The 144179-nt window shown below is 40.3% G+C and overlaps 5 protein-coding genes across 6 annotated transcripts in view; 1 reads left to right on the top strand and 4 right to left on the bottom strand.

Moving 5' to 3' along the window:
* Positions 1-14597, bottom strand: part of sntb1 (syntrophin, basic 1) — a 37369-nt gene extending 22772 nt beyond the window's left edge. Inside the window, exons 1-2 of the mRNA XM_075465125.1 lie at positions 13897-14597; positions 322-565 (exon numbers count right to left, since the gene is read on the bottom strand). Coding sequence (XP_075321240.1) covers positions 322-565; positions 13897-14431 — 779 coding nt within the window. The 5' untranslated portion in view covers positions 14432-14597. The remainder of the gene's footprint in view (positions 1-321; positions 566-13896) is intronic.
* Positions 14598-19167: 4570 nt separating this feature from the next.
* LOC142379824 (uncharacterized) lies at positions 19168-22122 on the top strand. The gene is made up of 3 exons (XM_075465123.1): positions 19168-19362; positions 19710-19850; positions 20641-22122. Exon 3 carries the CDS (start codon positions 20643-20645, stop codon positions 21819-21821), a length of 1179 nt encoding a protein of 392 aa, XP_075321238.1. The 5' UTR covers positions 19168-19362; positions 19710-19850; positions 20641-20642; the 3' UTR covers positions 21822-22122.
* Positions 22123-23725: 1603 nt separating this feature from the next.
* Positions 23726-27114, bottom strand: LOC142379825 (CCN family member 3-like). The gene is made up of 5 exons (XM_075465124.1): positions 26919-27114; positions 26283-26511; positions 25914-26168; positions 25251-25474; positions 23726-25110 (listed from the first exon to the last, which is right to left on the bottom strand). The coding sequence occupies exons 1-5, from the start codon at positions 26955-26957 to the stop codon at positions 24817-24819; spliced, it is 1041 nt and encodes a 346-aa protein (XP_075321239.1). The 5' UTR covers positions 26958-27114; the 3' UTR covers positions 23726-24816.
* A 12259-nt stretch (positions 27115-39373) lies between these two features.
* LOC142379823 (secretagogin-like) lies at positions 39374-52906 on the bottom strand. 2 transcript variants are annotated; one of them, XM_075465121.1, is made up of 11 exons: positions 52713-52906; positions 52284-52354; positions 50217-50309; positions 45600-45689; positions 44878-44934; positions 44418-44495; positions 43787-43842; positions 43605-43650; positions 43450-43509; positions 40875-40943; positions 39374-39927 (listed from the first exon to the last, which is right to left on the bottom strand). In XM_075465121.1, exons 1-11 carry the CDS (start codon positions 52780-52782, stop codon positions 39799-39801), a joined length of 819 nt encoding a protein of 272 aa, XP_075321236.1. In that variant the 5' UTR covers positions 52783-52906; the 3' UTR covers positions 39374-39798. The 2 variants fall into 2 exon arrangements, with proteins under 2 accessions (XP_075321236.1, XP_075321237.1); XM_075465122.1 differs by lacking the exon at positions 52713-52906 and adding an exon at positions 52581-52625.
* A 259-nt stretch (positions 52907-53165) lies between these two features.
* Positions 53166-119935, bottom strand: LOC142379822 (F-actin-uncapping protein LRRC16A-like). Its single transcript, XM_075465120.1, has 38 exons — positions 119542-119935; positions 112937-113034; positions 94036-94086; positions 89196-89255; positions 87226-87347; positions 86463-86560; positions 86129-86199; positions 85921-85994; positions 85601-85676; positions 82233-82321; positions 81475-81569; positions 80479-80565; positions 79077-79180; positions 75790-75867; positions 75227-75303; positions 73545-73649; positions 73144-73213; positions 71608-71689; positions 71425-71524; positions 71027-71081; positions 68973-69145; positions 68568-68636; positions 65843-65936; positions 65582-65680; positions 65023-65151; positions 64784-64915; positions 64414-64589; positions 64109-64196; positions 63610-63750; positions 61215-61281; positions 60790-61016; positions 60532-60641; positions 60115-60369; positions 59808-60018; positions 58898-58934; positions 58346-58606; positions 57595-57726; positions 53166-56664 (listed from the first exon to the last, which is right to left on the bottom strand). Exons 1-38 carry the CDS (start codon positions 119579-119581, stop codon positions 56492-56494), a joined length of 4206 nt encoding a protein of 1401 aa, XP_075321235.1. The 5' UTR covers positions 119582-119935; the 3' UTR covers positions 53166-56491.
* Between the last annotated feature and the right edge of the window lie 24244 nt (positions 119936-144179).

Genomic DNA, 144179 nt, shown 5'->3' with positions numbered 1-144179 from the left:
CTTTATATTCTGTTATTATCATCGGGTCGATTAGAGCTGCCAAGAGTGTTACAAGGCACTGAAAAATTGCAAAAACACAAGGTTTGTGTGACGGATGAAACTGCATCTTTCTCTCTCTCTCTCTCTCTCTTATTTTTCATTTCTTTTGAACGAACATAGATTGATGAAAATCTTGTCTAGGAATGGTCAGAATTCCCGAGTCCTTTTATTCTCAGTGCTGCTCATTTGTGTTTGCATTTCATTGCATTTAATTTTTGTCTACCGTTGCCATATCTGGGGATGTAGAAAAGTTCCTTAAAAGTAAAAGTAAAGAGCACCTACCGATTCTCAGGATCTGGTGTGGTCATGGCTCGTGTTACATAACACATCTTCAATGGTATGCATCTCCTGTCGCCGTTCAGAGAGAGGGAGGGCTGGGTAGGATGGCTCGGAGGGTCAGATGAGGAGGAGAAGGTGAAGGGAGGACTGCTGGGGCGGGGAGACTCAGGAGGCAGGGCCTCCCAGCTGATCTCTGATACAGGGGAGCCCTTTTTGACATATGGCGTGGCCTCACGCATGTACTTGACTGAGGGGAAATAAAGATATTGATTTTTACTACGAAGTCCGTCAGTAAAGAGGGATAAACAGCAACACAAAAGGAGGCATATTTTTAAATTTCACAAGGCAACATCTAATATGTAGATTCCTACAAATACAGAGATGGCTGGCAGCAACTTCTGTTAATAAAAGAGTAAATTATCTTCTTGTTTCTACACTTTTCACAGTATAAATTTGTCTTTTCAAGTGTTTGATAAACAAACATCATCTAGATTAATAATATCGAAGAACACCATTGAAATGATATCAAGGCCAACTGCATAACTTTGTTTCCTTTTTCTGGCGCAGGCATGGTTTTAATCTCATCTGACAAACAGAAACTGTGAGGTAGTCACAAGTCAGAGGAAGGATGTGGTAATACCGCAGATGTATGTACTCAGTCATAAATTAAACTGTTTAATCACAGTACAGCTTAAAGGACAAGACCGTTTTTTTTACATTGGGCCCTTGATTTCACATTATAACATGATGTTCTACTCACCCCTGCTTGTTGTTGGTAATTTGGAGCTGTTCCGAAGATATTCGAGAGGCGTCTGGCTGCTCTCTTGAGATATTCGGCCATGAAACGGTTTCCTATGGGCAACGTTATACAGGCACAAACTATGCTGTTTATAATTTATTAATTACTGTACACTAGTACTGATAATGTGGAGGTGCGTCGCTTACTTAAAAAAAATCCGGGTTACTGTAATTTTGAATTTTAGCCGAATGAATAAATAGGCAGCAGGTCTGTGGGCTGTCTGTGGTAGTAGCACGACGATGACGTCAGTAACACCCACGTTTATAATTTAATAAATTATAAACAGCATAGTTTGTGCCTGTATAACGTTGCCCATAGGAAACCGTTTCATGGCCGAATATCTCAAGAGAGCAGCCAGACGCCTCTCGAATATCTTCGGAACAGCTCCAAATAACCAACAACAAGCAGGGGTGAGTAGAACATCATGTTATAATGTGAAATCAAGGGCCCAATGTCAAAAAAACGGTCTTGTCCTTTAAGCACTTGGTAGGTAAACAGTAAAAGTCACTCGGCATCAGCAGAAAGATAAACCAACAACTAGGAGGGTGGGAATTTATGAAAACTTGTTAGTATGTAATTTCCCTCTGTGGTCGCAAAAGTTACAACATGAGTCTGTTTGATATTTCAATCATCCAAAGATAGTTAGTAATGGACTGATTCAATCTGTGGCATCACTATTACCCCATACTGCCTGTCTGCCTCTTCATTTTCATCTGTCCAGTAAAGCAAAAGATGATATTAAAAAACATGTTCAACTATAACTATTATTATAAGGTATGCAAATTAAGGAGATCTTGTTTGCTGCACAGACAGCAGGAGGCTCAGTGAAAAGATTACCATTTGTCTTTCTATTACAATGAGCTGGCACAATTGGCACTCAATGCTGCCAGTTTGAAACAAAAGCAGCAAAATACAAACATGCCAAAAGCCCAAACACCCCCGGGCATCTTTTCATCTTTGATTTCAATTATGATGATTTATTCATCTATTTATTTAAACAGGAAATTCCTCAGCGATCAACCTGTCTTTTACAAGATAGACCTGGTTGAAGTAGCAGCTTTAGGGTTAAATCAATAAAACATAAAAAGCAGAAAATACAATATGATATGGAAGAATCCCCAATGCGTTGATGAGTCACACTTTCTATCTGCTGCAACAGGCAGGCAGGTTCACGGACAACCAGAACACCTAAACACAGAAGCTCTGCAGCGGATGCTACAAACCTGGGAAACTTTCCAAGCAGGAAAAAAAGAAAGCTTTACATGTAAATTCAAACCGTGAATCACTGGAGGTTTGATAACTATTTTAAATTCCTCATGTACTCATCTCTTGAGGGAAGTAAAAAAAGAGAAGACAGGGCACGGGAATGGAGAGGCCGAGATAAAGTGGGTGCTCAGTACGCTCTCTCTGTTCTGAATGTTCTGGATGCTTGGTATGGCCTGGATGACTAATTGGCATGTCCAGTGCCTCGAATAATTGGCATGTGGCTGGCGCCATTTCCAATCCCGCATGTGAACTATTCCGGGTAAAAATTACTGTGAGATGGTGTAACAAGCCTAACCGCCAACCTGTGAAGGAGGGATGACAGGCTGATGCATAACACGGAGGAGGAGACGGGGCTGATGTGAGAGTGTCCTCAATTGATCCACAGTAGCGACGTGATCCAGTTACACAGAAGAATAACCCACAGAGTCAGATCAGATTAAAAGGCTAAAAACAGCTGATATATTTGTTCAAATGTATCGCTGCAGTGGAAGTCAATGGACTGACGAGATGGAATCTGCAGCAGACACATGATGACAAGCATGTCTAGTTTTGCTTGTAAAGAGCCATCCATTTATAAGATAAGAATTTAAGAATTTAATTAAAAAACAAGTTAAGATTTTCTGATTAGAAACAGACCTTTGAGAGCTTGAACACACACTGTCTGCAACCACGATTTATTTATTTTTTTGCTAAACACGATGAAGCAAAAGAAGAACATGACACAGGTGAAGTCTTCGTGAGGAAGGAATTTATACTGATAACTTGGAATCATGCATTTAGGCTCTGGCTTGATTTTAAAAGGATTCTCTATCATGCACATCAAGGGCACAGACTCATTTTTAAAACAGTGGAAAGCACTGCGCTCCTTACAGGAAAAGAAAATCTAAATACTTTTATTTATGTTTTATTAGGGCATAACACTGCAGCTACAGCCTGTAGTGACAAGGCACCTCCCCCTAAATGAAAGTGCACAGCTGAGCTATAGCATGTGAGAAGCTACCTCATGGAAACCAAACTGTGGTTTTCTCTTTATGTCTCATGCTGTTAAAAAAACAAACAGAGAAGACAACATGAAGCAAGCTGAAAAAAAGGCTTGATTATCCTTTTCAGTTACACTCATACAGCAAAGCCATCTCCATTGCAAACCAGCCACTCACTATTTTTCACATTTATTTAATTTGACAGAAACTGCAGTCATGCAGCCAAATAGCTGCTTTGTGAGTCATGAATTTCCAGTCAGCTTGCTAAAGAGATTAGTGTTTTTCTTTTTTAATTGTAACTTATTCTGTGCCCTGATACAGAGCCATATGTGTGGGGGGTGAATAAATGGGGAGTAGTCCTTGCTATCATTACAGCGGAAGTGTGTACATGTGTGCATTCCCTTGGGCCATGTTTCTGTTTCGCACCAACGCAAGCCAACTCTGCACAATAACCTCAATAGCAGGAGAACAGCTTGGAGACGACAGGGCTCTGGCGGCTTGAGCCTTTATTTTAAACAAGACTGCTTCGCGCGTACATAAGTCACACCAAAAGATCCCAATAAGGGCCTGCCCCCACACCCCTCCCCATCAGTCTCAATTCAGTTTTCCATTTTTTTTCTGGCTCATTTTCAAGACAGAGCATGCATGCACAATTAAAGCTTTTCTACAATGATTGCCATTCCGAATGAGCTCCTGCGGCTGTTCAGCTCCCCACAGAAGCTCTCGTGCCCTTCTGTTTATGACTGTCAAATGCCATTTTTGAACTGTATTCAGTCCATCACTTACACATTTGCTGATGAAATTTATTTATTTTGGGGGTGTTAGTGCTTGCTGTATTGATTCAACAGTGGATGGATTTCAGTTGTGAATGAATGAATACACACACAAGCAAGTGTGTTTGCACTGTCACAACCCACTTAACAAACACATACTCTCCAGTTCATGACAACAGGTGTAATTAGAGTATCTCTTTGTGTCTCTTATTTAATTGTGTTTGACTGCACTTAATGAGGTCTGAAGTGATAGGACTTTCTACCATATGCTCCGAGCGCGATTCTCTCTGAGTGAGAAAATGCACCACAGGAGAAAAAAAAAGAAAAAAGGGAGACCTCCTCTTATAAGGCCTGTGGGAGAGAAAGTATAAGAGAACTAACCAGAGCAAGGAGGTGGAAAAGAACAAATAGGCTGCAGTGACTGCAGAATGAAGCCTTTTATGCCTGGATTGATATCTGGATACTAGCAGCACAAAAGAGCTTTACAAATCCCCCCTCAAAGTATCTTTTTTAAGATTCTGACCAATGGCTCAAAGTGCCTTCCCCGAACAATGTAACTAAAATGAAGACCGTTTTATCAGTGGGAAAGTGGCATTTAAATTTGACCTCCATAACGGAGAGTGACCATTTCGACATTTGAGGATTAAGATGGATCGAATGTCATCTCCCAATATACTGCCATTAATCACATAAAAGATGGAAAGCTAGAATAAGCTGAAACGACGTCCAGGTTTCTAGACTAATTTTTTTTATGGTAGCACTGGCGTTCCCTGTTAAATATTTTAGGCACAGCAGCACCAACACAGTAATCTTATTGCCATCTTTACTATTTCACTGATGCTTTGGTAATTAAATAGACAGTCACAGAAATATAAAACTGTCATCTTATTTTTAAAAGAAATGGTCTAGTGGTGTTGTGTTTCACGAGAAAAGATGCACAGCTCATCCTCTAATTTTAATCTCTTTCTTTCAAATATAACAAAACATTAGTATTTCTGTAAAATGTTGTGTTAATCTTCATACGGAAGCATCGGTTCTATCAGTAGAAAAAAAAAATCAATTGGGTGCACACAACTGTACAAGTGAACGGTACGCATGCGCTGCGGTTTCTGACAAAGTCAAATTCACTTTAATGAATGTTCTTAACAATTCATGGAGACTCTGTGAATGACACCCCTCTGTTCACAAAGTGTAAGGCTGTATTGGATTTTATTGCCATTTCAGCCTCACCCAGACCTCAGCCAGGCCAAATAATAGATCTACGCCTTTATAATGTTCGTAGTAAATGCACTGCTATGTCATCAAGATATCTGATCCCTCATAGCTCATGCTTCATGCTGTTACTGGTAAACCAGTCAGTGAATTAGTTTTCTCCTTATTGGGCCACACTGAAAGCAGCAATATTTGGGACTTGTTTCTTTGAATTTCCCAGCTTTATTTGCAAAAGGTGGGCATATTTGCAAAAGTCCCATTGGTGGCTTCCGAGGTCAGGACAGTAGAGGCTGTGGGTATTGTTGAAGCACAAGAGCTAGAGGGCATAGTGTCTGCCCTGCGGAAAGCCAAGCACGACTGCATAAAATTGCAAGGTGTCTGCGACATTCTACCAAGACCATCAAACTTCTGCACATCCGTCTCTCTTCCAGGCCGCCTAGCGCATCACAGGAGCCAGCAGGCCCCTCAAAACTGCCGAGGCCGCCAGATTTGCTTCAAGTTGGCTGTTGATAAGAAGAGGAGACTGTGGGTGGCATAGTGTTACCTCTAGATGAATTCATGCTTGATCAACCCCAGATAGTTCAGCTGGGTGAGGGTATTGTTGCAACACCAGGCAACCACCGGAAATGTGCTTGACGATGATGTCTGTTAAAAGTGAAAACTAAAAAACTAAAGATTGAATGTGGGAAATTAAGTTTAAAAAAAATCTAGCAGGTAATTTCTGTGGATGTTTGCAACACAATGCGTGCTCAAGACATGATATCTGACACCTTAGTTACACAAAAAATGAAAAATAAAAAATGAAACCTGAAATAACTTAAATAATAACAATTACCCTCGTTTGTCCAAATTGAGCTTCCCATAAGAGTCCAAGTGAAAATGAAAACAGACAATGACATGTAAGAATAGAGCAAATACTACGGCTGAAGTGTTATTTCTTTATTTTTCCCTTTTTGTGGATTTTATGGATGTGAACATACCAAGGTACAATGACAAATCCATGCTGCCGTGTTTGTAGGTTGTCCCCACACCCCCCAAAATGAGAGCCGTATTTTTTCTTTATGTCTTTACAAAGAAAACATTGCTCACTTTCATAAAAAAAAAGAGAGATAATTCAAAATCTCATAGTAACTGCTGCAATCGAACTATTGATGTTTCACAAAAAAAAATAGATGAAAGACATGCTGATTGAGAGATTGCACCGAGTTACAGAAGCTAGTGAAACTCAGGCCGGCTCAAACACGGTGCCATAAAGTGTCATTATGGAATCTATTCTTTGTTAGTGCCATAATCAACCTTTTCAGCTCTTCCAATTGAAAAAAAAAAAGACTGTTCACTTCCAGTAACTTACTCTCTGCTCAAAGCGTGATGCAACATTTTCATTATCGACAGTTTTAAAACCAGAGAGCATCCCTTATTTCTGCATGTGGCAACATAAACCACCTTACTTCCTAAAAGCCACAACCCCATGACAATGACAACAGATGGTAGATTTTACAGTACGCTGTTGTCTGATCGACTGTGACAGGTTCAACGAACATGGTAATAAGTGTCTAATGGACTTTGTGTCATTGTTAGCCATCCTGGTAATATTGCATTGAAATTATTATGCCTGCTCTTAACCGACACGTAGCTCCTCTACAGAAAAGTTCAGTTTGTCACAATCACAACTTAGCCCGTCGAAAACAAACAAAATGTACAAAAAGACAATGATTACACCGGGAGGGGGAGTTTTTTTGTTCTCTACACACAAAGCCAACAGGATAAACAGATGAGTCTTAGCTGCAGGTCCTTGGTCTTGTTTTGACGATATAAACATTCACAAAGGAGAGGAATGAGTGATTCAATCTATTATCTTCGTCACAACAATAACCAGAGCAGCTCCGCAGTTGCTGCTATTATCATTACCATCACCCTCTCTGAGTCAGACTGCACAAGCTGTAACAAAGAGAGGAGATGCTATTTTCTCTAATGACATAAACAGTCAACTAGTAGACACACCGACTCTTTTACACACACACGCACGCACAAACAGTGGCATCAGTCTAGACTGCACTGCTGATGGCTGTATTAGCACACATGAATACACACAGTGAGACAGACACACACTCATGCATTCAGACTGCTGACAGCAGCACACACATGCACACACTCTTCCAGATGTCAGGTGATGACAGGTTCAGCTTGGAGGACTGAACAGGAGAACTTACAGGACACTGACTCACATCCTGCCTGCTGGAGAACTGCAGGTGTTCTGTATTGTACTCTGACTTTTTAATTCTTCATTTCTACTGCTTCTATGTTTATGCTTACCAATGCTGTTGCATGCATGCAGTGAATAATGCCTGGTCAAATATCTGCTTTATCTGAGGCCATTTCCACTGTGATAAGAGTTGTGTGTGTGTGTGTGAGAGAGTCCTTTCATGTAATCTGTAGAGAGATATTCAAAATTAAACATGATGGGCGTTTCCACACAACTTCTGGAGTTAAAATTAGTGTATTTAGCTTCCCACAACTGATAAAATCTGCGGGTAAGATTTGTGCTTCAAGTGAACTGAAAATGGTAAAGTAGCCCCAAATCAAAATAACTTAGGAAGGTAAACCTGATAAAGTTTTTGTAAACTACAAGTAAAAAAAATGCAGAGGATGAAAAACGTTTGATAAAACTCCCTTTCTAACACAAAGAGGGGCAGTGTTTTGATTCAAATAAAGGCGTAATCCTAATTAATCAGAATGCCAAAAAAGAAGGATTTGTTTGGTTGGATTTTCAATGTCGACTTGAGTAAATATTCTAGAAAAAGGATAAAAGAGAGTTGCAATGGGAACTGAAAATATTTAGACAAGCAGAGAAGAGGCCCATCTGTCTGCAATACGCTTTCCATGTATTTGATTCAACAATACGGAATAGAGCTGAATCACTTTTGACATTTTTACCCAGTCAGTAACGAGCAGGGTTGTGAAGAGTTCCAATTCAAGCCAAAACATCATATTTTCTTAGCAAAAGCATTTTTTGTGCTTATACCTAATCAGACAGTAAGATAACATAGAGAAAATACAGAAATCAGGGAAACCCAAACTGCAGTGCCCAAGGAGAATGTAAATGAAAAACCAACAGCATGCAGTAAGGCAGGTCTGTGAGGGTTGTGGGATGAATGTATAAAGAACATAAACAGGAACGGGGACATTATGACAGGGACATTGTATGTTTGACAGCTTTTTCCACCAAAGCAGGCTCTCACCATTTACAGGGATGCTGTTCCTGTAATATGGTTTGATTTACAGAAGTGAGTTTGCTTTCTCCTGTCCCATAATGGCAATGCAGTGCATGGTGACACAATGCTGTGGAGACTGAGACTATTTTACCACTTCCCGCTCAACTTTGTTACTGGACCTGCATGCATGTAGCCGGTAGTCGCAAAACACACAACCGTATTGGTGCGGGTGGACATGAATTCTGCATTTCTTCGTGCCTTTCAGCGCATCTTTCAAAGTAATGTATGTCAGTGGGATGTTTAGTGAGTGTCTTCAAGAAGTTTTTCTTTTTGTACAAGGTGCGAGAGTTGTCACGCCGTAATCCAGGAAAAGCATATTTTGATGAAGTTAGTTATCAAAATGTACATTCTAAGCCATGATGTTTTTTCTAACCTTAAACAAGTTGTCTTTAATGTGTAAACCCACCTAACAGTGACGGTAAGCGAGTGGAAACATCAACAAAAAACAAAAATGGCATTTGAATTTACAAATGATATACAATTACAAGTTCATCTAAATACTACTGGTTGGGAAAGGAGTCAAACTGAGGTCTTCAGCTCGATAGTCATGTGTGCTGCTCACCACCAAACCCCTCGGACCCCCAAAATGCCTGTTAAATGTGACAAACATTCATTTCTGGGGCAATTTCACAAAAAAGCCCTTATATTGTATTACTGTTTGATTTTATTTTTTTCTCCGGTAGCACCAAAAAAACAAAGAAATAAATTAATAAATAGATAAGGGACTTTTCCACAGAAACACCAGATAGTTTTACAAACAGATTTTTCTATCCACTTTGGCCTCTCTACAAAAACAATGTGTTCTATTCCCATGAAATTGATCTTCTTTTGAAAACCTTGGACAGGGGGATAGCATTTAAATTCAAAGTATCCAGTATCCAAAGTTTTTGGATTGCCATGCTGGATTCTGACAACTTTATCTCCTTGGTTTGACATAAGAATTTGCACCCGTTTCCCCTTTCTTGAAATGGCAGCTAAAGTTAATCTTATTATCAAGACTTTTTTATAAATATATATATATATATATATATATATATATATATATATATATATATATATATATATATATATATATATATGTTTGCACATAAACTTACAGTTGTCCACTGTTTATATTGAAAAACGGAGGTGTAAGAATGTACTACAGAGGTCACTGCCTTCTTGGGCACCACCTGTGTTGCTGGTTTCAGACAAGAGCCAATTGAGCATCAGGTTACTGGGAACAACTTTAAGGACGAAGTAGCTGTTGCTGCAGGATAGGAAGAGAATTTTCTTTGTTGTCTTTGAGGGACCTGCTTTGCACCTTAAAGGGATATTTCAGTTTCTTTGAAGTGGGGCTTTCTAAAGTATTCATGAGAAGTCCATTCCTTGCCTGTAGTAGACAAAACTAAAAGTTTTCTTAGTTTGTAGAATCAGATGAGATCCCAACACTAGAGCTAAGCTAAAAGTTACTTCATTTGGGGCCATCAGAAGGGCTCATTTTTCACCAGCTTCTAAAAGAACTCAAACCTTCAAAGTTCTGGATCAACGAGAGTGAATGCTTTACTGTGTATTTGAACACAAAATCAATTCAGCAGCACACAGTTACATGAAGATGGTTCACCTAATGTAGCAGCATGGTCCAGGTTGCTACATTATGCGGTTCAGACATTGTAGTGACAATGCAAACAACTATCGGCTGCAGAAGTCATATACTGTAAAAATGCACAAAGTAGCTCTAGCTCAAGCAGGTTTGAGTTGTTTTAGATGACGAAAATATTCGCTCTTCTTTACAGCCCTGTTCTGAGCAGCTTCTAGCTTCAGCTGGTCCATCACGAAACCATCCGATTCTCCAAACTAAGAGCCCTCTGACTGCAGTCTACTGCAGGTAAGATGCTGACTACTCAAAATTACATCACACACCCCAAAGAAACCGGAATATTCCTTTAAGGAGAAGACAGCTGTAATGAGATCACCTGTCAGTGATGTCAGAAAAGCTGTGCCCCCATTGCACTAATTAGAAGGTAAGGGTTGATAACAGTTACCAGTCACTGTGAAACTTGTGTACTGGTTGTTTTTTGTATTTTGGTGTGGATTTTTTTTTTCTGAACAGATCCACATTTTCATGACCAACTGTGTTGCACAGACACAAAAGTACAGATTGCACATGTCTCAAAGATAAAGAAATTTTGAGATTATACATTACTTTGCTTTGAATATCCTAAAAAAAAAATATGTGTACATTGGCAACTGGACTTGACTGATTACTATGAAAGCAATGCCAATTTGCCCGCTGAACACATTTCTGCTGTGTCACAAAGTCGTCAGTTTTGTTTGACATATAACAGCAAAGGTCATCTCAGGGCCTTGAGAAGAGCCAGCACTTAGTGACAATTTCAAGTCTTAAAAGAAAACAAAGTACAGTAAGTGTTCAAAGGTTTTATACTGGTGTGTTTAGGAGACAATCTGTGGTGAGGAAAAAAAAACATTTAGCCTCTGAGCTCCTCCTCAATCTTTGGAAGTCTTTCTTCTGCCAACACTTCACTTAAAGAATTAACACATACAGAACCGAAAGAAATCATCTGACCTCTCCTTGCATGGGGTAGCCATCATTTCTAAAAGAAATACGTCACTTAAATGTGGAAACATGTGTCTTTGTTTGACTATCCCACAACATTTATTGACACAAGTGAGCTGAACTTCATGATTCCTCAAAGGAATTAATCTTTTGATCTCAACAAAAGGACTCTTTAAGCTGAGGGTAAAAAAAGTAAACTTAACACCCACATGGTTGTAATGAAGTTTCAATCAATACAGCAGAAAACCACAGCAAAAACAAGTAAGGCTGAATACAAAACTAAGCTTCTTCACTGCAGACTGCTGGAACTTATTGAGGGTCAACTTTCCCTTCCAATGGCTTGATATCAGGAGAGGAGGTGTTTGCATATGGAAAGCAGCACAGAATTCCTCAGGAACATGTAGAGGCCTCAGTACACTGAGAACAAAATGCTTAATAAGAAATTTCTTCCATCCTAGTGAAAAAGCCAAAGTGTTTGGAGGAGAGAAAAACTGGCAGTCACAGCCCCTTCCTGGCTTCATCACGCTGCCTCCTGATCCTTCCATCTTTTATAGTTTCTGTAAACAAATCATGCAAAAGGCGCAAACCATATGTCTTCGGATGCATCCGTGTTGTTGGTCTAAAGTGTGAGTTTCAGAGTGAATTTCAAAACCTGCCTCTTTTCTCACCTACCCGGCCATTAAGCCTTTGCCACAAAAAAGACATTTTGACATGTCACATTCAAAGAAATAACAGGAGCAAATAATAAAAAAAATGGATGAGTCCTACTTCACATCCAAGCCCTGGTATTCCTTAAGCTCGCAGTGACATGTCAAAATGTCACTAAGGAAGCTCAAGCCACAGCCTTTTCAACTGTGGCTTACTGTATGCTTTCACTTTAAGACAACCTGATGAGGCTGTGCTACAAGTGGACCTCATTAGCAAACAATCTTCAAGGCAAGTTTAAGTACGCTGTACAAGCCGGACAGTATTAGGCCTAAACTGGTAATGTTCTGCCCTCCTTCATTAGGACATAATTGCATGTGCCTTATCTTTTGCATTGCCAGGAACACCATAACACCACTGGCTGTAGTTGCTGGGACTTTAGAGACACTACTGCAAAACACTGATTGCTCTCCAGAAGTACTTTCCCTTTGGCTTATTTGAGCACGCTGACCACAGAGTAGAGCCAGCAGAGAGCAAGAGTCTCACTAAGGGGAAACCTGAACAATGACATGACATTGGGGTTTGAACCCTGGTTCACTAGCCCAATTGGAAATCTAAACCACAGGGTCAAACCGCTGCCCTCTTAAAGCCTGTATCAGTGCAATCACTGTCTATTTTACCCCAAAGATGCACAACATTTCCTGAACGAGTTTGAAGAAGACGTGTCTGTAAACATGCCCATGCATATTGTCTTTCGAGCAGTTACGACATAATGCACAAAGACGCAGCGCACACACCACTCCCCTGAGACAGGTACTTTCTCCTAAGAAATGTATCAGATGTTTCCTCGTGATCTCTTTACTCATGTGATACAATCTGCTTCTCTCAAATCTTACATGGTAGCTAACGCTCAGGAAGTAGAAAGTAAATATCATTTTTGGGGTTGGCACATCAGGGCAGACGTCATACTCACGTCAACTAATGTGAGCATGCTGGCATCAGGCACATTATACATGTCTTTTACATTTTGGAGCGTTCCTAAATGCAAATGATCTGTGTTAAATTGCATTTATGTAGAAGCATCATTTCTTGGTTATCTTCACTTTAACCCTTGCAGTTCTATCTTACATCAGCTTCCTTACCTCCCCTGTTAGCTCTTCGTTTCAGTCCATCCATCTTACACTCTCTGCACTTACCCCATTAAATTCACATTTCAGCCCCTCATCCTCTCATTTCTCCCTCCCCCCTGCACCTTCACTTCTTCCTCTCTTTTACATCTCCATAAGTTCCCAGCTGGGACCAGCTTTTCCCTCTGCAGTGCAGCCAGTGTGTCCCCACGGGAAGGATCATCACTGTGCTTGCTTATGCATATTAGAGAAGATGTCGTGCGTGCTGGTGTGTTTGAGAGATTTGCTTTGTTCTTACTGTCTTGGTTGCTCAAAAACTCAGAACTAGACACTGTTGTGCAATGATTTTCAGCGTACTTTTGCGTTTTCTGCACTTTCTGTTGCATTATAACTGCGTCCGGAAATCTCAACTGTTCTATGCTATATAAGTAAATCACTCTGCGACCAGTTTCCAAACTAGTTAATAATTTTCACTCTGGAACAGACCACGTAACGACAGTGAAGACATTAACTGCTCTACGACAATATAAAGGTAAAGGTAGGTATCTAAATGACCATCATTAACCAGTGTCTCTCTCTCCGGAGGGGATTTTAGGGGGGTAGGTGAGTCCCCGCTGTCTAATTATCTGGGACAGTAAATGCAGTCATCATCAGATTTTTTTTTTTTTTTCTTAAATGTACAGACAATAACTGACCTACTCTAGAAGACGCACAAAACAATCGGAAGCTTTCAACCCCACATTGCATGTTTTCCTAAGTGAAGGCTGGGGTCTTTGAGTGAGGTCAACGACGTCCAACACAAGAATATGCTCACACACACAAAGATCTTTAATCTCCTCGGACTGTGGGTGGAAAAACTCTGGGCTTACATTGACCCTACACTCTTCTTCAAAATCCCCACTGTTTCTGTGATCTTCTCTCACAACATCTGTCTACACTGTGCCTACCTTCCAGAGTCACCTCCTTCCCGGCTCGTTTCAGCGCCTGCACAGCCTCGTCGTGGGTCGCGTCCCGCAGGTTCATACCGTTCACAGATAGGATGGCGTCCCCGACATAGAGAGCCTGGGTCTGGTCAGCTGCGAGCCCCTTGAATATCTTACTTATGAGGATAGGCATTTTGTTCTCCTTCCCTCCTTTAATGCTTATACCGAGTCCCCCGACTTCCTGCTTGGCCACCTTGACGCACCGCTTTCTGTTGGCGATTGCCTCTGGCACTCGCTCCGGGAGGTCAGTGAACGCAGTGCGCGCAGCTTGAGGACCATTGTTGGAGTTAGTGTTACTGTTGTCTAGGTAAGATCCATTGGTAACACCGTTGGAATTGATGTTGTCGTTAACGCTGCCTTCTTCGCAGCTCAACGTAAGCGATTCCTCGCTCAAGTTGACCACAACTTTGTGCCACCGCTCCCGTACCAAAACCTCCACAAATCCACTTTTATGCACCCCAGAGCCACTCGAGGCTCCTGCCGCTGCTACCATCGCCATCTTTGGAGCATTTCTGTAAAAATCACATGTGATTAAGTTCCCAGCGCTCTCACACACCCACTTGCACCCTGCCTCCTTTGAGGTCTGGGTGGACTTTGCCCCCGTGAAGTTTTTCAGTGGGACTTGTAAAGCGTCCCGTGCGGCCAGCCGGAGCCCTCTCAGCACAGGCTGCTCCGTTACGCCCGCCCAAAGATCCTATCAGTTGGGTGGAGTCCCCCCCTCCCCACCCACACAGTGTAAACCGATCCCATCCTCACATTCTACATTCACTAAATCTGTTATTCGTTTAACTGATGCATCTGATGCCATTAATTCAGAGTAAACGCTGCAAACGCGGACCAAATATATTTTTACATAAATCCAACAGCCTGCATTTACAGGTCAGACATATAACATGCGATGATATAAGTGGCTACGCGGCAATGCCAAAATAAGCTTAACTGATTTACTTTCTGTTCTAAAGAGGAAACTAAAGTGTTTCTGATTTAAACTACATGTTTGTTTTGTGATTCAATCAATTTGGCCATATGAAACTGAAGTGAAAGGAAACAATGCAGGCTACGTCTTCACGATAGTAGCTTTCTGAAAATAAGGATTTGTAGCATAAGTACAACTGATTTCCACTCTTCACGTGTCTAGTGAGTCCAGCTGTACTGTACAAGCCGCGTTCACGTCATTTACAAGTGGGTTCGGTTACGCGCGTACAGGAATGCGCCTCTGCCGGTTTTCATGTATCCAAGAGAAAAAGTAGGCTACGTTTTGTTAGGAAGCTCTGGCAAGTAAAGCCCCCCTCATAAGATTTGCTCTCTATCTCTGTTATTATTTTTACGCTTTGTGAGTCACGCGCAAAGAGTGACAGAGAGGCATGAGAAAAGATGGAAACAAACACAACAAGGGAGCTTCATCTCTAATGGTTGTTGCTACTGTAAGAGCTAGAAACATCGCAAAATCTCTTTGGATGAAGGAACGTTTTGCTCTGTCGACTATGTTCTCCCACTGTCAAACTGTCACTCTGCAGCTCTGCATCCCTCTCTTAGTAACCAACGGATGATGGAAACTTGGCTCGAGCTCACGGATTTCTCAGCAGTGTCGCAGCGACACCTACTGGGGACTTTTCAAGACTTTATCTAAGTCTTGAGTGAGAGTAAGTGAGAGTAAATCCACACAGGCCGGCAAAGCAAATACAAGTATTCTAAATAAAAATGTATTTAATTTAATGTTGATGCCATAAAACGCAATATATTCTATTAGTAAAGACAGAGCACTAATAGGCTACATGTTTCATTTTGAAACATATTTACTTTACGCCTGTAAATTATTGGAATTTAACTCAGTTCACAATAAATACTTCTATACAATTTTTCCTCCATTTTTCACATGTTGGACTAATTGTCATTCCGTTTCATGTTTGACAGTGTACAGTCAATGTTTTATCAAGGAAGCTCTCATTTACATAGTTTTTATATGCTTGGATAATGACATTATTTGCTGAAAAAATGTATTTGAACTGCAACATGGGCCGGGCGACCTAAATATACGCATAGAATTATGTCTTAATGCCTTGTGGATGTGGAAGAATGGCTTGAATATTAGATAATGCTATTAAAAAAGGTTGAGTTTCTCCTTTTTGATTGTTTTTTTGTTTCTTTGCTTGCTTTGTTTTAATTTGTCTACTACTGTATGATGAAACTGACTAATGATATAATCTCAACATTGGTCAAAGGTTCATTTGTAGGTGCAGGTTTGTTTGATTAATTCAGCCAATGTTCCTGATCAATGTTACTGTATAATCTGTCGCAGTGTGGTTAAAATGACTTTAAAAGAATAGATAATATAGAATTACATTGTTTTTCTTTTTAAAAAAGCTCTAAATAAAAGCAGATTTTAACTGATTTCTAAGGATATTAGCAAATACTATGGAAAAATAAACCTGATCCTGAGTGAGTCATAATTAACCAAATTGTGAAATCATCATGGAAATCTGGAACAGGAATGCTGCATGCGTGTTGGAGCCAAGCTTCATTACAGGCCCGCCCCATGAACTACATCAGATCATTATGACCGAGCTGCGCCAAAGATTAGCTAACTCATTCTGAGAAGAGAGCGCACAAGAGAAATGTTTTGGTTTAATGAGGTGTCGGAGCCACAGCTGATTTTTACTTTTATGTGGAAATGAGCAATCAAGTGAAGCGCACATTCCCCGCTGTAATGACCTTCAACACAAACAAACATGAAGGTATTTGGTATTTAAAGGTTGCTAATGAATCTTTATTTTTAATACTAAGTCAGCTCAGCATGTTGATCACACATTTTGTTTTCATTGCAACGAGGAGCAGCTGCGGAGAGGTTTGTTCGTGTAAAACCAATGGCTGTTGTGTTGGAAGGTCTGTGCAGTGGATTTCTGGGATGATCAGAAGAGTGAGGTGCTCAGCTGATGAGCGTTGTGACATGCGTTCTTTGAGAGAAGCGTCAAGCATGATGTCTTGTTTTTAACTGGATGATTAGATTGGTTGATTAATAAATGTTTTGACTCAGCTTTTCTCAGCTTTTTCACAAATGCACTCTCCAAACTTTGTTTCCTCTCTCCTTTTTTCCCATAATTCTTTTCCATCCACTTCTTTAATCTTTACTGCATTGACTCCTCTCCAATGTCCTCCTCATTACCTCTCTGCGTTTCACCTGTCTTCGTTACTCCTCGCTTCCTTCTCTCAACCTTCATTGTATATGTCTATTGATCATCTCACTTTTCATTTATTACTTTTACCTGGGATGAGCAACAAAAGCACCAAGGAAAAACTTTTGCAAGTTTGCTACTGATTAGACAGACTGCTTGTCAGAGATAAGGCTAGAGAAAGATTCATTTCCATATGCTGCATCAATATAGTATGTGTTCTTTCAGGATTTAATTGTTCCCTGTGGAGCTTTCTCAAAAAGAGAGAAAGAAATTTGAGATCTTCCATCATTGACATCTGTTACTCGTGTACAATCTTTACTTTCTTCTGTACAAACGTCTATCAGACGAAGAGCATCAAACTGGCTGCATCAATGTGTCCTGCATTAGCACGTGCTTGCGTGCAAGTCTTTTCAAGTAGCACAAATGAAATGGGAAGCCACATATAAAAAATTTTAAAAAATCCTCTATACAGAGTTATGGCCATGGGAGGGCTTCAGAGGTTTCTTTTACAAGCAAAGAAAACAAAAGCTTTTGAAGCAAATGGTTAATGTGTGAATAAAAAGTCACATGAGTTAATATAAACAAACCATACATTTAATCAAACACTGGTTTCTTCTAAATCCTACATATGTGCAAAAATAGTCTTTATAAATCACTTTGAAACATGATTTCAGGCAGAATATAACCAAATGAGTCAAAAGATGGATGCAGGTTTCACAATAGACTTTACTTTGGAGCTGATTTGGAGATTGGTGAATTGGTCGATTTTAGTGTTGTTTGTCTGTGTAAGTCATAAGTGTGTCTTTTGTTGCTGTTCACATGAGCTTTCATTAAATTTTTGTTTACTTGAATTTTTGATTCAAAGACAGAAGACAGAGAAGGCTACGGGTTCTTTTATTGTTCACTGTCTCGTTTAATAAGTTACTGTAGTCTGCTACCACAGCCGTCTTGTGTTGCAGTTTCATGTTGTGTAAAAAATCACCATAGACTGATAGTATAAAGTTGTTTTGCCAGAGAAAATATTGAGGAATAAATGATTTAACAAAGGAGAAGGGATTCGCTTTTTTGGAGAAAATCGTGATAAATACATTTACTCATTTATTGTGCTCTTATTATAATGTTGAAGTATGATCCGAGTGGATCAGAATATTCCGTGAGAGAAAAGTGTTCTCTCCACAACCTAGATAATAATTATACTGTCAAATGTCACCAGATGTCCTTGGCCAATGAAGTGCATGCAAATTTTCTGGCTTCATAACTCTGGATGACGATGTCTACTTTCATGTAACCATTCTTTGTTTTTATGTGGCTGTATAAAAGCTGTTTGACTTGAGCGTGCTGCAGAGCTCTCAGAATAAAATACACAAATTCTTTATTTTAACCGTACTTTAATTTCATTCTTCCATTCTTTCTTTTTACAGACAGATGTCGGGATACAGCGTAGAAACTGAAGCGGAGACAATTCTCCTAGAGCTAGTAGTTTGCGCCCTTGTCATGGACCCAGATATTTAGATTCTGATCTTTTCATTGGGGTGATTGGTAACTCAATGCACTTAACAGCAAGTCAGCTGAACTGAGAGTTTGTGGTCAAATGACATACCTGCAATCGATATAATCTGGAGCAGTGAAACGTGAACAAAGCCTTCAGTTATAACAATGTTCCAGCTTTCTGAGCGGAATCGACCGCTTACCATGGATCTTTAGCGTCAGCAGCATGTTCTCATACCAGGTTACCTTCGAGTACATCTGTGTCCTCATAGTGCAAACAGATGCAAGGTGGTTTGATTTAACACATTTTCAATGTTTAGACAATAGATTGTTATTTGTGTTGCCTTAAGAAAATTTTTACAGGAAAAATGAACAAATCAATTTCTTAATTTCTTAAAGTAAAATTCGCCAGCTGAAATGTGTCCAGTGCTTCTTGTTTCCCAAGAAGTGTGTTGACTGAGCTAAATGGCTAAATAAATAAATGGAGTTGAGCTCTTGAATGCAGCCCTGGTCTGACTCTTCCTCTCATGAAAGCTAGTTAGCATAAAGCCCTGCATGAGCTGCTCACCGCCCTCTAACTCACTTCCTATCCGTCCCCTGCTGTGACTTCCTTATTGTGGCCTCCTGCTAGGTAGCTGAATTATCTTGCATGCAAAGCCTTTTACTATTATTATTTTTTAAACAGTTGTTTGCTAAGCATCCTCTGTTCCATTCTGAAAGTTTTGGCATTGAGGCTCCTGGAACCTGCACTCAAGACTCCCAGGTGGTGGTGAGTGGTTATCAGCCCTTATTGATCTGTCCAGTAGTGGTGAGCCTGGCTAACCTTAATTTTTGCCGAGTTCTGTTTAGCCTTTGCCCTGTTTTTGTCTAGCTGTTTTTATCCTGTTTTGTCTTGTTTTGTTTAACCCATTTGCTTTTGGTTTCGTTTTGCTTTACTATCTGTTTAGGTCTGCTTCTTTATTGAATTGTTCTATTTACTGATAACTTCATTGTTTCAGTGTCATTTTTGCTTTAGTAATTTGAATATTTGGTTAATCCAAGTGGATTACTTGTATTTCGGTTTATTGTTTCTGTTGTGTTGATTCATTTTGGTTGCTTATGATTCTTTCGTGTTAGCTCTCTTTCTTTCAGGACCAGAGTGCTGGATTGTGGGGAGGATAAGCAATTGCGTTGAGGTCCCTTGATGTTGTTGCATGAGAGTAGAAGCTCAATATAAATTGTACCGTGTGATGTGAGGACCGCTGTGTAACACTAGTGGTGAGTAGTGGTGCTGGGCACGCCTTATTGTAGTCTGCCTCTTTACAAGCAGCCTCTGCTTCCTTTTTCTATAGGTTCAAGGGCTATTTTTAATTTTGTTTACAATCTTTAAAATATTTTCAATACATTATAATCATACACATACCTTAATCATAATTATGGTGTTAATAATCTTAAAGGGATAGTTCGCCTCTTTTGACATGAAGCTGTATGACATCCCATATTAGCAATATCATTTATGACCATTTTCTTACCCCCTGCTGCGTACTGTGAGCCGAGTTCCAGCCTCGTTTTGGCGTTGATGAAGGTAGTCCGGCTAGTTGGCTGGGGTTTAAAAAATAAAGCGTTTTGCTTCTCAAAACAATATGCGTTCAAAAGAGTAATACATTTGCATCACTAAATCGTTTTGCAGGAAAAAGTCAGACCTCACAATCGCTTGGCGCTATTTTCTCTCCCTTCGTATCACTGCGTATATTATGTCTATGTTCTTAGCGCCCAATATTCTCTTATGAAGGTGAGAGACGTAGAGCTTCCACATCCATAGTTGAAGTTAAACTGTTCTAATCATATTGAAGTACTGTAAGTTGTCTTTATTTGACGGTTAATTCAAACTTATGTATTAGATATCTTTATTAAACCTCAGTTTACAGAGTCAAATCAAGCAGAGTTTAGGTCTGATTTTGTCATTTGTAATTGTTACTTTCAGTTTTTGTTGTTTTTCTTTTACCAGTAGCCCTTATGAACTACTTGATATCAATATTAGGTCATCATTTTAAAACCTGTCCTTTAGATATGGCCACATCCAGCAGTTTCCTGTCTGAAGATCAGTTCCTGTGTTCAATCTGTCTGGATGTTTTCACCGAGCCTGTCTCCATCCCATGTGGGCATAACTTCTGCAAAGCCTGTCTCACCAGGCACTGGGCAGGCAAGGAGCAATGTCAGTGTCCATTATGCAATGAAAAGTTCAACAAAGGGCTCAAACTTTGTATCAACACAGGATTCAGGGAAGTTGTCGAGAATTTTAAGAAACATCACCTGCCAGGCGATAGCTCCACATCAATAAAACCTGGACAGGTGCCCTGTGACTGTTGCCTTGACAAAAAGTTCCGCGCATGTAAGACCTGCTTGATGTGTTTGGCTTCTTTTTGCGAAACGCACTTAGAGCCTCATCGGAGAGTTGATGCCTTAAAAAGACACAAACTGACTAATCCTGTGCACAACTTGGAGGACAAAATCTGCAAGAAACACAACCGGATTTTTGAGTTCTTCTGCAGGAATGACAACACTCGTGTTTGTGTCCTGTGCACGGATCATGGCGATCATGATACAGTCTATTTACAGGAAGAGTATGTAGACAAAAGGGCTCAGATGGGGAAGAAAAAAGCTGCTGTTCAGGAAATTCCACAGATGCGAGGAAAAAAGAACAGAAAGAATGCCAGAGGTGCAACAAAAGCGAACCCTATGACGTCTAATCAATTGCCAGATCCTGTTCCTCAGTTGTACTCCACAGAAGACCCACACATTATCTGTGGATGTTCCTGCATTCCTCAAAATAGGGGCTGTTCACAAGGGAGATTCTGTTACGGGGTTCGAACCAAGGGAAGGGCTGGGTCGATGCGAGGAGGGAGGACATTCACGCCAAACTACAGGGCGGAAAACTGGATCATCAAGTTGGGGAATAGCAGGAACCCTGACAGAGTCTTGGTTTTTGTAGATAATGAGAATGGACTGGTGTCCTTCTTTGATGTTGGAAATGCAATCCTGATGTACTCTTGTACTGGCTGCCAATTCAATGAGAGAACTTTCCTATTCTTTTGCCCTGGCTCATCTGAGGATGTTAGCGGGGTGCAGAGGCTAAGAAGGGGTCTTCAGAAGATATCCGAATCCTCAAATGCATTATTCTGCTTTGTTGCTTTTATTTTTATGACACTTGCATTAATTTGGATGTTTCATTACCTTTTACTACAATAGAGAGCAGATTCTGATGCATGTGAATCTAATCATATCTGAACACAAAAAGCTTGGCTGCTGGATGTTTTATTAACATTTTTTTTATGTGCAATGGCAGATGTATTTGACTTTATACACATCGAGGTACAATGTTTTTTATAATAATCAGTTGAGATTAAATGCACGTAACACTTTTCCACTGTGATGACCGTATAAGCGGAGGAGGGGTGAATGGGAAGAAAGATATCTGTCGCATAAACTTGAGCTTTGTGTAACAAAATGATAAGTTTTCATAAACAATAAATTACACATTTTCGGAGAATCCGTTCTGTCTGTGTGTTTTTGATTGGAATTTGTGAATGAATGCATGGTGACAAAGAGACCACTAGATGGAGCAATGTATTCAACAGCCCTCAGTGGATTTCATGTAGACAATGGAACACCCAATCCATATTCAGCTTCACCCTTTAGAGGTCTTTATGTAGAGATAAAGATATGCAATGACCTACATCTATCTATCTATCTATCTATATATCTATCTATCTATCTATATGTGTGTGTATATAAAGCTATAGCTCAAAGCACCATATTTATCTGTATTTGTGTCATAGCCTACCTTTGAATACATTTTGTTGAAATCATCCACATATTATACTAACTATTTGTACTAACTAAATTAACAGGTTAGTGATGCTTTTTTTAGTATCACTAACCACAGTTTACTTTGACAACTGTAAACTATGGAAGTGAGCTCTTTCATCTTTGCATGAAGGTTGAGGCACATTCTTCTGGGAGAATGGAGACAACACTGGTGTACATTTGTGTGTATGCACATGTATGTGATTTCTCCTTTTTTATTCTAATCATCAATTTATTTCAATTCTATCATTTAAAAAGAAGAATTTCAATCTGTATAATATTTCCTGAGTAAGTGATGGTGACATATGTATGAGAGTGTGTTGAATCCAAGATCCAAATAGAACACACTTCTCTGCAGAAACACAACTGTCAAAACTGTAATCATGTGTTGAGCACAGTGCCAGTTCCCACTGACTTAAGTTTCCACAGAGAGGCTATTTCAAGAAAAACAACCAGTCCCACAGGGAATATTTGGGGTTTCCATTGTGACCTTCCTGGCTGGGGTCAGGACAAAATGTCTAGGGGTCACCACCCTCTGTCAGCAGGGTTTGTTAAAATTGGTAACTCCTGAATCCCATGAGAAGGAAATCCTTTAAATCCTCTCAAAGGGAATCCCCAGGAAGAGGTCTATCCCGAAACCAGATGTGTGAGACATTCAATGCATGCATTTAGATTTCAAATTGCAGAGCAAAGTAAAAGACAATTATATATTAAATTCTTATGTATATAGGTATATCGTGGTCTCTATGTTATTTCAAATAATCAATTTTCAGATAAAGCAATCTTTCAATAAAACTTACCCAACGGATTAAATACACTTAAGATGCCATTAAATGACCCACATAACATGTCCACAAAGGTCACATTTGTTAGTAGGGCATAGATCAGCTACACATCAAACAACACAAGACTAGTGCTTCATGGAAGCTTTATGCCGAGTTTATCTAAAGTTTAAGTCTTGGAAACTACTTATTTTTCTATCTGAGATGTGCATCATTCTTTCCTCTCAGTTGCACTTCTTAAGATCCTGTAAATTCATAGTTTCCCCCTTGAGTCACCTAATGCAAGCTGCTGCTTCTTTCCAGCCACCAACTGCCATTTAAAATTCACACAATTAATTTATTATCAAGTGACAGTAAAGAGAGTATTGCATCATTTTAAAAAGCCACCTTTATTTCAAATATTCATGTTTTGAGATGTTTTTCAGACAGATACAAAAAAAGCGGAATGAAGAATAACACAAGTAAGAAATAAATCGCATATCAAAATATACAATTCATGTTTACATGATTAACATTGTGTATTTGATACACACTCAGTCAAACAAGCTACCATAAAAACAGCTGTTATGTACATTTCTTTTAATCAACTAGGAAATCATTTCTGTTTTAAACTTAAAATAAAATAAAAACACAAGTAAGATTTGCATTAATTGATGGGATTGTGTATTTTGCTAAGAGGGTAAGATTTCAGGCAGATGTTAGAAATAACACTAAGACACCACGGTGACCTCTCTTTCATAGGCTGAGCCCCTGTTTGGGACCATGTCAAAGTACACAGTTCACTTATTTCAGAAATGTGTCCTGCAGTGGGAGAATTGTCATGGCGGTGTGAGTAATAAAGTTACTGATCACCTCTGTTTATTAACCTTGCTGTGTGGCTGCTCTTTTTTTTCTATCAGTGCGATTACAGCACGAGGAGCCAAAGCTTCAAAGTGAAGTAAGACATTCTTGGCAACATTACACTGCAGAAACATGCATTTTCATAACTCAGGCTGAACAAAACGTTCTGGTTTTCTGTTTACTATCATTCTGCCGTGACACTTATTCTCCATGAACCAGCGACAGTTAAACTTCCTACTATTAAACCTCTTGAACAGAGGCTGTCGTACAACCCACCTTCACAACATAATAACATTCCAGGACAATGACGCGTCAAAACCTACGGAACAACTTTCCAGCACAGTCTGTTGTGAATTAATTGCAGTACTCTCTCCCTGATGTCCAGAATAGGGTTGGCTGCATATATCACATGGTTTAAGTGCTTTAATTGTACTTCATAGTAGTTAAGAAACAACGTATTTGTTCACAGGATCTTACACAGTAAAATCCCTCTCCAGGAGAGATACAGAGATATTTAAATCTCCATTACTTTAAACTAAAAAGAGGTTTCATTTCATGAATACCAGTACCAATCTGTATATATGTCTTTTTGCTGTGTGGATATGTATATATACATTGACGGTACAGTAGAGGACTGCTTTGATCTAAAATCTTGGGTAAAGACAACCCATATTTTAGAGAACTCCAACAATTTGCAGTCATCAGCCACAATCTGGACCTCACTGTTTGTATTTAGAAATATCATACTCTACATACTATACTCTCATGCCATCGTATACAAGTTCTGATGGCTGCCACACAGCATTGTCTCGGGGACAGTGGCTGTGACAGGCACAGGTCAGAATCACCATGACCGGCCTCCTGGTGATTTTACTGCTGGCACACTGGAACTCAACCAGGGTGGTTTTGGTTCTGTGGGGGGTACAGCAGCGGCCGTCTGAGCAGGAGCCACAGTAGCGAGGCTTGTAGGCTTGAACACTGGTGCAGTTCTTATAGGAGAGATGAACGGCTCTGTCGCTCCTCACCATCCTCTGGCACTTGCTGCCTCTCTGCTGGAAGAGGAAGATATATTTATACAATAATCTTCACTGTAAGTGCTGTTTGCTGCTGACTAAAAATGCACAGCAGTCTATTTACTCTCATGCAACTAACATGTAAAGAAGCTGAAGCAATAAATCATGAAAAGTACCTTTGGTGTAAGCCATGTCAGTTGTTCCTGCTGGTCGTCACAGGGTCTGATCATACACAGCCGACTCTGCTTCACCATCTCACACCGGTCGTTCTTGTTTGTGACCCTGGTGGACACCCCCATGCCGCATGTCTGAGAGCACGCCCCCCACTCTGTAGTCTGTTCAATGCAGTTTAAGCTAGGGTCCCAACCATTAAAGCTCACCGTTTCCTCCTGACGGAAGGCTGAAGGACAAAGAGAAGGACAGAGGGATAGATGAAAAAGTATCTTCCCACAAGCTTAGCTTTAAAGAAATATATTGATTGTTTGCCTTTTTATACTAGTTTGAAAACATATTCTAAAAAATAGCATCAGTGTTTTTCTTAACATAGCTCTGACCATGTTTTGATTGGATATAATTATCTACCACATTGCTCTTTACAGATTTTAGACTTTGACATTTGATGTAGACTTGGTTTTCTTTCCTCTGAATTTTCTCCTTCTTTCTCTCTCTGTTTTCCACTTTTCTTTACTTCCGTGATTCCTGCTACCTTGACCCTACTAGGCCAGAGAAATTTACGTAACCTCTCAGAATTGCGTCTCACACTTGAGTGACACTAACGTCAAAAGAGGAATAGGTATGTGTCTGTGCATCTCGTATCATCCTGCTTGCAGTCTACTCACCCGCCATGGCAAAGCCCCCCAGAGCACTGGCCTCAGACTGTGGCTCACACACCCATTTCTCACAGCATTCGCCGGGCACCTGGACCTTGCGTGGCATGGGACAATCTGGCCCAGGCAGCATGACATCCAAGTTGCAGCGTGGCACACAAGCTATCTGCCCGTTGTGACACATACACTGGTACTTGCAACTGGGGAAGAATGTTTGGCCGTTCTGATAGACAGAACCGTCCAAAATGCACACATTACCCACGTTAACTGAAGGAAGGAGATAAAACAGTGAGAGAGGGTGTTACAAATAGGGAAATGATAATCACACGTTATTAAAATCAGGATTAGCATGTGAACTAGCCCTAACAGCTCCCCACTCACCGGCACAGATACCAGTCCTCTTGTGGATGTCCACTGAGTAATCACACTGCAGCCCTTTACGTGTTTCACAGGGGTTCATTTCAGAGCAGACCTGCCCAATTTGACCAGCGCAAACCAGGCAGCAGGCACAGTCGTCCAGGATCAGGGGCACACCGGGGAGGCAGATGGGGGGCTCTCGAGGGCACTGGCATCTGCGGGGGCACACCTGGGACAAGCCTAGTGTAAAAACCTGAGTGGAAGACAAAATGGGTTGTTTTACATGGCGGTGAATCTCATTCTCTCACATCTAATCAAGACAACTAGCTGTGAACAAGTGAATTATTTTATCGCACAAATTTATCATATCAAATCTGGTAAAAAAATTAAACCTTGACAGTTACTTGCTAAGTGAGAGTGAACTCAGTTGTGGATAAAAAAAATACTAACTTAGATTTTCCAGTTTATCAATTTAAGAAAATTCAATATCACAATTTAAAGTTTTGCGATTACATCCTTCTTTAACTTTCCAATATGATAAAAAAAAAGAGAATGACGAGTCTTAATCTTAATCCAGAGTGTGGAAAATATTGTAGTAGTGAAAGTTTTGATAGTGAAAAGATAAATAAAACAAAGTATTATAGCAACTATAACACTTACCTGTGCTGTAATGACGAAAATAAATACCGCCTTGTCCATGTTCTTTTTATTCAGAGCAGATTCAAAAATATGTAAACTCTAAAAAGCTAAGTTAAGAGTTAAGTCGTCTTCAGTTCAGTTCACTGGAGCTGATTTGAGTCCCTTAGTTCAGGATTCTCACTTCGCTCCTCTCTGTGGTGTAGCAGAAGGTTGTACTCTCTTTGTCGTTCTGGCTCAGGACTCAGAAGAGGAGGACCTTATATACAGCAGAGCTGTCTGGCTGGCACCATGACAACAAAAAGGAAGGAATGCTGAAGAGATCGCACAGAGAGCTGGATGAAGATGAGACTCACATTTCATGGCAAGATCCTGTCAAAGAGGCTACCATAACCAAGCGAAGCTTCAGCCTGTACAATCTGACATAGTTTAAAAACAAAAAACAAAAAAAATCCCAGTACTTTTCTATATATACATATATATATATATAGTATATATGTTAAAAAGAGCCATTATCAATTACCTTTGCACCTTGGCCTTAAAAGTTAACACTGAGCACATTTTCTTTCACAAACACTTTTTTCTTCTTAAGTTTCTAGAGTGTGTTAATGACTCCCTCCGCAGCCCAATCTGTTATTATAATTGCATGCGTCCTGCTGGTTTCCTTATTTCAGGCCCTTTGACCCATCTTCCTAAGCTCTACCTGGGAGGTCACAGTGGAAAACCATCTAATTCCCAGTAGGATTGTTTCTACTTCCTTAAATAGCTACACAGTGGAAACTCTGAACCATCACTGGTTCGTAACAGTGGGGGGATGACACTACTCTCGACACATCTGGTCAGAGGAGTGTGATGGCGTCTTCTGTGCAAAAGTATACAGATGGATCAGTGAAGTTGACTGGATCTCTAAATGAGAAAAGTTTAGTGAGTTTGAGACAAAAGGTGAAGAATTATGTTTTCCCACTGCTTTTTAAGAAACTCATTTCAAAACCCTATAAATGAGATCATGGTGGATGGTCTGTACTTCTACAATGCCATTTAACCTTAAGTTGGTTCTGCCGACTGCTTTACAATGTGTTTTTCATGAATCCATCCACACAGAAATTCTCATATGTGCTTTTTATTCCATAGTGTACATGCAGTGTTTTTGTCCATCGCACACACACTCATACACTGATGATCTTGTGTTATCCAGGGTCACTTTGATATGAGTAGGGCCTGGGGATTGAACTGAGCCAGATTTTGTTAGAATGCACCGTACATAAAAAGGAGGTATGTTAAGGTCATGTGCGTACTTATGGAAAATCACATTCTGGTTGTTAAATCATGCTGTGTTCTTCTCTGAATCTTTCTAATCTATATTAGTATGGGTAGACAAAACACTAGAGACTTTCAACTGTAATACAAACTACAGCCTTAAAAATACCCTAAATGTAAGTTGCAAAAACTAATTCTACTGAATTATTGTAACCTATTAAAACCATTTTTTATTTCACCACAGAATTATTACATGTGAGGTTTTTGAACACATTTCAACCAGATACAATCCTTTTCCAATGCCCACTGACTAGTTTGCTTGTTATTTGTTTTTTTTTGTGCCACATTCAGCTTATCAAAAAACCTGAAAAGCAGTGTTAGCATTCCCGTCGGGATCTCCACGGAGGCCATCAAATAGTTTCTTTTGATGACTTTTCTATGCATTTTGTCATTTAATGCTGTACCCTCTGAAGGATGTTTGAGCTGGAGCAGAGACGACAGAATTTGTGTCTGAGGTGACAAGAGAGTCGCAAAAGTTTCTAACAGAGGCCTTCTGTACCACAAATACAGATATTATTGCGTCACAGAAGCAAAGAGGAGCCAGAAAAAGAGGAAAATATGAAGAATATGAAAAGAATACCCATAGCACCGCTATTTTCATGTTGTTATGTCCATGGGTCCCTTTTGTAATATGTATATTATTTGTTTGTGTCACTTTTGCACCTCCCAGTGGTTATGTTAAAAATAACTTCATACTAATGTTCTCCTTTGGGATAGTTTATCTCAAAGTGGCAAAGTTTTGTTCTGTTTAATTTCTCATATGCTACAAAATAAAGAGGTGCACACACAAAGGCTTTATTTCTAAATTCAACAGATATGATTATTTACATAGTATAGACTGCATAGAGCTTTTTAGAGAATTAATTCGTCTGACCATTATCTCACAGTGGAAGGACTTCATGAAAATTTATGTGAGAAAACCTGCAACATTCATGAGTTGAAGCTGTTCTGTATGGAGGAATGGATGAAAAGTTGCGGTTATAAGAAAGCAATTTAATATGCGGTGATGGATACTTTTACCTTAACGATTAAATGACAAAGTATAGTATTTCTTATTTGTGTCGTTTGTTAATCTTAATTCTCTTGATCTAGTGTTTGCATTCGTGTCAAAATCTGTTAATATCTTTTATTACAATTTGTCTTGCTATCAAATGGTTAAAAACGTTAATCTTTAGTCAAGTACAAATGCTTTCGGAATAGATTATAGAAACATAAAGTGTGCTGGGAGGGGATGTAGGCTTGAGCCTTGCTGCTCTCCATGGACACCCACACAGGCGTTGGAAGTCTTTCAGATGGATTAGAGAAAATCAGGTTGAAGTTGGGGTGAACATGCCCACATAGTCCTGAGAAGAAGTCCAGACACTTTTTTGGGTTAAGTAAGGTTGTGTAGCCAATAAAAGAAGATTTTAGTGTTTTGGGGTGGACATTTAGAGCACTGATTATACCTAATAACTGTTGAAAGGAGCTGTGTGAAAGCCTAATAAAGATATCTTCCTTTGAGGGTGACGTATTGCAGGAGTTCAATGTTTAGCTTTTCCCATTACAGATGTAGTTGTATTACAATATTTGTTGTCTGTTGCTAAAACAATGTCTTGGGTTTGGCAAAGTCGAGTTTTTAAAATATGTGATCTACTACCACATCACACTGGGTGTTCTGGATAACATTTACATGTAGGTTCCAATTGAAACTCCCTTTAACCGCTTTTTTGACCTCACTTGCTAATGCACCAAGGACTTGGTGTGGGCTCGCTCTTCATTCACAGGATTCTTCCTCTCTCAGTTAGTAAAAAGAAAGACATGAGGCTCACAGCAGCTCTCTACATAACTTGTGATTCAAATGAATGGTGGGTAACTTTGCCAAGACTTTGATTGAATGCTGTTCAAACAATTTTGCCAGCGGAAGCTGCAGAATGACAAACTTCAAAAGATGGCTGTGTTTGCTTGGTTTCTTCTTCTTCTCCTCTTACACTTTGGTGTTTTCCTTCCTTTATTCTGCTGCTGAAGAAAGAGACGAAAGGCGATTGTGTGAGACATCACATCAAAGGATCACATACATGGGGGTTACACAAACCTCCATGTATGAAGTCTAGATAATGTATAACAAGGTGGGAAGTCTGCATACGCACATTCACGGTATCTGTGAAATATTTCCCTTTTTCCATAGAAGAGAAAGAAACATGTAGAAGATGACATGAAGAAGGACAGAGATGGAGATGGAGAAAAAGGAGGAAAAGAGGTTCCTTGCACCATGAAGAGAATGGTAAACGGAGTGAAAGAAAAAGAAAGATGAAGGAAACTCACAGAGCAGACTTTATGAAGACATTTCTGGATGTGTGTCTGTTTTCCAGTCTTTCTTTGTCTGTGGCCTTTGTCTAGAGTCTAGAGTTTGTCTTTGTTCTGTAGCGGCAACAGTTGCTGTTTTTTTCATCTATTGTTTTCCTCCTAAATGCATTTTATCCTCCAATGGTAGGAAACATTTCAGTACTACTGCAAGACAAGGTTTGATGCAAAGATCCCACAGGCCAAGCTATTCACCTTTTATATCAGTCTGCCTGTGAGCAGTTGGTGTCTACAAGCCTTTTGAATTGTGGTAATACCTCACATACTTTCACTGTGTTTACATGAAGAGTGTCATACAGTAATTTTTGTGGTCAACACTCTGTGTGGTACAATATGTGGAGGACTCTGAGCCTTAGTTCAGTTTTGTTTTCGTCAGCTATATTTTTCACAGTTTATTCTATTATGTAATTTTGTCTTCTTTTATGATTATTTTCATTCTAAGTATTGAGTCAATGAGAGAATGTGATTTTCCTTACACTTGTCATAAACCTGTTCCTTAAACATCATTGATTGTTGAAACGTAACAATTTTCACCACCTGAAAACCATCTGGATAAAGCCATATGGATCCAAGCAGCTGGATGAAGCACTGAGCAATAGTGCAAATGTTGCTTAAATTATGACCTAATTCTATGTTGGACAATGACTTAATCATTGACACAGACTGTTGTTTGTAACGACTTCAGCTGCCTCTGAGCAATACACACACAACATGGCAGTATGATGTCATATTAAGTCCAGTTTTATAAAAATGATCAAACTAAAGCAGAGTCAAGATTCAATAAATGTGTTTTTATGTATACGTCAGACTTTTCAGTGTGTAATGTTGTATGAAGTAAACAAATGAGTTTGAACAGCTGGGACTTGGGTGTTTGATCAGTGCTTTTCCGAAAAAACAACAACTAAAAGATAGCATGAATCATTCCACTTGCATAAAATAGTGGTTCCATTGGTCAAAATACTGTTGTCAGAAAATTGTTTTTTATTACTGCTTTAGGTACATTACACACCACAGGACTTTTTTCCCCTCTTTTTTTTTTGGACGCATGACATAGTCTTAAAGGAACTTTAAACTTAAATGATTTGTTTGTGTTTCTTGCCATGAAATGGAAATGTCAACTTGGGCGATACTAAAAGGCAGTTAAAGCATTACAGATGTTACTTCAGTGATCCTCTGGAGACTGTTAGGTTTTTGCTACACTGTTTTTGGCTTTGGTCTGGTTCAGGCAAACTTAACACGACTTGAAGATAGTGGCAAGTTGAAGGCCCCAAAATTTTTTCTCAGAGCCCACTGTGCAGGAACAGGTATGTGTGTGATAAATGCCACACACTTTGAAACATGTCTTTCGCTTTCACTGTTTCTGTCTCTGACCCATCTCTGGTACATATGTGAATTTATAATGCATTCTTAGCCATTCATGTATGACGCTGAGAGGTCATCATTTCACTTTGATTGCCAAATAGCAGCCTGTCAGTGGAAATAACAGCTTGGGGGGCCACCGCAAATCTCTCACTCAGGGTTTATTTGCTGTATGCTACTGTACATGAGCTGAATCACTGGGATTGTCTCTTATCGTGGGTGGCAGCGGATGGTCAGAATATGTAGCTTTCCACTAATAAAACATGGAGTATGGAAAAACCTCAGGATGCATTTGAAGAGGATGTGAAAAGGCTTTACGTTTTGCAAAAGTAGACTGAAAGACCTGATAGCTTTCAGTGTGGAGTGGGGTCATTTAATGAGAGACAGAAGCACTCAGTAAGATCTGTCGTGCAGTCATTGAATCAGGTCCGATTATATGGTGCTTGAAAGCACAAAAATCTTCAGATGATGTACTACAATACCAGATTAACAAAAGCTCCTTACTTTGCACTAAAAGTTACCAAGAGCCATGAGATCACAGTCCTGAGAGAAACTATGTTGCCAAGCTAAAGTTTTGACCAATCACTATCCTATAATGGAAGATTTTAAGAACAGTTGAGGCTCTGGTTGTAGTTGTTGCTTCATTAATCTGACTGGTTGAAGTTAGCAGTCCCTGCTTCTTAAAAGTGCTGGCCCTTTGAAATTGTTTGTAACCCAATCTGTGAAGCCCAATGTTTGTGTAACAAACCATCTGGTTTATCAGATTAAAACAGAGGTATGCACAACAAAATAGTTCCCTTCACCTTGCCAGCTGTCTGTACGGGCATATCAAATCAATGGGCTGCACATTTTTTTTCTCAGTCAGAATCCAGTAAACAAAATGCTACAAGCTTTCAGTCCAGCCATGGCTATGATAGTTGGCATAGGACAAAAGAGGGGGTGATGTGATCCAGTTATAGATCTACAAATTCTGCACAGAGGGGATGTTGGGATCCATGAAAGGTTCAACAAACACTGAATAAACACTGAACTTTTAAACAGTGTAAAACTGATGCTTTCTCATTTCAAACTGGCAGTAATTTTACCCATGGCCATCCCACAACTCCGACCAATTATTGAATAAGGTTCCGAATTTCCATTGTATAACAGTTTTTTACATTCAGAACTTTTTTCAAGAATCTTCTGTTTTAATTTAGCAGTATTCTTTCTTTCTGCACTTTTTGGAGACAGGACATTTATTCAATAAAAAAAACATTCAATTATGTCACTTTTGTCATTAAGTTGTTGAAAAAAGGTAGAAAAGCTTTGGTCAAAGCATTGGTACTGTCCCAATGATGAAAAATATGTAGGTTATTTTGTTGCTCCTTGTGGCAGAATGGTACAGTTGGTTGTCTAAACAGGCGGTGAAACATTTTCAGCTATTGCTGCGTGGTTTACCATAGAATTTCTTACAGTCTTCTATCTGTGTATACCATGGAGGCCTAAGATCTGTTACCAGTTTACCAGTTGTCCTTTTCAATACCAATCCCTGCATATAAAAAAAAAAACACCTGATAAACTTGCACAAAATAAGTATTTACTGACGTGTGCGTTTTCTGATTTTTGTTGAGGCAACCGCCAAAGTCAGTAATAAGGAAACTCGAGTCCTACACCAGTAATCAAAGGCTAGCAGTTCTACACAGTGCTGTGTTTCCCTTACTCAAAAGCAGTCTTTGTTTTTATAACTCTGTTCACTTTTCAGTTTGTCACAGTTTGAAGTAAAGGGCCGATGGTATCTGTTCCGTGGAGATGTTTGTTTAAAACATCTCCTTGGTTGAAGAACTGGACACATGGTCACCACTTGGTGTTTCACATAAAAAAAAGACAAAAGAAAAAAAGAAAAAATCTAATTCACAGCCACATTTGCAGAGGTGTTATATTTAGCAGTGCACATACAGTACCAAAAACAGAACAAACGGAGGGAGGTCTGACTGGAAAAGATGAAGTACAGCTGATGTCAAGTCAAGTCAAATTTATTTGTATAGCACATTTCATGTACAAAACAATTCAAAGTGCTTTACATAAAAAAGCACTGCAGTGGGGAGTGGAAGAAGCATTAAAAATACATAAAAGAATATAAAAAGAAAGAAAGAAAATAATTAAAATTAAATTAAAATTATTAAAAACAAGCAACAGTCTAGATAAATGAAAAGATATCGTGCAGATTTCATGCATAGACACATGAGAAAAGAAATGTCTTTAACCTGGATTTAAAAATGTCTCCATTTGGTGAAAGTTTAAACTCCACTGGCAGTTTGTTCCACTTGTTTGCAGCATAACAGCTAAATGCTGCTTCTCCGTGTTTAGTCTGGACTCTGGACTGGACCAGCTGACCTGAGTCCTTGGATCTAAGAGCTCTGCTGGGTTTATATTCTCTGAACATATCACAGATATATTTTGGGCCAAAACCGTTCTGGGATTTGTAAACCATCAGTAGACTTTTAAAATCTATTCTGTGACTTACATTGGATTTTGAGGTTTTGTCTTGGTTGATGTTGATGTTTATCACTGACTTTTATTTAACATAATTTGGCCATTTTATCAAGTATTACAAGGTTTTCATCTATCTCCATTTTCATTTTTATGCTGGTGAAGCACTTTGAGACATTTGTTCTTGAAAAAGTGCCATAGAAATAAATTTCGCTTACTTTTTTTAAGTAAAGCTTTGTTGCTATTGTTTGTTTTCAAGTAAATTCAATATGCTCATGTGTAATAACCTTGAGCTGCAAACTTCGAAATGTTAAAAATAAAAAAAGTCATCACTTGGATGCTTTGAGTCCTCCACAGTCACTGTTGTTTCCTGGTTAGTTTCAGGCAGTGGATGTGCATCTGCAGTGTTTGTCAGCCACATAATGCGGTCTAGTTTATGAAGAAAGTGACGCAAGTTCCGATGCTCTTCCGGGACAGCGCATTGACCACTTGGCATTATTTACATAGGCACATTCAAAATACAAGGCCCTTTCACGCTGTTCACAAGGTGTCTGAGTGCTGAGTGACGCACTTTCAGTGCATGATTGTTCGAAGAAATAGAAATTTATACTGCTTGAGAACATTTGTTGAGACCCAAACAGTTAAGGGCACAATTTTTCAGCTTTCACCTTCTCTGTATGTGGGATTCGTTTTACACTTAAAAGATTACACTTAAAAACCAGTGTAATGTGATTAAGTCACACATTAAGTCTTTCATTTTCTGCCATGTGTGCAAAAGTCTCCCGATGTATTAGTGGACTGGAACAAGACCATGGCAAAATATTAAAAAAAGGTGTTTTCTTGTTCATTAAAAAACGTTTATTAAAATCAGCAGCGGATAGAATATTTGCTGCAGAAGCCATTTTCTTTTATAATATTGCTGTCTCTCATGTCTACGTTTTTTCTATTTTGATCTAAGATGATTTAGGGCTGAAGAACAGAACAAACAGCATACTTTTCATTCGACTGACCTATGGCAAAGGCTGTGGAGATACTCAGCTGAATCCATGGCAACCAGTGACCTGGCACATCCATACATTGTGAATCATAATTACGATTCAGCTTGTTGGTCCCGTGAACCGTATTTAGCGCTGGCATTTTGGAATGGGAATGTTAGGTTTCACCTAGGAGAGGGACAGAAACGCAGCCTTAAAGACGCACAGAGGGAGACTTTTAAGGGTGACAATTTACAACAGCTTTCTTATTTGCTGTTTACTTAGAGAGAAAGCCCCAGAGGCAGAGAAGAAAAGAGAGGAGAGAAAGACACAAATTAAGAGGCTGAATTAGTCTTCCGTCCCTTTGAGGAGCCTGGAGCCATTCATTGTTCTCAGCTTAACATATAGAAAACACATATAACATCATGCAGCAAACTATTCTTCCATTAGCTGTTTTAACTTAAAATAATGGTCCGCGGTCACCAAAAATATAGAGACATGTATGTTTTGTGTTTCAAGATAAGTAAAACTGCTGATAAAACAGCCTTTTGTAAACATGGAGTTTGTTAGGGGCTGCCTCTTAGCTGTTCTGCATTTATACAGCACTGATGCACAGGGGGAAACATAATCATTTTATTACAGTCACCAGTATGTACAATTGTGAGCTGATTATATGAGTGAAGATGATAGTGCTGCAAAAGTGTTGTTCAACAAATGCTGTGAAATGTGCACACGCACACCCTCTTGTGGTGATGACCCCTGATGACCATGAAAGTGGTGGACAGAGATAGAAACAGGCTCATTTTTCAGGAAAATATGGTTCAGTGTTCCAGAGAAGTGAGACCGGGACTGAGGTTCATCTTTCAGCATTTTTAGGCGCGAACACAACAGATCAGCAACTTGTTCAGCATCCTTTTCACCAGAGTTACAGTTATTCACAGGATTTATTTATGTATTGTTTGGTGTTAAAATTGCATCACTACAGAAAAAAACATACCACATTAGTTCAGTGCTTTTATTGAACTCTTTTTGCAATTCCTATGTGATTCTTTTGAAACAAACATTTTACTCAAGGGCCGCAGTACTTCAATCTGGCCACAAGGTGTCTGCATTATACAATAAGAAAAAGAAATTGCTTAGTTCGAGGGGAAAGATCGCTGTTAAACCTTATACCCACCCACAACCCTTCTGCAAAGAGTGATGAGTTCAGGTGGTCTGCAGCAGTTTTTAAGTCATACCATAGAGAATCTTTTAGACTGAGGTCTGTGTTTGAATAGACATTTAAATGTGTTGCTTTTGCAGTTTGCCTATTTTCAATCTCATGCTGAAAGATGAACCTCAGTCCCGGGCTCACTTCTCTGGAACACTGAACCATATTTTCCTGAAAAATGTGCCTGTTTCTATCTCTGTCCACCATTTTCTGTCTATAAAAGACATAATTCTGCCATCCCCACGCTTCTGAGGGGGATGTGTTTAACACCACACACCTGTTTTCTGAAGGCCAAAAAAAATTGGTTTTCCTCAGATCAGATCAACTTCCATATGCTTGAAGAGTCCCTCATATGTCATATGCCCTGCTGATTTTCTTCGTTAGGCACAACAAACATCTTAGAATTTAAAACTTAAAATAGCTCCATGGACAAACTTCTCTCCTGTAGATCTTTGCAGCTCAGTCATTGGATGTAAATTTGTCTTCTTTTTTTAAAGCTCTGAATAATTCTTACCTGGTCAGTGATTTTAAGTGGTCTGCTTTATCTTGGCAGACTTGTTAAGTTGTCTTGATCTTGTCACTTTCTGATGAGAGATTTAATAGAGCTGGACTTATTGATATTTATTTATAACCCATTCCTACTCTGTGCTTCTCCAGAACATTTTTTTCTATTTCTATAACCATTCAAATCTTTATTTTCTTTCATTTAACTCAAACATACTTTCAAAAGGCACTGTATGTAATATGAGGATAAATACGATAAAAATAAATAAATGCAATACATTTGGACTTCAATATCTAATTCTTGACTCAACCAGCTTTGAGGTTTTTACCAGATGTTTGCATCACAAGCTTCTCTGATGTTATGAGCATAAAGGAAGGAAGTTTGCATGTAACCCTATGATCCAGCGCTTCAGTATAGTTTCATTAATAGTTATTTGTTTCAGAATGGCTGTTGGGAGAGCCTGAAAAAACCTATGATCGAGGCTGTATACGCTGTGGCTTTTTGTTTGACCATCGTTCCTTTTTTTCTTACCTTGTTATGGCTTATCGTCATTTATGCCCCAGGCTTCATCAGGTCGCGTACAAGAGCTATAAAGCCCCAGGTGAAGCACTTAACGTGACAGCAGTGCAACACGGCAAAACAAGTGGGTCATTACTTAAGAATTAAGCCTTTCTTTTGTGGATGAAAACCTATTTAGAAGCTTAGATGAATGCTGGTTAAGGACTGTGTTCATTTTAAGGTTCTCTAATGAATCTAATGAATCAATCGCAACAATTTTGTAGACTGTAAATCACTTAAGCAGAAAATAAACTGAGGCAGGTAACTCATATACAGCTATCAATTTTAGCATTGAATTTATATATAATCAGAGGCAGCAGTACTTCCATAGTGATTACAGTGTGCAGATGTTTTAGAAAAGGTTTCAAAAGGCAAAAAATATATATATATATATATATACATATATACATACACACTGTGCCCAGACCTGCTGTTTGTAACTCATGATATCTTGTTGGAAGACTGACAGCAGACACAAGGACATGAAACTGACATATTTCATGTTCACTGTGACAGCACTGATATTTTTCTAAAATTAAGCTTATATCACTGGGAAAGACAAAAATTACAAAGCAAAGAAAAAAAAGAGATTTATCTAATAAAATTGCCCAGAAATCAAAGTCATAGAAATAAGCTCACCTCATCTTAATTTCAATCTTTTCACTTAAACCATAGACATAAAAAAATAAAAAAATAATATTACAAATTCAAATGACAGATTCGGAACCCATTCCGTGCTTCAACCTTGACAAAGCTTTTTTCTTTTTATTTATTTTGTTTTATTGAAAGTTCCTCCTGCTGCCCGTCAACAGTGGGCAGCAAAGCTTTCAGCCAGAAGGGGGAACTGTTTGTTTTGCAGCAGCTGTGTAGCAGCTGCTCTGCCCACACAAATACACACAATCACAATGACACGTATGCAAACACAAAATGAATTCTATTATCTATCAGTATAAAAGCGAACCATCTAAAGTATCTTTATATTATCTGTAGTGTTGCTTCACTGAATAAAGACACACATGCAAAGAGACAGAGACCACATCAAAGCACACACCACAGCTTTGTGGAGAGGGCAATCAATCTGTCTGAAGGAGAGTTTTAAAGCTTTAGAGCTTTAAAGTTCGCACCATTAGGGCCCTTTTAGTGGCCAAATGGCTTTCCATTTACTTAACAGCATTGTTTTTTCTAGTTCTCTGGCTCCTACTTGGCAAACAGTGTCTCGAATTGTCAACATGTTGCATCTCACCGGGGAAGGGTCACAATGACCTGTGGAACAGTGGATAAGCTTAGGATGGAGCTGTTTAAACCAAGTGGTTAACCCTATGTTCTCCTCTGAATCTCTAAATACATATGGTTTAAACGATTAAGACTCAAGAGCAGTTCTGTCTTATGACATGCTTGTTGAATATTTGTTCTAATGTGTGGTGGCGATAAGACGGCAAAGTCCCACCATATTTTTATTATAGCCTTATAGCTGCAGTCTTTATTGTACCTGAATTCTGTTGCAAACTCCAGAGAAAAGTCTACTCATATTGTTTTTTATAACCAGCATTTTTGCCAAAACATCATCGACAGTGTACTGTCCATTTGGATAAAGCTCACAAATGCATCGAAAAAGGCACAGAATCATTCAGATTTCTACAGTATTTCCGCTGTGTTGTACATATCTGATGAGCTCTAACAGCCTCTCAACACTTTATACTTGAAAGATTTAAAGACTAATTGGTGAAATAAAAACAATAAGCCACCCTCTCCATTGCTTTTTTATTTTTGTAACAGCCCAATATATTAAAATACACTAAACAACATCCATTATGCCTTTGTAGACAAAGAAACATGCATATATCAGTATTAGCCGATAAACCAATCAGTTAATTATCATTTCCAAAGGTCATGTGTCACTTTCACTGACCGTCAAAGTGACTTGTATACCACAAATCTTATGGTCTACATATCTATTTTCACCAACAAAAGATTAACACATCCCTTTCTGTTGTTTTAGCCCTAAATCATGCTCAAGAAATTGTATCATATTCAGGATCACATAACACTAGTATGAGTATTGACCATAAATAACTGAGTAATTAGACTGATCTGGATGGCAACACAACTTTTTACCATTACTGACTAACATCATAAATATAGTCAGAGTTTCATCACACAATGGATATCTAATTAAGGCTTCGGCTTTACTCCCAGACACAGAGATAACTCATTTTTCTGGATCTTTCCGTCTTTGTTGACGTCGCAGTGACACAGCAGAACGACGCGCAGCTTGTCCAGCTCAGGACCTGTGATGTTGGGCTGGAGTGAAGAGAAGAGGGAGTACAGGGAAGGTGGAGTAAAAAGTTTAGGAAATGTGGCTTTGTAACAGGCAAAGAGCACAAACGCCTTTTAACTTTCCACAGAACTGGCTCAAAAATGTTTCCAAACTCAACTTTAGAAATGAAAGAAAACATTTTTAGCATCATGAACTCTGCATGCTCCTTGTGTGCTTTGTATGCTGATACAAGTGCATGTCTGAAGAGGAGAAAGGTTACTTATTAATCAAAGTGGGCGCTCCACAACAGAGAGACTGACTGGCTGGAGACTGTCAGTGAGTGTTTGAAAATATCACATGTGGTTAGGGCTATGGATTGGATGTGAGGGGGTTCGGTCCATTTCTTGGCAACTTGAGAGTCAGATTTTATGATCTTTTTCTTCAGTTAAGTGAAACCAATGTTAGACGTGCTAACCAGGTCTAATGCCAACCACGTTAAGTGACACCCACTCATGTCAAACACAACTTCCTTATTTACACAATGCCGCAACAGTATTTGCCAGTTCCCATAGTGGCTCACACATTTTGGGTGTAGTTATGAAAGATCCAGTATTGAGGATGTACCGACATCTGGTGGAATAAAATGCAAACTGCAACTAATTAAATAATCTCCACATATCCTCAAAGTACAGTGGCCAAAAAAACATGTGAAAGGCCTGCTCAGGGTACATGGCAGTGTAACATAGATGACGTACCAGGAAGATATTTCATCTAATGATTCACTGTATGTTTGCGATTTCATCTGCTATCTGATTTTATTACCCAACTGTGGAACATTGGTACACAAAAATGATTGTAGTTTCATGCCAAGTAGTAGTAGTAATATGATCCAACTCAGTAGCAGTATTTTGTCAATTATTTCTAACGTTTTAGATAACACTAATCTGTTGTCTGAGTTTTACAATGGAACAAAGGACAATAGTAATCTTACCCTGACCAGCTCCATCATGTCTTTGACAAAGCCGTCCACCTCAGGACCCTCCAGTGCTCCTGTCTTACTCTAAAACACAGAAAAAGAAGGCAGAAGGCAAGAGAACACAAAAAAAACAGATTACTTCTCATTATTTACACCTAACTAACTATTATTCAGAGTTATTTTCTGTGTTTTTCTTTAATAAGTGTGTTGCAGAATAAGACTGACTGAAACATATCCTGAAATGCTCCATTTATTGCAACTGATAGAAAGAAAGAGATTTTAAAAAATCCAACTAATGATGGCTGGTGGTGAAACACCTCCTGAAAATCTTCCAGAGCAAACAAAAATATATTTAGGAAAAATATACAGCTGATTTTTGGCCATAACCTTTTAATATCCCGCTCTACTGTTTGGTAAAGCATATTTTTCAGTTACTGTATGAGAGCCTTTTTGACCACTCGGTTTAGTAATGCTGAAAGTGAGTATTTGTTATGCCAGTATTTTTTTCAAATTTTGATCGTTTCCCATAAAGTTAAAGTTTCCCATCTCAAACAGATGTTAAAATACAACTGCTTTCATCTTACTTACTGTATAGCTTCAGTATGACTAACCTGAAATATTGAAAATGTCTTAAAAGAGCTGATTTTCCCGTACTAGCAAAAGTGCGAAAAGTGCATTTGTCAAAGAAGCATTATTATCTTTATTGGCGGTTATGTTATAAATATACTTCATTAACACTAATAGACTGAATAACTATCACAGTGACCGCAGAGAACTTCTCACAAAGCATACCTTAAGACTAAAGTCAGTAGAGGCAGAAACATTTCTGAAAGACCACTTGGTATAACAGACAACAAAAATATCATTTGGATTGACTAAAATCGTCGAAGCTTATCAGCATGTACTGAGTCTGTGAGAGCTGTGTGATCACTCAGAATGACACATTTAACTCATCATCCCAGAGTGTGACTTGACCACATAATGGTTGATCTTATTTCAATGAATGATATTACACAGGTAATTGGAACAAATTGGATTCACTGCCCCTGTACCAAGCGTACGCCAGCACGATACAACACACTGCAAATTGGGGAGTGCTATCAATCGGCAGAGGCAAACACTGGCAGTGGTGACATCTGCTTTTATTCTCTTTGTGCTGGCAGATGTTATAAAGAGAGCAAAATGAAGAGTAGAGTGAAGCCACAGTCTTTGCTACAATCTGATAAAAACAATGAAAATACAAACTGTGAAGTGCGTCCACTCAAAGTGCAAATTGTAACACATCTGCAATGCTCTGTGGTTACATACAGTCATGTGAAGAAGAAGGTACACCCTCTTTCAATTCTTAAGATTCATTTTTCAGAACATTGTAAAAATTATCTGCTCACAAATTAAGTAAATACAACCTCAGATGAACAACAAGACATGACAATTTACATTATGTTATTTTTTTTTATTAAAAAGAAAGATAATTAAGCTAAAATACAAAAGCATTGAGTGAAAAATTGGGTAATCCCCATAGTTCAATAGCTCGTAGAAACACTTTTAGCAGCAATGACTTGAATGTTGAATGAACTTGAATGAATTAGGTTCAGGTCTATGCTTGAACTGGGCCTTTGCAACACATTGATTATTTTCTCTTTCAGCCATTCTGCTGCAGACTTCCTGCTGCGTTTAGGATTATATGACCAGATTTCAGCCAAACTTCAGCCTCAGATTTGACTCTAGAGTTCTTGTATACAGTATACTGGTATACAGTAGAGTTTATGGTCAACTCAATTACTGTGAAGTGCCCAGGTCCTCTGGCTGCAAAACAAGACAAAAATCAGCACCCCTCCAGCTTTGTGCTTGACAGTTGGTATGAGACGTGTGTGCTTGGTTTTCACTAAAAGTGGTTGTTGCAGAATTATTATGGTTTGTTCAGATGCAGCTTTGCAAACCTCAACTGCCACTTTCTTTTTAGAGAGAAGAGACTTTCTCCTGGCAACTTGTTCAAACAAGCCAGATCTGCTGAGTCTTTTTCTGATTGTGCTGTCATGAACTTCGACATTCAACTTGCTAACTGAGACCTGTGGAGTCTCTATTTGGGTAGCATAATTTGTGTTACAGGGCTGCCAACTATAATGCATTGAATGTGACAGTCACACAGCTGACACATGTGTCACACTAACTATATTTTCACTAGTAGTGAAAAACCAATTAATAGCTGTGAATGTTGCAATGTAGAAAGAGGAACCCTCAAAGTGCACATGCAGTCAAAAGAGGAAGCACTGTGCAGTAAAAAGTTACTCTACTATTCTTATTAGAGCATGCATGCTTGCTTGATGGGTTAATTACATAAAGATTTAGATTCAGACCATTAATTTAAGATATTAACTAAGATGGCAAAAATTGTCAATGTATGATAAAATATTCTATTAATTTTACTGAATCTTATGACAGAAGCAGTTCCTTTAACAACAGAACTTTTTTTTAAAAATCACCTTTCGCATGTATTTTTCCATGTTTTATTCTTATGATTTGCTTTCATATAATTACATTCTTACAACGCAGTAATTATGACTCCCACCCAGTTCATAATTGTACTTACCACATCATAATGGTCAAAGATCTTCTCAAAGTCTCTCTTTCTCTCATCTCGACTGCAAGCCTTGGAAAAAAAAAGATGAGTTGATCAAAATAAAGAGAGCAAACAAAGATAACAAAGTATGAAATGTACCAGGCCAACACAGGCAACATACTTACGTCCATGCTGAACTGTAGCAGGAAATTCTCATCTAGAGCTAAGATCCTTAAAGACAGATGCATGTTGTAATGGGGTTGTTTTAGTCAATCATATTTGCAGCCAATGCAGAAGAATGTAAACTGGCTAACCATAGCGCTCTATGCTCTTAAACTGGCATCTATTATCAGAGAAAAAAAAGTACCTGGCCAAATCGTTCAAATCCAAACGCCCATCCTTGTTTTTGTCAAAGATTTTCATCTGCAAGAGAAAAAGTATGCAGTGAAATAACCCACCCAGTGCGAATCTGCTGTCTTAACACCACTTTTGATCCAAATAATATTTCTGTCTGAACGAAAACTTCTCTAATCTAAAATCTATAAAATCATAGAAACAGGCTGCCTGAGACTGGAAGTTTTAGTCGAAGCAACTCAGGAAGTTGAGTAATTAAATATAATTGAAATTTTGTTCATCTCATTTAAGTAGTCCCTCTGAAAATAGCTGATTTCCTTCTTTAAAACTTTTGTTTAATTTGACAGTTGATTGAGTGGATAGTTAATTACGACCACTTTACAGAAAGTGGTTGGTTGGTTGGTTGGTTGGTTGCCCCCCCCATCTTACAGTCCTTTAAGCTCTTGAATGCTACTTGAAAATTGCAAGATTCTACTCTTAAATCTTAATTAAATAAACTGCTGCCTTCAAATGTTTTGATGGTCATACAACACACAGATTAAAGATAGTATTGCTCTAGCCTGTGCACACCAGCCAAGTTTAATGTGAGTTTTACTATGAAGGGTCTGTGGGTTTAACCCGAAAAGTGTGCATTACATTCTTACCATTGTGTCAGTGTACTCTTCCAGCTTATCAGGTGACACCTCCTTGTGGTGCTGCTGACACAAGTCTTTCAAGAAAGCCTGAAATGAAAAAAAGTGTTACAGCATCAAAAGACAGCAAAACAATCCAGTGGGTGAAGAGCTATGTATGAATAACTGGCAAAGGAATATGACTACATAAAATAATTCACATCAGTGGCATTTTGTTAGGAATCTCTACTGTTTGCACTGTTGTGTCGGCTTTAGATTGACTAAAGTCCTGAGTACACCAAGAACCTACTACTGACTCTGTTCTCTCCATAACTCTATTCTCAAGAAAACAAGTGGTGTCTGAAGGCGAAAATGACAAAGATCATCGTGCAGTACAGGTCAGCAAATAGTTGAGTTGCAGGATGGAGCAACCATTCTGTGTAACTGCTGTTGTGTAAAGATGTGTGCACTTTGTTTGTGCTGACAACTTCACCTTCAGCTCCTGAGCTGATATGTACCCGCTGCAGTCGGCATCATACTTCCTCCATATCTGCAAGGGATTGAAGAGTAAGACCAGCAAACGTTTTATATAATATTGGGAAACCGAGGATGTTTGAATACAGCCATCTCAGCATGGCACTTTAAAATCGTTACGGCACGTTATGATTAGAAGTAGTTTTCAGAAATACCATTCCAAGTCAAATTCATTAATTCAAAAACAGCACTTTACAAACACTTAAATCACAGCACGAAACCAGTTAAGACAGCAGCAAACAACTCAGGTTTTCAGCTTAAATCATTTTGAGGGAAGTTTTCATCCTACTTTGTACATGCTGCTGCTCCTATTTACTGATAAATAGAACTCTACACTAATGGCCTGTTGGCTAATCTGATTTAAGTAATATTGGCTGTAAAAGGCTTACATGTTACAATATTCCATCATCTCTTCCTCAGAAATCATCTGTTTGTATTATAGACCTCAAATCAAAAACAGCCCTGCCCATAAAATATAGTCTGTGGTCCCTTGATATAAAGCACCAGAGGGGAAGCACTCTAGTAATATAATTTGTGGAAGAACTGCTCCTCACAGTGAATGAAAATATCTTTCTACATTTCTTTGACCACTGGTCTTCAGAAATGTAATCTTAAATGTCATTTTTGCCTTTCCTTGCATTTCATTTCAATCTCATAATCATGCTTAGTGTACTATCTTACCTTCATGAAATCAGCACTGTTGTCCAAGGGAGCCTCTCTGTGGAAAATTAACAGGAAGTTTTCATCCTCTGGCAGGATCATGCGGGCCAACTGGAAAACAAGTCAGAGAGCAGAGAACTGAGCAAAAAAAGGCTAGCCATGCATTTAAATCATGTCCTCTTTGGCCTCTGCTGGGTTTGTAACAGTCATACAAACATCAGAGCAGCTCAGTCTATTCCAGTCTGTTATTTTAATCTGTTTTTGAAAAAAACAAAAACACGATCTCTACAACACTCAACAATGTGAAATAAACTGGATCTTATTCAAAATAGCCTGTTTATTGGATTTGGGGATTGTATGCTGTTTTAAGGTGTTAGGAAAGCTTCTTATATTTGAAAAAAAAAAAAGCTTCTGAAATTAAAACTAAAGCTTTTTGCATAGAAATACACTAAAAAGAATCACGCACCAACCAGCCCTGTGCTCTGCCGGATTGGTCCATTGAGTTAATGTTGCTTTTCTCTTGCCTGTTGTCCTTTAACAAGATCAGCCTTCCATTAGCTGATTAAACTGGCCCTTAATGATCACTCTAATAAAATACTGCAGTCATTCAGGTGACAAAGCTGAAGTATGGGCTTGCAGTCAGAGCAACTGCAGTGCAGCAACAGTCTTGCGAATTGCAGAGGACTGATGCTGCTACAGGCTTTGCCATCGTTGTTTTTTAAGACATTATTCAGTTGGTGCATTGATAGAATAAGGCATGGTTAATTTATCATATAATCATCTGTTATACAGCTATGGCTGTTTGCTTTAACAATTATTTATATTTTTTTCTTGAAGAGACTCGTGCAATGGAAGGCCACACTTACAGGTTGTCAGGAGTCACACAAGCAAAAATGCATCGAGGCAGTGGTTTCACTCTCTACACCTCTGCAAGTCACCAGCTCAACGACACGAAAGGCTCATGGCCAAAATGTAACAACCAATGCATTTTTTTTTAGTTTAACTTATAAGTTGACATTCATGCAGAAAATGTGGCAGATAGTGACATAAAAGTGATTCAAAAACACTACAGAGTACATAAAAATAGTCATTTATTTTCTGTTGGCAATGTTGCTTTATCAATTCAACAAGGTGAAGGCTAATTACATTATATTACATTACATTACACTTAGCTGGCGCTTTTTATCCAAAGCGACTTACAGCTATTTAGATACAGGGTTAATGGTTACAGCCCCTGGAGCAATGTGGGGTTAGGTGCCTTGCTCAAGGGCACTTCAGCCATGGATAGAGGTGTAGGGAGAGGTAATGGCGGGATTTGAACTTGCAACCCTCTGATCTTAAGTCCACCTCCCTAACACACTTTAATCATTTAAAATGATGAAAACATGTGTCACTTTAAACACATGGATATATCAGGCATTACACTGTTATTGACCTTGAAGTAATAATACAGTTTGCAATATTAAGTTGAGCTATGTCTTGTCTACTGATTGAACATTGTCTAAAGTACAAGTTGTACTACACTGTGCTAGAGAAGTCACAGTACTTCATGCAGCTATTACACAGGATGTTGTGGTTTTCTGATAAGCCTGCTGACGTCCTTGATATGGCATCATTTAGTATTACGTTTAGAGAAAAAGTATTCTGAAAACTAAAGTGGTCAGCAGAGACATGCAGCATTAGTGATACCACAATAATACATTTAGACTGACCATAACTCTTTATACCAAAACTTTAAGGCCAGAAGGGCATTGAATTCACTGTTCCTGCATCAGCCACAGTAAATCACTTCCTGTAACAAGCCACTTTAGAAGACAGGCATCGATTCCCCTCCCTCCAGTTTTATGAGTGAAAGCCAAAGCTTTTTGGTCAATGGATGTAATATAATCAAGGGAGTGGCCTAATACATGCGTGAAGGTTTTTTTTTCTCTAGAGGACAGATAATTCACTTCATTACTCTGATGAAGCATGTGGGCTACTCCTCAGCAAGAAGCTGCAGCAATTACTCAGAGTGGAGCCTGAGAGAGCTGCGTCATCAAAATATGTCTTCATTTTATGGTAAACAGCTGCAGCTGTGGAGTTTTCAGTTAGATTTGATTTAATTGATCAAAATATTCTGAGAATCAACCTTCATTAACTACAAGTAGTTTGTTTTGGACATTTGAAAATCCCACAGGCAGGCTGAAAGGATCATTTGTCTTTTTCCTGTGTAGAACTGCGGTGCCATGCAGAATACATTTTTATTTGCATTGAAGCGCTATCTAGCACCTACTAAAGAGAACAGAAATTGTTAGTGTAGGCGTTCAGTTAAGCTAAAAGGTTTGCTTTCTGTGCTCATCTGGCTGTCTCTTCACTGCAAGAGGATGACTTGGCATGATCATCAGCAGCCCCAGAAACTATTTCTTGTTTTTTCTTGAAAAAGGCACAGGGCGTATCACTGTCACAGACACATGACATAAATAAAAGATGAAGATAAGGACTACAGCGGAAGAAGAAGGAGGGTTAGTTATTAAAGAGAGCGGAGAAGGAAGTACAATGAGTTTGAGAGAGGGCACAGGCGAGAGCACGAGAGTATCTAGATTAAAGACGAAGTTGGCATAAGAGGCTAAATTAGTTTTCAGTCTGTGATGTAACAGAATGAAAGAACAGTGGTGTTGTGAGGGAACTGGACCACAAGTTCACAGTTGATGGACAAAACACAAGTGAAACGATAAAAGTCTATCATTGTTAACTGACCCAAATGTAGTGTAGATGAATGAACTTACAGCTCTTTATTCATATTGGTTAAGATCACTGTTGAGTAACATGTGAGGGCAGGGTTTTACAGGCTTTTGAACCGACTCATTAATATATACCGGTATTTTTGCAAACAAGGAATGAAATCAGACAATATTATTTTTTCTTATATAATCTAATGCTGTTTGTGTCTTCTGAAAAGCTGTTAGTCTGTCTTTCACCCCAAACATTTCCTCTGTTTTTGTCAGCAACTGCTAACTTGCTAACTTAAAGGTTTTATTTTTCAAAAAAGTAACCACCCTAACATGAAGCGACTTCTTAGACAAAGTGTGGCTAACTCTATGGAAGAATGTCGCTGTAACATCCCTGGGAGCACACATGCCTCCTGCCTTGCTGCCACTCTCTATTAACTAGGAACACTTTGAACTAAAACTGTACATACAGCAACCAGTAGTTGCAATTTAAAGCAAATATTTTTCAAGGACCGCATATTTTTATTTTTTACTAGCCTAAATAGGCAGTCCACCTCCTTGCCACGGCCGAGGTGCCCTTGAGCAAGGCTCCCTTACCCCCATGCTCCATGGGCGCTGTGATTGGCTGTGACCGCTCCAATGAATGGCATCTGTCTCCATGAGTGAGTGACCGTGTGTATGTGCATGTGTGTGTTCAACAGGTGCCAACCCTCAACTCATTGGCATAGTTGTTCATATTCCTGCTACACCAGATACCAGAGAATTCCACTAGGAGGGAAAACAGAGAACTCATACTGTACAAAACCTCTGGATTTCCATGATGCAAACAATGTTTATGGAGACAGTAAATTATATTATTAATCGGTTGATATTAAGATGCTGTCAACAAAAAAGCTGTAGCAGTGGTGTAGTGGATGGCATTTAAGGCACCAAAGTCAAGGATGCCAGACATCTGGTCAGAGCCTATCCCAGCTGCAATTGAATGAGAGGTAGGGGACAGACTGGATGGGTCGCAAGTCAATTACAGGGCCACATAGAGGCAAACTACACACACTCATAGGGCCAATATGGAGTAACCAATTAACCTATCATGCATGTTTTTGGGAGTTGGGAGGAAGCCCGAGCACCCGGAAAGAACCCACGCCTACACGGGAAGAACATGCAAACTTGCATCATGAACAGCAAGTGCATTTCTGGCCAAACAAAGCTGATTGTTAAAATATCAAATACATTTAGTTGTTATCAGCAGAAGTTACTGGGAAGAAATATGTCATTGAATCGTCTGGATGTACCATCCATCTTTACCATTTAAAGGTTATATGTAGAATATTTATTCAAGTGCGCTGCTTCTTTTTGCATATTGCTAATTCATCATATTTCCAGAAAACATGGTTCAGCAAAGCAAAAATATTTGGATGCAGCTCCATCAAAAAATAGATGCCTAACAGGGAATTGTCTCGACATGTTGACTTGCTCCTCTTAAATAACATTTTTAACTCTTGTTTTTGGCTCTGTTTTTGATAACCTTTTCTCATTTGAATATGTACTGCTTCTCATCTGCCAATAAAATCAATGCTCTTTTCATGTCAAGGCAGGAGGGCCTATTATTTGACCAAGGCTCCTGTCAGTTCTATAAATTTCTGTTTTCCGTTTAAAACTGCAAAAGGCCTGAGCAAACGCCTACAGCCTGAAGATGACTTTTTAGTTTCATTGCCCACTTTTTGTTAGCATAACTAGTAATCTGTAATCTATCATTTTTCAGAGGTAATCTTTCCAACATTGTGTACTGTACACAGTACTGTTCATAAGTTTGGACTCACCAATCCATTCATTTTGGATGAGCAGATTTTTTTTGACTGGCGTCGTATTTTGTTAAGAAATTTCCAAATAACAGTGAAGTGAATGAAGGCATGAATTCAGACGGCTGTACCTCTTGGATTTGTAGTTTGCCATCAGCAGTGACATCATAGGCAGACATAAACCTCTGCTTTAATCGCTGGACTCTCTCTTCTGTGACTTTCTCCTGTGGAAACAAAGTAGATTGTAAATGAAAGCACATATTTTCCTGGCTCCAATCCATGATTACAAATTCACATTCATGCATCTATTCATCTATTCACAGAAATAGTGATGTAGTGAACTAAGTGATGGTGCAAAATGAAATGTGTAAAGAAAACATAATACCTTCCTTGAGTCACGTTTATTTTTGGCAGTGTCTCCATGGATACTTCTTTAAGAGTTTTTTTTTCTTTCAGGGTCTGCATTTCTGCCTCAAACTATCTTCCCTTGAAGTTTTTTTAAGGCCAACAGCTCATTAGACTTGGTCTTTATATAGAACAGCTCAAGTTATTTAGTTGGATTTTCAGCCACTGCAAATTTAAATACAAAACTTGTCTAACCTATTTTGTAATTTGCAATTCAGTCTACATTTCTTTGCTATAACTTGTGAAAAATCAGAATAGATACTTGCATTCATGAAACATTCACTTGAGAATAAGTTAAAAGAACTTTATCATGTCCATAACCATATCAGACAACGTGGAATAGCAAAGTCAGTGTGTTGCTCATTCATCTCAGTTTTCTCTTTTCCTGTGAAGACAAGAACTCATATCAAAAGCCTGAAACCACTGAAGGCGAGTACACTTTCAGCTGCTGAAGTTATTCTAATTAGTACACCAGCTTTCGACTTTCCTCTCTAACCACCAGTCATGGTACTGTAACTATAGAAACCTGTTCATCCATGGTGCTAAAGTCTGAATCATTGCTTCGTGCAGTGCAGAGTCTGCAGACTACAGGGTGCCAACATCTGACAGTATATGAGAAACTCTTATTTGGTCCCTGTGCTGTCCTGCTAATTGTAAGTATTTTGAAATGAACACATTCGTATTTTGTCATTTCCCCCAGAGCAAAAATGACTGGTGTACTCTTTAGAGCTTTATTGACACTTTGAAACCACGGTACAGTATATGGAGACATATTATGCTACATGTGAGAAAATAATTGACAATATGTAGCAGCAAGGGGCTTTACAATGGCTGTGTGATATTCTCGAGGAAATAGTAGTAGAATGATAGTAGAAGAAGCAGATAAGGGCACTATGAGATTAATATAACACAATGGCTGCTGAGCAGTTTTTTAGCCTGTGATCGAACACTCCTCCTCCTGAGGGCATTAGTAATGGAAAGCAAACATCAGAAAGACAAAATTGACATGTGGTTGGTGGTCTGTTTGTTTTAGCACAACCACTTAGTATTAGTATTAGTATCCAAGGGAGTCCACACATTACACACACACACACACACATTTTCACATACATTCATATGTAGAAGAGCATGCAGTAGATGTATGCTTCTTAGGGTTTCCACTACAACTGGTCAGGGAAAGGGAACAGCATTAACACTGCTCAGTATACATGATGTGCCATTAGTGCACAAGCTCAAAACTTATTTTTCAGGATAATTCATAACCAAATCAAAGTCTTTTCTTGTGACACTGCCCAGAGCTCTATAATTGTGTTGCCTGACATCCATACAGGGACCCCACCCATACAGATAGATACAGTTTGACTGCCCACACAGCACAGATCTGGCAAATTTCAAGCCAATTGCCGAAATGAGAGATCAAGCTTGTGTTTTCTAAAACTGTGTCCCATGAATTCATGAACCTAAATGATGGAAAACCAGGCACTGTTGTGAAGAGAAAAAATACACATTCTAGTGGTTGTTGAACATAACATACATGACAATATCATACTATAGAATACATTTAAAAGAAAAAAAAGAAAGAAAAAAATCAGGGCTTCATTGAGGTGGTCATTACACTGTTAAAATGTGTTAAATAGAAGCTGCATTTTGACTGATATATGTGGCTTTATGCATTTTACTTTATAGATGGAAATGATACCACAGTCTGCAGCTTATTTCCTGTTAAAGTGCACCATACTGAACTGCTGTCATCACAAGTTACGGATGAATTCACCCAAATAATGTGGCCTTACCTGTGGACCCAGTCTTTTCATCATGTGACGGAAAAAGTCATCCAGCTCTTTGCCCTCAATGTAGCCATTATCTACGAAAGTAAAGAAAAGTGATAAGGTTTGAAATGTAGTGAAGCAATTATTTTTTCAAAATGAAAGCTGTTGAGAGATGTTTATCATTCTACATCTTCTCCACTGTTTTAAACCCCCTCAAGACATGCCAATTCTTTAAGTTTCATCAAGGCATTTCCAGAGAAAATCCCAAAATGTCATTGCTTACTTTATGTAAGTGCATGGAACACGACACATGTTAGTTACCTCTTGATTCAAAGCTCATCATGAGTAAAGATTTTTTTTTTATTATTATCCTGAAATGAAAGATAAACACATGCACCATCTTTTAGGCATATTTATGGATGTAAAAAGAAACAAGTCATTAAATGTTCTTACCATCTGCATCAAAGTGTTGCCAAATTTCCAGAAAACCAGCTGCATCCAGGTTATCAAAAGCACTATCCATTTTAAAAAGAAAAGTAAGCTATGAACTTTTATGCATAAAAATAAGAATGTCTGAGATGACACAAAATGCTGCACTATTCAACAGCCTGCACTGGTTGACATATGCTCTTTGTGACTAAGTAAAAACCCCACCCCCTCTGTGTGTGTGTGTGTGTTTGTGAAAGAGAGACAAGAAAGGAGGCACCATGTACAGTTCACAATGCATTCGCCCTCTGGTGGCTGTGTTGTTACACTGCAAATCACACCCTGCAATTTGAACTTTTTTAGCATACTGGAGTTGTGATAAACAAGACAATGCAGAGTTTTTATAAGTTGTAAAATGATTTTAATCAGTATTAATATTTGTTTGAAGAAATGTCAAACAGCAGAAACTACTGACCCATGACTAAATGGAATGACCGATGTATCAAGGCTGAGAAAATATGCAAACATGCCATTTGTATTTATGCTCCCTCTCCCAAAAGCATTTCAAGGCAAATACCTTTACTGAGAGTTATTTTCTAAAACTCGTTGAAAGTAACACAAACTGGTTACATGTAAAACAAATCATTACATACAAAGATCTCATTTGTACATTTATCAACATAATGTACAGATGAAAAGAAACAACGAAGGATCAAGACGTCACTGCCACTGTTTGCTTTTTTTATTCGAAATAAGTTACAAACAAAACCCCTAGTATAGTAGTGTACTTAGTACCAAAACAATATAAGATTTGCTGTGTTCACGTAGGCGCGTGAATGTATCGCAGTGTGTATATTACATGTGCTATTATTACACATACATACACACACACACACACACACCTACATGTATGAAAGCACATATATACATACAGTACAACTCACAGCCACATCATGCAGTCACACACATAGACTCAGAGGTCTAGATTTAATGCTACTAGTTCAAATTTATGTTTCTACACTCTGAGAACCAACAGAAACAAAGTGGATGCTCATTTTTCAGGACAGAGTGGTGCTCACCAGTCTCGCACACAATGCATCTGAAGCTCACGTTGCTGCCTCGTAAAATCCACACACATAGTAAAGAACAGTAGAGGGTATCCAGGTAATCTCCTCCCATTAGGAAAGGTTCAAAATGCCAACGAAAAGATGACACACAGCCACATGTATCTGCTTTAAACACACTAAAAAGTAGATGCTTATTGTGTTTTTTTTGTGTGTTTCCTTGAAAAGCTTTGAGACAAAAAGTGATGTTGCAGTTCTATGGACATAGTAAGTATATACAGCAACAACAGGGATATTTGCAAACCATGATTAGTGCCAGGGGAGTAAAATGTCATTGCAACCCCACAAAAAGACATCAACAGTCACCACGATGGAAGAGAGGTGCGCCAGCAAGACCTTTGGCCACGATTTGAATTTGACTCTTGTACAGTACGATGCAGTATAAGCTGTGCCCCTTTCACACAGAACATAAGTAACTAACATGTAGTGCACACTTAATGTTAACATTGAAGCACAGTTTGGCACACAAGTAGTAAAAGTTCATTATGATAAATAAAAAGTAATAAAAATCATTTAGATGCCACACATGATGTGGCAGTATAGATGTGGAGTATAATGCTGCACACATGTCATACTGAGGGATTTTAGGGGTTAAGACAGCCGCAGGGATGGCTTCATAAGGTTTAAATACAGCCAACTGACAGCACAGCACCATTTTCAGTAAATCTGGGTTTGTGTTGAGTGATCATTGGAGGTATACACTTTCTTTTTGTTTTTATTTTCTTGGTAGTTTTTATCAAAAACTGGCAAAAACCACAACTACAACATGACATTAATGCAGCATTAACAGATTGCAAGGCTTCATCTCAGGCCCCAAACTATATATACAGTGTTTTTACAACTGCATGATTTCCTAACAGGGCAAGGGGCACATACTTTTGAAAGCCAGTTAAAAGCGTGAATATTTTAGTACAACAAATTTTAGAATGTGTTTGCAAACTGTAAAGCAGTGTGAAAAGGGCATTTCTTGCTGTTAGGAAAAGGAAAACCAGAAGAATCAGCCTGAGACTCGAGTTCATGTTAAGCAGAGGTCTATGTGGTTAAAATACAGCTACTTCCATCTTACTTTCACACTGCACTCTCTTTTTTTCTCATTTTTTTTTTTTTTTTTTTTTTTTTTTTTAAAAACAGACAGTGTGATTGCCACCTATTGCCATGATTTTGTTCATAGGTCAATAGTTTGCAAACTTTATAGAATAGTCCCATTCTGTGCGAAAAGCTAAAGAGGGATAACTAAAGACGTTTAGGAAGAGGAGTGTGTGAAGGCTGGAGTTCCTTCAGTGTCCTGCTTTTGCACAAAGAACATGTCAAAGAGGTTACTGTCAAACTCGGTCCCTTCTACGACATTCCATTCCTTTGGGGAATTTACTTGCTGTCACTGGACAATTGGCACACAAGGGGAATCTTAATGTGGGCCATTAGTGGTTTGCGCGAACACAGGATTCATCTCTCTTTAGGAGAAGTTCAAAGTCTGTCAATTCAGTCAAACAATTAATGTTACTTGAACTCAAAAATGCTACAAATAAAACAGTTCAAAAGTTGATTTAACCAGCACACCCTCAAGAAAAACGGCCCCTAGTTACAATTACACTCCGTATTGCACGTAAATGACATACCCAAACTCCTGTCCATAACCAGCAAAAGAAAAGTGTTTTCCCACAGTGTCTATCTATAACAGTGTTAAGTTAACAGTGCTAAAGCCATATTGATTATCAAAGAAGTTAAAGTGTATGACATACGCTTCGTTCCAGCTCTCACACGCTAAATAACTTGACTCGACTTGGTCTGTTTGGGTGTATGGTTTTCCTTCAGACCTTCAGTTAGGAGATGAGCAATCCAGCTAGATCCCGGTGGATAGTAGTGGTCCTACTGACATCAAATTAAAACTACATCAAATTTACAGTAATGTTGCCTGTGCTGAGAAGCTCAGCTGACACCTGTATATTCCTGGACAAGAAAAAAGAAATAAATTGCATAATGGATTCAGTTACGTCTGAGGTCCGGAGTAAGTAACTTGCATGTACTGAAAATAGCATTTAGTAAAATCTGTACAAATGTGTTGAAAGGAAAAATTCCACTGTGGTCCTGATCTGCTCATGCGTCTGTTTTCAAGTATAACTGTTATTTTGTGTTTGGTCCCTGGGAACAAGCTATGGCAGCTAACAGTAAAAAGACAGCAGATTGTTAGTTGCAGATGTAGACTCTGGCTCAGTCTTGCGGCTGTTTTCTGAAAGCATCTTACCTCATTTTTAGTAGTTTACAAACTGACTTGACTTTAATATTTATCATTTACTGACTGTATGAGCTTGATCTACTCTTGATGATGTATATTCTCAAACCCTGAAGAGTTAGTAAGAAAAGTGAGTTAGAAACAAGGATGAGAGCAGATCGGGAGAAAAGGCCGTTTGTGAGAAGGAAGCTCTTGTGAGATTTAGCACAGTTTTTGATTTGCTACGGTGATGTGACCGTTGCAGTCGTAATTTCTACCAAATATGTCATACATAATTAAATCTAAACTGAAGCTGAAACTGTGCATTTCCTTGTACTCCAGCAGGTCGTCTTCTTTACCGAACGTGATCTATATTTCGACCTGCGAGTAAAAATTGTAATATAAACTGAATCATGACAGTTACATTCCCATTCGAATGCTTTTCTATAAGTAAATTAGACCTGTAAACACGCTCATATCAAGATAAAGTCTTTGTCAGCCTCCTCCGCAGAGTCGGACGACTTCTTTCTCGCTGCTTTGGCCTTGTCTGGGTTTGGAGATTTGTCCTTGGTCTTAAAAGAACCGTGATCATCAGAATTGGTGCCTAGAGGGCCGGAACGTGAAACAGTGTCTGATGCGAACTTCCCTAAAAACAAGACAGATGAAAATGACAGCTTTAAAAATAATTAGAAGAAAAATTTAAAGAAATAAGTGACCAGGAGCTGGACTCTTGAAATATAGTGCAGTCTCATACTTATAGAGTATGAGATATTAAGCCACCACAGGTTTTGGCCACGCTTTTTAAAATTTCACTGGGATCTAAGATCTCGACATATATAAAAACTGTACGGAACTCTTAAGGATACTGTAACTATGTTTGCTGCTGTTATGACAGATATGATCACAAAGCCTGAGAAAAAAGGGCCTTAAAACCCTGTCAGTTTAATCAAGAGCAAAATAGTTACACAAAGTAGAATGTATGAAAGGTGCTTTCCTTTGTTAGATCACTAAAAGCCTGGGTGACAGCATAGATCTAATCACTGTTATATTCATGATTAGCCAATTATGATAATAATTTATAATCATGATTGCTCAGTAATGTTCATAAATCATTACTTGATCTAATGGAGGAAAGTTTGTAGCCTTGATCTCGTCTGTAGATTCAGCTTATTCTTGGAGCTGTGCCTATCATTTACACTACAAATGACAGTCAGTTTAATTCTGGGATAGACAGACTCAGACTTAAATGTTAAAATGTATTATGTCTGTTACATAATGCATAATAGACGAAAGGTAGTGGGAGAGAGGGACTCATGAGCTAAATCTATCAGTCACTGTAAGACAGACAACAGCACCCTCCATGGACTGAATGCCAACACTGTCTGATTGTGACACCGACGTCAAACATAGATCAGTCTTGCAGTTTTAGATTACAGAGAGACCAAAGGGGGATTACTACTTTTCAGCTGCTCATTTCATTGCATTTTCAGTGCAGTTGAAAATCTGTGTACTTGCATGAACAATATCAGGTCACCAGGAGACTTAAAGCTCAAAGCAGACAGATTCTGTTTCTCACCTTCCTGAGTGGTTTTGTTGGAAGAAACTCCTGGCTGCAGACTGGTATCTTTGTCTTTCTCTGATAGCGCCTTCTTCAGTGTTGTAACTTTCGGAGACACACCTCCACTACTGGGGGAATCTGAGCTGTCATCTATGTGAAACATGATAAAAACATTTAAAAAAAAAAAAAACACACATCTGTCATTTTGCATTAGTATAGGACAAAATATTAATGTTTTGTTAAATTTGAATGTGTACCTTTAAGAAATAAAAAAGGGGAAACTACGACTGAGTATTAGGGCCACATTTAAAAAGAAAAAAATTAGAGAATAAATTACGAGAATAAAGTTGTTATTAAATATGGCGAATGGCCCGCTGATGCATCCACCAATAACCCTGCAGTCAACCACTTCCAGCCATTTCTCCCTCCACAAAAGCAGAAAAGATGCATTTTCTTGGATATTCTTTTTAAAGTCCTGATACTTATGACAAGGTGATGCTGATGTGGCAAAAGATTAAGTATCTCTTATGCTAAAGTACAATTCCACGAAATGCTCCACGGCCCTCATTTTAACAACTCTCTTCCTCTAAAATAACAGGTTAGAATATTTACGACTTTATTCTCAAATTATTTACGACTTTAATCTTGTAATTTTTTCTCGAATTCTTCTTTTAAATATGGCCCTAAATACTCCGTCTTGGCAAATAAATTTGTAGTTAAAAAAAAAAAAATGTAATCACTGGATTGAAACCCCTTCACTGTGGCTGACCTGTGCTCCTGCTGCTACTGGTGGTCCTTGGCTTCTGTGGGATGGTGGGTCGAGCAGCAAGCGCAGGCTTTGCTCCTTGTGGCACTGGTGGTTTAGGGCTCGCTGGTCCCGAGGGGGAACTTGAGGAAGATGTAGCCCTGAGACGAGTGGTTAGTTCCGGCTTAGTCTCACCACGTGTTGAGGTCTTTTCTGGAGCAGCAGACTCTGCTTTAATAATGGAACCACTTGGAGACCTCTCTGTAGTCGTAGAATGCGGCTTAGCTGATGACACATGCAAGCACACATACCAACAAATGAAATTAGTTCAAATAGAAAAAAAAGTAGGACAGTATTTTCAATGAACTGCACTGGTATTTACAGCATGAGAAATTCAAAAACAGAACCAAAACTTGTCTCGCTCTGTGGGCTACGGAACAGCAGCTCCTTCAAAAAGAGCCACAATAAAAAAAAAATAAAAAAAAAACTGTATTTGCACGAGTCATTAACTTTTAGTCTGAAAGTTAGCTCAGTTTTTAATTCAGTCACATCTTTCAGGTTTAATCTCAGGTTTACCTGTCGAATTGCTGTCGGGCCTGTCAGGGCTGGAAGACTAGAAGAGACACAAGGACAAACAAAAAATAGACATTACTCTTAGACATACTTATTTACAGTATACCTAAAATGTTTTTTAGGGACTGGAGAGGTATAATGATGCATATGGTACACAGTTTGTGGCACATGGGAGTGCCTTCTCTCACAAAAGGTGCAGCTCACACAGTCAGTGAAACGAATGGAAAAAAATACTTTTTTTTCCCCCACAGGGAAGATATAAACACTGTTATAAAACCCTAAACCTGCAAACACTAAACTGTGTTACGGGGCGCTGTAAAAACTAAAACTGGAAAACTGAAATTGTTTTCTTTATTCTATCAGTTCATCATTTTGGTTTTCATGCTACCATCTTTCTGACTCCACATCCCTCTCCCACTCATCTTGCCATCTGCTAGAGAATCATGGTCATTTTGTTTTTTTACGTCAACATGTTGTCAGCCTGAAGATATAAAGTCTTTGTGTGCCGCTGATTGCGGATGCCTCGGATTTTATAAATCCTCCCCTGGAAACCACTTTCTCTGAGTGTTGAACAAACTAGATTTGACAAGCGGAGGCTGAACACCTAAAGCACTTTGTGCTCAAAACAATCTTGTGTGTGCTTATTTAAACAAAGATCTCTAAGCTCAGAGACCGCCTGAATTGTCTAACATCGCTGTTGTAACATAATTTATCTTGAACTTCAATGAGGAACTGAAGCATACAGTTGGTATATGATATGTATACAATTTATGGCAATCAACATCATAATTCTGTCTTTTTAGGCTCAGAAGAGTCTCCCAACCATCACCAAAAATGCTGTGCCCTAATTTCTCGTCCTTTCTCATCTTTATAGTGACTTCAGTATTTTTTGGTTTAAATGACAACCCTTCACCTTGTATGCTCTCCTCTCATGTTTGGCCTTCATCTCTGCCAGGAGGCCGCTGCCCATCATTTGCACCCCAGGGTACCGCTTTCCTCCCTGAGGACTTCCCCTGCCGTCTGAACCTTCCCACGGTTCATCTATGGAGTCTGGGGTCCTCGGCTCCTCGGACCGGTCTGAGCTGCTGCTGTAGTCGGTGGGCTGTGAGCGGCTGGCGGCGTCTCTGGAGTGGAGACAGTAATTGTTTGTGTAGCTGCGGTTGATGTAATATAGAGACTGATTTAGTGAGTGTCCAACTGTTTGATATTGTTCTGTTTACCTGGACTTTGGCTCAGGTGTTGGACTCTTAACTGCTACCTTTGGAGAGGAGGGCTCCTCTGGGATAGTGACAGCTGAAACAGAGGCTACAGACGCTGAGGATGTACCAGTAGATGCTGGAGCTGCCTGGTTTTTGTCCTGCTTATCTGATTTGTCAGATTTATCTGATTTGGAGGATCGCTTGATGAGGTTCAGAAATCCTCCTTTACTCTTTTTCTTCTCTCCATCCTGAGATTCGGAACTCTTAAGGGAACGTCTTAGAGGAGGAAAAACAAGAAAGCCATAAGACTTACAGTGTGATGTTTATGAGACTGAACAGAAGAATACAGTGATTTCCAGGAAGAAGCACATTTTAGTCATTCTTTGACTGGATAAAATAAAATAAAAGGAAGTCATTTATCAGGACCATAATCCTTACTTTGAATCCATCTTGGTGACTTTTTTAGAGAAGAACTCATCCACTCCTTCATCCACCCTTCCCATGAGGCCGTTCTGTTCCCCATCTTGAGATGAAGTGCTATTGATTTGCTGAAAGAAAAAAAGATAAAGAACCAGATGCTTTATCAGAAACATCTGACCAATGGCACATCTGCTCTTTATGAGCATTTGCATTGTTTTCATTTAAATACTGCATTGTACTTTGCTTGAGCTTATTTGGCAGGAAGGCTTTACTCACAGGTATTTTGCTAGAATGTGTTTTTTTGTTCCTCCGAGGTCGTAGTTTGGTGAAATGCTGCAGTTTTTTTTCTTCCTCAGATGGCAATTCTGCAATCCCTCCTGGCGGTCGTTTGTCCAGCTTAGGCATGAAAAAAGGTGGGGTTGATGGGGTTTGAGAAGAAGTGGATGTGTCCTCCATGTGGACTGGAACATCCTCCAAGGCCTTGTCCAGGTCAAACTCCATTTCTGATAAGATTGAAAGAGCACCTCTCACTTGCAGCAGAGTCAAATAAGGATTAATACTGAGGAGTTCTTACTAAGCACAAAATAATCAGAGTATGCCGCCCTTAACTATGGAATAAACTTCTCATAGCCTAGAGCACAATTAAAAAACAACAATTTATTTCTAATAGTTCTCAATATCATATATAAATGTAAACTCACCAAAGGCACGAGACACTGGCCGCAGCATTCTGCTATGGATGCTTTTCCTTTTGGATTTAGGAGTCATCTAAAGAGAGAAAAAGGTTATTGGACACTTGTGACAACTTTTACAAAAAGAAAAATAATCATTTCCACAATTTACAATCTATACGAGTAATGACTGAATGAGTATTGTTTGGTAAGTTTTTTTGTATGTGCATATAGAGCATAATAAAAGTAATTTGACAGAGAATGAAAAAACAAGCGGTATTAGTCTTTTGCACCGAGACCAATCACAATTTAATCTGTCAAATCAACTTAAGTCAAGTCTGAATTTATATTAAAAAAAAACATTATACGTTATCAGCAATATTTGTTTACAATGTTAAAGTCACCACTCTTATGCGCCTATAGTGTTCTCCTCTTTGTTGGTGGTTTTATAATTAGGAACAAATGAGTAGCAGACATTTACATTTGGACAGGAACTTCTTGAAAAAGGGCTAACAAGGCAATCTATCAAATCTGTGAAGTTTTCTCTTCATTATTTATCCATAGTCCTAATAAGACGGCTTGCTGAGCGCCATTTGCTTCCACATATTTACGCGTTTCCAGAAAATAAGCTGTTGTTAAAAAAATCTCCAGAGCATTTCATTGGCTACAAAAACTAGTGTTTGTCCCCGAGTGCACAGGGAGTAATCAATGTTTTAACTGAATTTTTTATGCCATTACACACTCTGAAATACCATAACAAATACCTGCAAAACTACTTTTTGCCATTTATGGGCCACATACTGACGTTAAGGTGGTGTACAGAACAAGATTGATCATATAAAAATAATCAAACGTAATCAGAATACAGGGAGACCCGCATAAACCAAACATACTTGAAAGAATATACACTTAATTCAAGTCTTTTAATAAAGTGGTACATAACAAGCAATGTGGCTTCTTCCTGAATATCGCTTCAATTTTGATCCACATTTACAAGGTTAAGACAGACAGTGCATTTAATGAAGATGAGCAGTATGGGAAAAAAAAAATTCTGTGAAGAAAAAAAAAAAAAAAAAAAAAAAAAAAAACAGCAGGAAGGATCGATAAATAACTGACAGAGTGCATCTTCTGTACTACCTGAACTTTTTTATAGAGGTGGAATACTATGATACAGTCTTAGAGAAGCTATAGAGAATTGTCTAGCAAGCAAGTACAGAGAAAAGACAAAAGAAGACAAAAGAAAAGTGTATCGAAAGGGAGTCATAGAGGGATAGTCCAGAATTACTTACACTGGTGCAGCATAGAGTCTCCAAGGAGCAAAGGTAGAAAAGACAAGAAGGAACAGAGTAAAGGTTGAAGAGAAAAGATGACAGCACACAGTAAGGCTTTAGGAGGAAAATGAATCAGACAACCATGCAGCTATGAAAGAGCGGAAAGTAGATGAAAGAAGATCAAGAGGGGAAACAAAAACATAAATGTGGGAATAACTACAAAGAAGACCAAAGAAAGATATAGACTTGAAGATTGTGCTCTTTTTTTGGTTCAAACTGCACCAAACTCTTCTCTTCCATCTGATTTTATTGATCTTTGTTTTGCAAATGATGTTAAAGTTAATTAGACATAAATAAACATGTCAAGCTAAAAGGAACATCTAAAGACTAATTAAGTATTCATAATAAATGAATTAATTTGAACAGAGGATGGTGGCAAATAAACATTTAATGTGTTCTAGTTTCTGCATTATATTCATCAAGGTGGCTTTGTGTTTTGTTTGATTTGTTAGTTTCTCTGTTTGTTCTTAGGATTATTCAAAAAGTAAACTGGTCGGTTATGTCATCAAAACTTCCTGCATGATAGTGTGCATTGCCCCCGTGTAACACTGAAAATGACTCTCCCCATTTGGGTGTCCTTTGGCTGTAGTGGATGAGGCCTTTTCTATGGAATAACATCGACTCTTGATCAGACTGATATTTGGGGAACTTTAACGAAGGCTCCGTACTGACAAAAAAAACATCTCTGGGATGCGTTTTGTCATGGTGCCATGACCCATACACTTAACAGCAAACAAAACATGCACGTGAATGGCAAACCCAGGGTTCCGAAGCAAAACACTGCACTCTAATAAAATGATCCATGTTATTCACTTCACATGACAGTGGGTTTAATGTTGCGGCTGATGTGGATGTTTTTGTAATGTAAAGAAATGTAAGCTGTGTAGTTAAGAGAGAATGTGTTGCGACTGTTTTCACTCTCAATTCAGTTACAAAAGAAAAAACTTTGAATTATTAGAAAGGACTCATGAAACCTACAGTTATTTACACAAACACTTTCTAAGTCCATTACACTATATTGTCTTAAATTAACTGTGGATTTTTATTTTCAAAAATGTTCCTCTTACGCACACCTGTTGCAAACCATTACCTACCATGCACGTTTCAAGATCCTCAAGCCTCTCAGCCTCCAGTATCTCGGTTGATGCCCGTTTAGGAATCTTCACCTCTGTGATATCTAGATCCACCGACTCCTGCTGCACCAAGGGACGACCTCGTCGTACCAGGTGGTCTGCCTGAATGGAGACGAGATGAGAAAAACAAGGGAGAGATGGTGTGAGAGAAGCTAAGCGGTGTGAGGGGAACGGACAAGAAGACGAGATGCAGAAAAAAGCTGATTAATAGAGGAGAAGATAAAGAGTAAATGATGTAAAATCCGCATTATGCTCTTCTTTTCTGGTTACTGAGAACTCTCAAGTAATAGTGGTGAGTTTTAAATAAGTCCGACAGTTCCTGCGAATAAACCAGTTGCTGTGTAGTCAGGGGCTCCTCCACCACGGAAGCTTTGTGTAGAGTTTGGTGGATTTGATCCAGATATAAATACTTTCATTCAGTCTTGGTGGACTACGTGATCTCACGCTGCTCGTGTCTTACCAGTGTGTGTTGTGATGTAGAAAGAGCCTCCAGAATCTCATCAACGATGCGATCAGACAGAAAGGACGCCAGACTCAGTTTCACTTCACTGACAGAGAAATAATTAATTTAGGAGGGCAAAGAAAGAGGTTGAGAGGGGATAATACAACAGCAGAAAATATCCAAATGCAACCAAGGTTTTTTTCCCCCCTCTTATTTGAAAAAAAAAAAAAAAAAAAAAAGTGTTTAAAAGAGCTTAACAACTGGAAATAATGACTACATTGCAGCAATTACAAAGACCTCATAACCAACAAGCAAATACACACCTGATCTTGTTGATAATATCCACCCCCGACTGCTCCAGGAGGGTTTTGGTGACAAAGCTTTTAGGTACAACCATCTTGGCTGAGCTGGCCTTCATCAGGTCTGGACGAAGATTACTCCTCCTCATCACATGAGGACACAGAGATTCTGCTGCATCCATCATTGACTTTAACAAAGTCTGGAATAAAAATTGGGAAGAGCAGTGATATTGATCTGATGACACAACAAGGTGCGTATGTTCTTGAGTAATATCTTCATGTTCATTTCTTGTCTTTTTGCTTTAAAATTGCATTTTTGCCACCAACTATGTAAAGCGTGACACGCATAAATAATAATATAACTTGTTCCAAATCTTCTGTCAGAACATCCTACCTGCAGTTGCTGGTCCATGACAGTGGTCACCTCCCCAGCCATGGACTCCAGTTTCTCCTGGATGGGACCCACTGATGAGCTGTTCATCTCCTCTCTGGATGCTGATCCAAGATGGTAGAGGTTAGGGAGCAGCTGGACACACACACACAGAGAAGACAAGCAGATAGTTATTCACAAAGATGACACAAATAAGGACATTTAACAGAATCACAAAAATCCAGTTATCACTGTGTCCTCACGGTTTTAGAGTTCCTGGCATCTTTGATGAGGTTCTCTGCTGATCGGACATCCTCCAAGATGGCGTCTGTCTCAGAATTTCTCAGAGAGTTCAGATGGTCCTGCACCTTAACGCAAATCCGGTCTATCATCTAGAGGGCAAAAAACAACAACACATGAAGCTTTGCGTGCCATCTGGTATTTAGCATCAGTGGGTCACACAGGTACCAGTGGGTGAAATGTTACATTAGATTAATGCCAAAAAAAAATTTGAACAGCAAACAGATTAAACATTAATAGCTACATAAAGGTGTCTACCCTTAAGGCTGGATACTTTCAAAAATGGAAACCGAGAGAAATATATTTTCTGTATTTAAATGGGATTATCTTTGAGCTAAAAAAACAAGCCTATCTGAAGGAAATATGATAAAACAAGCACAACATAATGAGGAGGAGAACAGAGAAAACAAACAAGTCTCGAGCTTTGAAAACCTCTTTCTAAAACAAACACACGCAAGACATTTCTGAAGACAGTTACAGAGCATCTAGAATAATTAACCCAGTTTACATTTGAGAACTCACCTGCTGCGTGGTTGTAGTTACAATGCCCTGCTGAAGCCGATAAGCCTGCTCCTGCAGGTATTTTCTGGTTTCATGGTTCCTGTATAAATAACTCTCAATCTGGAAAGAAAAAAAAGCAAATCTAATGCCAATGTAATTCACAAAAGGAATAGCGATTTAATGTTATTTTATACAGCATATTTTGTTAACATAGTCAAAACACTCTGCAAGACTCTTCTCTGAGAGATGACAGTTCAGAATCAAAGGCGGCATCTAATATACCTTTAGCAGGGCATCCTCTGTTTTTTCAGGGCTTGCCTTCAGAGCCTGGGAGGCATCAATGATGGGGATGGGCATGAAGCGAATGGTGAAGTTCCTAATGGACACATAGCCAGAAGACATAATTCCATTTTGAGTTTTCGTCATAGAGAATAATGAAAAGACAAGGGTTTGGACAGATATAATTTAAGCAACATTATTAACATTAGTATTATTATTATTATTATTATTATTGTTATTAACATTAATCTGAATGGACATTCAGTATGTGTGCAACGTGAAGCAGTATGATGGACAGTTAGTATTAGGGTTAGTATTTCCACTGTAATTATAGGAAGAACAAAAGTAAACAAGTCCACTTGTCAAATGAAATGGCAACAAAATGAAGGTCACTCATAATGACATGTGGATTGCGAGCAGTGTTCCTGTACATTCAGATTATAACGGAGGAGATGGGGGAATAAACTGCATAAAAAACAGGCACAATAGAGCGGCGCAGCAGTAGCACAGAGGAAGCTGAGATAGAAAAAAAAAATCTAAGGTTTGGAGTCAAAGTGATTTTCAAGTGGAGACAAATGAAGATTTGACTGCGCAGTGACACAGATGGCAGTACTGAAAATCTGAAAGATGAATAGAACACAATAGATGTGAGGAAATTGAGTGAACAGAGCAAAAACACACAGCTCTGCGCTGCTGAGGAGAATAGAGATCACAGGTAATGAAAAAGACACGGTTCTTTCAATAATTCAATACGGCAGCTCAAGAGGGGAAATGAGGAGATGTGCTGCTGGGAGAGTCTAAAAATGAGAGAGGGGAGAGATGTGCATGTTCAGACGTTTCCCAGAAATAAATGTAGTCACTTCATACTCATACAGAGAATACTGAATAGTTAGAAGATGTAGAAGAGAAAAATCTGTCATGTTTGGTCTTGAGTTTTGCCTTCTGATCTGTTATGCTTTCTTCATTGCCCTACAGCATGTTTTCTCTTGTTGTTTTATTCCCTGTGTCTGTCAGTCTATGTGTCTTCCTTCCTCTCATCTTTTCTCACATCTGTATAAACCCACCTCAGGGTCTGAGATGCAACAGCTCGTCCTGATTTTCAGGTAATACACCAGTATATCAACACTGTTAGAATAAAGGTTGAAAATGCAGTGTATTTGGGCTTGTTAGATTTAATTTATGACAGCAGAAGATGATCAACATGAGACTTGCATGATCACAGTCACGGGAGAATCGAACTTGCTGACCGGCAAACTGTTATTTTAGGCATGAAACACAAACATACGGACCAATCAGCATCTTATACTGGTAGTTAAGTGCAGGTTTTGGGAGTCATAATATAATAATGACAGCTTCTATTCACTGACTGGTTTTGTCTGGCTCTCTTAATTCATCTGATTGGGTGACTTGTGACTTAGCGAGACACTTTAATCAGTTACCTGATACACTTTATCTAAATTATTGTTATGGAGGACTTCTCAAACAGCTCTGTGAAACAAACCATCTGGTGCATCAGGTTATGCAAAGTATTTTTTTTTTCTGTTGTTGTTGAAAATTTGACAAAAAACACTGAAAAAATTGTGTCTCCTTTTTGAAGTCCTACTCCAGTAGAGCTTAATCCCCTTAAACTCTCATTTGTGTTCTTAACTACTGTATATTTTGAAATTTTTGCTTCAAAAATCTTGATTTTTAGTGGAGGAGGACTAGTAGAATGTCTTTTGAACAAAGTGAGTACAGGTAAGTGATCAGTCAGTGGGGTTACAAAGAATCAAATTAATGGCTAAATGACAATAACACTAAGTTCATGTATACACCTTAGTCTGACCGGAAAATTGGACCGGATCGGGTTGCTCGCAGTTGGAATAAGACCCCGAGATAACTCGGTTGATAGTCGCACTAAACGTGCTTGTATACGGTGAATTGGACTTTGCGTTCTGCGCATGCTCGAGATTTTCCCCCGGGGTCGTGACCCGGAAGTCGAAGGAGACGATATTACTGTTGTTGTCGTCGGAAAGAAACAAACAACGTGACGGAGAATGCAAGAAGCAACACGCACTTCTGTACGGATGAGCAGACTTGGACGTAGCTTCATCTTGCTCTTCGTTCGCCATCTTTCTCGAATGCCTGAGTTTGTTGTTGTTGGTGGTGGTGAAGAGGTCGACTGGAAGTGGCTCTATTACCACTAGTTGAAATGGGTACAGCGCCACCTACCGTACCGGGGTATGACATGCTTTGTGCCAATGAGTCCATTTATTAACCACCACATATACTTGGACAATTGCCCTTGCCCAAATAAGGAGCATAATCCAACTTTATCTATAATCTAATTGATCTCATCATGTAGACCCACTGAATGATAATGCAGATTAATACAATGATGGCGCCTCAAACTTTTCATTGCTGGATGCTTAGTCCTCACCATACACGCTCAATAAAACCTGGACTTTGTCATCAGTTTATTTGTTGCTGTTGTTGCATTTTGATGTTTATGGAAGCACAATGAAAAAACTTAAACCCCACATCCAAAGTTACTATATTGTATTCAGTGTATTCTTGAGAAGGACTTCAATCATTTATCTGGAATTTAATTTAGATTCAGTTCCCTGGAGGGAAACTGCATCATGCTCCACCAAAGGTTCCAAGTCTTTGTAGTGTAGGGGAGGTTTTGTAGTGTAGAAGGGCTAAATATACTCATATATACTTTACATGGACTTAAGATGCTGCTTACTTCTCCAAAGCGGCTGCTACGTCCTGTAGACCCTGAGGGCTGATGTTGTTCTTATCCCAGATCACAGTCCTGCACGAAACAAACACACAATATATGACAAAAGCACAAGACGTAATGATTTCATAAAGATGATTCGAGTAAAATTAAGCATTTGTAATGAAAATTACTTAAAATGACATATGTGGAAGTTATATATATATATTACATACTTACAATTAAACCCATAAAGACTGTACTGTACTATAACCTAATTTTTAGTCCATTATTATTTGTGTCTCTGAATGTCGTACTCAAATGTAAGTGTTACTTAGGACCAATCACAATTGTTGAGAAAGACTGCAAACTAACACCGATTTCTATTATACTTGATAACCATTGTAGACAATGCCTGAATACACCGATCACCTCAGTTTGGAGTTGATCTGCAACGCTTTCGCCAGCATCTTGGCTCCCATATCACCCATGGCATTACCACTGATGTCGAGCTTGGTGAGTGTGGAGTTGCTGCCGAGGGCGTTGAGAATGATGGTCAGATCAGTCTTGAGTCTGGAGTCTGCTAGAGACAGGGAGGTAAGGGGCTGGGGGATGTAGATGAGGGACAAAGCAGATCTTTTTGTAAGATTATGTGACAGCTTTTGGGCAAGTAAAGTATTCCATACTTAACTTGACTGATTCATTCCAATTTTTCTTAACCCAGCCTGTAATCTTAGGGACAGCCTAAGAGAAAGCGTGAGCAGGCAGCTGCACAGGACTGAGTTCACAGAAACATTAACGACATAACTCAATTCCCCCACAGGTTTAGCTTGGTGGTGGAAGCCAATTCTTCCTTGAGAGATCTACAGTGGAAACTATTCCCCATAACTGCATTTCCACAGCTGAAACTAGATTAAAGTCTGGCACAAACAGGTGCCCCATCGATAGCTTTGTAAACCAATAAGGGAAGTACAGCATGTTGCACTTATACTGTGAAAGTATTTAAAAGCCCTTCGTACTTTCACCCAACTGAAGAAAATTAACTGCAACTAATAAAAGGAGCTCACATTTTCCTGTTTCTATTAATCACATAAATGATGACTCTGGGGATGTGCATATGTAATGTTTGAGAAAAATCTAGTAAATGATCAACTGAAACCCGAGAGATGCTTTTAAATGTGACCTTTTACCCAAGATAAATGAACCTATTTGAAGCCTGTCCATGAAATGATGAAGTGGGTTTCTTTCTTGGGGGTTGAGGAATCATTTCTGTTGAGAGGAATAGTTCAGTATTTCAGAAAAGACACTGAAGAAAAGTGTTCCCCTTTCTCATGTTTGTACACCAAACACCAAATGTAGAAAAAAAAAAAAAAATTCCCCATATTTCGAGTCTGAAATCTAAGTTTAAGAAGCTGCAGGCCATGACTTTAGAATTAACATGCAGACGCACACTATCAGTCTCCTTTCCTGACCAGTGGCAATAAACGCAACCTTGTCTAAACACAACATATGTGCATGGAGCCGTGTTTGACACTGTATGTGACATTCCAAAAGAGGAAAGGCTGCACTAGGATGCTTGTTATCTAAACAAGCCTTCACTTACCTGTCAGCTCTGGAGGAAAGATACCCAAGAGGCTGCTTGTGCACTCCATCTCTCACACATGAACGCACACACTGTGAAAGAGGGCAACATACTCACACTAAAACCTGTAAAGTTAGATATTTTACCCCCTCTGGTCAATGCTAAATTTCATTCTCAGCAACCTTCCTACTCACCCCCCCTGACCAGTTTATCACTTTCTGATCATCTCAATTGAACTTCCTATGACTCGCAAGCATAGGCCTCTTTCACGTCTCTATTCCACTATTGCTTTCTGCCTCTTTTTCTTTGAATTTCAGTGCTCGCCTGCCCGACTGGCTTTTAAAGATTCACCTTCATCCCACGTGCTTATTGATACACACACATACATTAAGTAGAAGTGCAGAGAGCAATCTAGCTCAGCAGAATCATGAATCTATCATATCCATCACTGGGAGAGAAAGGAGTGCAGACACCAGGGCAAAACTTGTTACAGTTCCCATGATTGATGGAGATAACAGGAGGAAGATGGATTGAGGTATATGAAGGAGTGCAAAGGCTAAGCTGTCAACCATGGGTAAGTCTTAACCCTCAACAGGGAAGGTGACCATCAAATCAGAAAGTTACAGGACACAATAGTTCATATTGTTGTGTTATAAGTAATTTACATGCTGTCCTGTACTTTGAAGGTCGCACTATTGATCTGTGTTGGGTAATTCTACCAATGCAAGCCTCAAATGGTGAGGTCAGCCACAGAGCAACTGGTGGACACTCAGCGAGTTGCTTTAGTAACTTGGATGTTTCCTAAAACAAACCGGAGACATCTGTTTGGAAGATGTTCTCTGTTAGCACTGGACTACTGTCCCTCACAAAACCACAGAGAAAAAAAAAAAAATTAAATACTCACCGACTCCTCCTCTTGAATCACGTGCACCAGGCTGTCCAACACCGGAGCAAGGTTTCTGAGTCAAACAGAAGAGAAAATAAACATACAGACGAGATGAAAATCATACTGCTCGTTCTTTTTTTTTTCAGATGAATGATGTTTTAAACAAAGTGCTTTGTATATGTGGTCATTTTAACTCATTCAAAATGTACATGTAGCGGTAAATGGTTCTCACAGGAGGAGTTTAAGCTGCAAAGAAATGTTAGTCTGACTGTTTGCATAGGAGTTTGGATTTCTTGCTAAATTTTTTTTAAATTCCATGAGCATAGCCATTTCAGTCCTACTCTGCCATGTCATACCTCCCACCTTACTCTGTACACAGAAGCTCCACACCCTCCCCACCTGCCCTGCATTCTTACTTGGACTTGATGTTATTGAAGTTCTTGCCCAGAGACAGGTGTCTGATGGAGCGGTTCTTGGCTAACCAAACAAGCAGGTTGGACAGTTCTGAGTCCAGACCTGGAGGGAGAGAAATATGAGATTCTCTGACATTTATTGATTTTAAGAATAGATTTTTTTGTTAAATGTAGAGACCAACTCACCATTATCAGAGATATCTAGGCTGGAGATGTTTGGAATCTCAGCAATACAACCCTCAAGGATCTGAGAGCCTCCAGACCGCAGCTGAAAGAATTAACGGAAAAAAAATAAAAATAAATCGGTATTCCAGAGAGGCTTACATTGAGCGAACGTTTTTGCAAATTCAACAATATGATAACTAAGTGTTGCTGTTAGACTTGAATATATCTATACGCATATTCTAAAGACTATAGACACATAGACCATTAGTAAAACATGTAATCATTTCTCGATCATATCAAATAAAAACATGGTTTCTGTCAGAGCAATTGCTTTTTATGAAAGATTCTCAGGGGGCCCCCACCGAGAGTAAAATAAGCAGGAAAATAAAATGGCAAGACAGGCGTGCAACTAAAGAGAAGAATGAGATGTTAATTAACACGAGTGAGCACATTAGTACTTACACAATGGCCAAGCTTGCAGAGGCATTAGGAGGACAGAACAGCATGTCAAAGCCAAGCCAGCAATTGCCAACAACAAAACACAGATGCCTAATGATCACACTTGTATTCAAATACAAACTCGTCAAAGAGAAACACACTGCTGTACAAAACGCACTCAGCAGGGAGTCACAGAAAGTCCTGATTTTGCCCGCCGTCGGCTGCCTCAGAGAACAATTTTGGGGCACCTTCACCAAACGCTTCATTAGAGGCTTCGACGAGGGATGGAACGCATCATTTCACCCTGACGACTGACTTAGGGAAGGTGTCTATCGGAATCTGTAATTGGACTTCCTGTATAATTTGCATTTACAAGTTAACTTTAGCAAACACATCTGAATCTGCAACAAGCTGCCTTTTCTCTATTCAAACAGGCGGAAGATGAAGGCGACAGTCTGGTGCAAACATCGGCGCATGTTGTGACAAAACAGGGTGGAAAACTGGAACCCCCCCACTTCCCTCTCTCTCTGTTCATCTCCCCCTCCTCCTTCACCGCTACATGCTGTCTGCCAAGTATTCCATTATGCTGCCTCTCTGCATTGCCACTGGCCTGTTAAATGTTTTTTTCGAGTGCATCCTAAAAAGTTGATGGGTTTTGATGAGCTTTGCCTTCAAATTATTCAAAACTGCACTCGGAAAAAAAACTTTAGCCGACAAGGGCACTTAGACAAATGGATAGAGAGGACTAATCGATGACAATCAGGGCGACAAAAAAAAGTGTCCCCTGAAATCCCCTGGTTGCAGTATTTTTGACTCATTCAGGATAGCTTTTACTGTGTTTTGTAGGAATGTGCTTTAGGTCTCGGGTCTGCTTTCAACACAGTTTTAACATTATCATCAGCATCACCGTGCACTGAATCTAACCACAGGTAGGTTGGCTTTCTGCATTACTGATGCCAGTACTTGATGATACATGATCATTTCTGAGAAATGTTGGAGACTTTAATTTGTGACATTCAGGACACAAATCAACGATGTGTTAGTGCATCCAAGTCATTAAAGATTCATTTTGAAAATGATCTTCTGAGTGATTGTGCAGTTTATCATTGCCAGTCTCACCTCGCAGCAGCTGAGGTCTAGCGACACATCCTTTATGTTGGGATTACTGGCCAGGCCAAGAAGAAGTGCTCTACAGTAATAACATTACACACAGAAAGAAAGACAATATACATAATTATGTATTTATAAAATTTATAAAATTTAAATAATGCACTTATCCAGTTAATATTGTCAAAACAGTTGGGCCCCAATTTGGGCAAATTGAGCAGCTCTTAGCTATATAGTTGGCTCAGAAGTCAAGTTTTTCTTTTTTTTAACCTCGAAATCCAAAAAAAAAAAGAAATATGAGTAATGGCAAGAAGACCTACAATATGCAAAATCATGTGTCCATGACGGAGCTGCTTCTCAGACACAAGTGGATGAATGTGCATATGTGATACGTGAATGAACCATTGTCTCACTTGAGGGCCTCTGGCGGCAGCTTGGTTCCTGACACATTGATGGAGCTGAGACACATGGCACTGCTGAAGAAGTGCTTAAATGAGGGAGGTACCTCTTTGCCTTTCCTAAGCAGACAAAAAGAAAACAGAAAACAAAATTATGAATAATGGCAAAAAGTTATCACACAACTTCAGAACTTTCATGATCTGACACCATCAAAAGGATTAATGTTTTAGCAGATCTGACATTGAGGCCGACATTAGGATTTTACTCCCTCATATCACGTGCAAAAAGTTCATGATACACTCTATGTTTTATTTGGCGAAACTGTCTGAGCTCAACAAATCCAAGAGAATTTGTAGTTGGTAAGAAAACCCCAGCCCTAACCCATCTGTTACACACAAAAAAGAAACACTTGAATTGCAGTGTGATTGCATTTGTTCACCAGCAGGTGTCACACACCAACACACAGACATAATTTACCTACAACTGTGATATGGTCAGCGAACACTTAAACAACAAGCACAGGAACAGACAAGCTTCAGTGGGGTGCCATGTTAAGAGCTTACTGTACACACAACAACAGCTCTACCAAGTCACAGCATATTTTTCAGCCAGCATGTAATGGATGACCATGTACACGCTATTCCAGGTTTTTTTCATATCAAAATAGGTTTTGCACTTGGGTCCTGATTTAACAAAAACACATCTGCAACTGCAGATAACCTTGTGTTAGCTTTGTCCTAAAAACACAATAATTAACAACAAAACAAACAATTTAACTCTAAACTTTTCACTCACTCTAAACTTTTAGACTACAACATTTAGTGAAAGCTGATGTCAGTCAGATCTTTGCAGATCAGTTGAGCATTTGGTCATTTCTAATATTTCTCCTTAAAGCTGCAGTCTGCAACTCTTTTTCAAGCATAATGCCTGGAACTGTCCGGGGATTCTGAAAGTAGTACATTAAATACCCCAATACAAAAAAAAACGAGTTCTCTAGGTCCCCTATATGTCCCGCTAGGTCCCTCCAAAGCCAGCAGGTTTGTTTACAAAATTGCAGACCGGACCGGTAAAAGGTAACCAATCAGGTTTACGAGCTGGGCTCTGCTGCCTGTCAATCACCGATTGTGCACGCGCGATACAAGGTAGGCTCGTCCCCACGCTTATTTATCTAGACTATTGAACTTCATTACGGGCTAGTCTACTTACTGTGTCTTCCATGATCGCAAATGACAGGTGAGTTGATGAATGAGGAGTCGTGTGGGCGCATCTGGTGTGCACGTAGACGTGCACGAGTTCTCATGTGTTTTGAAGGGGCGGGACAGGAAGTTGAATAACTTTTTATTTTTCGGTTAAAAAATAAGCATTTCTTGCATTTTGCGACTACAGAGGTCACCGTTTTCAACTTCAAGCGTTCTGATAGATCATGTAAACTCTTAAAATGCCAAAAAGTAGGACTTTACGTATGACAACAACAAATCTTGCAGACTGCAGCTTTAAGCACAACTTGAATTACGACGATCAGATCATCCATCTGCTTTCAAATTTTTCACTGCAATCCCACATCTCTCCTAATTCTCAGTTGTTACATGTTAAGTACCTTCAACATATTTGGAGCTTATAGGAAACTATTAATACATTCTACTGTGTAACAAACAAAGCTGCCTCCTACATAGTTTTAAGTTAGGCAAACTCAAACCTGTGAGGGAAGATGCTCTTTGACACGTTGAGAACACAGAGGTGTTCTATGGAGCCTCGCAGCAGAGCAGAGCAAACCTGTAACACACATAATGTGACATTAAAACATTTAAACTGTCCAACATGTTTCTTTCTGTATATACATATATATCCCTGACCATGCTTGAGCGAGAGAGAATATGAAATAGGGGCTAATCAATATGTTCAGTGACTGGCTAACAGCTGGCTACATCTCAAACTAATCAATAGGCTGTGCTGGGCTCTCAGACCAACATCAATACATTACAAACAGTTTTCAGACCATTCCACATGCAGTGAATTGCAGCAGGCACTAAGTGGGTAAATAAAATTGGATCAAATGACTTGCAACAGATATTAATGTCGAGCACTTCATCTTACAAGGATATATAACACTGACAGCATGTTGTAGTTTAATGTAATTCTGTAAATTTGCAGAAAATTTGTCTCGTTAAAGTCTGCTGTTAATTATCATAATGAATGAGATTTTTTTTTCTTATACCCATGTTTTTAATTTAGCGACATTCTCCTGCTTGACAGACTCACCTGGTCCAATGAGCAGTCTGTGTTGGAGAGGTCAAGCGTTGCCAGACTGTTGGGTTGACCAAGAAAGTGGAAAAAATGCTGAAATCAAACAGAAAACATGACAGTGTAAAACACTTCAACATTTGTCCAGTCTGAGGTTAGTTGCAGATCCCAACGCACTGTCACAATCTTCTCATTCTGTGATTTGTGTTGACTGTAAACAAAATGTATCAAGGGAAATAAATTCACTCCCGCTCCAACAAACATGTTAAATGTTAGTATTAGTATTTATTTATTAGTATTTATTGCACGCCTTTTATTCTAGGTTTTGTGGATACAGCTGAAACTTCTGAATTTCCCCTTGGGATGAATAAAGTATCTATCCATCTCCTCCATCTATCTAAAAGTGCCTCATCTCTATGGGATAAACAAAAGGGGCAAAGTGCCATCCTTTATAAAGCTAATGGAACCAGCTTAGCTTCACTTGTTAAGGTCTCTAACACACAATATAAAATGTGTTTAATCTGTCCAAAAATAAAAGTCAACATCTCGGTGGAGAGTTTATTTATAAGGGAGAGCTCTTAACAAATCCCCACTTGAAGAATCCTTGATAGACATCAATGGCAGCATTCTTTAATACCAGTTCCAATGGTCTGTTGTTGAGCTAACACGCGTTCACAGTTTAGGTTCACGACTGTCTCAACTTTGTGGCGGTAATGATCAGACAGACTTTACACAGGCTTTGATTAAAGCATGAAAAAAAAGAAGGTCTCATGCTCAGGATTATCAATGAAGGTTACCATTTAATAATAAAGCTGTAGAATCTGATTTGATTCAAAATACATGTTTTTTGACAACTGAAATGGCAAGTATGGTTATTTCATTATTCATTTAGACCAGAGATACTCATTGCGCGTATTTTTATTAAGTATTAATTAAGGCTTAATGGTGTTTTCTAAAGGGGGCACTGTTAAACCTGGCAACGCAGCCCGCTTAACCCACCGTCACACTTTTTTTTTTTGAACAATTTGTTTATTGAGATTTCAAAACAAATTCCAGCAATTCAACGTCAGTACAAATGACAATGGGTGTTAACCCCCCCCCACCCCACCCCCCTCCCTCCCCATGGACAAGAGTGGGAGGAAACAGGTAAAACAGTAATGATTTTATAAAACAAATAAAAAGATTAACAAAGATAAAATGCCAGTAAAACAAACAAACAAACAAACAAACAAAAAAAAAAAAAAAAAAAAGGGGAAAAGGGGAAAAGAAGAACACAGAAGGGGCCCTATAAATGCAAAACAAAACAGGATGTGCAGAGTTTGGCACAAGAGACAAACAAGGCAGCAGGCCTGGGTAAGATTATATCATTCTCACACAGTGTTACATTACACCCAGCCTCTTTAAGATTGTTTAGATTGAGTTAAGCCCTGTTCACATCACCTATCGGAGCCGCTCCATTATGTAAAAAGGTTACAAATTTTCCCCAACATTTCTCAAAGACTGATGGTTTTTTCCTAAGATTAAACATGATCTTTTCTGATGGCAAATATGACGATAGCTCTTTAAGCCATAAAGAGACACTAGGAGGATCCTCACTCTTCCAGTTGATAGCAATGCATTTATTTGCTGCAATTAGGGCTAATCTGATGAAGCGAGTGTTGACTCTCATATTAACTGGTAGACTTGACAGGTCCCCTAATAGTGTCAGCCGTGGATTAGCTGGGATTTCCACCCCCACAATACTCTTGACCATATCCAAGATAGATCTCCAATACTGCTCCAGACAACTACATGCCCAAAACATGTGGAGAAGGGACCCCGTTTCAGTCTTGCATCTAGGACAGTGTTCAGAGTAGTTACTACTTATCTTATGGAGACGTTGAGGCGTCAAGTAGACCCTGTGTATAAGGTTAAACTGCAATAGTTTATGCCGGCTGTTGTAGGAGAATGATTGGGAACTACTACAAATCTCCCTCCACACAGACGCTTCGAAGGCAGAGTCAGTGTCAGTTTCCCACTTAAGTTTTGCATTAAAAGCTTTGTTTTCTGCCAGGCTCATTAGTCTTTTATAAACGTAGGATAGAAAACCCTTGGAGTTAAGCTTGTCTCGCATCATACTGTCTATCTCGAAGTCCTCCAAGGGGATAAGTTTCCCACCTTGCTGTACCCTAATATAATCTCTGACTTGCAAGTATTTAAAGAAGTGTGCAGAGGGGAGCCCAAAAGAGAGCCTCAGTTGCTCAAAGGATTTCAGATAATTTCGCTCATATAAATGTCCAAAAGTGCATATACCTCTGTTGTACCAGTCTAACCCACCGTCACACTTGACCACAGTGCACGCTAGCTCCTTTAGCCAGCGCGAGATGCAGGCACAATGTATCGGTTTTTAATTAAAAAAGGGCAAAAAACAGCACAAAAACCATGCTCATCTTAAATGTCTCACTATGATTACAACAAACTACAAATACAACATGAAGAAAGTCATGGACATGCATGCCAGCTTCTGCTCATCCCAGTATTAAGGTAAATATAGTCCTAATTGAAAATGTATTGGCTGTGTTGTTTCTTTCTTTGTGGGATGTTTTATATGTAGAAATGCATATTTGCAAAAGGGGACTTAGTATGTTGTCATAAAAGTGGCTCTTCCCTTGATTTTGCTCTGCCAATGTGGCTCTTGTGAAAAAAATAGTGAGTATCACTGATTTAGACAGAGACCTGAGCCTGGGACATTTGCACTTTGCTAAGATAATCCACTACAGACATTAGACTCAGTATTTTCAACTATTTTCAAAATATTTTCAGCACTGAGTTTGTCTTAAAATATGTAAAACGACAACCTCAAACTAAACTCACTTCCCGTCAATAAGCTGTAATACTGTGTGCATGTCAGACAGATAAAGGCAATAAAATGTGGGTGTAATGGATGTGTGGTCACAAAGTAAACACTTTATCTCTCATGCTCTCACTGAAACTTCCTGAAAAGATAATATTTTTCCAATGAAGTGACACCTCCCTGATTTTCACAAACCTGCTTTAATCATACAGGAGTTACAGATAGTAGCTTCAAGAAGTCTATAAAACTGGAAAGCTTGACTCGAATCTTAAAGTGGTGTGAAAAAAAGAAATCTACATATGTAGTTAGCATGTGAGCAGTTCTCAATATATCTTTAGTCAACAAACGTTTTCCCCTGTTTATGTTTTAATGAATATTAGAAACATGCTTGTGTTTACTTATTATTATTTAAAACTTTGCCCTGGGGGTGTCTTATCATTTTCATACATCTTCAGTGTAGTACACAGAGTACCTGCATGTCATCTCCTCGGAGCATATTCCCTGAGAGGTCCAGATGGACTAGGCTGCTAGGGATGGACGGGTTGGCACTCAGTGACTGGCAAAGGCTATTCACCCCTAAAACACACACAAAAACACAGTCTCAGCATTATCATAGCCTTCAAAACCCCAGTTGATATTTTGACAGCACAGTGAAGGAAAAGGCAGAGGAAATGAAGAGTGGGTGAAGAAAGGAAAGAACATGATCAGAATACAAAGAGTCCGTCTTCTCTAAAAGCAATGCTCTACCCCATGCTGTATGAGCCTGTCTTCCTTTTTATGTCATAAGAATATACAAAAAATAAACAAAATGGAGTGCTAAGATGATCAGTATGCATTTGAAAGAGAAGACGTACAGGTGTATGAATGGATTTCTAAGGCAGAGTGTGCAGCCTAATTCTGACATGCGTCGTATGCCTGACACACATAACTGTCACGGTTACTTTGTCACGTCCCGTCTGATTTTCTGCCTGTAAATCCAAGCATCGTGTCAAGTGACTGTTTTGATCAAGCATGAGAGTATCGAAGAGGTGAAAAAGTCAGTGATATCGGAAAAATGACAAAAACAAACAGGAGGTTCTAAACTTCATGTAAGAAACCTGATGAATTACAAGTCAAAACAAAACTGGTGTTACAATGAAAAAAACAAAAAAGAAAGAAAGAAAATCCCTCAGTCATCTGGGGGCATAGGTTATGGATTCAGGGTTCAGTCTAAACAGCCCGAGCCTTTTCTAACCCACACTCTTGAATATAATAGCTCTTTATTGATTACCTGAGAGCAGAACATGTTTACAGTGCCTGTGCTGAGGCGGTGCTGAAGGGTTCACTTTGGATGGGAACCAAGAAGAAATTAAATCTGTGAGTAATAGCTGACAACATACCCTTTTAATCTAGCAAACATGATAAAGAGTGCCCTAAAATTCACTGCAGCTATTTGCACAATTATGCAAAACCAGCTTCACGTTATTTCTGAGGCATGTAGAACTTTATTTCATGTAAATAATGCACGGCTTCAGTAACAGAAGGAAAGTGCCCAAGGGAGAAACATTTATGGAAATCAAAACACAAATAATGTTATCACAGAGTCTTGGTAAGCACCTCTCTGAATCAGAACGTTAATGTGAAATATTTCAGTTTCACTGGCATGCCAGCTTTAGCAGTAGTCAGATTAACTGAAGACATGAATTGTGTCTGCTTGCTGAGAAGCATGTAAATTAAACCTGTGAACATAAAGGCCAGCTCATTACAAGATAATATTTCTGTTATTTAAATGGCTTATTGAAATATTGGCTCAATTGCAGATGTTCTTGTTTACTTTATTGTTTACTGTATTCATTCACTCTTTTCAGCAACATGACAGGAAGACTTGCACGTACCTTTGGGAGATAGGGAGGTTTTAGAAAAGTTTAGATGCTTGAGCCCCAATCGGAGTTTGGCAAACTGAGCACCTAGAGAGGAAACACCTGCAGCAAGAGAGAGAAAACAGACCGTGACTTTTCAAATGTTGGTTCTAGTGGATGAGGCTGCTGAAGCCTCTGTTATTAAAAAGCTGCAGCATTTCAGAAGCTTTTTCATTTTAAACACAAAGAGAAAAATGATAAACTTTACTCCAGTGTACTGTGAGGAATAAAGGTTCAATTCTATAAAGACGTGCAAAATCACTAATGTTCACAAGCATCTTTAGGTTTTTCTTGGTGTGAGTCAGAAAAAAAAAGAAAAAAAAAAAAAGAAATGTCATGTTAACAGATAACCCAGAGTGTGATGAGCCACAGAAATCTGTTGCATGGCTACACGCGACTGCCTTAATATTTGGTGGTGTATAAATAATTCATGTGTCCCAGATAGACCGAGAAGCCTTAGGTTAAAGATGATCAAATATTAAGCTCGTTGCACACACAGAGACTGCAATGTTGTCACACATGTAACAACAGGTTGTAAATAAAAAATACAACCCAATGATCTAATAATGCATTTAAGAGTTGAGCTGCACCACTCTGGTTTTACTTGTGCTCTGCCTGCATGTAACTGTGTTTGTGGACTCCTCTCTTTAATTAGCTGATTGTTTCTTCCTCTGAACTTGTTTGCCAAGTCTAAATGTCCTCTTGCAACAAACCTGTCTTTTGGTTCTGTTACTGTTAGCAAAGGCAGTCCATTTGAAAAATTACTTGGAAATAACCGATATTGTAAAAGATGGCAAAATATTCGTATACATAGGTATTATTATAAAGTATCTACAGTGTTGTACACATCTGGAAGATGTAAAGAGCACACAATACTGAATACAGATAGAACACCGTTGTTAGAGAGTACAGAAAACAGAGAACTGTAGATCACGATGAAAACATTAGAGCATATCAGAGCCTGCATTATACCTCTGTCCTCCAGGGGGTTGTTGGCAAGATTAATGGTGGCGAGTCCTGAGCTGGGGTTGTGGGCCAGAGCAGCAGCAAGCTTCTGTGCAAAATCCCTGTAAGGGTGTATCAATTATATGTTTACAGCCAATATGCAACACATGTAGAGCCCAACAAGATGCTTTAACAACATAAACATTTCACCCTGGCCTCAGATGGACGGAAAAGCTGAATGTACCTGCAGTTAAACGTTACATTAGGAGTAGCAAAGATAGGTCCTAAACCTTTAAACATTGTATCAATTTTGGTATGAAATCAAAATAGTATTAAATAAATATGTTCAGTGTCATACTACTTAAATCTTACTAAATCAGAAATTTGCCTCAGATAATGTCTGGAAAGACAACAGTCTAGAGATTTCAAATTGAACTTTTATATAGTTTGGAAACTAATGAAACACAGAATGGAAAATAAAATGTATGCAAGTTTAGGCTGTTACAATGAGTCAAGTTTAAAGAAATAATCTCAGCACTTCCCATGACTCGAGGTTAGACCCATCCTGGCTATGAAACACACATATTTTTCAGACATAGAACCTCAAGTTTGCCACATTTCTGCTGAAACTTTGTCACCTCAAGGCCAAAAAAGAAATGTTCACACTGGTCCCATAATTCTACTTATTGTATTAACGCACTGATTACCTGCAAAAATAAACTAAAGCTGATGGTTCTTTCATGTTCATGCTGGAGGAGTCATGAAAGCAGTTTGCATTATCTTACGTTTTGAGTCCTGCATTGTCCAGAACCAACTCCTCCAGTCGACTGGATCGAGACACCACCCGAAGGATCTGGTCACACACATCTGCAGACTAAAGACAGACATTTATTCATTAAAATGCTTTTGTTTGGCCTATTTAATCCAAAGCACAAAAGATGAATTAATCGAATCATGTAGCTCTGAAAAACTTATTCAGAGCAGCAAAACTTCAGACTGAAACATTCAAGGTCACAGGAATAACGCAGGAATTTACAATCATTCTGCATTCCTATGCAAATGGACCTGCTGTGCTTTAAAACTGTGCCACTGAATGCAAAGAAAGATTTTTAAAAAAAAGAAGCATACAAGTGAATTCCCTGTTTTCCACCTAAATACTATTCATGTGTGACTCAGTGAGACTGGGGAGAGCAGACTTTGCACTTTAGAAGGAGAAAGTTGTCTCGCTTCTGTGATTTCAACCCCACAGGAGATGCAGCCGGGGGAGCTTAAGCACTCATATTTAGACAAAAATTAAAAATTAAACAGCTGAATGCCCTCCCTAGATGTTAACTGACCCAGTTCACTTTGTGCTGCGTCATCCTCAAACATGAACAGTAGACATCAAAACACATTTAGATTGTTACAGTTTTACAGTCAGTCCTTATCATCTGTAGTGACTCATAACACAAACAGTTTCCATAATGATAACAGACCTTTAGACGAACATTGTGTCGTTATAATTCTTGGTAAATGATATTACAGCAACAAGGCCTGCTTCTGTAAGCCAGCAGCCACAGTGTTGCCAAAACAGTAGAAGCATTGTCCCACACTTATCTGCAGTGAGGAGGAGAGAAAGAAGGGAGTAATGGAGAAAGTGATAATGGAAAGAGAGAGAGACAATGACAGGAAGAAACAGAAAAAAAGGGGACTATTGTTCACATGATTACGCTGCCTAACTATGAGTATTAAAGAAGAGGAATAAGAAGGATGGAGTGCAGCCGGGGATGACACATAGCAAAGAGAAAACATGGAAGATATGAGGGTAGTGAAGGGAGAAACGGAGTAAAACGGCAGAAAAAGGAAGAGCTCGGCTGAGGGGCACAAAAAAAAGCGCACAAAGAACTCTATTTTCCACAGCAGTCACAGTAACACTGTTGGAGACAGCACAGTGACACTGTCAGCATGTGCATTGTACCATTTACCACTCATTAAATAACAGCCTTGTCATGCTGTGCTGTTCTGATCCAACATGCTGATGTGACATCACACATTTTAACACATGTAAGCGTGCACATGTGCTGTGTGATCATGAGGTAATCGGAGGGCTAGTCCTCTTATCGCTGCAGTCCCCTCGTCTTCTCGCCCTTCCCCATTTTTGGCTCAGCATCTTGATTAGAGCACAAGACAAACAGCCTGATTGAACTGAGGACGAGCAGCATTATCCCTCGCTGTGATAGCCTGCTGTGTGTGTGTGTGTGTGTGTATATCACTGTGTGTGTTATATTATGCTGCAATGAGACTGGCCTTATCCTTTACATAGATGTTGTTAGACTGTAATCTAAGGGCTTGAAGCCTGTGGATTTAGTGCTAAACATGTCCTTATTAGCCACATTTTATATCCTGTTCGCGCTCCGCACAGTGTTTCTTTTTAGATATTCCAAATCTAACATATAAGATTTTTAACCGCACAGATGCAAGATTTCATGCAGTGGGACTGCGTTGTTCTCGGGTCCAACTTTTGAAAGCCTACTGCTTTATTTCTGACTTATTTCCCAGCTTTGAAATTTATACTTCGTTTTCTTTGTGTCTATCATTCAGGCTTCATTGTTTAAATCTGATCTGCCTTTCCTGATACCTTCTGACTCGTTTCCCTTTCACTCTGTCCACTGACCTCACAGTTTGCCTCACTGCTCTGTCATCACTTTCTCTCCCTGCCCTTGTACTTTACTTTCAGACTTGCTTTTGTTTCCACTGGCACACAGTTCAGATACAATTCTAACTGTTGCTCCACAGAACATCCATGCAACTTTTATTTGTCCGTTTAAAAAAAAAAAAAAAAAAAAAAAAACAGCTGTAAAAAGTACAAACACAGCTATACAAAGTACAACTGTACTGAAACACACACTCAAATTGCACAAACAGGCTTAGGGTCCTAAACTTTACAAGAAAAGACACACAGAGGACATAAAGCTTCACATGTGCCTGCAAGAGTATTTCTGTCTAAATCTGGACGTGGCATGGTGAGGGGCTGGTGTTTTACATTTTAATACAAAAAGAATTGTCTGTGACAGAGGACTGAGGTAATTGTTTGGACTGAGGAAGCTGAGTGTGATAATTGGTGAGACTGAGCGAAGTCTTGAGATGCAGAGCTGGTAACGGAGCGCTGCAGGGGGGGCAAGAGCTCGAGACATTGAGCCCCTTTGTCTCCTTTGGATTAGGAGTCTTATCACACAAAAACATTGGACTGATCCTCAGTCAAAAGACTGGAGGGGGAGATTGAGAAAACAAAGGGGCAAAATATTCTGTCAAGGCAGATAGATTCTGCCATACACATGGTCCGCTAAAGGTGGAAGATGCCTGCTCTACAGTAAAGTCACACAGAGAAGGGAAACATGGTGTGTCAATAAACACCAAAGAGAGAGAATGAAATAACATGTATATGATAATAAAACTATAGACCAGTGGATTTTTTTTTCTTCTTTTTTTTTTTTTTTTTTTTTACAAACTTGGAACAAGATCCAACCAAGTTATAAGCACTGACTCGAATACAATCTTCCGCTCTGTTTCAGAAGTATTACCACGTGATAAACTACTCATTCAACTGTTTCTAGTTTTAACAGTTTTTAACCATTATAACAAAGTTGTCCTAAGTATAGCCATGTCAGCCCAGCATTTTCTGGTCAGAGTGTGTCCAATATTTTGGGTTAAGGCCAAATATCAGGGAAAATAATGGCATTCCTAATCGGTTGGTGGTTGTGATCTCTTGTGAAATAGAAGGGGTTTGTGCAGAGACGAAGACAGAAGGTCCTTAACTGTCTTTATTTTTTCTCTTTAAAAATCAGAACCCAATCAGGAATGGATTTTTGGGAATTAAAAACATATTTAAAAAAATGTTGCCACCTCAGCTGCTATTCTTTGTAAGCTATTTGACAATACAATTTTAGGTAATCAGAAAATGTTTCAATATCCCATCAGGGCTTCAAATCATACAACACTTAAAATATGGATCTGTGTGTGATACACTGATTTTGGCCAGTGATTCTTGTCCTGCATAGTTTTCTATGCAGGAAATGCATACAAATACTAGTTACTTTTTCCCTGCAAAACTATGAATTGTTAATATGAATAGGGAAGACAAAATATTCAATACTTAAATCTGAGAAATACTGACCAGTTTGTAATCCTTGGTAGACAGCTTGGTGAACCACTGGTTAAACTCCAGTACTGCTATTATAGCTACCAGATCCCTGAGGACACAGGGAGGAGGGGGAAGGTTAGAGTTGCCATTGAGCATTTTTGATACCACCTCGGACAAGGTGATGACTTCAGGTAATGACTTTAGCATGTTAACATAAAATAAATCAAGCAGCATCTACATCAAATCATTTGTTGGGTGCCATGTGAATTCAACTCTGTACAGTTTACATTCTAACACTTTGTCGCGGTGTTCTGCTGATAAAAAATAAAATAAAAATGACTGCCAACACCCACCTATTCTCCAAATGACTGAAGTCCTGCAGGTTGAGCTCTCTTGTGTCTTGTGTCAGATAGATGGTGTCAACATCCTGGAGAGGATGTGATTAATTATACATACAGTGTTGTGGTTATCCTATTCATCAAAAGACTTTATGCAGTTTTATGGATCCAGCCAGGATCCGCTGTGCAACAGCATCAAAGAACAGACACATGACATGCTTACCCACTGCACCTCCTCTCTGTAAGGCAGCCCCAACCAGTCACACACACATCTGTACATCTGAGAAAATCCACCTATACATGTAGACAATTACAAAGAGGAAGAGAAATTAAAAAACAAAGATTAATAGAGGATGGACTGAATGACTCAATGAGAAATTACATTTAATCTGAGCATATGAAACTGAAGTATCAGCAATGGTAGCTAATGTACTAATCTTGCATGAACACACACACACACGCACACACACACACACACACACACACACACACACACACACACATCTCCAGCATCAGGATGAAGAGGCACACAGTAATCTAAAGTGCCAGGCTCCTACCACAGGGTCCAGGTTCAGCAGGTTTGTTGTTCTCCCAAAGAGTCTGCAGTGAGGTCAGCCTGTCGAGAGGCTCCATCGTAAGCTTCTTCATCCCTTTACTGAGAAAAGAAAACAGTTGGAAACCGCCTTGATGCCCCGTTTCTGTATTGTACTTGGGGAAGATTTAAAAGAAAATATCCTAGATTCCCTTTGAAAGAGGTTGGAACAACTGAACTACTTTTGCAAAAGTCTCAAGGCAACTGTTTAGTTGTGTGCTGCAAGGCTCTTCAGTTATTAGAAATAGAAACAACTCTGTTTATTCTAATAATACAAAACAATATCTAATAGTTAGAATTATTGAGCACTATCAGCATTAATCAAGTGTGACATTAAAAAAAAGAAGAAAAAAAACTTTAGCCTTTGTTTAAGGTTAGAGAAATTTATGGCTTGACATCCGTGAGCATTACTGCAGTAATATTCATACTTCATTGTCTGAGCAAATATATAATGAGTGACTCACTGTGCTGCCAATCACGTGTATCTTCAGAGAGGGAATTTTCCTTTTTTATATTTGTATATGACAGACAGTGTGTTTAGCTGTGTAAAGTAACCTGTGACTTAGAGATCGAGTCAAAAGAGTGTATGTGTGTAACAAAGATTAAAAACGTGAATCCTCATAATGGATGAACTGAATCTCTATAAACATTAATGATAGATCTAAACCTCAATGAACTCCAGAGAGACTACAATACGATACACACAAATACAAACGGATTAAACTTACCTTGGTGGGAGACCAGGACATATCCTCAGCAAACAGTTTCCTATGTGAGCCACCACGTCATTTACCTCCTCTGTGGATGGCAGCTTCAGAGAGAAGGAGCCACGCTCATACTCTATGAATAGCTAAAAGGAAACAAACATTAAGTGATCCATGCAACTGTCAGTGGATCAAGCCTACGTCTGTGTGAGCAACTCTTTTAGCCAAAAGAAAGTTAGATGTTTTCATCATTTGTGCTCATTTGGTCTGATTTTAAACAATAAATTGTAAATAAATTATTTCAACACATTTGCCACATCGGCAAAGCAAACACATGCTTTTGGAGTATTTTGTACATTTAGTAAAAACTAACTCTTAACTTAACTATTCAGACCCTTTACTCAGTACTTTGTTATAGTACCTTTGGCAACAATGTCGGCCTCAAGTCTTTTTTAGAATGATCCCACAAGCTCGCCGCATAGCCTGGTATCTTAAACACTCTGGGAAAGGTTTTCCAGCAATTTTCTATATTTCTCAGCATTTATCCTTCCCAATATCCTGACTATTCTTTTAGACCCAGTCACTAAAAACAAGGGCTAAAATTCTGCATGATGATGCCCACATCGTCGTGCTTGACTGTACAGATACCACTAATGATGTGTCACCTAGTTTTATCTTGTTAGTGACCATTTCTTGTGGTGCATTTTCTTTTTTAAATCGGAAGAAGTGTAAACAGCAACTGGTGGATTTTATGGCAAAGACAACGCTATTACCATTCCCATATAAAAAAAACAAAAAACAACTCAATATCTGGCAAACAGCCTCCATCTAGTTTGACACCATTTGAGCACCAACCATCAACACTGATGACTGTGATCAGTCTTAAATACAGTCTTAAGGACACGTCTTAAGTATTAAATTAATAAATAAATAAAGTAAAAATAAATAAATATATCTAATCAAAACAAAATAACATTAACCAAGACTAGCTCAACGTGTCAGAGTTAAAAATAATTATGCAAATACCAATTTAAAGTGACATGTGCTTCCTGTGTGAGCCAAAATTAACATAATCCAAGCAGATCCACAGCAGACCTTCAGTAAAGATATTAAGAGGACAGCGGTTCATCTGGAACAGAAAATCATATTCTGTATGCAGATTCTGCTGACTTGCGGCTTGCTAGCTAGCTCTGGTCAAAAAGCCATCACGAGATTGCCCTAAATGGTTTTTGGTGGATCTTGTATTCAAGACATTTCTCTGAAATTTTTTTAATATGTCCATCGTCTCTACTTCTCAATAAAGAACTTGTAGCGACATTAGACATGGGCTTCAAAGTAGAGATGTTTGATTGGAATACACATTTGAGCAAACATCCATCCAGTTTTGCTTATCCTTTGACTGGATGCTACAGGACTTCAGTTTGGAGCTTTTAAGTATACCCATGAGCCAAAACATTACATGCAATCATAAATAATGCAAAGAATTTTCATTATCTCATTAAAATAGCAGCTACGCCAGTTGGGGACATATAAGATCGTAATCAAAAAGCCTTTTTTTTTTTTTTTTAAATAGTCAGCATGAGGGCTCAAGATTATGCTGGAACATCTCTAAAATGGAAATTTAGAAAGTAGTTTAATAATAAGAAACCAACAATAAACTAGCAACACTTGGTCTCTGGGGACAAGTCACTGGAACAAGTCTAATATGTGGCAGCTCCAACTTCAACACAGCACCTTAAGACTTGATACCTTCAGTCTCGAGCTATTAAAAAAAAAAAAACTAAATAAAACACTCAGCATAACAGAAAAGGGGTTGTTATGTTAAATCTGACAGTTTTCAATGTTTGGAAAGCTTACAAATGTCAAACCCTCAGCCACACATTACAATCTATTCTCTTAGCAAGAACAGGAATATTTGTATATCCGAAAATGTATACCCATCACGTTAACATGCTCTGCTTGTACGCTGAGTGTCTGAGAGTACGCTTGTGTACCTGTGTTGGCTTGTGGCAAGCAATTCCCTGGATCTCCAGATAATTGAAGGAGTGTTCCACCTAAAAAAAAAAGAAGGAGCACACAAGATACATCAAAATCTATTCAGCCAGACAAATCAATGGTCTCCTAATATGGAATAGGAACAGTCAAGGACATATCAAAGGACTGTTTGAACTGCTGCTTATTATAGGACAAGAGGGGATGATGCATAACTGTCTTGTAGAGTCAAAGGAACGCATGACTGTCCATAATTAACAGTTTGGTTTCTCTCTCATGGCAGTTACACATTTGCTTAGTTTTTCTACAGCTACAACAGACACATGTTTAAGCACAAACAAAGACTGCTGTACCAGCTGCAGCGACTTTTTTTTTTTTTTTTCCCCACTTCCCTGTTTTAGAATTTCATTTTCATCAGCTGACTTTAGGTAAAATGCAACCATATAACACAGACACTACTTTAGACACCCAAAGTTTCTTATCCCTTCTCACTTTCACGGTTTACAGTTCGCTTTGCAAAGTGTTAGAACTCAGCATAAATATATTAGCATTTTGAAATAAGATGCACATGCACGCAAACTAAAAAAGGCCTCATTTGTATGTAGGAGATCAGGGGGCTCGCATCTTCAGGCCGAAGACAAACAGAGCAGTCTTTTCATATCTTCATATCTGTTTCACGAGGGCATTTTAGGACAAAGAAAACAAGGGAAAGCCGTGGCTCTTCTTCTCACGCTTTAAAAGGAAACCAAAAAAAAAAGGGGGAAAAAAAATAGGTTTTTTAATGCTAGATGGGAATCCTATCCATAAAAAATGGCAACTACACAATGAGTATAGTTTTCCTTATTGCTCCCAGAGAAACACGTACAGTGGAGTGCCTGAGGGCAGGACGGGCAGCAAGGCCAGACAACTCCAGGTGGGAGCAGGTTTCCTGGGGCTTGGCTCAGAGATGAGAGGGAGAAGAGGATAAGCATAAGTCTGTCTGCTGTCTGACTGCAGTGTACACTCCGTGTGTGTGTGTGTGTGTACACGGTTTTACAGTAATGCTTGTGGATACTTACTCCACAATATATACACAGTAAGAATTCATTCTTTTACACATGGAGCAGAACAGATTCTTTTCACTCAATATTTCAACTATGAAAAATGATCAAAAAGAAATTACTCCGAAAGGTATTGACATAAAAGAGGAAATCAAAGCTCAGTTAATGACTTGTTGCAGTGATTAAACAAAGAGATGCACACAATTAGGTGTCAAAGACAAAGAAAAACAGGGTGAGGCAGATCTAGGAAAGTATAAAGTGCTGTAAAAGTCAAAATAAAGTAATCGTCTTCTTTTTAGAGAGAAAACTTTGATTTTACCATCTATAAAACTAATAAAAATACGCTTGCTTTTTTTTGCAGCTTGGATTTTTCCTGCTCAAATTTTTTTGGCTTGACCAGAATGTTAAGGTGGTACATTCAAATTGACTTTAACTAACTTCATGTACACGTTACAATGGTGGACCAAAATTAAACAATCGTATCAAAATCCAATGTCCAACTTGACAAGGGTCAATCGTATTCATTTAACTGTGCCTTCAAATGATATGGCAACATTTTGAAATTATTGAAGTGGATGTGGTGATAAATAATGGTTAAGGAGCCATGCTGGGAAGTGTACGGAGGAACCAAATGCTGTTCACTGATGGTTCAACCATTCGTTCAGTCTCCATCTGTCACTTTAACTGCTCATCCTCCTCTCTTTTTGTTGTATTTTCATGTTTTTTGTTGCCATGCATGCAAGGTGGACTGATGTAAGCTGAATGATTGTAAGAGATAAAATAGAATACTTTTAGTGAGAGATAATCTAGAAACATATGGGGATTTTTTTTCATGTTGAGATTGAAGCATGTTACATGTTGGGTCTTAAGGTTTTGAGAGATCCATGCGATTTTATTTGTTACAGACATTTAAGACATGAAACGGGCAAAAATTATATAAAAAAAAAAACAAGAGAAGACATTAGTGCAGCATCAAGAGACAAAAATAAACAGAGACCAGAGGCAAGAAAAAGTATATGAATGAATTTGTGTGTTAGAGAGAGCATGTGTGCGGGGGAGACACCAACGGAGTTAGACCCTGCAGCTTCTCAAGAGAAGCCAAAGCATCAGTCTGACGGACACACACGAAAACCCACTGAGAGGGGCATAAAAGAGCTAAAGGGAGATTTCAGCTGTAAATAAAAAGCACAATGTTTTACTGCGAGTTTCCATCAACTACAGTACAATACCTCAATACTCAAGCTTTGGTCTCCTTTTATATTAGAATGGTATACAGAAGATATAGTGGACGATAACTCTGCCAGACCTCATTTAATCCATATGCAACTGAGCCCCAAACTGCAAACTGCAGTCTAGAAGCTAATCCTCATATACAGTCGATTAATCTCCACTGTAATTTAGATTACAAATCATAAAATGTATATACAAGAAGAAATACATTAACAGTCAGATTTTTCATGGCTGTTGGAAGATTTCATCTTTAAGAATAATACATAAAGAATCCAGCCAGACAATGGCAATGTGGAAATCTGAGCAAAAAAGGAATAGTTAATGATGAGGACTTATCCACAAAGTGGAGAGTTGTTGTGCTTCCCATAATTACAGTATTGTCAGTTGGCTAATGTCTAAGCTGAATTTGTTTTTCCCACTGCCTGCACAAAACAAGCCATTTAAATCCGGCTGCTTGAATTTGAGATAGATATTCTTCAGTGTGGCCTCACATTGTGCTGACTGAATGATTAAACAATAATGAATATATAAAAACTGCACAGGGTCCCTACTGGAATGTGAGTCTGATAAACTGCTTCTTTTGACATGAAAATCACATCACATTAGGCCACTGGTTGTCACCGCTGACTTCTGACATGTTGGCGAGTGTGGGAGGAAAACAGGGAGGAAGGGCAAAAGACAAGGATGGATATGCCTGGACTGTTGAGAGATAGACTGAGATATACTGTAGACAGGGGTTGTAAAGATGGTTTAGAGCTTCATCAGGAGGTAAACAGATATCAGAACCTATGGCACTGGAAATTTATGACATCATGTTAATCAATGTCTAACTGTTGTTTATAGCCCTTCTACCTCAAATCAAAATGTAAATCTTTTCATGAAAACTTTAATCATACACTGTCCCTGGAAATCCTCACAGCTATTTGAAGAAAAGCTGTTGCGTATTTGGGAAGAAAACAGTTTGGCGCCATCAGAGTCCAAAAAGTAAAATATCTGACATTTTTGACAATCTGACATATTCTCTATGTTTTATTAAAAACATAATAAGACATTTAACTTGCTAGCCTATATCTAAACAGTTTATAGAAAGTTAATTTGCTTAAAGTGCTAATTTAAGCACCATAAACATCTAAAATAATCTATTGAATTATGAAAATATTAAAGGACAATTGCAGACATTTTTACGCCGGGCCCTTTTAACTTTCAGAGTCCAACTCTAAACAAGGACAATATCTTTGGAACTGGTCAAATATTGAGTGACACCGATAAGACCAGCAACAATGAAATGGCTGTAACATATCCTCTGGTTACATGACTGAACACAAAAGTCGGCCACTGGGCACTGAGATTTTACTAAAAGTACCCTGGATTTCCAAGCAGAATACCTGCCAAATTAAGTAATCATCAACATATTCTTCCACACATGCGAGTTTGTTTACATGTCTGAGGCGTAGCTTCATGTTCAGCCTGTGTTCATACTGCAGAGATAGTTGTACACCAGGTCAATGGGGTAATTCACCACTGCAGGTAGCCGAGGTTCCCTGTGTTGTGTTATCGTAATGCTTAGAGAAAAATGTTCAGCTATATATTAGAACTATACCCAGACACACAATTATGAGTAAAGCCAAAGGGAAGCGACTTCAAGGGATTTATTTAATAATTTATCTATCTAGTCATTCTTTTTTTGTCCATGCAGTGGGGTTGTATGAATTACTCGGGAGTAGTTCTAACCAGCAGCTAACAGCAGTGAGTGCGGTCTGTTTTGGAGAAGCAGGGAGGAATTTGTGACAAATAAACCAAGCTAACTGCTGCGCAACCAGGGACAATAAAGAAGTGCAAATCTCTCCCATCTAAAACAAGTCAAACCTTGAAAATTAGATTTTCAGTTTTGATCGGTTTGAGCAAATCTTCCCTGATTGTCTAAATGAAAAGTGCTCTGGCCAGTGGCTACTGCAAGTAGGACAACAATAAGGACAGCAATACACTCATAAATATTTTCTATACCTGCTTTATTACAACTCAGGAAACCAGAGGTCACAGAGAGAACCCACGCATGCAAAAGAAGAACAGATAAAATGAACCAGGAGCCTTCTTGTTGTTTGGTTAAAAGTTAACATTAAGCTAATGTGCAATGTGAAAGCATCTAGCAGCTGGTGAGAAGGATTATTTCTTCATAAGCTATAGAGTAAAAGGAGAATCCATGCTTTATGGCCAGAAATATGTTCCTCAAATCAATTTAATAGAGATTAATATGCAAATGCAAATGTAGTCTTAAAACTTGTTGACTTCTCCCAAAACTGAAGTAGGTTTACAAAATATTTACCATGACATTAAAGGAGAGAAATACAGTTCTATCTGAACCTATAATGTGCCAATCGCTAATCCATGATAGAAGAAAAAACTTCTTAAGTGACTTTAGCCATTTTAGTTTGTGATTTGTCTAAATTAAAACAATTTACCTCACCAACAGACAACATTTTTTGTGGCCTTTCATTACATTATCATGAGGTCAAAAAAAAAATTAATATTCTGCTGACATAAAATCAGACTCAGTCAGAATTGGTGCCCTTACCTTGGCAGGAATGCGAGCCGTTAAGAGGTAGGCACGGTAAGATGCGAGGGCCTAAGGGAGGAAAAGAAAGAATAATGAGCATGTTGCAGTAAATATACAGTGTGTAGCTGGAAATATTCACCCACAGCATAAGAACCAGGAAATGACAAAGGACTCAGAAATGTAAAGACATGTGACTCTAAAACATATCTGTCAAAATGAAGAAGCATATGGAAAAAAAAAGACAAATAACAAGTTAATAATTAATAACAAATTAATACAAAGAAGACAGGGGAAGCACAATGGAAAAGTCTGACATTTAAAAATGGGAATGTGTCTTAAAGTTACATTTTAAAGACAATGGAATGTGCAGTGACACTGGATTTTCTCCTGTCAAAATGTATCATTACACTCCACAGTCTGACCTTTAAGCCATCAGAGGGAGATTTCCACCTTTTTTCAGAGAACTCATTCTTGATGGTCAGGAAAGAAACACACCCAGAAGGGCTGCAAATAATAACAGCCTTAAACCATCACATAAACTTCTAGACTAATCAATAAATCAATTGCTCGCTACAAAGCTGAGATGTTACGCATACCACAAGGGGTAATACCCTTAGAACCCATTTCAATCCCGGATTAGACTTCTGCTGATTAGAGGGAAGAGAAAAATTAAGCCAAAAAATGGTTTGAAAGCAGAGAGGGGAATAAGATTGCAAAAGCAAGGAAGATGAGGGGCAGAACACATCGTCTGAACAAATCCCTGATAAACAATGACTGGAACTAAGGGCAGGGAAGGAAAAAGAGGTGAAGAGAGAACACAAGAGAAATCAGGATTAAGGAAAGACTAAAAAATTGTCACTCTTTTTTCAAAGATGTGAAAAAAGAAACAGAAGGATGAAGGACAGGGCTAAAAAGGATGACAGTGCTTCCCAGCCCTTAGCGGTTCAGCTCCACAGGCAGTGTGTGTGTGTTTTGACGTGATAGAGACAGACAGGCAGGCCTGTAGAGCCAAAGATAACCTCTTCGAAAGAGCACGAGTCACCACTGCTTCGCTCAACTCTCCCTTTCTTTTTATTCCATGTTTCATTGCTGCACTGTCCCTCTTATTTTCATACTATGTAGATGTAGGTAAGAAGAAATAGTGTTACAAAGTGATACCTCATTTCAGATTTAAACATCGATAAACATCTTACTGCAAAGTCAGATAAGCCATGAGAATGTGTAAAAGAGAGTTTTATATAATATTTCTGCAGTTCATCCTCGTTTTCTGTTACATTTGGCTTGGCTGACAGGGGACCTCCATCGACTTTACACACATTGTTGCACACTTACTCTTCAGCCAAAGGAATGCCTCAATGCCTTTGTGATGGACAAGAGTTGCTTAAAACGCGTTAAAAAGCTGACAACAGATTTACCGATTTATGGAGTTGGACTATTGAACAGTTTTTCAGTGATGTTCTGTTCAGGACTTTTAGGGCAGGTCTAATAATCCCGACAACCCCCAGCCCGGCACTGGAACGCTATAAATAGACCTACTATAATACGGTAGACTCAGACTAGCAAATGGGTAGTAAACTGTTGTGCTTTAATCACAGAAATGCTTCTTCTCTGTATGTCTGGATTTGCAGATCTTGGGCTGTCTACCTAAACTGCAGAGAAATAATCAGAACAAGAATAAAAATAGATTGGTGTTTTTTTTTCCAAGAATGAAGCAGAAATGCGGAACCACCACAGATCTGAAAACACAGATTTATGATCGGTGGATTGGAGGATCTGCTGTTTTAGTGCAGATATGGTTATGAATCTCAGCTGGATTATGCAAGGGGATTGTGTCACTCGGGTAAAAGGTGGCAGAGAGACACTCTGGTGCATTACAGCAGCAACAAACCTATGCACCCTTTTCTTTTCCGGCTGGTGCAATCACGTTGCTCCGATATTTCTGCTGAGTCAACAGCAGGACACACCCGCCATGAGAATGTAAGTTTCACGATTCAATAATGTCGGTAACTTATTCCAAAACTGGTAGGCGACCAAAGTATTCTGCATTGCAGCTCTGTTTGGCCTGTGTTGGTGGGGTTCATTCAATCTGATCTGAGATTTGTCAATAAAGGTTTTGTTTGGACACATTCCCAGCATCTAAGAAAACTGCACATTTTCGTATAAGTTTAAGACCTAATTCTATTTACTTGGTGATTGTTTTAATCATTGATGTTTGACTGACTAGTTAAGAACAGGTTTGTCTGTGAAGTGACAAACTAAGAAAGTAAAAAGAGAGAAATCAACCCGGCGCTCAGGTGTATCACGAACAGTCCAAAGTGGTGCTCTTGGGGTAGGGAAATCCACGATATGAAAAGAAATAAGTCCCAGGCACTCAAAAGTAGTCTACTTTTGAGTGCCTGGGACTTATTTCTTTTCAAACTAAGAAAGTACTTTAATATCAGGTTAACTTAGGCTTTAGGGACACAATGTCAAGATGTTGCGAGCTCAGTAGAGCAACTTTTGGAGCAGAATGAGCATCATCCCTGTCTTGCACTTTATGGAACTGCAATGACAGAAATCATGACATAAAATTTTCAGCATGTTGCCACTTTGTACAATGCTTAAAAGTTGTACTACATAGAGCCTATAGAAACTATATGTGAAGATATCTTTGAAATTACATCTGGTAATTCTAGTAAGCAGAACTCTAAATTATTTGGTAATCAGACAATCCATCAAATCAATGCATGAAATCAGTACAACAGCCTGATACTTTAACTTGTTCAAATAGTTTAACGCACTCGAAGTTGCCCTGACCTTTTGGACTTTTCTTTGGATTTTCCTCCTCCCATCCTCCCCCTATAAACACATGACTGCCCTGCCATGCTCTCCTAGTGATGCGCTCTCTCCATCTGCCCTTTTAAGTGGACAAAGGCATTACACCCCGTGAAACCCCACCACCCCCGCCTCCATTCTCTATCTATGCTTACTGTATTAAGTGGATTTAGGCCTTGAGCCTTCCCATCAGTCAGTGATTTCACAGTGACCAGCATCGCGCCCTCAGCTCCACTCAGCCAACCAGATGGCAGCTGCATTGGAGCATGTCTACATAACTGAAGAGAGCATCTGCCATTATTCTCTCTCACTGTCAGACAAACAAACACACACACACACACACACACACGAATAGTAGTTCTCATGCAAGATGACTGCCACAAGCTCTAAAGCCCAATTTGTCTTCTTGGTGTGCAACACAGGCCACACAAAAGCACATGCACATGCAGTCTCACACACGGCTCTGTCAGATAAATTCAGAGCCAAACTATAAAATTTGACACTGACTGATGCTAATTGCTACTTCACACGCAGAAACAAACAGGAGAGCTGAAATAGTCTCAAAGTCCATTTAAATGCCAGCATTAAATGCACAGATTGTATACCTGTCGAATAATGTGTTTACACTACAGTCTATCCACAGCATCAACATTGCCAGATCGTTCCCAGATTTTCTTTTTCGTTTCTGTCAAACTTGCCCCCTCCCCATCTTTCCATATATCCACGTGTGTAAAGCGGCATGTTATTACTCACCCACAATCTATGTTGCTATGTTGTAGAAACAGCTGGCCCAAACTGGACACATGGATTTGTGAATACATGAGTTAAAAGTGTGATAGATATTCGCATATGAAAGGCATGCACTGAAGTGCCAAGCTTTGCTGGAGAATGTCAATGGGTTTTCACATCCTAAAGAAAAAAAAAACCATCACGTTTTTCCTTTTTTTTTTTTTGGACCACAGTAAGAGTGAATCAGAGTCACAGAGAAGCATTTCATCTGCAGTAATTCAGCTGTGGCAGCACTCAACCACAGGGTGAATTCATGCTCTATTTTATCCATCCATTAAAGCATTTCAGACATATTCCTTCAGTTCGGTTTGGTTTAAGAGAGCTACATCTTTAAAATATAAAAAAACAAAAAAACTGGAGTGATGTGCATCTCACATCCTAGAAAGGGCAGAAACTAAATATTTGACTGTATGCTTAGTGGAGTAGATTTTTAGCTTTAGATTTAGGTTAAGCAGTTATTAATAGTTTTTACAGTGGCCAAAGTTGTTTAAGTAATTGTTCGCGTTTGAAGTAAGATTATTCTAAGTTCAGTCAGTGTGGTTTTCGTCCTGGCCGTGGAACAGTGGACCAGCTCTATACCCTCCGCAGGATCCTGGAGGGAGCATGGGAGTTCGCCCAACCGGTCTACATGTGTTTTGTGGACTTGGAGAAGGCGTTCGACCGTGTCCCTCGGGGACTCTTGTGGGGGGTGCTCCGGGAGTATGGAGTGCCGGACTCCTTGATATGGGCTGTTCGGTCCCTGTATGACCGGTGTCAGAGTTTGGTCCGCATTGCCGGCAGTAAGTCGGACATGTTTCCTGTGAGGGTTGGACTCCGTCAGGGCTGCCCTTTGTCACCGATTCTGTTCATAATTTTTATGGACAGAATTTCTAGGCGCAGCCAGGGCGTTGAGGGGGTCCAGTTTGGCGACCTCAGAATCGGGTCTCTGCTTTTTGCGGACGATTTGGTTCTGTTGGCGTCCTCAGGCCGTGACCTTCAGCTCTCACTGGAGCGGTTCGCAGCCGAGTGTGAAGCGGCTGGGATGACCATCAGCACCACCAAATCTGAGACCATGGTCTTCGGCCGGAAAAGGGTGGAATGCTCTCTTCGGGTCGGGAATGAGATCCTTCCCCAAGTGGAGGAGTTCAAGTATCTCGGGGTCTTGTTCACGAGTGAGGGACGAATGGAACAGGAGATTGACAGACGGATTGGTGCGGCGTCTGCAGTGATGCGGGCTCTGCACCGGCCCGTCGTGGTGAAGAGGGAGCTGAGCCAGAAGGCGAAGCTCTCGATTTACCGGTCAATCTATGTTCCTACCCTCACCTATGGTCACGAGCTGTGGGTAGTGACCGAAAGAACGAGATCGCGAATACAAGCGGCCGAAATGAGTTTCCTCCGCAGGGTGTCTGGGCTCTCCCTTGGAGATAGGGTGAGAAGCTCGGTCATCAGGGAGGGGCTCGGAGTAGAACCGCTGCTCCTCCGCATCGAGAGGAGTCAGATGAGGTGGCTCAGGCAGCTGGTGAGAATGCCTCCTGGACGCCTCCCCGGTGAGGTGTTCCGGGCCCGTCCCACTGGGAGGAGGCCCCGGGGAAGACCCAGGACACGTTGGAGAGACTATGTTTCTCGGCTGGCCTGGGAACGCCTCGGGGTCCCCCCAGAAGAGCTGGAGGAAGAGGCCGGGGACAGGGACGTCTGGGTCTCTTTGCTCAAGCTGCTGCCCCCGCGACCCGATCCCCGGACCAGCGGAAGATAATGGATGGATGGATGGATGGATTATTCTAAGTTAAGCCATAAAATGAGCAGGACAGTGAAAAGCATACAGCTGCCATAACACCGAGTCCCCCTGCTCCACTGCCGACGCACTCTTTATTGCATAACTACTGCGAGCATGTCATCACGTGCATGAGAGTCCAAAATTAATTAGTCACGAAGTTCTGGTTGCAAACTCAAACTGTCAACACAGCGCAATTGAGGCGCGTATTTTTAGGGCTATGCAGACATCACAGACAACACACTGATCGCCACAGAGATACAGAGAGAGGCAGAGCAGCAAAGCAAGAGAAATGACTTAATAGTTTCAAAGTGCTGTTGTGCTGATAAGGGGCAAAGACTGGAATCCAATCAGCAGAGGCCAGAGCTTTAATGAAGGGAAGTGTTTAAAAGCCTTTTCATCTCTGTTACAACCAATGCTGCTGGGATGACCCTCTCATTTAGTTCATGGAAAATCAATCAGCTCTCTGTGGACACAATGCAGTGAATTTCTCATCAAACACTTTTGCTTTTTCTCCCCGCTCTCCCTTTTCTTTCATAATTTCATTATACATTCATCCTTCTTTGTCTCTATAGTCTCTGGATGTATTTTTTTAACACCGGGTTCTAAACGGTAAAAAAAAAATTAACCTTGATGGCTTTATTTCTTAGGCTTGTATGATAGACATTGTGTATTGTATGACTATTGAATAATCGAGCAATGACAGCACAGAAAAATCCATTTGTGGAAGAAGTGGAGTGCTTGGGGTGTTTTCTCCCATTCTTGCATTTCTGTTCCCTTGGTCTCCCCTTTCTTTAATTGGATGTCACCTGGACTGCACAATACAGACATGTAAGCTTTCCAGGGGGAACAATCAACAACAACTCAAAAAGTGTATCCTGAAACTGCATCTCTCATTTTGTGGTTTGCTGTCTTGTTTACACAGTTGATGTTTATGCATGTAGTGCTTTTACTCGCGTGTGTTCTGTGTGTGCATGATTGTATCAAAGAAGAAGGGATGTGTACACCTCAATAAAAGTGATAGGAAGAAACACAAACAAAGAACCCAGCCTGTTCATTAATATCTTGGAATAATCAGGGATGGTGTCATTTGGTGTAAGAGGGGAGCAAGACTTTTTACTCTGCTTTGTAGGGCGAGTCATCCTGATAGTGAAGGTCTTTATGTGTCTCAGGTCCACAGTAAAAACATTCTTCATTGGGTCAAGTATGGTCCGCTTTTTTTATCTGACTTATGATGCAGAATATCAGAAAAAAAATTGTATTTTGTGCTATTTTCTTGAAAAGTTCATGAAAATCTTAATAATATTTCTAGATTATAATAATAATGAAGAAAACTGGTGACACTGTTGCCTTTCAGTGAACATATTGAGAATATCTGCGTTTGTTATCATGTGTAATTGCCTGAGAATTGATCGAATTGATATGGGATTCCTTCTGTTTGCAGTCTTGGTCCTCGGCTTCAATTGCCGACTGGAACAGCTCCACTTTGGACAAATGTTTTGGAGACAATGGATTAAGGACATGTATTGTATTCATACATGTTAATGAAGTTCAGGGATATGATGAAAAGAAAAAAAAAGTGTCAATGCATACTTTTATTTTCTAACATATCTCTTTTTGTATCTATTAAACGTGCGACAAACAGGACATCATTTTCTCAGAAAGCTTGTTCGCATGATCAGTAAAAGTTGGTGCATAAAGACACACGCACTGTGGTACTGGGCTATTTCAGCTGAAATGGAAATGAGATTATTCCAACTCTGTACTCCAGCCTCTGCACAAAAGCATACAGAGTATCTTTGCACTGGATGATGATTTGGTTTTGGACCCTGAATGTGCTTGTTTGCCTCATTGAAAAAAGTGAAGATATGCTTTAAGTTTAAAATGTTTTCTTTCAGTTATTCTTTTATTTCCTGGAATTCCATAAAACGCACAAGCGACCGTCCACCAACATTCCTCTTCGCGTCAGAGCAGCGTTCGATGTCCTTCACCCTAACACAGACTTTCGATAATCCAGTTAATGGGTTAAACCTGGTAAACTGCCTCAGCTTTAGAAGAAGATAACTTTTTAGTGGAACTGGCTATGAAGTCTTTGTTACTTACTTGTATATAATATGGTAATACAGAGAAGGAGAGCCAGTCAGGCAGAGCCAGCAGAGATCACCATAGTGCAAGTAACTCACTGGCTAGTCTGAACCTAAACAGGCTCCAGAAAAGCAGCCCACTAGCTACTGAAAACTCAAGCAAAGATTCCTTGTATCACATTGATTCTCCACTGTGAAGACAAGCTGCTGACAGTGCAGCTGAGGTCAGGCCCTGTAATGTCTGCAGACTCACACTGCAACAAAACCACAGCCCTACATAGTACAACATGGTTTAGGGATTAAAAAAGCCAACATGGGGAGAAAAACTGAGTCTGACAAGCAATGAATAACGACCGTTTCTTCACAAAACCAAAAGTACAGCATCATAATGTCCAGCGTAATTGCAATAACTGGAGAATCTCTCCAACAACAAAAAAAAAAACTAAAATAATAATAACAACAGAAAATAAAAATTCTAAACACACCCTTCATGATATGTAGCACAGATGTTAAAAGAAGCATCAATCTTTCCCAGGAAAACATCCTCAGAATATCAAGCATCTAGATTGGGATAATTTCATTATTTTTCATATTATGGATGAAACTATCATCTGCATTGCACATCCATCTCATGAGCTGCACTAGCAGGCACTGAAAAGGAGACATCAATTTTCTTTTTATCACCACCCAGCTCATCATTATGTGTTTTACTACTGGGGAGACGAGCTTGGTGAGGAACAAAGGCGGCCGACAGTGGGACTTCCTGAACAGATTTGATTGGCCGGTTTCATCAGACCACAGCTGCAGTGAGCTGAGGCATCAATAAATGTGGTCTCTGATTGTGTTACATTTTATGCTTTATTCTAATTTCGGTTTTGATGTTACTGCTAGAGCTCCTGGTTTTGTATTTAGTCTGAATATAAACTGTCAGCGTTTATGCAGATTGTGCTGAATAATGAATGAGAAACAATATAACCTTCAGAAGTGGAAATACATGGGAGCATTTCAGAGGCATTAAAAAAAAGCCTGTGTAGCAGATGACAATCTAAAATGTATTCTCTGATTGAGTACCACAAATATTACATCTCCATGCCATCTCTGTGCCTAACAAGCATGAAATGTTTAGTAGACCCCATGAATGTGTCTGACATGACTCAAATGGCAATGATCAAACATTTAAAAAGCCAAGATTAGACAGTAATTGTGGTTTCAGATGAGAATTATTTTTTTAAGTTCAGGATTGATATCAGTGTTTTTAAAATGATCTCTATTGGGAATAATATGGGGTTCCCTCTTAGACTACCGTCAGTCTGTAGATCATCCTTGTGTGCGTTTCTGTTACAGAGATAAGGCTCATTCATTCATCAGCATGCCAGCTAGACACAATGGGGAAAAGGTGGGTGCGTGTGTGTGTGTGTGTGTGTGTGTGTGTGTGTGTGTGTGTGTGTGTAAAGTAGCAATGTGGTTCTGAGCCAAGATTTCTGGGTAAATAGGATATTGCTGGAAACCACAGAGAAAACAGAGTAAGACAGAGAGAAGCAAAGAATAGAAGAAAAAAAGAAGAATAGAAAAGAATATTCATTTTACAGCTCAAGTAATCAAGAAATTTGAAGTGGAAAACCTCCTCAAACTAGAGTTCAGTGCTTAGTTAAGAAAAAAAGACTGACACATGTATGATGGAAAGAAAAGAAGAGGGAGAAAAAGGCAAAGACATAGACAAAGGCAGTGCACCGAGGGGCGGAAGGGAGGGGGTGTCAATCAGAGCTGGTGTTGGCATTACCCGTGCTTTCCCTCCAGAGTGGCTAGATAGCATCAGTTGACACTCATAACACACTCAAACACAAACTCAGTGCAGAGTACAAACGACAACCCTAGATAATATTCTCTATTACCCTGCAGTCAAACAAATGTTCTCTCAAGATTAAGTTTAAATTATCAAAGCTGAAAGGATGAAAAGAAGATACAAGAGTAATACTGAGTTTTCTTGTAAGCATCCAAATGGAACCTTTTGAATATCAGAAAAAAAGAAAAAGATAACATCTCTTTAAGATTAAATAAACTCAGAAAGAGCAACCCAGTTGCAGTGCTCAGGACAGAAATGTCAACAATGTTGGTACACAGCATAAACTGTACTGCTTTACCGATAAAGGCTTTAAAAATCTGATTCCATTAATTTCCCCTTTTGGTCATTTTGTGGCCCTTGTTCATGTCACCACAAGTAATATGGACAATTCACAGAGACAAAACATTTAGCAGAATCAGAATGAGGGAAGGCTGCCATCTGCTTTGACTGGTTGGGGTGAGAAGATAGCAAAGTAGAGAACTGAGAGACAAAAAAAAAACAAAGACACTGGGCAAGTTTGTTCGGCCACTTACTGCAGATCGGAAAGATGCACTGTAGGAGATGAGGTTTAGTTTCCTTTTCAGTTGAAGTGGGCTATTACTGTAGTACTAAACATTAATAAATAAATAAGTCAAATTTACTTTTATTTACAGACTTATTGTGGTTTAGTGAAAATGTTTTAAGGTGTTTGGTTAGGTTAAGGGACAAATCCCGTTTGGGTTTACATAGATAAATCCCACCATTTATTACGCCAGTTACAGTCCTGATAATTGCCTGTTATCACAATAAAAAATTAAGTACTACTTTTGAAAAGTATTTCAGCAAAGCAGTCCTGAGAGCTCTGTTAAGTTTAATCAATTAGGGACATAAACATCAATATCTATTACACCATGTTATTACACCATACGTGTGCTGATCTGGCAAAGTCCACGTTGATAATGAGCTCCCCCACTTCTGTAAACATGGACACACCTGACTGTACACAGTTTACTTAAACATAATGTTTGGAGGCAGAATACAGTGTGTGGTATTAGCTCAAAATTAGCTCTGTATAATTCATTAATAATGACAAAAACAGAATGCATGTCAATTATTGCTGAAATAAAATCCATATGCTTGGACATCTGCAGAAGGACATCGAAACAGTAATGTGACATCAAGTCCAATGACGCCATAAAGACTAACCATGCAACAAAAGCTGTGCTAGTAAAAGAGTAAATTAATTTCTTTGGGAGGTACCTGTATAAGTGCAACTGTCTGTGAAGGAGTCCTTAAAGACAGAGGCAATCTGTCTATACATTTACTTCCAGTCTTTTCTGATCTGTGTTGGCTTCAAGCTCATGGTATAATTTTCCCAAATCAAAAAATGCCAATCAGCTATTGGAAATGTGTTAGCCACTCTAGGATAGGCAATATGCATATCTTAATTTTATGACTCGGGCTCCAGAGTTTCATCATAAAACACTGATTAAACTCAACCGTTTTGTGGTTGTTTACCATGACATGGTGTACAGCGCGATCACCAAATCAATCCAGACCACTGCTGTGACCTACAAACCTCCCTAAATTACACCCAGTGAGAACCAATGGACACTTTACCAACCAGGCCACTGCACTATATCACCAAATAGGCACTTTTTCCAATAGTTATACCAAGCTGGATTCTAAAAGCTAAGAACCAGTAAGACCAAAATATGCAGATGAATTTTAACAGAGTAAACCGATGCCGTTAAAATAGAGACAAGAAAATAACAATACCAAAACTGGTCTACTTGGACCTGAAATTACAAACCAGACATATTGGAAGTCAATAGTGTGAAATTATGTAAACCAGTGACCTGAAGCAGGGTCAGTTATATTACTAAGACTGGGAGTGACAATGACCGTGACCTATGAGATAATGAAGATGAATGACTATGGGAGGGGCTTGCATGGAGTCAGTTGAAATGGATGGTTAATATCACTCCAGGGAGGATTTTGTAGGGAATTGTGTGTGGAAACGTGCCGTAACAAAATCCCCATTCAGCTTGGTGAAGTGATAGAGAAGAGAGACTAACAGGTACTCAGCCACTATAATGTAACGGACACAAACATTTTGATAGGGCATAATGAAGAACCCAAAGATATATTTTTTTCTTTTCTCCCTTATACCACACAATGCAGTACTATTCTTATTTAAAAATTGTATTAAACATCACCATCAGTGTTTCCTGTGCAATCCTGTGTGTGTTCCTCCGCACGTGTAACAAAAGTTCAAAGCAAGCATGCATCCAGTGAAAACCAAAGGTGGATGTAGAGTGAGTTCAAAATTGATGCTTGAGAAATGCTGCTCAGCACAATCTCTGCTACTGATGAAAAGGAGGTCCTTTGGTGCTGAACCACACCAAACTGCATTCGAGAGGATAAAATGGTTGTACATTACCCTAGCACTGTCAGACAAATGGGTAACTACAAATCAGTCAGGAACCTCTTCATTTTTTTATTGCTAAGTGACATTATCAGTGGGTAAAGAATAAAATGCCTCTGGATGCAAACTAATAGACTTTCAACCAATCATGGCAATTAAATATGTGAGACAGAACTGAGAGAACTGCCTCCATGGTGCTCTTCTACAATATATAATCTTATATTAAACCCGAGGCATAGCTGATTCAAACAAATACATACTACAAACGGCAATGCTATGGTGGGCTGTGTGGTAACTGCGGTGTATACTCACAAGGGAAATTGTGACACGTCTGACACAGTTCTTTCTACCTCGTTAGCTCCGAGTGTCACCCTAATTATGTTACTAATCAACACTGCATAATAATATAAAACAGAGGTCTTTGAAGGAGAGTTAACTATTTCATTGACACAATGATGATGTGCTTCACAGCATAGATAACTGTGTAAACGCAGGCTGAACCCTCAGGGAAAAGAGAAAGAACATAGCTTCTCTGTTCACGTCCACTCATCTAGGCAGAGTTTCAAAAGATTCCCAACCTCAAGAATGAAAGCTAAACTAAAAATAGATTTATTCAGGCAGAGAAGTGCCTTGTAAGGTTGCTTCTTTTTTTTTTTTTTTTTTTAAACCAGACTTTGCTCTGACCACAAAATACAAACACCCACTGGATGACTGGAGAGGGAAAGAGAAAAAAAAAAAACTCTGCATCATGAAAGGTGTTCCCATTTACAAAGAAACAGAACAGACAGTGGTGTTCTCACAACATCATTACTCAGTATGCGTCAATAAGAACAATTACTAGCTATTCTCAGTCATAAATACTTCATCGTAGTGTGTTCCAGCCCTCATCAAACATCACCAGCATTGATACTTGACAAGATTCAGTGATATTTCATTTTGTTGAAAAGAACTTTGTTGGGCCATGTAAACAAAGAAAGTCATTGAGTTGACGAGGCTGACAGACTAAAAAGTCTTAATTATCTCTTTAAACGCATATGATCTTTTTGCATGAAAGGTTGTTTTTTTTATATACATTTGTATGAAAGAACTTCACTATCACACTAGGTATCACTATCAGTCAAGGCCAAAATTAAAGACAAACACTATAAAATCCGAAAACAATAAGATTCTATTCTCAAAATCAAATTGAACTTGCTTTGTGGTTTTATTACATCTATAATAGATACTGGAGAACTGCTGGTTCCTGAAAGGGAACGCTACAGGGTGATTATCTAAGAATAGAGGAATGGGTTAACTCCATTTTTCCCCATTAGCCAGAATGCCAAACCTGAAGGTCAAAAAAAAGAAGTTAAGTATGACAAGCTGGACCAAAACTATGGTCTTTCATCTTCTACATATCTGTGTGTGAATTCTTCACAGTAAAAACTAGCAGTATGCAATTGTTACACTTCATGATTATCCTCTTTGGGCCCATGCCCATGCCCCATACAGCATGTTTCGTTGCCCATTTGACTCTGACTCCCTCTCACTTCTCCTGTTCCCCAGGGTGTGTTTGATGGACTGATGTTATTATCTCTACTTCCTTTAACCCCCTGTCCTCAAAGGAGGGAGACAACCATATATATATAGTGTGTTTAAGATATGTCGGGGGCCCTGTTGTGCTTCACTCTCAGACTAAGCAAATAATATATATATTTGACTCATAAGTTAAATTAGTGGTAATAATCATATTCCCCCATTCATTCTAAGTGTACTTAAACTGTAGATGGATGCGCAGCATTCACTAAAGAAACTCAAGCTCTGTGCTTTTAGTGTCTGTAATTCCAAAAACAAATCATAAAAATAGGGACATCAGATAAGTTGGGAAGGAATAACGTGAGTTTATTTTCAATGATTTATACCTGGAAATAGCATACTAATTATATATATTTTCAAATGATAGCATAGTTGTAACAATTATCAGAAATGTTCTCAATATTCCTCATAGAGTCATCTAAAATATCTAAGATCCACAGAGTAAAAAAGTAATTTGTCTTTTGTTTAAAGCATCATCCTTATTAATTTTCTTGTAATCATGTGATCTGACTAACTTACCATTGGTGGGATGTCAGGTGGTGAAGGTCTAGCTTTAATTAAGTTCAGCTATTTTTAAGAATAGAATCGAGAGAGTGGCTCTTTAATATTTTGCAGCATCCTGTTTGCACACTTCTGAGAAACTCTTGAAATTGTTGTTTGTTTCAAACATCAGATCTCCAAACAATTTGCAAATACATTTTTCTTTCATCATGTCCAGATACAACAACACTCACAGGTTGCAGTTCCATCATAAGTTTGTTTTCTCTCTGAGCCACTTCCTTCATAATTGGCCCTTCTGCAACAACAAACAGTCGTTTATTTGTTCAGTTCAGTCATGCAGAGCAGGGATACAAACTCTTGTTCTGCATCTAGATGAAATACCACAACCAGTCCAGTGGAATTTTTCACTTCCCAGTGCTGACTCCCACCTCTTTGCATTGCTGTGTGCGTGTGTGTGTGTGTACAACTAGCCTCTGTCTCTTTCCCACACTGACATTGTTTCCATTACCAAATCAAGTTAACTTTAAATTAAGCACTAAAACTGACTACATCAATTTATGAAGGAAAGATTTACAGGTTTTCCTGGAATTATATTTTACTTCCACAACTCTGAATGTTTTTTTAGAATTAAAGTCACAGCTGCAGTAAACATCTCACCAAGATGGCTACAGTAAACCTGAAAACATAGGCTACTCTGTTCATAGTGTCTATAAATTCTCTCTTTGGGTGACATTAGATGGTTAAAAACCAGAAGGTTGGGTTATTTCTGCTGCAAGCAAGGCTGCCACTTTCACCAATAATCGAGTTAGAATAAATTTGAAATAAACATGGAATTCTATTAATGTATTTAAATAATCTCTGCCCGCTATACACACACAGACACAATGCTCTGAACTCATGTGGTCCATGGTGACAGATACAGCCACGTCACAGCAGATATTAAATTTATTCAGTGTGCTGCTGGTGCTTTCTACAAAATGGACAGCGACTTCCTCTTTGCTTCTTAGTACAGAGGACGTTAACTGTCAGTTATATTACAGTTGCAGCTCCATCGTAAGGTCCTGGAACTGCTCTCATGAAATAAAAGAGATGGACTGCTTATCTTTGCATATACATTCAAAAGCTGTAACTGACTGTGCTGAACAGCAGGCAGTCAGACGATGAAGGACACCAGACACTGACTCGCTTATGAGTGATGGCTCTGCTGTAAATCAGCAGTTGAGTATAAAGTTTTTTTTTTTTTGTAGAGTAAAACAACTGCTTTGTTTAAAGTTGACAAACGGCCATTTATTTGTTCGTTATTAAACATTTTAGGGGGCAAAATCCAAAATACCTCTAAACATCACTTCTCAGATTATTCTGTCACGTTTGTCCTATCAGGATGGGTTTGCTTGTTAGTCTGCTCCATTTTCGTAGTAAGGAAGCTAACATAACGTTAGCAACATTAGCTTATTTTACTGATAGGGTACCAGGGCCTGAATTAGTTCCCTCTGTTGGATCACAAGGTAATATACTTGTAACAGTCTGACCTATTCATCTGTATTCCCAGCTGTAGACATATGGTCTAAATAAGTACATACTGTAATATTATAATTCTCACAATGTTATATTGTGAAAAAAAAGGGGTACTCCTGTCAGAAGTTTTCCCATGTCCCATTTTCAAGCTTCAAAGAAAAAGTGACAGCCTTAGGTGCTAGGGGTCAATGAAATAAACATTAACTTTATTAAGTTTTTTTTTTACTATAAAGTAATGTACGTGAAATTTAACAGCTTATTATTGTCATTGGGCAAGAGGCAGGGTACTCCCTGGACAGGTCACCAGTCCATCCCAGGGCTACACAGAGACAAATGAGACAAACAACCACACACATGCTCACACATACTCCTAGTGTCCCTTTAGAGTCACCAACTAACCTAACATGCATGTTTTTGGACGGTGAGAGGAAGCCGGAGCACCCAGAGAGAACCGACGCATAAACTCCACACAGAAAGGCCCCAGCCTGCATTCAAACCAGGAACCCTCTCGCTGTGAGGCGAAGGTGCTAACCATCACACCCCCTAATATATAATGACTATGCCACTTGTCTAATGGCATGTAACCACCTACATTCCTCAATGTATTCCTATTTATAACCCATTTACCTTAGAATTGTTTATCCTGTGGGTTTCTTTAGTATTAATTTCCTAACTAGTCTGACATTCAAGCACTTGTAGTGATCTGCATGCTTTCATTAACCGTCTTAAATTAATGTAGACACACAGGAGGGGAATTGAGGTATTAACCCACATATCTCTGATGCTGCAACACCGAGAACTGTGTGAGGAAATGTTCAAGACATTCCGCACCTCTAACTTTCTCTGTGGGAGATTATCATGCAACTATAGCCGCATTCGGACAGAGTAGTTCTAAGAACGCCGTTCTAAGAACGGTCCTCCTCGAATTTTGTTCTGATAACCGTCCTTCCCCAGGAGAACTGTTTCAGTTTCCATTCGCACATGAGTCGGGACCTGACAGAGACTGATGCGGTGCACCCATCTGTGACAGCGACGTGCTACTTTAGCGCCACATTCAACAACAAAACAAAACCCGCGAAAAGTAAGGAGAGAAGAAAAAACACCACAAAGAAGCTAATATGGAGAGCGGGGAGGCCACCGTGTTCATGGTCTGCATGATGGTGATATTAATCATGGACGATCACATCGGGCATCTAACATCGAGGCTGGAAGAGCTCACAGAGAGAGTCAGGATCGAGCGCAGGCCATACTTCTTTGTTTCATGAAGGAAGGAGAGCAGAGCGCCGCAGACAAAGGAGATGACGTGTAAGTTTAACTTATTAAACAGGCGCAGGTTGTGTCTGTGTCGTATGAGTAAACATTTCAGCCGTGACAGCATGACAAGGGGCTACCAACCACCGAAACACCTCCGTCAGATGTGTTCCTATAGAACCCAGAAAAGACCCAGCCTCGGAGAAGGAGCTAAAATGGTTATAGGAACTGAGAGACATAGTCCCGAGTTCCTGTATGTGCGAATGCGGGAAAAAATGGCCCCGTTCCTGAAAAGGTTATAGGAACTGCCAAAGGTTCCTACAGTGGGAATGCGGCTTATGTCTCCAAGTTACTCGAATGCTGATTTTGTCTGATGACAAACTAAAGTCTGGTGCAGTTATAAAATTAGGATTTTATTAGAGTATCTGGATGTGTTATACCTGCTTTGAAAGCCCTGATCGAACACAGTAATTCAGGTTTTTCTAATGTCATGTAAATATGCTCAGTGCTTTCCCCAAAATGGGTTGTTCAGAAAGATAATTCACATCATTCACCCAAATCTGTAAGCCAGGCCTACTAAAATGCACACTAACACATAAGCATAAGAAGATGGTTGAATTTAACTGTATCTCACTAGAAAGATCCTCATAGAGATGCAAAATGAATTGCTGTTCATCTTCCATGCTCATTATCCGTGCAGGTACAATCTTCATGGCTCCACATTCCAGTCGTAATAATGTTTATCCAATTAATCATTATTTCATTAAAACTGACAAGTGCAATTTTCTTACATAGAAATTAATTATTTCCTGCTGCTTCTCCCCTCAGCATTCTATCCCAGACCATTTAGAGAATACAGAGGATGTCAAAAAGAGGCTAATCATCCTCACCTCTCTCTTTTTGTGTTCCGAGAGGACTTCCACAATGTACCATCACACAAAGCTTTTAAAGATTTTTCTTTTTCCTAACCGTCTATGCCACACAGAGCAGTAAAACTTAAAAGCTCCCAATTCCACAGAGAGTTGTAAAAGTAAATGTCTCCCACCATTTCCACTGAGCCACACATATTACTGTAAACGTCTTCAACAACTAAAAGCTTTCAGATTCAATCATCAAACTTAACTGACCTTGCTCAGACACTGATTTACTAAAGGACCTGTTCCGTCTTAGCCATCTTCTGTTTACTAGCCTAGTTCATTCCAGAAAGATTTAATTATTTAGCAGTTGGTAGATTTACTGCCCTGTACCCAAAAGTTAATGGCCATTTCCACCTGACTCGGAGACACACAGGGCTGGTGTTTAAATACAGTTAGAGCTATGATGGATGAATGAGTTACCTCGCTCAATATTTGTTGAGATGCTACTTTTATATGAATGTTAAAAGAACAAGATAATGCATAAGACGAAAGGAACAAGTTTAAGCAAGAAAGTTTAGTTTGCCATGCTGCTACACATTAGAGGATAGTAGCGCCGCTAGCTATGGAATTTAAATAAATCAAGTGCTTTTAAAAGCTATTTTGAAACGCATACTACTGAACACCATGGAAACCATAGTCTTTCCTCTTTTTGTCAAAAACCTCCCGTCAAATTTGAACATGTTAACACTGTAAACAAGAACTGCTAAACGCTAAACTGTTCCCACATGGAAACAGTTATTAGCACAAAATGGGGCTAAATGTATAGCCTACTTTGCACCCGAGTCTAATTCAACAAACTGCAAAAAATCATTAGCCATTAACACCTTGTGCAACAGCTCACACAAGCATACAATTTACAAAAAAAAAACGTCTTAACACTACAAAAACTCCACCCCAACAAAACAACTAAATAAGACAGGAGATGTTCAGATTGATGCTATTGTTGTTAACAAATTTGCTGGAAAGCACCCCAAAATCAAAGTAAGTAAGTAAGTATTTATTGTCATGCATACATATGAAATTCTCCTCCGCTTTTAACCCATCCAGGTTGGCACCTGTTGACACACTCATGCACAAGGTCACACACTCGTAGAGACAGATGCCAACCTGGAGCAGTGGGCAGCCATTCACAGCGCCCGGGGAGCATGGGGCACGGTGCCTTGCTCAAGGGCACCTCGGCCGTAACAAGGAGGTGGACTGACAAACCCTCCAGCTGTCAGTTTCAACCTTTCTTTTGAGTGGGGAATCGAACCGCCCTAACCGACTCTAACTACTGAGTCACGGCCGCCCATCAAAGTACTGAATGGAACCTCGAAAAGACAGAGTGTGGAGTAGGTTAAGTAAAAAAAAAAAAGTAATGACGTTCTTCAAGAAAAAATGTACTTCCCAAGAAAAGATAGACTGGGGAGAGGACGAGAGCATTTTACGCTCTTTAATGACGAAGTAGCTTGAAAGCAGCTGTAGTCTACTCACCAGGACTCTGTTTTCCGTCTTGTCTCCTTTGATCTCCAGTTTGACTCTTTTCCTCAGTGACAACTTTACCTTCCTCCCCACTGCATCTCTCACACTCTCTACACAAAGGGGAGAGAAAAGATTGTTAACTCCTTCTGGCTGAAAGGAAGAGAGAAGAATGTATCACACAGCACAAGCAAACTGAAGTAAAAGATTATTTATACATGTTCGGTGCGGCTGTAAATAATTTACTTTATCTGCTAATTAGAAATTAAAAATTCAAGAAATATTTGACAAACCCCATTTTTGAGAAAACATGTAAAAATAATCTTTCTTGTAGTTTTCATGTAATTTCATCATCGAGAACCCTTCTTCTGAGGATATTTAAAGGGAAACCGTCACCAGTTATTCTGACCCAAACACAGACAGCGCACATTAAAGTAGAAAAATTTGAGAAAACCCTCTAACATGTTCAGCCTGGCTTTCGTCTGGTTCCCTATCCTGACACACTCCTGTCAAAGAAGAACAATGAATGCGTGAATTAGTTATGAAATATTGAGCTCGTCGTAAACTAGGTGTAAAAACAAATGCATAAAGCGTCTGCTGAGTGTGTGGTCCTCTGTTCAGACTGATTGCACACACGCTGTAGGAGAATCATCAGCCAGAAAACTGGCTTAAAGAGCAGAACTGGGTCAGCTACCTCGTCATGCTGCTCATTCACCTCTCTCTGCCTCTCTCACACACAAACACACACACACACACACACACAACAGCCTGTACATGTGTGTCACACGCAGGCAGGGATTCTGAGAGTGTACATCTGTGCTGGCATGCATGTATCCCCGCCTACAGGCTCCCGAACACCATCATCAGATCACAGTAAAACTAATAATTAGGTAGCATGCATGATGGCTCATCTGCCTGCCTCAAGCTTCCTAAATAAATTCCGCTGAAAATATGGAACATTTAATTCCACGTTTTCCAGCATTTCTTTCCCCCCAGTTCAAGCAAAAGAGTCAGTGTCGTACAGATGAATCTGGTGAGTTTCGGCACAATAATGAGGCCCTGTCTGTTTTAATGACCTTGGGCACTTTTTGGTCCCATTTAAAAGAAATTTCCTAACAGACTGTCATGTACATTTTCTTCTGCCAATGTTTTAAAACTGTGACAGAAGGGTTCTTTTTACTAGCCTGCTGTCTTGTGTTTGTATAAGACAATTGGGGCACGTGTGCTAGGTCACACAAGCTTGAATGTCAGTGGAGATTCATGTGGAAGATGGGAGAAATGAGAGACCAATGGCCTTGTAAAAAGCTCAAACAATTGACAAGCCCATAAACTAACTCTTCTATTTATTGACCCAGACCAGTCCAGATATGTCTCCTGGTGATGTCGGATTGTAACCCTGCTGAGAGTTGTAATGAACACTGACACGCGTCTGTTATGAAGACATTTCGAAACATGCTGAGGAGGAATATGGTCAACATATATTTAAACAAATATAAACCATCTTCTTCTGCTTAACACTTATTCCCCCTTCACAAATAGTCTATTAAAGATAAATAAATCCAGAACACATAACTCACACAAGTTTTATATCTTGCGACATATAATTTAGCATAGAAAATGCTAAATAAGTAGCATTACCCTGAAATTCCTCGTCAGAATGCCAAGAGTGATCATTCATGATGCTGAATCACAGGCACCAGTGAATGTTTCAAACAATGGCTGGCTATACTCTTCCAGACAACAGCCCATGACTTGGTATCATGACGGAAGAGACTCTGTTTGGTAAGAGTGCAGAATGGGGGTCAATTAATTAATAACGTCTGAGGAAACTTTTAGTGAAGAGGGGAAAACGCAAACATTAGATGCAAAAACTCACTCAAAGTCTGACAGTTACAATGTAAAGCCTAAAGAAACAGATCAAACACTCAGCATGTCCCATTTAATCCATAAAATAATTAGGTTTACTATGTGTTTAAAAGGATGACTGAAAAGCATTCACCTTATGCTTACCTAGATAGTTCATATGGCAATAAGAAAGGAAAAATATTGTAACCTACTGACACTTTTAAATCCATTGAACCACCAACAGTATGGATCAGCTATATACCCAAACATAGTATAAAACTACAACTATATTCTAATGGATGTCCTGGTCTTCATAAAGCAGCAACATAAATACGCAAAATCGTGAGTTCAAGATGAAAGTGTCCTTCATGATAGTTTCAAGAGGCTAAAATCTCACTTCAAACACACCAAAGGGATTTATTTTAACACTCCAGCTTGACTCTGACAACTTTACCTTCCTCCCAACTGCATCTCTCGCACTCTCTGCACAAAGAAGACAGAAGAGATAAAATGAATCACACGCTAAAAGCGTTAAAGATAAATTCCACTGGTGTGGAGCACTCCTCTGGCCTCTGTTCCTGAGTTGACCTAGAGGGGTACCATGAGGCTGCATCCTCTGCCAAGTCTTTAACTCTTTCGGTGCCATTGACGTCTATAGACGTCAATTTAAAAAAAAACGCTGACTGCCAAAGACGTCTATAGACGTCAATTGCGTTTTTTAACGGAGCGGGCTGGGGGACAATCTAGCGGAGTTTGTCACTAAATCTTAGGCTTGTAAACACTAAACAGAGAATATACTGGCAAAATTACCCGCAAGGTGGCAGCAGTGCCACTTTGCACAAAAAAAGAAAAAGCGTGTTTTCTCCGTTTTTTGGGTCAAACAGCTGTTTTTGGTGAACCAACTTATGTTCTACTGTCTATTACTAAAGGACTGAAAATGGTAGAAACAAACTTTTTTTTCCTGATGAAAGAAGAGAGTCTACTCTTTCGTTTGGTAATTTCGGTGTGTACATAGTCATAAGACACACTTTTCTGTGGGTCTTGGAAAATCAGTCAAAATACTGTAAAACACTTGGCAGTATGGGTGTCTCTGAACTGAAAATGGCTGGCAGCCAATGAGTTAAAGCAGACTGCAAGAAAGCCAGAAAGAAAATGACATTCCTCTAACTTAGAAAAGTATCAAATAACTTGGAGAGATAGTCTAATAACATAAGTAAGCCTTTCGTAAAGCTAGAGCTGCGTACTATTCATCATTGATAGAAGAGAATGATGGCGCTTTTCCACTAGCTCGGCACGGCACGGCTCGGCACGGTTGTGTTTCCATTACAACTGAGTATACTTCGTGCCTCCTCAACGTGGGCGGGGTCATCGTAACACGGCTGCGCGACCAGAACAACAACAACAACATACGAGCAGGATAGCATGGAGGAAATCGAGGCGCTCGTGTTGCTGCTCACCCTGTGGCTTTTTGTCGCACAGAAGGCAAGAGAAGAGAGCCAGAGAAGACTCCTGGCCGCCAGACAAAACAGTATTGAAAAGTGACGACATTCATCGGCCAATCAGTGGAAGGCAGTCGGCTGACATCACGTTTTAGTAACGCTTCGGCCCGCTTGGAACCAGGGCTGAGGTGATACGGAAAATCTACCCGGTTGCAGGTACTACGTGCTAATGGAAACACACAATAGCGCGCCGAGCCGAGCTGAAGCGAGCTAGTGGAAAAGCGCCATTAGAACAATCTCAGGTTTCTTTTCAGCACTGTAGCCAGACTGACGAAGAGTCCGAGCTCTGTTCAGACATGTATTCCTTTACCTGATTTCTTGAGCTTTTTCACCAATAAAATTGTTTCAATTAGAGTGAAGATTAATGGAATCCTTCCCACCATTATCACTGATGTATCATCAAGTACAGCAGCTTTAGAAGTATCTTTAGAATCTGATTTGTATTTAAACAGTTTTTATCCAGTCGATCTCTCTGAGCTAACAACAACAATAGTCTCTTCTAAACCATAAACTTGTAATTTAGACCCAATCCCAACAAGATTACTCAATGAGATTTTATTCCTTAATCAACATTTCCATATTGGATTTGATCAATCTGTCTTTGTTGACAGGATATGTACCTCAGACTTTTAAGGTTGCTGTAATAATCCTTTACTAAACTTAAACCTACTCTTGATCCAGAAGTGTTAGCTAATTATCGACCTACATCCAATCTCCCTTTTTTGTCTAAAGTTCTTGAAAATATTGTTGCAGCTCAACTTAAATAACAGAAACAATCTGTTTGAACAGTTTCAGTCAGGATTCAGAAAGCATCATAGCACAGAAGAGCACTGGTGAAAGTTACCAATGATCTCCTCTTAGCTTCTGATAGCAGACGTGTGTCTGTGCTTGTCCTATTTGAGTGCTGCATTTCATACGATTGATCACAACATTCTATTACAAAGGTTTCAACGTGTTATTGGGATTATAGGAACTGCATTATGCTGATTTAAGTCATATTGATCTGATAGATTCCAGTTTGTTCTTGTAAATTAATAATCTTCCTTGCATACCAGAGTAAGTTATGGAGTTCCTCAGGGTTCTGTGCTTGAACCAGTTCTTTTAAGTTTATACATGCTTCCATAAGGTAACATTATTAGACAATATGGCATAAATTTCCATTGCTATGCTGATGATACTCAGCTGTACTTATCTATGAAACCATATGAAACCAATAGGTTGGTCAGACTACACGCTGTCTTTATGACATAAAGACCTGGATGACTCAGAATTTTGTGCTCCTAAATTCAGACAAAACTAAAGTTGTTATCTTTGGACATGAGCACTTATGGGAGAAACTGTCTAGCTATAAAGTTACTCTGGGTGTCATTTCCTTGGCTTCTAGTACTACAGTGAGGAGGGTACTTTTTCTTTGGCGCACATATAAAACAGGTTTCTAGGACCTTCTTTGCCTTCTTTCACCTGTCAAAATTAGGAACATCCTGTCACAGAGTGATGCACAAAAACTAGTCCATGCACTTGTTACTTCAAGATTGGACTACTGCAATTCTTTGTTATTGGGCTGTCCAAAACATTCTCTGAAAAGCCTTCAGCTGATCCAAAATGCTGCAGCCAGAGTTCTGATGAGAACTAACAGGAGAGATCACATTTCTCCAGTTTTAGCTTCTCTTCATTGGCTCCGTGTTAAAATCAGAATAGAATTTAAGATTCTTCTCCTCACATATAAAGCTCTTAATGACCAAGGTCCATCATATCTTAAAGATCTCATTGTGCAATTTTTTCCAAACAGAGCACTTCGCTCTCAGACTGCAGGTTTACTTGTGGTTCACAGAGTTTCTAAAAGTAGAATGGGAGGCAGAGGCTCCAGCCATCAGGCCAGATTAGGCTTCAAACTTTCCTTTTTGACAAAGTTTATAGTTAGAGGTGGCTGATGTGACCCAGAAACATCCCATACTTATGCTGCTATAGGTCTAGACTGCTGGGGGACCTTCTATGACATACCTTTGCTCACTCTCCTCTCTTTTTTTTTCTATGTACATATAACATTATTGTTGTCATTAACTTGTGTTCCTCTTTCTCAGCAGGTATCCCTAGTCTGGTGTTTGTTGACCCTTCTTTCCTGTCCTCTCAAACCCCAGCTGGTCGAGGCAGATGGCTGCCCTCCCTGAGTCTGGTTCTGCCAGAGGTTTCTTTCTGTTAAAAGGGGAGATTTTCCTTTCCACAGTCACCTCATGCACGCTCAGGATGGGTTGGTTTCCTTAGCTAGGCTACTGGAATTTAATGTATTGGATTTAATTGGATTACAATGAATTGGATTCTAATTGGCTTGAATTGGATTGTATCTTTGAAGTGTATTGAGATGACATTTGTTGTAATTTGACGCTATATAAATCAAATTTAATTGAGTTCAGCTCCCACCTCTACAGAACTATAGGAGCATAACCAGCTGCCAGCTGACACAAAAAAAGTAACCAAATGATATTTGTGTTAAGGTGCAAGGATATCAGTCCGTGACTGGCTGAAATGTTCTGTGGCGTCACTATGAGCTGCCCTGACTGAACAACACTTGATTATAAACCTCACAAATCCACTAAAAGCATCTTTGCTTGTGAGGATTGAACAAGGAGAAAGAGCTTGGGCTCAGCCAACATTACAGTGAGGTGTCAGACACTGAATAACTTTACCCAAACAAAGAAACCCCGCACTACAGCCGCAGGACTGGAAGGTTTGTCTACAATTCGTACAAATAAGAGAAGAGAAGCAAGAAAGCAGGGATAACAAGACTATGCTTAAACTCCTGGACATAGATGCAAGACTGGAGCACGGCTTCTGTGTGGAAAATAATCCTCCGAGTTATGTGGACAGGGCTGACCACTCACATCTAAACTATGTGGTTTTTCTTCCTTATATAGGCTGTAGTCCACATCACATTAACAGTGTGTGCACCTTATGGCAGTGATTCATGTAGAAACTGCTTCGAGTCTCAATGTAGCTGAGGCGTTTAAAGCCAGCACAAACTAGCTACATCTCGTGTTTATTGAGGGAAAATCTATTTGGAAACCCATTCAAATAACAAAAGAGGTGGCGACTATGACTAGAAGAAGTGGTCCTATAGGGGCAATGGTTTCTTATTACTAAATACAATAACACTACGGATGTGTCTCTAGCTGCATCACGAGAGTTAAACACATACAGCGCACACGGAGTACTGAAGCAGCGGTCCCAGTGATTGTTCCAGCCGGGACACATGGCCACAAATCTGTGTTTGTGTCTTACCCAGGAGCTCTTTGGGGACCTCTGACACCTCCTCGCTCATTTTGCTTAAGATAATATCCACAATAACCGCAGAAATCCAGTCAACACATCGAGCAGCCTCAAATTTCTTTTAGAGAATTGTGAGGAGGGAAGAAGAGAGGTGTCAGGTGGTGCCGCAGCCGCAGCCGGTGCGTTTGTCCCGGTTACATTCTCCTCTCCTCCTCTCGCGGTGTCCAGACGATATATCCGCGTTTATCTGGACTCATCTCTTTTCGAAGTCGAAACGGCGCAGGGTCCAGGGGTCGTGGGCTGAAGAGAGGACAAAACAAAAACCAAGCTAAAGTCTTCTTAAAATCATGTTGAAACCTAGCGCTTCGGGCAGATGAAATCACCACCACTCACGAACATCCTCTGTGTGGCCGTGGAACCTCCCGTAAAGCCGTTGGCATTACAGTAACAGCCAATGGAGAGAAGCGGGGCCCCTCCCCGCCCGTTGATGCCACAGCCAGAGAGCCGCTGTAATGCCTGGGCGTTGTGGCGTGGCAGGAGGGGGCGGTGGTGATGGCGGTGACAGTCTGATATTAATGAGCAGCCAGGCTGCACCATCGGATCCAGAGAAACAGGGACCTCTCGTGGTTAAACGAGTGCACTAATACCCGCGCAGATGAAGCAACACAATATACTAATACATCTCCCAGTTCAAATCTAACCCTGTCCCTGAGATATCTACCTGCCTACATTTAAATAAGATAAATACTAGGCCCAAATACACTCTAATTCCCGAAAGGAGTATTGTGGGAGTTCTTGGAGGGATTATTGAAAGGAATTAACAGACACAGGCCTGGGGACTCAAGGGGTCAGGGGGCCTCTGGTCCAGAGCCCCTGCCTGAAGTGACCGTTTGATAATCAGTTAGTTGTCCAAAGAGGAAAAAACCGTGAGGATGAGATACAGCATGACTCAAAACAGCTATATAATAAAAAATACCTTAAATAAGATGCTCCTTTGCTATAAAATAAAAATAAAAAAACAAGGTTCAGAGCAACAGCAGAAAAGACAAACACGGTTTGTCTTCACATAAACACAGAAAGACCTTTTTGTACAAATACAACTAGATGGATTCAAAAATTTTGAACTAATTAAATTCAGTCTATTTATAAAACACCTATAAGCAACAAATGTTGTCTCAGGTCATTTTATATATATAAAAAAAACAAAAACAAAAGAACAAGTTAAATACCAAGTTCAGAATCCAATTCAACCCAATAATAATACAGTTCAGTGTCTAATTCTTTATAGTTCAGTTCATTCAAATGATTGTAAAACAGTTCAGTCAAATTAAATACATTTCAGTAAATCTCACTGTAATTGTAAAGCTTAGTCAACCAACTGGTCGACAGCAGAGTGAAGGGAGGTGTTCAGCCCTAAGCTTTATCAAAAAGGAAAGTTTCTAGACAAATTTTAAAAGTAGAGAGGGTGTCTGCTTCCCAAACTTAAAGTGGGAATTGGTTCCACAAGAGAGGAGCCTCATAACCTAAGGCTCTGTCTCCGATTCTACTTTTGTTTACTCTGGGAACCACTAGTGAACCTTCGATCTGAGAGTGATGCGCTCTGTTGGGAAAATGAAGAACTGCAAGGTCATCAAGATTCAGTGGAGCTTGCTCATTAAAAGCTTTACATGTGAGCAGAATTGCATACTCCCCTATGGATTTAGTAGATGAGCATTGACACGAAAATTAGATGAATGTTAAATCTGATCTATCAATATCAAGCTCACTGGCACTACCTCTCTAATGGCCATGTTGTTTGTGTGATGGATGGTCCGGGTGATCCTCACATATCTTTGCCCTGTGAACGCCGCCATAGTCAACTTTGACATAGCAATAGACCAGCTCACACGCTTTAGCTTAGCATAGGAGCCATCACTCTGAACGTGAGTTAATGGAAGGCTTGGTAAATGCTGGTGAAAATCTCAAACATCATGAAAATATGAATGTGGCAGAATATCATTTGAGCAGATTGTTACTTACATTTTTTTTCAGATATCTACTAAGCATTTCTTTCTTTCCATTTTCAGCCCAGAAGTTTTATGTCATTTTGTTCGCTGTGGAGGAAAAGTAGTAAATACGACAACAGCTCAAAGGTGTGTGTGTGAACTGCACATTATAAACTAAAACTATACATTTTGCTACAATTTGTTGGGAAGATGTTGATGAAGGACCCAAACGCAGCCAGGGGCGTAACCACCATAGACATTGAGGGGGACACGTCCCCCCCAATGTTGGGAAAGTACCAATCTGTCCCCTCAAATATTTTGTCTATTATGTGACATATAAAAGTCCTCCTTCTTTCCTAGATCAGTCCCTTGCTGTTCCTTTCTTTTCTTAAAAACTATGTTCTATACAAGCACATCTTTATCAATACACCTATATTAAAATTGTACAATATTTTCAATATAAATATTTTGGGAAGGGCTCACATTTGGACCAAGGGCTGATTCTACTGTTCTATACAGTACATATTTCATGGGTTTAGGATTTGTACAGGTCACCCTAAAATGCACTAGAATGCAGGAAATGGCATCTAAGAAATAAAAAATCTTCTGGGGGAGGACCCCCAGACCCCCCGCTGGAATATGGTCTACAGTTCTAATTTGGACCCCCCCAATATCTACACTATGGTTTCGCCCTTGAACGCAGCCCAACAGTGTCAGGCTTGGACATAAGAGGGGACTCAGATGCAGAGAGTTGGCAGAAGGGCAGACTTTATTATAATATCCAAAACAAAAATCACTCCAAAGGAGATAACATAAATGGCTATGAAACTAAGATTAAGATTAAGATCCGATTTATTGGTCATGCATACATGCATACACATGAAATTTGTCCTCCGCTTTTAACCCATCCAGGTTGGCACCTGTTGACACACACATGCACAGGGTCACACACTCAGAGACAGATGCCAACCTGGAGAGGTGGGCAGCCTAAACTTAGAAATTAAACTATGAAAATTACAAACCAAAATCACTCGCAATGAGGGTAAAGGATTATGACTCGCAAAACGTGAAATAAGCAGGATATTTATCAAGACAAGGTCTATGGCTGCAAAGACGACACACTGGCACAAGACAAAGGGAGACGCAGGGGGAAAGGGAACAATTAGGAATCAGGGAAGACAATCAGACCGGAGACTCATGAGGAAGAGCAAGTGACCTGAAACAACAGGACAGTTACCTATCAGAATAAAACAGGAAATGACGAGACAAAAACACCAAAATAAAACAAGACTTCACCGCGGTGTGACAAACAGTATGGAAGTTTTTCTGTGCCATCAGAGTTTGAATACGAATTTCTAATATTGAATTTTTACAGCATCAAAATCAGACTTTGAAATTGAAAAACCAACAGTGTAAAAAAAAATCAATTTCTAAAAACAAAAAACAGTGTAAAAAAATTCAACATCTAAAAAAAATCCAGTTTTTCCACTGAATTAAACTTAAAAAAATTCAGTGGAAAAAGAACCAGACTCAACATCCGGGTAAACAGGGAGAAGCAATCAATCCCTATCTCAATTCATCCAACGGCAGCCAATCAAGTTGCGCTCCATTGGACAGATCAGCTCAATATTAGTAATATCTATTACTCAATTTTACTAACACAAATGGCAAATAAAGTAAACTCACTCACCGAAGCACCATCACCCACATTGGTGGACATAACTGATCTGTCCAATTTTTTTTTAGATGTTGAATTTTTTTACACTGATTTTTGTTTTTAGAAATTGATTATTTTTTACACTGTTGGTCTGATTTTGATGCTGTAAAAATTCAATATTAGAAATTCATATTCAAACTCTGATGGCACAGAAAAACTTCCATATAACAGAGGACAAAAGGAGGTTGATGGTGAACTTAACTTATTTATTTCTTAACAAAAAGCGTAGCAGAGCCGGGAAATCACAACAACCAAACTGGAGAGAAAAACCAAAATACTGACAAAAAAGGTGTAACTAACCAGAACTTGACGGAAACTTGGACTGCCGCCTGAACGAAAGGTTGTAACAGCAAGGATCTAACCACGACTGTGAAACTCCAAGGAGACTATACAGTTTGGGGAGAGTGACTGGTGACTGATAGCAGCTGAGGAGAATAAACACAGGCAAGACAAAGGAGTTACAGCGATACAATGTAACTTCTGAAAAAGCCCATTATGGAGCTCCCCCTACAGGCTTGGAGGTAATGTACGGATACACTGTCGTAAATACAACACCCTTTCGCTTTCACGTTTCATGTTTGTTGACGAACCGGCGAGGAGTCAGAAGGTGCAAGCTATGTCGACCGAGACGGTAAGAGTAATCAAATGTACCTGGGAGCGTGAGAGGGGTCTATTTGTTTTTGCGGTAGGTGTGCCAGAAAGCAAGTCGAAGTACTTCCGCTTAGCTCCCGGGCCGCTCCCGGGCTGGTCCAGCAAAGTTACACAGCGCAGTTTTTCCAACTAGACCCCTGAAGAGCATAGGAGACAGGCCAATCGTAATATTAAAACTCATTCTAGCCGCACAATTTTTTTCAAGCTGTTATTTTAATGTAGAAATGTTACATAATATTGCTTTAATGTACAGCGGGGAGAACTGAGGAAAACTACTGGAGGAAGGTTAAAACAGGAACAAAACTAAACTTGAGACAGGACAAGACTACACTGAAACGCAAAGTAAAACACTAAGACAAAACATGTTTGACTATGAACAGATAAAGACTAGAGAAAAAACACACCGCGAAAGCCTAATAAAACCCAATGACTTGACAGACAAGAAAGCTAAATAGAAACAAAACACTAAAACCAAAGCATGAAAAACAAAAAGCAAAAAAAAATCCACAAAAACCACAAACCCTTACACATTTGATGATATACATTTTTACCATAAGCTTGTTGTCAAAATGAATTGGGTTTTTATTTCTGTTCAGTATCTCTTTAATACTAACAGATATTTTTACCAAAGCTTTACATGCCACTGTATGAAATGAAATTAATTTTTAATGTATTTTATCTATATTTTCACATTTGCTGCCTGCAGTGCTTTGTTCCTAACTATTTAAAATGTTGACACAAAGTGCCATTCACTTCATTCTGTCATTCATGAACGCAATTCAGTGTTATAAGGGATGAATTCGGTAAGAAAACAATTAAGTAAACATAACCAGAGAATTCATTTTGAGTTGATTGAATTATGTTCAGCTGTTACTGAACAGAGAACTACAGGTTTTATCAGTTGGTGTTGGTCATTTCAGAGTCAGGGACTTTGACAATTCACATTCTGGAACAGGTGATTATTCTAAATTAGGTTATTGTTGCCTATATTTTCTCCGTAAATGATTTGAGAAAAGAGAAAGTGATTTAAGACGTTGTCAAATCTCCAAAGCCTGACTCCTGAATGTTCAAGGAGTATAAATTAAAAACCACACATAAGATTAGTTTAATTAGACATATACTAATGGCTGGATGAGACCATCTTTCTAGTAGTGGAACGTGAAAAAAACATTTATTTCATGTTTATATATTATGAATGCAGTCTGTTAGCATAAACATGTTTGATCTGCTGATACCAATGTGATTTGTAGGCCTAAAGTTGCAGGTAATTCTGCTGCCATAATGCTGGACAGGACAAGGTGAGAAAAAAACAAAAAAAAAAACAAAACGAACAGCAGATAGAGGGAGCGAGTGGACATATTTCAACTGAACCTGGTAAAGTCGACAGTGACATCACGTGACATCATTCAAACATCTGAATCAGACTACCATGGCAAAAGGAATGTAGCTAAAACCACTAGCAACACATACGTCACAGGCTATCGCGGCCGCAAGGGCTCATGTGAAGTGATTTAATCCACACGAAAATAACTTTTCTAACCTTTTAAACATTTCTAATATGCATACTGGAGTTAATTTACCTGTCTTTTGTGTTTTATTCATGTTTAACTTGTGTAGTGTACGTATTCAGGAATTTCACATTTGTGATGATGTTTTCACCGTGATGGGTAGAGCGCGAAAATAAATAGCTCCAAATTACTGTGTAATTCTAAGAATGTTCGGGAGAGAACTCTGCCACGCCCGTAATTGGTGTGTTGGTTACCATGAGACGTAAGTTCCAAATTTCCTAGATGACTTCTACGCAGCCGTTCATAGGAGGACACTGGATGATTGAGACACGAGTCAGCAGTAAAAGCTGTGCTCCAACGGTGTGTCAAGTACTAGTGACCTCTGACACCGAAGAGGACGTACGTTCCAAATTTCCTAGATGACTTTTACGCAGCCGTTCATAGGAGGATCCTGGATGATTGAGACACGAGTCAGCAGTAAAAGCTGTGCTCCAACGGTGTGTCAAGGACTGGTGACCTCTGACACCGAAGAGGACGTACGTTCCAAATTTCCTAGATGACTTCTACGCAGCCGTTCATAGGAGGATCCTGGATGATTGAGACACGAGTCAGCAGTAAAAGCTGTGCTCCAACGGTGTGTCAAGTACTGGTGACCTCTGAAACCGAAGAGAGTAGGACGATTTCATCAAAGGCTTCATTCCATTGTTACTATGATGTCACAGACACGACTCAGCAATAAAAGCTGTGCTCCAACGATGTGTCAAGTACTGGGGAACTCTGACACCGAAGAGGACGTACGTTCCAAATTTCCTAGATGACTTCTACGCAGCTGTTCATAGGAGGATCCTGGATGATTTAGACACGAGTCAGCAGTAAAAGCTGTGCTCCAACGGTGTGTCAAGTACTGGTGACCTCTGACACCGAAGAGAGAAGGACGATTTCATCAAAGGCTTCATTCCATTGTTACTATGATGTCAAAGACACGAATCAGCAGTAAAAGCTGTGCTCCAACGGTGTGTCAAGTACTGGTGACCTCTGACACCGAAGAGAGAAGGACGATTTCATCAAAGGCTTCATTCCATTGTTACTAATATGTCACAGACACGAGTCAGCAGTAAAAGCTGTGCTCCAACGGTGTGTCAAGTACTGGTGACCTCTGACACCGAAGAGGACGTACGTTCCAAATTTCCTAGATGACTTTTACGCAGCCGTTCATAGGAGGATCCTGGATGATTGAGACACGAGTCAGCAGTAAAAGCTGTGCTCCAACGGTGTGTCAAGTACTGGTGACCTCTGACACCGATGAGGACGTACGTTCCAGATTTCCTAGATGACTTCTAGGCAGCCGTTCATAGGAGGATCCTGGATGATTGAGACACGAGTCAGCAGTAAAAGCTGTGCTCCAATGGTGTGTCAAGTACTGGTGACCTCTGACACCGAAGAGGACGTACGTTACAAATTTCCTAGATGAATTCTACGCAGCCGTTCATAGGAGGAAACTGGATGATTGAGACACGAGTCAGCAGTAGAAGCTGTGCTCCAACGGTGTGTCAAGTACTGGGGACCTCTGACACCGAAGAGGACGTACGTTCCAAATTTCCTAGATAACTTTTACGCAGCCGTTCATAGGAGGATCCTGGATGATTGAGACACGAGTCAGCAGTAAAAGCTGTGTTCCAATGGTGTGTCAAGTACTGGTGACCTCTGACAACGAAGAAGACGTACGTTCCAGATTTCCTAGATGACTTCAACGCAGCCGTTCATAGGAGGACACTGGATGATTGAGACACGAGTCAGCAGTAAAAGCTGTGCTCCAACGGTGTGTCAAGTACTGGTGACCTTTGACACCGAAGAGGACGTACGTTCCAGATTTCCTAGATGACTTCTAGGCAGCCGTTCATAGGAGGATCCTGGATGATTGAGACACGAGTCAGCAGTAAAAGCTGTGCTCCAACGGTGTGTCAAGTACTGGTGACCTCTGACACCGAAGAGAGAAGGACGATTTCATCAAAGGCTTCATTCCATTGTTACTATGATGTCACAGACACGAGTCAGCAGTAAAAGCTGTGCTCCAACGGTGTGTCAAGTACTAGGGAACTCTGACACCGAAGAGGACGTACATTCCAAATTTCCTAGATGGCTTTTACACAGCCGTTCATAGGAGGATCCTGGATGATTGAGACACGAGTCAGCAGTAAAAGCTGTGCTCCAACGGTGTGTCAAGTACTGGTGACCTCTGACACCGAAGAGGACGTACGTTCCAAATTTCCTAGATGACTTTTACGCAGCCGTTCATAGGAAGATCCTGGATGATTGAGACACGAGTCAGCAGTAAAAGCTGTGCTCCAACGGTGTGTCAAGTACTAGGGAACTCTGACACCGAAGAGGACGTACGTTCCAAATTTCCTAGATGGCTTTTACACAGCCGTTCATAGGAGGATCCTGGATGATTGAGACACGAGTCAGCAGTAAAAGCTGTGCTCCAACGGTGTGTCAAGTACTGGTGACCTCTGACACCGATGAGGACGTACGTTCCAAATTTCCTAGATGACTTCTAGGCAGCCGTTCATAGGAGGACCCTGGATGATTGAGACACGAGTCAGCAGTAAAAGCTGTGCTCCAACGGTGTGTCAAGTACTGGTGACCTCTGACACCGAAGAGAGCAGGACGATTTCATCAAAGGCTTCATTCCATTGTTACTATGATGTCACAGACACGAGTCAGCAGTAAAAGCTGTGCTCCAACGGTGTGTCAAGTACTAGGGAACTCTGACACCGAAGAGGACGTACGTTTCAAATTTCATAGATGACTTCTACGCAGCCGTTCATAGGAGGATCATGGATGATTGAGACACGAGTCAGCAGTAAAAGCTGTGCTCCAGCGGTGTGTCAAGTACTGGTGACCTCTGACACCGAAGAGGACGTACGTTCCAGATTTCCTAGATGACTTCTACACAGCCGTTCAGAGGAGGACCCTGGATGATTGAGATACGAGTCAGTAGTAAAAGCTGTGCTCCAACGGTGTGTCAAGTACTGGTGACCTCTGACACCGAAGAGAGCAGGATGATTTCATCAAAGGCTTCATTCCATTGTTACTATGATGACACAGACACGAGTCAGCAGTAAAAGCTGTACTTCAACGGTGTATCAAGTACTGGTGACCTCTGACACCGAAGAGGACGTACGTTCAAGATTTCCTAGATGACTTCTACGCAGCTGTTCATAGGAGGACCCTTGATTATTGAGACACGAGTCAGCAGTAAAAGCTGTGCTCCAACGGTGTGTCAAGTACTGGTGACCTCTGACACCGAAGAAGACGTACGTTCCAAATTTCCTAGATGACTTTTACGCAGCCGTTCATAGGAGGATCCTGGATGATTGAGATACGAGTCAGCAGTAAAAGCTGTGCTCCAACGGTGTGTCAAGTACGGTGACCTCTGACACCGAAGAGGACGTACGTTCCAGATTTCCTAGATGACTTATACGCAGCCGTTCATAGGAGGATCCTGGATGATTGAGACACGAGTCAGCAGTAAAAGCTGTGCTCCAACGGTGTGTCAAGTACTGGTGACCTCTGACACCGAAGAGAGAAGGACGATTTCATCAAAGGCTTCATTTCATTGTTACTATGACGTCACAGACACGAGTCAGCAGTAAAAGCTGTGCTCCAACGGTGTGTCAAGTACTGGTGACCTCTGACACCGATGAGGACGTACGTTCCAAATTTCCTAGATGACTTCTACGCAGCCGTTCATAGGAGGACCCTGGATGATTGAGACACGAGTCAGCAGTAAAAGCTGTGCTCCAACGGTGTGTCAAGTACTGGTGACCTCTGAAACCGAAGAGAGTAGGACGATTTCATCAAAGGCTTCATTCCATTGTTACTATGATGTCACAGACACGACTCAGCAATAAAAGCTGTGCTCCAACGATGTGTCAAGTACTGGGGAACTCTGACACCGAAGAGGACGTACGTTCCAAATTTCCTAGATGACTTCTACGCAGCTGTTCATAGGAGGATCCTGGATGATTTAGACACGAGTCAGCAGTAAAAGCTGTGCTCCAACGGTGTGTCAAGTACTGGTGACCTCTGACACCGAAGAGAGAAGGACGATTTCATCAAAGGCTTCATTCCATTGTTACTATGATGTCAAAGACACGAATCAGCAGTAAAAGCTGTGCTCCAACGGTGTGTCAAGTACTGGTGACCTCTGACACCGAAGAGAGAAGGACGATTTCATCAAAGGCTTCATTCCATTGTTACTAATATGTCACAGACACGAGTCAGCAGTAAAAGCTGTGCTCCAACGGTGTGTCAAGTACTGGTGACCTCTGACACCGAAGAGGACGTACGTTCCAAATTTCCTAGATGACTTTTACGCAGCCGTTCATAGGAGGATCCTGGATGATTGAGACACGAGTCAGCAGTAAAAGCTGTGCTCCAACGGTGTGTCAAGTACTGGTGACCTCTGACACCGATGAGGACGTACGTTCCAGATTTCCTAGATGACTTCTAGGCAGCCGTTCATAGGAGGATCCTGGATGATTGAGACACGAGTCAGCAGTAAAAGCTGTGCTCCAATGGTGTGTCAAGTACTGGTGACCTCTGACACCGAAGAGGACGTACGTTACAAATTTCCTAGATGAATTCTACGCAGCCGTTCATAGGAGGAAACTGGATGATTGAGACACGAGTCAGCAGTAGAAGCTGTGCTCCAACGGTGTGTCAAGTACTGGGGACCTCTGACACCGAAGAGGACGTACGTTCCAAATTTCCTAGATAACTTTTACGCAGCCGTTCATAGGAGGATCCTGGATGATTGAGACACGAGTCAGCAGTAAAAGCTGTGTTCCAATGGTGTGTCAAGTACTGGTGACCTCTGACAACGAAGAAGACGTACGTTCCAGATTTCCTAGATGACTTCAACGCAGCCGTTCATAGGAGGACACTGGATGATTGAGACACGAGTCAGCAGTAAAAGCTGTGCTCCAACGGTGTGTCAAGTACTGGTGACCTTTGACACCGAAGAGGACGTACGTTCCAGATTTCCTAGATGACTTCTAGGCAGCCGTTCATAGGAGGATCCTGGATGATTGAGACACGAGTCAGCAGTAAAAGCTGTGCTCCAACGGTGTGTCAAGTACTGGTGACCTCTGACACCGAAGAGAGAAGGACGATTTCATCAAAGGCTTCATTCCATTGTTACTATGATGTCACAGACACGAGTCAGCAGTAAAAGCTGTGCTCCAACGGTGTGTCAAGTACTAGGAAACTCTGACACCGAAGAGGACGTACATTCCAAATTTCCTAGATGGCTTTTACACAGCCGTTCATAGGAGGATCCTGGATGATTGAGACACGAGTCAGCAGTAAAAGCTGTGCTCCAACGGTGTGTCAAGTACTGGTGACCTCTGACACCGAAGAGGACGTACGTTCCAAATTTCCTAGATGACTTTTACGCAGCCGTTCATAGGAAGATCCTGGATGATTGAGACACGAGTCAGCAGTAAAAGCTGTGCTCCAACGGTGTGTCAAGTACTAGGGAACTCTGACACCGAAGAGGACGTACGTTCCAAATTTCCTAGATGGCTTTTACACAGCCGTTCATAGGAGGATCCTGGATGATTGAGACACGAGTCAGCAGTAAAAGCTGTGCTCCAACGGTGTGTCAAGTACTGGTGACCTCTGACACCGATGAGGACGTACGTTCCAAATTTCCTAGATGACTTCTAGGCAGCCGTTCATAGGAGGACCCTGGATGATTGAGACACGAGTCAGCAGTAAAAGCTGTGCTCCAACGGTGTGTCAAGTACTGGTGACCTCTGACACCGAAGAGAGCAGGACGATTTCATCAAAGGCTTCATTCCATTGTTACTATGATGTCACAGACACGAGTCAGCAGTAAAAGCTGTGCTCCAACGGTGTGTCAAGTACTAGGGAACTCTGACACCGAAGAGGACGTACGTTTCAAATTTCATAGATGACTTCTACGCAGCCGTTCATAGGAGGATCATGGATGATTGAGACACGAGTCAGCAGTAAAAGCTGTGCTCCAGCGGTGTGTCAAGTACTGGTGACCTCTGACACCGAAGAGGACGTACGTTCCAGATTTCCTAGATGACTTCTACACAGCCGTTCAGAGGAGGACCCTGGATGATTGAGATACGAGTCAGTAGTAAAAGCTGTGCTCCAACGGTGTGTCAAGTACTGGTGACCTCTGACACCGAAGAGAGCAGGATGATTTCATCAAAGGCTTCATTCCATTGTTACTATGATGACACAGACACGAGTCAGCAGTAAAAGCTGTACTTCAACGGTGTATCAAGTACTGGTGACCTCTGACACCGAAGAGGACGTACGTTCAAGATTTCCTAGATGACTTCTACGCAGCTGTTCATAGGAGGACCCTTGATTATTGAGACACGAGTCAGCAGTAAAAGCTGTGCTCCAACGGTGTGTCAAGTACTGGTGACCTCTGACACCGAAGAAGACGTACGTTCCAAATTTCCTAGATGACTTTTACGCAGCCGTTCATAGGAGGATCCTGGATGATTGAGATACGAGTCAGCAGTAAAAGCTGTGCTCCAACGGTGTGTCAAGTACGGTGACCTCTGACACCGAAGAGGACGTACGTTCCAGATTTCCTAGATGACTTATACGCAGCCGTTCATAGGAGGATCCTGGATGATTGAGACACGAGTCAGCAGTAAAAGCTGTGCTCCAACGGTGTGTCAAGTACTGGTGACCTCTGACACCGAAGAGAGAAGGACGATTTCATCAAAGGCTTCATTTCATTGTTACTATGACGTCACAGACACGAGTCAGCAGTAAAAGCTGTGCTCCAACGGTGTGTCAAGTACTGGTGACCTCTGACACCGATGAGGACGTACGTTCCAAATTTCCTAGATGACTTCTACGCAGCCGTTCATAGGAGGACCCTGGATGATTGAGACACGAGTCAGCAGTAAAAGCTGTGCTCCAACGGTGTGTCAAGTACTGGTGACCTCTGACACCAAAGAGAGAAGGACGATTTCATGAAAGGCTTCATTCCAATGTTACTATGACGTCACAGACACGAGTCAGCAGTAAAAGCTGTGCTCCAATGGTGTGTCAAGTACTAGGGAACTCTGACACCGAAGAGGACGTACGTTCCAAATTTCATAGATGACTTCTACGCAGCCGTTCATAGGAGGATCCTGGATGATTGAGACACGAGTCAGCAGTAAAAGCTGTGCTCCAACGGTGTGTCAAGTACTGGTGACCTCTGACACCGAAGAGGACGTACGTTCCAAATTTCCTAGATGACTTCTACGCAGCCGTTCATAGGAGGATCCTGGATGATTGAGACAGGAGTCAGCAGTAAAAGCTGTGCTCCAGCGGTTTGTCAAGTACTGGTGACCTCTGACACCGAAGAGGACGTACGTTCCAGATTTCCTAGATGACTTCTACACAGCCGTTCAGAGGAGGACCCTGGATGATTGAGATACGAGTCAGTAGTAAAAGCTGTGCTCCAACGGTGTGTCAAGTACTGGTGACCTCTGACACCGAAGAGAGGAGGATGATTTCATCAAAGGCTTCATTCCATTGTTACTATGATGTCACAGACACGAGTTAGCAATAAAAGCTGTGCTCCAACGATGTGTCAAGTACTGGTGACCTCTGACACCGAAGAGGACGTACGTTCCAAATTTCCTAGATGACTTTTACGCAGCCGTTCATAGGAAGATCCTGGATGATTGAGACACGAGTGAGCAGTAAAAGCTGTGCTCCAACCGTGTGTCAAGTACTAGGGAACTCTGACACCGAAGAGGACGTACGTTCCAAATTTCTTAGATGACTTCTACGCAGCCGTTCATAGGAGGATCCTGGATGATTGAGACACGAGTCAGCAGTAAAAGCTGTGCTCCAGCGGTGTATCAAGTACTGGTGACCTCTGACACCGAAGAGGACGTACGTTCCAAATTTCCTAGATGACTTCTAGGCAGCCGTTCATAGGAGGATCCTGGATGATTGAGACACGAGTCAGCAGTAAAAGCTGTGCTCCAACGGTGTGTCAAGTACTGGTGACCTCTGACACCGAAGAGAGCAGGATGATTTCATCAAAGGCTTCATTCCATTGTTACTATGATGTCACAGACACGAGTCAGCAGTAAAAGCTGAGCTCCAACGGTGTGTCAAGTACTGGTGACCTCTGACACCGAAGAGGACGTACGTTCCAAATTTCCTAGATGACTTTTACGCAGCCGTTCATAGGAGGATCCTGAATGATTGAGACACGAGTCAGCAGTAAAAGCTGTGCTCCAACGGTGTGTCAAGTACTGGTGACCTCTGACACCGATGAGGACGTACGTTCCAGATTTCCTAGATGACTTCTAGGCAGCCGTTCATAGGAGGATCCTGGATGATTGAGACACGAGTCAGCAGTAAAAGCTGTGCTCCAATGGTGTGTCAAATACTGGTGACCTCTGACACCGAAGAGGACGTACGTTACAAATTTCCTAGATGAATTCTACGCAGCCGTTCATAGGAGGACACTGGATGATTGAGACACGAGTCAGCAGTAAAAGCTGTGCTCCAACGGTGTGTCAAGTACTGGTGACCTCTGACAGCGAAGAGAGAAGGACGATTTCATTAAAGGCTTCATTCCATTGTTACTATGTTGTCACAGACACGAGTCAGCAGTAAAAGCTGTGCTCCAACGGTGTGTCAAGTACTGGTGACCTCTGACACCGAAGAGAGAAGGACGATTTCATTAAAGGCTTCATTCCATTGTTAATATGATGTCACAGACACGAGTCAGCAGTAAAAGCTGTGCTCCAACGGTGTGTCAAGTACTGGTGACCTCTGACACCGAAGAGGACGTACGTTCCAAATTTCCTATATGACTTTTACGCAGCCGTTCATAGGAAGATCCTGGATGATTGAGACACGAGTCAGCAGTAAAAGCTGTGCTCCAACGGTGTGTCAAGTACTGGTGACCTCTGACACCAAAGAGAGAAGGACGATTTCATCAAAGGCTTCATTCCAATGTTACTATGACGTCACAGACACGAGTCAGCAGTAAAAGCTGTGCTCCAACGGTGTGTCAAGTACTGGTGACCTCTGACACCGAAGAGGACGTACGTTCCAAATTTCCTAGATGACTTCTATGCAGCCGTTCATAGGAGGATCCTGGATGATTTAGACACGAGTCAGCAGTAAAAGCTGTGCTCTAAAAGTGTGTCAAGTACTGGTGACCTCTGACACAAAAGAGGACGTACGTTCCAAATTTCCTAGATGACTTCTACGCAGCCGTTCATAAGAGGACCCTGGATGATTGAGACACGAGTCAGCAGTAAAAGCTGTGCTCCAACGGTGTGTCAAGTACTGGTGACCTCTGACACCGAAGAGGACGTACGTTCCAAATTTCCTAGATGACTTCTACGCAGCCGTTCATAGGACGACCCTGGATGATTGAGACACGAGTCAGCAGTAAAAGCTGTGCTCCAACGGTGTGTCAAGTACTGGTGACATCTGACACCGACGATAGCAGGACGATTTCATCAAAGGCTTCATTCCATTGTTACTATGATGTCACAGACACGAATCAGCAGTAAAAGCTGTGCTCCAACGGTGTGTCAAGTACTGGTGACCTCTGACACCGAAGAGAGAAGGACGATTTCATCAAAGGCTTCATTCCATTTTTTCTATGACGTCACAGACACGAGTCAGCAGTAAAAGCTGTGCTCCAACGGTGTGTCAAGTACTAGGGATCTCTGACACCGAAGAGGACGTACGTTTCAAATTTCATATATGACTTCTACGCAGCCGTTCATAGGAGGATCCTGGATGATTGAGACACGAGTCAGCAGTAAAAGCTGTGCTCCAACGGTGTGTCAAGTACTGGTGACCTCTGACACCGAAGAGAGAAGGACGATTTCATCAAAGGCTTCATTCCATTTTTTCTATGACGTCACAGACACGAGTCAGCAGTAAAAGCTGTGCTCCAACGGTGTGTCAAGTACGGTGACCTCTGACACCGAAGAGGACGTACGTTCCAAATTTCCTAGATGACTTATACGCAGCCGTTCATAGGAGGATCCTGGATGATTGAGACACGAGTCAGCAGTAAAAGCTGTGCTCCAACGGTGTGTCAAGTACTGGTGACCTCTGACACCGAAGAGAGAAGGACGATTTCATCAAAGGCTTCATTCCATTTTTTCTATGACGTCACAGACACGAGTCAGCAGTAAAAGCTGTGCTCCAACGGTGTGTCAAGTACTAGGGATCTCTGACACCGAAGAGGACGTACGTTTCAAATTTCATATATGACATCTACGCAGCCGTTCATAGGAGGATCCTGGATGATTGAGACACGAGTCAGCAGTAAAAGTTGTGCTCCAACGGTGTGTCAAGTACGGTGACCTCTGACACCGAAGAGGACGTACGTTCCAGATTTCCTAGATGACTTATACGCAGCCGTTCATAGGAGGATCCTGGATGATTGAGACACGAGTCAGCAGTAAAAGCTGTGCTCCAACGGTGTGTCAAGTACTGGTGACCTCTGACACCAAAGAGGATGTATGTTCCCGATTTCCTAGATGACTTCTACACAGCCGTTCAGAGGAGGACCCTGGATGATTGAGACACGACTCAGCAGTAAAAGCTGTGCTCCAACGGTGTATCAAGTACTGGTGACCTCTGACACCAAAGAGGATGTACGTTCAAGATTTTCTTGATGACTTCTACGCAGCTGTTCATAGGAGGACCCTTGATTATTGAGACACGAGTCAGCAGTAAAAGCTGTGATCCAACGGTCTGTCAAGTACTGGTGACCTCTGACACCGAAGAAGACGTACGTTACAAATTTCCTAGATGACTTTTACGCAGCCGTTCATAGGAAGAACCTGGATGATTGAGACACGAGTCAGCAGTAAAAGCTGTGCTCCAACGGTGTGTCAAGTACGGTGACCTCTGACACCGAAGAGGACGTACGTTCCAGATTTCCTAGATGACTTATACGCAGCCGTTCATAGGAGGATCCTGGATGATTGAGACACGAGTCAGCAGTAAAAGCTGTGCTCCAACGGTGTGTCAAGTACTGGTGACCTCTGACACCAAAGAGGATGTATGTTCCCGATTTCCTAGATGACTTCTACACAGCCGTTCAGAGGAGGACCCTGGATGATTGAGACACGAGTCAGCAGTAAAAGCTGAACTCCAACGGTGTGTCAAGTACTGGTGACCTCTGACACCGAAGAAGACGTACGTACCAAATTTCCTTGATGACTTTTACGCAGCCGTTCATAGGAGGATCCTGGATGATTGAGACACGAGTCAGCAGTAAAAGCTGTTCTCCAACGGTGTGTCAAGTACTGGTTACCTCTGACACCGAAGAAGACGTACGTTCCAGATTTCCTAGATGACTTCAACGCAGCCGTTCATAGGAGGACACTGGATGATTGAGACACGAGTCAGCAGTAAAAGCTGTGCTCCAACGGTGTGTCAAGTACTGGTGACCTTTGACACCGAAGAGGACGTACGTTCCAGATTTCCTAGATGACTTCTAGGCAGCCGTTCATAGGAGGATCCTGGATGATTGAGACACGAGTCAGCAGTAAAAGCTGTGCTCCAACGGTGTGTCAAGTACTGGTGACCTCTGACACCGAAGAGAGAAGGACGATTTCATCAAAGGCTTCATTCCATTGTTACTATGATGTCACAGACACGAGTCAGCAGTAAAAGCTGTGCTCCAACGATGTGTCAAGTACTGGTGACCTCTGACACCGAAGAGGACGTACGTTCCAAATTTCCTAGATGGCTTTTACAAAGCCGTTCATAGGAGGATCCTGGATGATTGAGACACGAGTCAGCAGTAAAAGCTGTGCTCCAACGGTGTGTCAAGTACTGGTGACCTCTGACACCGAAGAGGACGTACGTTCCAAATTTCCTAGATGACTTTTACGCAGCCGTTCATAGGAAGATCCTGGATGATTGAGACACGAGTCAGCAGTAAAAGCTGTGCTCCAACGGTTTGTCAAGTACTGGTGACATCTGACACCAAAGAGAGAAGGACGATTTCATCAAAGGCTTCATTCCATTGTTACTATGACGTCACAGACACGAGTCAGCAGTAAAAGCTGTGCTCCAACGGTGTGTCAAGTACCTGTGACCTCTGACACCGATGAGGACGTACGTTCCAAATTTCCTAGATGACTTCTAGGCAGCCGTTCATAGGAGGACCCTGGATGATTGAGACACGAGTCAGCAGTAAAAGCTGTGCTCCAACGGTGTGTCAAGTACTGGTGACCTCTGACACCGAAGAGAGCAGGACGATTTCATCAAAGGCTTCATTCCATTTTTTCTATGACGTCACAGACACGAGTCAGCAGTAAAAGCTGTGCTCCAACGGTGTGTAAAGTACTAGGGAACTCTGACACCGAAGAGGACGTACGTTCCAAATTTCCTAGATGACTTCTACGCAGCCGTTCATAGGAGGATCCTGGATGATTGAGACACGAGTCAGCAGTAAAAGCTGTGCTCCAACGGTGTGTCAAGTACTGGTGACCTCTGACACCGAAGAGAGAAGGACGATTTCATCAAAGGCTTCATTCCATTGTTACTATGATGTCACAGACACGAATCAGCAGTAAAAGCTGTGCTCCAACGGTGTGTCAAGTATCTGGACGTACGTTCCAGATTTCCTAGATGACTTCTAGGCAGCCGTTCATAGGAGGATCCTGGATGATTGAGACACGAGTCAGCAGTAAAAGCTGTGCTCCAACGGTGTGTCAAGTACTGGTGACCTCTGACACCGAAGAGAGAAGGACGATTTCATCAAAGGCTTCATTCCATTGTTACTATGATGTCACAGACACGAGTCAGCAGTAAAAGCTGTGCTCCAACGATGTGTCAAGTACTGGTGACCTCAGACACCGAAGAGGACGTACGTTCCAAATTTCCTAAATGGCTTTTACACAGCCGTTCATAGGAGGATCCTGGATGATTGAGACACGAGTCAGCAGTAAAAGCTGTGCTCCAACGGTGTGTCAAGTACTGGTGACCTCTGACACCGAAGAGGACGTACGTTCCAAATTTCCTAGATGACTTTTACGCAGCCGTTCATAGGAAGATCCTGGATGATTGAGACACGAGTCAGCAGTAAAAGCTGTGCTCCAACGGTGTGTCAAGTACTGGTGACCTCTGACACCGAAGAGAGCAGGACGATTTCATCAAAGGCTTCATTCCATTGTTACTATGATGTCACAGACACGAGTCAGCAGTAAAAGCTGTGCTCCAACGGTGTCTCAAGTACTGGTGACCTCTGACACCGAAGAGGACGTACGTTCCAAATTTCCTAGATGACTTTTACGCAGCCGTTCATAGGAGGATCCTGGATGATTGAGACACGAGTCAGCAGTAAAAGCTGTGCTCCAACGGTGTGTCAAGTACTGGTGACCTCTGACACCGAAGAAGACGTACGTTCCAGATTTCCTAGATGACTTCAACGCAGCCGTTCATAGGAGGACACTGGATGATTGAGACACGAGTCAGCAGTAAAAGCTGTGCTCCAACGGTGTGTCAAGTACTGGTGACCTCTGACACCGATGAAGACGTACGTACCAAATTTCCTAGATGACTTTTACGCAGCCGTTCATAGGAGGATCCTGGATGATTGAGACACGAGTCAGCAGTAAAAGCTGTGCTCCAACGGTGTGTCAAGTACTGGTGACCTCTGACACCGAAGAGAGAAGGACGAATTCATCAAAGGCTTCATTCCATTGTTACTATGATGTCACAGACACGAGTCAGCAGTAAAAGCTGTGCTCCAACGGTGTGTCAAGTACTGGTGACCTCTGACACCGAAGAGGACGTACGTTCCAAATTTCCTAGATGACTTTTACGCAGCCGTTCATAGGAAGATCCTGAATGATTGAGACACGAGTCAGCAGTAAAAGCTGTGCTCCAACGGTGTGTCAAGTACTGGTGACCTCTGACACCAAAGAGAGAAGGACGATTTCATCAAAGGCTTCATTCCATTGTTACTATGACGTCACAGACACGAGTCAGCAGTAAAAGCTGTGCTCCAACGGTGTGTCAAGTACTGGTGACCTCTGACACCGATGAGAGAAGGACGATTTCATCAAAGGCTTCATTCCATTGTTACTATGATGTCACAGACACGAATCAGCAGTAAAAGCTGTGCTCCAACGGTGTGTCAAGTATCTGGACGTACGTTCCAGATTTCCTAGATGACTTCTAGGCAGCCGTTCATAGGAGGATCCTGGATGATTGAGACATGAGTCAGCAGTAAAAGCTGTGCTCCAACGGTGTGTCAAGTAATGGTGACCTCTGACACCGAAGAGAGAAGGACGATTTCATCAAAGGCTTCATTCCATTGTTACTATGATGTCACAGACACGAGTCAGCAGTAAAAGCTGTGCTCCAACGATGTGTCAAGTACTGGTGACCTCTGACACCGAAGAGGACGTACGTTCCAAATTTCCTAAATGGCTTTTACACAGCCGTTCATAGGAGGATCCTGGATGATTGAGACACGAGTCAGCAGTAAAAGCTGTGCTCCAACGGTGTGTCAAGTACTGGTGACCTCTGACACCGAAGAAGACGTACGTTCCAAATTTCCTAGATGACTTTTACGCAGCCGTTCATAGGAAGATCCTGGATGATTGAGACACGAGTCAGCAGTAAAAGCTGTGCTCCAACGGTGTGTCAAGTACTGGTGACCTCTGACACCAAAGAGAGAAGGACGATTTCATCAAAGGCTTCATTCCATTGTTACTATGACGTCACAAACACGAGTCAGCAGTAAAAGCTGTGCTCCAACGGTGTGTCAAGTACTGGTGACCTCTGACACCGAAGAGAGCAGGACGATTTCATCAAAGGCTTCATTCCATTGTTACTATGATGTCACAGACACGAATCAGCAGTAAAAGCTGTGCTCCAACGGTGTGTCAAGTACTGGTGACCTCTGACACCGAAGAGAGAAGGACGATTTCATCAAAGGCTTCATTCCATTTTTTCTATGACGTCACAGACACGAGTCAGCAGTAAAAGCTGTGCTCCAACGGTGTGTAAAGTACTAGGGAACTCTTACACCGAAGAGGACGTACGTTCCAAATTTCATAGATGACTTCTACGCAGCCGTTCATAGGAGGATCCTGGATGATTGAGACACGAGTCAGCAGTAAAAGCTGTACTCCAACGGTGTGTCAAGTACTGGTGACCTCTGACACCGAAGAGAGAAGGACGATTTCATCAAAGGCTTCTTTCCATTGTTACTATGATGTCACAGACACGAGTCAGCAGTAAAAGCTGTGCTCCAACGGTGTGTCAAGTACTGGTGACCTCTGACACCGATGAGGACGTACGTTCCAGATTTCCTAGATGACTTCTAGGCAGCCGTTCAAAGGAGGATCGTGGATGATTGAGACACATGTCAGCAGTAAAAGCTGTGCTCCAACGGTGTGTCAAGTACTGGTGACCTCTGACACCAACGAGAGAAGGACGATTTCATCAAAGGCTTCATGCCATTGTTACTATGAAGTCACAGACACGAGTCAGCAGTAAAAGCTGTGCTCCAACGGTGTGTCAAGTACTGGTGACCTCTGACACCGAAGAGAGCAGGACGATTTCATCAAAGGCTTCATTCCATTGTTACTATGATGTCACAGACACGAATCAGCAGTAAAAGCTGTGCTCCAACGGTTTGTCAAGTACTGGTGACCTCTGACACCGAAGAGAGAAGGACGATTTCATCAAAGGCTTCATTCCATTTTTTCTATGACGTCACAGACACGAGTCAGCAGTAAAAGCTGTGCTCCAACGGTGTGTAAAGTACTAGGGAACTCTTACACCGAAGAGGACGTACGTTCCAAATTTCATAGATGACTTCTACGCAGCCGTTCATAGGAGGATCCTGGATGATTGTGACACGAGTCAGCAGTAAAAGCTGTACTCCAACGGTGTGTCAAGTACTGGTGACCTCTGACACCGAAGAGAGAAGGACGATTTCATCAAAGGCTTCTTTCCATTGTTACTATGATGTCACAGACACGAGTCAGCAGTAAAAGCTGTGCTCCAACGGTGTGTCAAGTACTGGTGACCTCTGACACCGATGAGGACGTACGTTCCAGATTTCCTAGATGACTTCGAGGCAGCCGTTCATAGGAGGATCGTGGATGATTGAGACACATGTCAGCAGTAAAAGCTGTGCTCCAACGGTGTGTCAAGTACTGGTGACCTCTGACACCAAAGAGAGAAGGACGATTTCATCAAAGGCTTCATGCCATTGTTACTATGAAGTCACAGACACGAGTCAGCAGTAAAAGCTGTGCTCCAACGGTGTGTCAAGTACTGGTGACCTCTGACACCGAAGAGGACGTACGTTCCAAATTTCCTAGATGACTTCTACGCAGCCGTTCATAGGAGGACCCTGGATGATTGAGACACGAGTCAGCAGTAAAAGCTGTGCTCCAACGGTGTGTCAAGTACTGGTGACTTCTGACACCGAAGAGGACGTACATTCAAGATTTCCTAGATGACTTCTACGCAGCTGTTCATAGGAGGACCCTTGATTATTGAGACATGAGTCAGCAGTAAAAGCTATGCTCCAACGGTGTGTCAAGTACTGGTGACCTCTGACACCGAAGAAGACGTACGTTCCAAATTTCCTAGATGACTTTTACGCAGCCGTTCATAGGAGGATCCTGGATGATTGAGACACGAGTCAGCAGTAAAAGCTGTGCTCCAACGGTGTGTCAAGTACTGGTGACCTCTGACAGCGAAGAGAGAAGGACGATTTCATCAAAGGCTTCTTTCCATTGTTACTATGATGTCACAGACACGAGTCAGCAGTAAAAGCTGTGCTCCAACGGTGTGTCAAGTACTGGTGACCTCTGACACCGATGAGGACGTACGTTCCAGATTTCCTAGATGACTTCTAGGCAGCCGTTCATAGGAGGACCCTTGATTATTGAGACATGAGTCAGCAGTAAAAGCTGTGCTCCAACGGTGTGTCAAGTACTGGTGACCTCTGACACCGAAGAAGACGTACGTTCCAAATTTCCTAGATGACTTTTACGCAGCCGTTCATAGGAGGATCCTGGATGATTGAGACACGAGTCAGCAGTAAAAGCTGTGCTCCAACGGTGTGTCAAGTACTGGTGACCTCTGACACCAAGGAGGACGTACTTTCCCGATTTCCTAGATGACTTCTACACAGCCGTTCAGAGGAGGACCCTTGATTATTGAGACACGAGTCAGCAGTAAAAGCTGAACTCCAACGGTGTGTCAAGTACTGGTGACCTCTGACACCGAAGAAGACGTACGTTCCAAATTTCCTAGATGACTTTTACGCAGCCGTTCATAGGAGGATCCTGGATGATTGAGACACGAGTCAGCAGTAAAAGCTGTGCTCCAACGGTGTGTCAAGTACTGGTGACCTTTGACACCGAAGAGGACGTACGTTCCAGATTTCCTAGATGACTTCTACGCAGCCGTTCATAGGAGGATACTGGATGATTTAGACACGAGTCAGCAGTAAAAGCTGTGCTCCAACGGTGTGTCAAGTACTGGTGACCTCTGACACCGAAGAAGACGTACGTTCCAGATTTCCTAGATGACTTCTACGCAGCCGTTCATAGGAGGATCCTGGATGATTGAGACACGAGTCAGCAGTAAAAGCTGTGCTCCAACGGTGTGTCAAGTACTGGTGACCTCTGACACCGAAGAGGACGTACGTTCCCGATTTCCTAGATGACTTCTACACAGCCATTCAGAGGAGGATCCTGGATGATTGAGACACGAGTCAGCAGTAAAAGCTGTGCTCCAACGGTGTGTCAAGTACTGGTGACCTCTGACACCAAGGAGGACGTACTTTCCCGATTTCCTAGATGACTTCTACACAGCCGTTCAGAGGAGGACCCTTGATTATTGAGACACGAGTCAGCAGTAAAAGCTGAACTCCAACGGTGTGTCAAGTACTGGTGACCTCTGACACCGAAGAGGACGTACGTTCCAGATTTCCTAGATGACTTTTACGCAGCCGTTCATAGGAGGATCCTGGATGATTGAGACACGAGTCAGCAGTAAAAGCTGTGCTCCAACGGTGTGTCAAGTACTGGTGACCTCTGACACCAAGGAGGACGTACTTTCCCGATTTCCTAGATGACTTCTACACAGCCGTTCAGAGGAGGACCCTTGATTATTGAGACACGAGTCAGCAGTAAAAGCTGAACTCTAACGGTGTGTCAAGTACTGGTGACCTTTGACACCGAAGAGGACGCACGTTCCAGATTTCCTAGATGACTTCTACGCAGCCGTTCATAGGAGGATACTGGATGATTTAGACACGAGTCAGCAGTAAAAGCTGTGCTCCAACGGTGTGTCAAGTACTGGTGACCTCTGACACCGAACAGGACGTATGTTCCTGATTTCCTAGATGACTTCTACACAGCCGTTCAGAGGAGGACCCTTGATTATTGAGACACGAGTCAGCAGTAAAAGCTGAACTCCAACGGTGTGTCAAGTACTGGTGACCTCTGACACCGAAGAAGACGTACGTTCCAAATTTCCTAGATGACTTTTACGCAGCCGTTCATAGGAGGATCCTGGATGATTGAGACACGAGTCAGCAGTAAAAGCTGTGCTCCAACGGTGTGTCAAGTACTGGTGACCTCTGACACCGAAGAGGACGTACGTTCCAGATTTCCTAGATGACTTCTACGCAGCCGTTCATAGGAGGATACTGGATGATTTAGACACGAGTCAGCAGTAAAAGCTGTGCTCCAA

Source organism: Odontesthes bonariensis, chromosome 5, assembly GCF_027942865.1.
Source record: "Odontesthes bonariensis isolate fOdoBon6 chromosome 5, fOdoBon6.hap1, whole genome shotgun sequence".
Taxonomy (NCBI): Eukaryota; Metazoa; Chordata; class Actinopteri; order Atheriniformes; family Atherinopsidae; genus Odontesthes; species Odontesthes bonariensis.
Note: the sequence above shows the minus strand (reverse complement) of the source record. Positions and strands in the feature narration are given on the sequence as shown.

What these genes read in the sequence shown, in the direction of transcription:
- LOC142379824 (XM_075465123.1), top strand. Translation starts at nt 20,643, where the DNA reads ATGGCCACATCCAGCAGTTTCCTGTCTGAAGATCAGTTCCTGTGTTCA.
- LOC142379825 (XM_075465124.1), bottom strand. Translation starts at nt 26,957, where the DNA reads ATGGACAAGGCGGTATTTATTTTCGTCATTACAGCACAG. An exon ending in TTTTCGTCATTACAGCACAG is followed by an intron (nt 26,512 to 26,918) that starts GTAAGTGTTATA and finishes TCTTCCACTCAG; the next exon opens with GTTTTTACACTAGGCTTGTC. An exon ending in TGACATGGCTTACACCAAAG is followed by an intron (nt 25,111 to 25,250) that starts GTACTTTTCATG and finishes CTCTTCCAGCAG; the next exon opens with AGAGGCAGCAAGTGCCAGAG.
- LOC142379823 (XM_075465121.1), bottom strand. Translation starts at nt 52,782, where the DNA reads ATGGATAGTGCTTTTGATAACCTGGATGCAGCTGGTTTTCTGGAAATT. An exon ending in TGCTACAGTTCAGCATGGAC is followed by an intron (nt 43,510 to 43,604) that starts GTAAGTATGTTG and finishes TTTTTTTCCAAG; the next exon opens with GCTTGCAGTCGAGATGAGAG. An exon ending in TCTTTGACCATTATGATGTG is followed by an intron (nt 40,944 to 43,449) that starts GTAAGTACAATT and finishes TCTGTGTTTTAG; the next exon opens with AGTAAGACAGGAGCACTGGA.
- LOC142379822 (XM_075465120.1), bottom strand. Translation starts at nt 119,581, where the DNA reads ATGAGCGAGGAGGTGTCAGAGGTCCCCAAAGAGCTCCTGG. An exon ending in CTACCAAGGATTACAAACTG is followed by an intron (nt 82,322 to 85,600) that starts GTCAGTATTTCT and finishes GTCTGTCTTTAG; the next exon opens with TCTGCAGATGTGTGTGACCA. An exon ending in CAGTAGCAGCAGGAGCACAG is followed by an intron (nt 57,727 to 58,345) that starts GTCAGCCACAGT and finishes TGTTTCACATAG; the next exon opens with ATGACAGCTCAGATTCCCCC.